Genomic DNA, 144,179 nt, shown 5'->3' on the forward strand with positions numbered 1-144,179 from the left:
CCACTAGAGGAGTGTTCGGCATTTTGTTCCCTACTTTGGTTTATTTTACCAATTTCCTGCGCTATATTTATCATGTATGATACTACCTCTCGTGTGAGTTCTTTATTACCTATCACCGATGGGATGTCGCATAGATGGCTATTATGTAATAGGCGAGCTCTTTAATATCCTCTGGTTTAAACAGTGGTCCCCCGAAGATGAGGCTTCTTTTATAATGTAAAGCATCACATTTACATATAATGTGTATAGATGTATCTTCATCTGCACTGCAGAACCTACATCTAGAAGTTTGGGAAATGTTCATTCTAGCAAGGTGTTTGTTCAATCTGCAGTGCCCTGTAAGGGCTAAGTGATACCCCTCACTTCATTTCGGATGAGCTTTATTAGGTTAAAAGCAAAACATTGCGAGTACCTTTTTATCAGTTCCTTCGCATGGTGCTTAACTGGTACTTTTTGCCAGAGCATTAAACTCTGCTTCCTGGCCCTTAACCTAAGCTGATTACAAACAGCATATTTAGGCAACATACAGAAGGGGTTTAAGGTCTATTGAGGCTTCTTAGCTCCCTGTGTTATTATTATTGATTGATTAGTGTTTATTTTGTAAAACTCCGTATTTAAACTTATACTTTACTATTATTATTATTTTTATTATTTAATTAGAAAGTCAACAGACAATTATAACACACTAAGAACACGTCAACCACCACAGAATTATGTCCAGTCGATTTTTACTCGATTTTAACCCGAGAACATCCGTCGAGTCGAAAGCACTCTTCCAGGGTTATGGCTTAATTTCACAATCATAATTGTATTCTTTATTCGCTTGTACACAAATTATCTCTTAAGATTTCAAGAAACTTACAAGATTTAAATCGGGTTGTGGTCCTGTGGCTAGTATCTCGGACTCACGGACCAAAGGTCCGTGGTTCGAATCCCACTCTACCCCAACTCGATTCCATTTTCTAATAGTGAGTTATTTATAACTCGTTGAAAATGGTCCTCAAAATTAAATATTCGGGTAAATCATAAGAACGCAAATATTTATTTTTTGTAAAAAAAAAAAAAAAAACACATTAAAAAAATATATTTAGTCTAATGGAGATTTCCTTAGGTAGTTACATGAATTGTCACACAAGTATAATATTTGTACATAAGTAATGGTACAAAACATAAATTATTATAAAAATGAAAATAAATGGAAACTTGAAAACAGAATTAAAAAATAAAAAATGAATCCTGCGGTAATTTAATTTTATTCCATTCACATTTTTCAAACGTAAGTTGTTTTCGACTTTTAAGAAGTGGTTTTAAAATCGAAATGTTTGGGTGTTTATATTTTATTTTTTTAATGTACAATTCTCTGAACAGGGTTGTACAATTATTTTTTACTTTTAGCCTGTGAGATGACAACGGAAGGTGTTGCAGCCATATTCGGACCAGAATCTCTCGAGTCCAAGGGAATCGTGGAGTCAGTTTGCGAGAACCTTGAAGTGCCGAACATCCAGACTACCTGGGACCCTGAGCCTTCAGGAAGAGTCACAAAGATGTCCATCAACTTCTACCCTGACCAGCAACAGCTGTCCCTGGCGTTGGCTGCTCTGGTAGCCGACTACGATTGGACCAGCTTTACCATTTTGTACGAGGATGATGACGGTATTTCTGATTATTTTATTAGGTTGTACCCGTATAAGAATCATTATCATAATTTCCTAAGAGGATCATTTCTTGCAGTGGCAGAGAAATTCGATAAAAAGGTGTTTAAATAATGTTTTTCAGTCTCTCCTTCGCAGATACCTCCCCGAAATTGTGCGAAAAAGACAACTGCACGTCGGACTGATTAAGTTTAACTAAAATCGACAAGGTCGAGGTTTTGTTGTACTATTTTCCGGACCCTAAAACTGAATCCATTTGATTTTTGAAATTTTTAATATACTTTAATATTTTTGAGTATACGAATAAAATTTTCTATAAAGGTTTATTTTCGGGAAAATTCGGGAAAATACGGGAATACGTTTTGTACCAGAAAAAGTCAGACCGTGTTTTCTTTTAATGCTGCACACATCACTGCATTAGTGTACCGACCGCAGCTTATCTCGCAATCATAAAATCGGGTTGTGGTCTCGTGGCTAGTGTTGCGGACTTACGGATCAGAGGTCCGAGGCTCAAACCCCACTACTCCAACTTCATTCCCATTTTCTAATAGTGAGTTATTTACAACTCGTTGAAAATAGTCTCCAAAATTTAAATATTCGGATGAGTTATAAGAACACTAGTTTTTCTTTTTTCTAATATTTTTTTAAAATAATCATCCAATTATCACCCAATCCTTATCGACAACTTTACTGATGGTGCAAATATCAACTCTCTAATTGAAGCATATAGAGTTCAATACAAAGATCATACTGGCTTCTCTGTCAGCAACCAGATCCTGTGCATCCTTCGAGTCTCTCAGTTTTGCTGACAAACGGTCAGCAGTAGACGACCAAGGGTGATATTTCAAACGCTCTCTCGTATTTTATATATAAATAAGATGACCTAATGCCCTGTAAAATATGCCTAGTCAGGACACATTATCATGCAAATTCCACTTTGCATCTAAGTTTTTTAAGCACAGCAATGTAAAACTGATAATTAAAAAAAAAAGTCAAATCTTTTCGGAACAATCGTTGAAAAAAAAAAAATAGGATGGTAACGTTTATTGAAATATTTGATCTTAAAATCAATGCTTTATTTTTTAATAAAAAGAATTGAGATTTGTAGCTTTTAATGAATTCAACAACGAAAAAAAATTAAATTATTCTTACTCAAACCTTACAAGAGTGATATCTGTTGATGTAAAATAGGACGTACCTCAAAGTTAATGAAAATTAATCTTATTCTTCTTGATCCATTTATTTAAATAATTGGTTTTCATTATAAACCCGGTTATATAAGCCTAGTGTTCCTTTACCGAAAATTTTTATTTCTAAAATTAGTATCAAATCAAACGCTGAATTGAAAATATATATTCAATTTACTTTACATTATGGAACTACATGAGGCTTCAAAAAGGATTGGTTTGGAAATGAATATTCATAGAACAAAAATTATGAGTCCAACAGGACGAGACATTTTCAATAACAATAATAAAATCGAAGTGGTTGATTAATCTAGGACACAAAGTCAAACTTGGTAAAGATAACCAAATAGCGGAGTTACCAAAAAGAATAAGGCTAAGTTGTTTATTAATAATTATATTTAAAGCATTAACTTTGTGGTCAAACATTTTAATAAATGTTATTAATATTTGCTGTCCACAAAGTATTTTTGTTAGAATTTACATTTACTGTTTTCAATGTCCTCATCGCCGTCAGTGCGCCTTAGAAAATAGTCAAATTGTCTGTCACCATCATTCTAATTTTCCCAATTCTGACGGCTATTGGGTATGTTAGTTCATTAAGGTGTTTTTTTAGTTGTAATTTACCAATGTATTTGGATTAGATTTTAGGCCGGAGCGTTCTTAACAATCTTGACAATTTTACATCGATCGATTGATAGGTTTCCTCATTAAGGTTTTAAAAAAAAAAAATATTTTTTGATAATCATTGTTCAATAAATCCACTTATATTCACTACAAACCGTCGTATACATACAAAACTCACACACCCATACACACATGCACACCCTCATACACCCTTAATATATATACTCACCCCCACTAACATGTACAGTAATAAAACGGATACACTAAATTTTTTGTGACTAAAAATAGTACTTCGAATAAATATTATTATGGTCTAATAAAAGTTATACTCATAATTTAATTGAGATAAATTTAATGAATATATTTCTACCGACATATTTTAACTATTGTTTAAATTCCATGTGTTTTGTTTTTATGAGAAAAAACAATATTCGCCATTAGGAGTAGAAAAAGTGGTAATTTTTTTCTACAAATATTTCGACTTATTTGGAAATTGAACGCATAATAATACGAGTAGTTGTTTGAAGTGATTACCACAACACAACGAGACAAACAAAGTTTTAATACTCAATAAACTTTCATTCGAGCAATAAAATATTCATTACGAATTTTCGAGTCAATGAACTAATAAACATAATGCTTATGTTTCAATTAACGAATTTAAATTGTGAAATAAAACTTCCACGTCATTCAATGCACTTTATTCAGTAAATTTAAAGGCAATCAATAATAGAATTACACCCGCAGTCAGTAAATCATCGTTTGAATATAAAGCTTTAAGCTTTATTAAAAGCTCTCTCTATAATTTGTTAGCTTTTCCATCAGTAAGCCACTTGACCGGGAAACTTTATTAGTAGTGATGCGTATCATTAATTGACGATGTAATCGAATAATACAACTAGTTACAAGAAATTTGATTGCATATATATTTTCTTAAATATCAAGAATATTTTTCTTTTTTGTGGTATTGACATTTGACACTATTTTTTAGAAATTCATTTTTAAATAGTTTCAATTAAAATATATATATATATTAAAATCAACAATATTTTTACGCATTTTCTTAGAGGTGAAATTACAAATAAACAACACTTTGGGTATTTGTTAAAGTAAGGCTATTATGTATTTCTAAAATTATCAAGTTAGTAAATAATTGTAAAATTAAAAAAAAAAAAATTAAAAAAAAAATATTGTTGTAAAATTAGTAAAAGGTAGTTGTAGTGAAATATACATGATAAAAATAAACATAAAAATTACGAATGTTTACTAAATAAATAAACAAAATCTTGCTTATTTTCCAAGGTATGTCATCTCTTTATAAAAAAATATTATATCGCGTTTTATTGGCGCAATAAATTTGTAGAATCTCCCTAATGTCAATTATGGCTCGTATACTTCACAAAAATCATCGTAAGGAAGAATAAAAAAAGGACATTTAAATTCTGTAATGTCTTGCTGGTAAAACAACATTGTGAATTCCAATTGATAGTCGATAACTTTGATCCGCCATATAAAAATGAGTTTCAGAAAATTACGACACTCGATTGAATACTAAGTTCCTTGAATTAAAATTTACTTCGGTGAATGAATATGTACTTATTATTCGAATACGTTATTCCAAGATCGATTTTTTTTATATTTTTTTATTATATTGAAAACATATTATACATAATTATATACAATATTCCCAAGGAGTTTTTTAAAAAAAAACTCATTTAGGGACATACAGATAATAATTTTTTTAGAGACGTTTTAAAATTTTAAACTATAATATTATTTAACAAAAGCAGAAAAATTAAAATTATGATATACTACAAATTAAAAAGGGTATGAAAAATACTTGAAAATAACAGAATAAACAGAATACTAGGCATGGAAATAAATTCAAAATAATGTTTACAATATGCAATCTGGGAAAGAAAATTGAAAAAGTTTAAAAATTACATGGATGTATATATACATACTGAACTAGTACAAAATAAAATCATTTTTTTAATTAACAAAATATGCGCACACCCAATACAGGTTAATTTTTTTTATCAAAAACGTTGAAAAAATTGAAATTATGTATACAAGCCAAAAAAAGTATATAAAAAGAAAAAAACACAAATAACATTTAAATAGTATTAAAAATTACATAGACAAGCAAAAACGGTGAAATATTAAAAGGTATATGTTCAAGATGCGCATTATCTATAAACTAACATTATTTATTCAAAGTACTTCTGGAAAAAATAATTCTTCAATTCGCACGTCCTGTTTCTATATTTTGAAATAGGTACTTTAAATTTTTGTGGCAATTTATTAAATTCCTTGAAACCTATGTATTGTAAAGATCTAGTACCAAACTTCGTAGACTTCACAGATCCAATATATATATTGTTTTTTGATCGAGTACTGTACCGATGGATGTCTCCAATGAAAGCTGGCTTTATGTTACTGTGCATTGAGTCGAGAGTAGTATTAATGATAGTGTCAGTTATCTCGAAATAGGAAAGCATGCTAAAAGGCATGATTTTTGTTTCAAAATAAATGTCCCTTACATGAGTATCATACGGTAGGTGAAACACATTTCTGATCGCTCTATTCTGAATAATCTGCACCTCAGAAATTTTGCTCTTAGTTGCAAAACCCCAAACACAGCATAGGTATGATAAATGCGAATGGACCATAGAAAAATAGATTGAATAAAAAGATCTGCCAAAATACTTGCTTTGTACGGGTAACCAAATTTTTTTAATGTTTTAAATATAATGAATGAAACATTATTCTGCGGCACTAAAAGTAAAAAAAACCTAAATGTACACAGAGTGAAAAATGTTACCCAGTGTGTGATCGCTAAAACTAGTCGATGCCATAATTATTATCACGATTCAAGCATTTGCTTCTTAATTTAGTTTTTATCTCTGTTGATATTTACATCAATCCTGATTAACACTTTGAAGTTAAATGAGGAAGAGTTCCGAATTTGGCGATAGGGCTTTTGCAATAGCCGGACCTTTGGCGTAGAATGCTTTGCCTTTAGAAGTTTGAAATTGTGCAACTGAATCCCTTTTCAGAAAAAAAAAAAAAAATCTTGTTTATTTCAGAAATCGTTTCCTGATTCAAAAAGTGTTACTTTTTAGATGTCATTGTTAGAAGTACCATATTATGTGTTTTACATGATTTGTAAAATTTGTATGTCAGTAAATAGTAATTAAGAGTTAGCCTATAGACAGACCTTATTTTTTTATTTAAGAATAATCTACAGCGCCCTTGAAGTGATTGATCACGAAAACGGCGCTACAAAAATTGTCGAAATTTATTATTACTATTTAAATACAGTACTTGACTCAAAAAATTACGCCTAATTTTAAAATTAATTAATAAATTATGTTTTATTTTTTTATTTTATTGAAATAAACGGCACTTAGTGCGTTTTAAATATTAGTTACAAATACAATTAAATTTACATACATGTAAGCATAATTATAAGTAATACAGAGAAGAAAAAACAATATTATTAATTAACAAATTAAGAAAGTCTAAAAATGATAAATTATCGGTGAATAAAAAAACAAAATATTACCAATTATATAATAATCGTTAAAAAATGATAATTTGGTATTTGAAATACTTTGAACCAGTTAAAAAAAAACTAAGAAAAAATTTTTGAATAATATTTAATTCTTAAATTTAAAAACAATATATGTATTATTATTTAAAACTAATACTTAGGTAAATCGTATATATTTAAATATATAAATATAAATTGATGTAAAAAAAATGAAGAAGAGAAATATTTTGTACATACAAATAAATTCAAGAAAAGAAACGAAAAAGAAAAAGAAAACTCTACTAAAGAACTTTAAATATTTTTTGACAATAGTAACAAATAGTTATCTTGATCTATTACCAATGAAATACAAGGGAAGAGCCTGAGATAATAACAATGTTTTCAGTATCGGTTATTTCGATAGTAGAATTAACCGAATCATTTTGTTACGATTACCGATTATTCGCATCACTATTTATTAGCTATTAGGGGTTTTTACTACAGGGGGCGTTCTTACAATGGGTTGATAAACCGTTATAACACAAACATCTTTTATGAACGTCGCTATTAGTATGAAAAGGAAGTGTTTCCACAACGCGCTCGGAATTTGAATGGTCTCGTAAGATGTGACATATTATTTTTATCTGGCTGTTGTGGCGAATTTACATAATGGACTGTTTTACAGATCTCTAAGTGATTTAAAAAAACACTTTTGCGAAAGTTAGAACATTACATTTCCATCGGTAAATGAAAAAAATACGCATTCGGAAAAATCGAGTGTCGAAAATCACCGCTGTAAGATTGAAATATTCAGCGTTAAAAATATGTTTTTACGCTTTGTATTTTTTTTACTAACCGAGAAAAAAACTTCTTGTCGCTGTTGTTTATGATTTATGACCATCATTGAATTCATTTTATTAAAGTTGTTAAACACAATAATTTAATAATATAAGTAGATCAATAACCTCAAAAAAAGTCCGTTGTGCCAATATAAAATGGGATAAAATTAGAAATACGTTTTGTAAAGATTAAGAAATATTGAAATTGCTGTCATATTGCAGTGCTTTATTCTTTATTGGGTGGGATAATTTGCCCTATGTTTGATAAATTTGAAAAATTTAATTTATCGATAATTAAATTAGTGAGTTATAAATAGACACGTACATAAATTATTAAATACTAAATGAATATAATAGGTAGATTGAGTTTTTTTACTGACATTTCTTGGTGGAACCGCATTTTATTTATAATAATAAAAATACATACATGCTTTTATTTCTCTTTTTTAAATAATTTTTACCAGTAACCGGGTTTCGTTGTGACCGACATCGTCAGACTAATGTCTTTCTGACAATGTGTCATACATACATCTGTTTAACAATGTCTAAATAAATATATGATTTTACAGGCTTGGTTCGTCTCCAAGAAGTATTAAAGCAGCACAAGGCGTCAGATCCTCCAGTTACTCTCAGGCAATTGGAAGTCGGAGAAGACAATAGGCCATTGCTAAAGGAAGTCAGATCTTCGGGAGAAGTTCACATTATCCTGGATTGTGCTGCTGAGAGGATTTTAGACTACCTCCGGCAAGCCAATGAAGTCAAACTTATGGAAGATTATCAGGTATTCAGTTCTTTTTTCGCGTTCAATGTTATTTAACATTGTAATTTTTGTTCACTGCTGTGATTTTAATTTTTGTAATGTAATTTTATTAAAGGTTCTTTGATTCGAAAATAAAAAAACGAAAAAAATCTCAATTAACCAAGGTAAAATTGACATATATAAGATATAAAGGTAGACAATTGTAAAAAGGCGAACGATTAATAAATATGTGCGCAAATTTGCCGAGTCACTGTATTCCTAAGGGTGCGAATCCTTTCACTTAACCAAAACTTAAATACACAAAACTTCTTAGTTTTGAAAGTAAGTGGTTAAGAAAAATATTAGGCAGGTTGAGTGGGTGGTTTAATTTTATAACTTATCTCCGACAGATCATATCCGAGCGGAGAAATATTCTTTTAGACGCAATTAAAGTTCTTGTAAATGCTTATGTCGTTTCGCGACTAGATTACTGTAATGCATTATACGTAAATCTCCTAAAATATAAAACTAATAAACTTCACTTTGTTTTCAATGCAGCAGCAAGGCTTATTACGAGAGTAAAAAAATATTCTCACATCTCACAATATCTTCGAGATTTGCACTGGTTAAAAAGCCAAGAGATAATAAAATACAAGCTTTGCGGGACATTATTCAAATCCCTTCATGAAATAGCTCCAATATACCTATAGGACCTTTGTATTAGAAATACATGTCTAAGAAAATCTACTCTTAGGTCAGCATTTGATTCAGGAAGAGGAAAACTTGTCGAAATCCGGCGCTCCCTAAACACTAGATTTGGAGATCGTGCTTTTGCCATTGCCGGTCCCTCTGCCTGGAACCAATTGCCTTCAAACATACAAATCATCGACAGTCCTAGTCAGTTCAGATCTTAACTAAAATCTCACTTCTTTAGATTATCATACTCTCAACTTTAAATCAGGAAATATAATATGTCACTTTCGTTTAGTTAGAATGGAAGTGGAAGGGGCCTTGAGATGATTTTTTAACCTAAATGGCGCTATATAAATCAGCCAAATATTATTGTTGAATTCCGAGAACAGACGCAGCAATCTCTTATGACGAGCGTTTTAAGGGTGCTGTTGTGGACCTGGCTTGGACACGTGCTGCTGATGCCTCAGAAGAGTCTAAACCAAAGTTGCCTCTTCTTCACTTCTGCGAGTTCTCGTTATCCTGGAAGACCATAGATGATGGTTTTTTGGCCTTTTTCAGCAGAACTAATGCGTCTCTTGGAGGCGTCGGGTGATGCCCACATGCTCCACTTATGAGCAATGTGGCAAAATAAGAAGAAAAAAATATCGGAATTTTTAAGGGAAACGCGTGAAGAATGAACTTGTTCAGATGTTTAAACCTCCATTTCAAAGATCATTATTAGAGAAAACAATAAGTGGCATTAAAATACATCCTTCCATTTTTTCTCGGTCGGTTGCTACTTGCAGTCAATTTTTACCCCCTACAGCAGTTATGTCGTCGGACCATCTTTTTTGAGGTCTTCCGACGCCTCGCTTATTCTCCCAAGGTCTTCATCTAAACATTTTAAGGGTCCATCTTGTGAGGTCTTGTCTCGCAACATGTCCTGCATATGGCTCTTCAGTCTTGCTACGCGATCCACGATATCCGTTATTCTGGTTCTGTTCCTAATTTCTTCATATCTTATTTTGTCTCTTAGGCTTATACCAAGCATGGAACTTTCCATGGATCGCTGTGTGCATTTCAGCTTTTCTACATTTCTTTTTGTCAGGGACATGGTTCCAAACGCATATATAGTCACTGGCAGAATTTTTAGACAAAAGCTGCCCAACTCACTCCAATTTGTATTGGCAATTCCACCGTTTGATTTTCTTTGCCCATTTTTATCTTATGTCTAAGACAAACAATATATAAAAAAAGTTATTATAGTTAGGGTAAATGGGTCATTAACTTCCTGGTTTGACATCCCTAAAGGAGTCAAACAGGGATGTGTAATGTCACCGTGGTTATTCAACATATACATGGATAAATGTATGAAAGAATTGAAAAGTATGGATGTGGGAGCGAAAATGAGTAATCTAACTGTCAGTTGCCTTCTGTACGCCGATGACGCAGTCCTCCTAGCTGACAGCGAAGAGGAACTGCAATCCTTGGTTACAAAGGTTTACGAAGTGTGCAAGGAGAGTGATTTGCTAATGAATGTGCAAAAGTCGAACGTCATGGTCTTTGAAAGAAATGTAACTATGACTGAATGTAAGATTGTAGTAAATGGAGATAGTTTGAAACAGGTCGAAGAATTTGTATATCTGGGTAGTATGTTTACTAGAGATGGAAATATGGACAAGGATATTGAAAGGAGGGTTTTGCCGGTAACAGAGTTAATGGTGCCTTAAAGTCTGTCGTAGCAAATAAGTGTCTATCGCAAGAGGCTAAATTAGCAGTTCATAATGGAGTTCTGATACCAACCCTAATGTATGGAAGCGAAGCATGGAGTTGGAAAAAAAGGGACGAAAGTAGACTGAATGCTGTTGAAATGCGATCCCTCAGGCGAATGTGCGGAAAAACAATGTATGATAGGTGCCCTAATGTCAAAATTAGAGCAGAATGCAAGGCTGAGTTAAGCATTATCGACAAAATTAAGAAAGGTCTTTTGCGATGGTTCGGTCATGTGGAGCGAATGAATGATGAAAGAACGGCTAAAAAGATTTATGATGCGAATGTGTCCGGTTGTAGAAGTCGAGGAAGGCCGAGAAAGACATGGCATGATCAAGTACAACAAATTCTTGAAAGTGGTCATGTGAAAAGTCGGAATAATCGACGTGCGTGCATGAGAAGATGTATGGATGTGAAGGAAGCAAAGGAAGTGTGCCAGGACAGAGTGGTGTGGCGTTCTATCCTCTCTGCCTACCCCTCTGGGGAAATGGCGTGATGGTTAGTTAGTTAGTTATAATATCCTGTATTTGTGAAGAAATGATAACTTTTGATTATATCTGGATTACGTAGTCGTGGGATTGCGTGAATAGTAATATAACTATTAAGAGTATTAAGGTGTATGTAGATTTATGTCTTTTTTTCAGAGTTACATTCTCACATCGATCGATGCTCACACAATCGACTTTGCTGAGTTGAAGTATGGCAGATCTAACGTAACTTGCTTCCGGATGCTAGATCCTACCAGCTATGAGCTGAGGAGTGCTGTGAGGGATTGGGAAATGGGAGAGAAGATGAACAATAGACCAATAGACATACAGCCAGAAACTGTCAGGGTAAGAAATTTATTGGACTATGCGAGGTCAATGGACTGAAACGCATTGAGCTAAGTAAGAATGATTTGAAGCCGAGAAAAAAAAAACATATATTTAGATAACATGAATAGGGTACGTAAGCAATTAAAAAGACCAGGGCGTATATACTCCCTCGCATAGTAAAGAGACTCCCGGACGAAATAATGAATAGTGATATGAATAAAAACAAAGTAAAATTGGTTTTAAAAATCTTTTTCTTAAATTCTAAGTTTAGTGTGTAAAAAAAAAAAATTATAAAAAATGGGGAAACCAAACAATTTAAAACAGTATAATGTTACACGAATTGATTTCATAGTTGACTGTACAGAGCTGCTTGGTTTAATAACAATTCATGTGCCAGCCAGGATTTGAAGATGGTACCACCTGTTTCATGTACCAATAAGTAAAACATCGTATGTTAAAAATGCTTTTTTTCGTAGGAAATTTTCAGTGTACAATACAAAATTTAAAAATAAAGATTACACAAACATCACGCTGGCAAATTTAAAATTTACACTAAAAATGCATTATGTAACTTAGTAGACATTACAATAATAAATGTGTACATCTCCCTTCCCCTCCTTATCCTCTCTTCAAGCATTCTTGTCCTAATCCCGCCCAATTTACAGTAACTTAATGTTCTTAAAATAAATATTTAAAAATCTTTGATTATTGAGTACATGAAAATAACATTTATATATGTATAAATTATATGTATTTATTTGATATGTAATATATTTATTTATTTATTTTATTTAAATCTTAAAGTAGGGCACACATATCATACATATTGTTATGTGTGTTCTAATAATAACATTACAAATATATTTAATTTATAAATTGTTTATCACATATGTCTTGACCATTATTTTAAATTTTGATATGTTTTTTTCTTCATAAATATTTTTTTCCATTTCGTAATACTTTTTAATTGCTTTAAATAAAATTGAATTTTGGGACTTTGCCTTTTTCCTAAATGGAAGTCTAATTTTCTTTACTAACTTTGTATACTATGAGGAAATCTGTTATTAGTTCTGAGTTTATACACTATATCTGTTTGTTTACTATAAATATGTATGTAGAACTGTTGATTTCCCAAATAAAATAAAATGAAATAAAATAAAATAATTGTTGTATCACACCAAACCATAGAAAAAAATAGCAATTTATAGTAAATATCACTTACATTATATTATGTACCTACTATGTAGATACAAATAAATGATATTTTTTATAGCTTACCTGTAAATAAAATTATCGTTCGCTACTGGTATCTACGGCACGTTGAATTGCTGTAATCGTGGTCTCTAATCGAAAAAATATTTTTCTCCGTACTCTATAAGGTTATTACTCTAAAAGCTTAAATCATGCCTACTCTAAGCTGGACTTCCTACAATAAGTTTTTTTTATTATTACAACTTACTTACCTACATTAAAACATCGGTATTTTTGATTCCTCTAGCTTGGAGCTGGTCTGATGAACGATGCCGTGAACCACTTCAGCAAAGCTCTGGTAGACTTGTACGTCTCTCAGGGAGTGGAGACCATGCCAGTTCCTTGCGATCAGTCCAACATTTGGTCGCATGGCTTAGGACTTGTGCAGTATATGAAAGTAGTAAGTATTCTATATGTTTTAATGAGTATGAGAGAACTAACTTTACTGCTAGATTGCTTGATTTCGTAAGGATGTAAAAATATGACAGTAGATACCGGAAACCTCTTGAAACAATTGTAATCAAGCCAAAATACACCATTGACTAGGTCGTGTACTGTTTATGCCTCACTGTTTTTACATATTTTACAAAGCATCGGCATTTCAATATTTTGTATTTCTATTGCAGACGGTATAGTTATATGAAAACCACGTAACTTAGACCAAAACTTATAAATAAATTTAAAAGTTGAAAGAGAAGTCAACAGTTTGAGAGAAGAGTCAAATACTTCAACTAGTGAGTGAACATAGTTTCAAAAGCAGAAATGAAGACCTAAACTTTTCGAAAGCAAATTTAATTAAAGTCATTTCGATTCATATTTTTTAGTGCTGCTATTCACAATTTAAAATGGTTGTAAAATCTGAATATTTATATTTTTAGGTTAAGTATCTTTCATTTTTAAATTTCTGTTTGAAAAAATATTTTTTTAACGAGAAAAGGGAAATATCACATACTACAAATACTTATAAAAATATATGAAATGGATTTAGAAAAAGTAATTTTATTTTCAAAATCAATATAGATATTGTAGGGAAATGTTTTCATGCACAATTTCAAATAATATATTATTAAAAAATACGTTCCAATAAAAACGCGACATGTTTGGCCTTGATATTGTATTTATTCAATCAAAATTACACTAGTTGAAATATTAATGAGCTAAGTAAGGCTTTTTAGACTGTGCCCGTGTCAAGCCTTAATAATTAACAATAAAAAATACAAAGCAAATTTAATTACCAAATTAAATTATAATTATATGTGATGCAATAGAATAACAATCCAGAAAAACAAAAAATAAATAATTAACAATAAAATTCCAAAGAAGACAGTGGAAAAAAATAAAAATATGATGTATTTGAGTTTTATTAATTTATATGTTAGTTATGTTATTATTTATATTGGTAAAAACAAACATGGTAATAATTTTTAAAATCAACAACCACACGATTATTGATCTTTTTTAAAGTCGTGTAGAAATTTAAAAAAAACATTCTACAATACACAATCAAAAGAAAAATTTTGCAAAATGAAAACGAGAAAAATATCGATACAATGCAAAATTAATAGTCGAGTATGAAAATATACGTTTTTTTTATTTTTTTAATTTATTTTATTTGGGAAATCAACAGTTCTACATACATATTTATAGTTAACAAACAGATATAGTGTATAAACTCAGAACTAATAACAGATTTCCATAAAGTATACAAAGTTAGTAAAGAAAATATATTACATATCAAATATAAGTTTATCCATATAAAATTGTTATTTTCATGTACTCGTAAATATTTTTCAATAATCAAAGAATTTTTATATATTTATTTTAAGATTGTTAAGTTACTGTAAATTGGGCGGGATAAGGACAAAACTGCTTGAAGAGAGGATAAGGAGGGGAAGGGAGATGTACATATTTATTATTGTAATGTCTACCAAGTTATATAATGCATTTTTAGTGTAAACTTTAAATCTGACTGAGTGATGTTTGTGTAATCTATATAAATTTTGTATTGTACACTGAAAAAGTCCTACGAAAAAAAATTAAATAATAATATGCATTGAAAAAAAAACAGTTGGTATACTTTAAAAATAAAGTGTAAATAAAAAAAAGGAAGAATAAAAAGCAAATGGTAAATATTTGAAAAAAAATAAAAAATGGTAATTTTTTTCTTTCTTTAAATTACTTGTGTTATTTTGTGCCCTTGTTGTTTCATAGCAATCCAGATGAAATTAAAATTACAATATCACGTGACACGTCTACCCCTTCCCCTATCTAGCGTTCTAGCAGATAGCCTATGTCCGAAATTATTATCGTAGTCGTTCCAGCGCAATAAATACACTGTCACCAATAATATCCCCCGGGACTACACTGGAGTGCAATGTAAATTATTCCATGCACTTATCTATGCACACACACCTACGCTGCATACACTCGCAAATATATATAACATATGTGCGTGTATTAGTTACAGGGTGTCAAAGATTTGTGAGATTTCTCTCATTTGAAGTTCTTAAAAAAAACGTAATTTTACCGTCGTAACACATTTTTTATATTCAGTGTCCGATTCGACGAAAACTTTCATTCTGCGTGTAAAATTATAGTGTACTGTAAACTATATTTAAAATATAATGTAAACTGACTTTAATTACATGCAGTCTAGATATATTGATACTGGTTGTAGGGAAGAGTCCTGTGCAAAGAACTTGGTATGAAATGCAAAGGCTAACAGAGGTCGCGGTTAAAATTTTGTAAAACAAAGAACCTAAGAGAGATCGCTCTTTACCGCGCCGACAGCTCCCAAAAGCTGTTTATTATAAATTATTTTTACCATTGTAGACTCAGTAAAAATTTCCATAGTGTATTTGTTTATTTAAACACTTTGTATACATTATACAGTCTACATACATATGCTTAAGGGCGGGCATATTGCTTTAAAGAAATTTCTTCCTACCTACCCAAACCGTTAGATTTGAGAAAATCAGTGGTATATGAACATAATGTTGTTTCATTATAATATTTTCATTATAAAACAAAATGTTTACAAACAAACATATTTTTTAAGAAATGAAAATTGACTAAACATGATGAAGAGAGGAGGGGAGAAAGAGGAAAGGAAAGAGAAAGGAAGAACTCAAATATTTAGGAAGTGGCATTTAATTCGTGATTTAAATGTAAAGAAAGAAGCGGCGTCCCTAAAATTAGTGGTAAGATTATTCCATAATCGAGCAGCTACTACTGTGAAAGAGAAAGAAAAAAAATAGAGAGATAGCCCATGCTGTGATAGAGGTTGGAAGAGCTCTCTCAGATAAACAGGTGAAGTGGGATTATTAAAAATATTGTGAAGAAGTGATATAATGTGAATGTTTCTTCCATGTCTGATACAGAGCCAGTGAAGTTGCGTGCGATATTCGGTTATGTGGTGGAATTTGCAAAGAATAATAATGTAAGTAATCTTCATCGCGTACCGTTTAAAAATTATGACTTTCGCAATTCTAAATTAATGTCATTAAATCATATCAAATCGGGATAATCTTTAGAATCCTAGATGAGTGTTTCGACTCGACGGCTACTGTCACGTAAAAATCTCGGTTAACACAATGGTATGTAAAACGTACCACATATTTGCTAACATAAGTCATTGGTCTCTGACTGATTTAAAGACTTGTTTACTGGCGAGGTGAAAGTCAAATTTATTCCGCCTGGAAAAGCGTTTTCCATTTTTTTCTTCTTTTTTACCAAACAGTTGAAGAAATAAAAGTGATTTGTTATTTTTTTATTCAAATAAAAAGCTGTGCCCTTACAGAGTTAAGAGTATAGGCGAGGACTGAGAGTTTTGGAGAATGCTTAAACATTTTTTTTCTGTCAATCTCTCACAAATGCCTGCCCGATACTGTGCAAAAAACACAACATCATATTGGACTGATTATGCCCAACTAAAATTGACAGAATCGTAAAAATCCACGTTTCACTGTCCCGTTTTCGGCACTACAATATTTGAACTTATTACAACAGAGATAAAGAACTCTTTAGAGAAGGGAATATAGAAGACAAGGCGTCCACAGGGCTTATCACCTGTCATGTCATTGGCTGGTTTAAGTGGCCACTTTACGCACCGTGTAACATTCACCATTCTGCCTATATTTGAACATCTATATTCCTTCAATTATATCATCTGTTGACATTTGTAAAGTCCAACCAGCAAATGACAGGTCATAAGCCCTGTGGATGCCTAGTTTTCTATTTTCCGTTCTAGTGGTCAAGACGCTTGACTCACGCACGGAAGGTTCTGGGTTCGATTCCCGGTGAGAACACAAAAATTAAAATGTGATTTTTCTCAAGCCTGGGTGCTCTGTGATGTAATTCACCACTATAATTAGGCCACCTGGCCTGTTGTGGTGCAAAAAAAAAATGTAAATGTAAATAATCAAGATAAATGTTGAATTAGATATTTGAGTAAGTCATAGAAACTCAACTATTTCTTTGTATAAAAAAGGTAAAACGAAATAGGCGTTATATCATGGTAGTGTCAAGGATTTTGGATCAGGAAGTCCAGAAATCGAAGCACTTCCACAACTTGTTTCCCGTTACGTAAAAAAACTTTTTTTTCAAATTTAAAAAATAGGGGAAATTGATGTGTATAGATTACTCGAACCAGTAAATGACAGATTGTTAAATCAGAACTACACATAGCATAATAAAATTTTAAAAAAACACATTCGATTGAAAAAAAAATCAGTTCCAATAGTTTTGTTTCAGCCTGTACTATAGATTAACTGTCCAACCATCGAAAAGCCACGACGCACTCTCTAATGCACTTTTATCGAAATTCGTCCATTCATTTTCACATACAGAGCTTTTATGAAAATATTTTTAAAATCATGCTTCCTTATTAAAAAAATCAATGGACAAAAAAAATCTTTGACATAAACAGCATGACAAAATATCGCACCTCCGGTAAACATATAAATATTTAAAAAAAACTGATACTGAGTACTCATGTATGCACATAATAAATTATTTAAAAAAAACTTTTTTTTTCAATAAAGTGGAAAAACGTTTTTGAGAAGGCATTATGGACGTCTAGGCATTTACAGGGCTCATGACCTAATATTGGCTGGTGGAGGTAGCCACTTAACGTAATGTGAAACATCAAGATAAATGAGTTAGTAAATTAAAACACGTGTTCGGATATAATAATGAGAAATGTAGAAAATGTTGATTGAATTTAGCAGTTACGATAAATGAATTGAACTTACGTTATGTGTATTGTCGATTATGACGTTGCGTTACACGTCTAGATCCAGCGCTGATTGGAGAAAGCCTAATTATTAATTTAAAAAAAACGATTTCCGTTTCGTAGCTGTTGGTGACGTGTTGATTTGGTGTGTTGAAGGGCCTGGCACTTGGTGTTGCCAGTTTCCAAAATCCATTCTGTCTATGTGTCTACATTTTCTAATTTTTTTTGTAAACGCCTAGACTTCCGTATTGCCCTTTTATTGATGTTAAAATGATTTCTTAATACTTATTTGAACGCAACAATTTTCATATTTTTTTAAAGGAATATCCCGCTAAGCTTCTTTAAGTAGGTAGGAAAGAGGAGATATGAAGAAGGTAATAAAATATACACCTCAACACCCCGACCAATGAGAAAAAATCTTTCTTGGATTTTTTTTTCTTTCTTGCAACTGGCGGGAATCGAACCCGCGACGCCTGTTTCAAAGTTGGCCGTCTAACCAACCGCGCCTGTCATATCAAACAGTATGTCAAATTTTAAGTATTTTCTTTTTGACAACCGAGGTGATCGAGATGATGAAATTTTCGAGTAAAAAAATACCATTTCAGGAACCGAACCTGAGATCTCTCGTATGGTAAACAAATCGTGATGATCGTGGAACAACGACGCTTGTGATTTTCTTTAACGTTACATGAGAGCGCTTTAATTTTTTTAAACATTTTATGTCACAACTTAATAAGTACAAATGTTTATCATTCGATACTTCAGATAGATATATGTTTCATTTATTTTAAACCAGAAATATAAAAGAAAGTCAATTTCTTATTTTTTGTACATCCGTCACTGTTCTACGATCACGAAAAAATGTGTTGACCATGTGAACAAACAGAATAATAATTTAACTTGAAATTGAAGCCTTATTTATAAATATTTTTACCGATAAGTAATTGAGGGACCGTTTTTTCAAAATTCGACATTTACTTGAAACGTAATTTTTAAGAAGAGGGTTTTATGCGATTTGAGTCAAATCGCGTGAATTGGCTTTTTTTTATTTTTATTATTAATAAAACATTTAATACAAAAAGTACATATTATACTCCCAGGAGTTATTAAAGAAACTCATTTGAGACCGTACGTAAGAAAAAACATTTTTTTGACAATACATAATATCATACAAATTAATACATCCGAAATAAAAAGAAAACATTATTGTATGAGAAACATAAAGCACCATCTTATATAAACCACATTAATAATTATCACTATCAAAAAGATTCAAAAAAGATTTTTTATTTGCGAGACTTTTTGATTAAAAAAAAAAATATTTGTCTTTAAAATTACGCCTTAGGCCTTAGAACTCAGCCTGAACATTATCTAATTAATAATTTCTGTTAAATTTCGTGTTTTGAAAAAAAAAAGAATATGAAATTTTTCAAGCCAGTTTTTAGGGTATATCGGTGAGTTTTTGTTCAAGTAACCGATGCGTCTCAATACTGGTTTTAATTTAATTAAAAAAACAAATTGCCATGGGGGGTGAATATCGTGGAAAACTATATAGAATTTTAAAAAAATGTTGTAAATCTAAAATCCATTTAGAAATTATCTAAATACCCTTAACTGATAAATATTAAAATGTTATAAATAGAAAAATTGATGTTATTTGTAGATATTTGTTGATTAAATACCATAGTAAAATATTTTGATTGAAAAAATATTTGGTTACACAAGTTTTATTTCGAGTTGTTTTGACCAACGAATGCTTTCACCTTTCACTTTGCTTTTCATTCAGGACTGGTAAAAAATTTACATCAGTCAAATAAAACATTTTTTTTTTTTTTACATTTGATGTGCTTACTTTGTGGTTATTATAATATAAACGAAATCTAACGAATTCCATTCTATTTTATTTTTACAGTGATCACACTTTCCGCCATTAAAAGAGCAGTATGACAAAAACACTTGACTCTTTAGCTACATATGTATCAATGTAATATTTAATCCCCGTGAAAATGAAATATAATAGAATCCTATAGTTAAGTATATTTTGATAGACGCTCGTGAAGCTTTGAAACCGGTCGGTAGAAATAATAAAAAATAAGTGCTTAAAAACCACGTTTTTGTATTCATAAATACGATAAACATATAATACTTCGAGATAAACCATTCTTTTTAATCATTTTTTTTTACATAAGCATTCCTTTATACAATTATTTAATTCCCGCCAAACTGTAAAATCAGTTTTTTTGCAGGGATTTCTCTCTTTACATATTTTGGTAGCACAATATAATAATTTTTACAAAAATATCTTTAATATATCAAAAAAATAAAAGTTAAAAAAAATTAAATACATGAAACTCAAGTATTTTTTGACACCGAAATATAAGCAAAATTATAAACAAACACTTTTTTTAACACTGTTTTAAATTGTTTGGTTTCCCCTTTTTTACTCACTAAACTTAGAATTTAAGTTTAGATTTATAAAATTTGTTCCAACAGAAAGGGAAAACATTTTTGAGAATGTAATATGGGAGTCTGGGCATTTACAGGGCTTATGACCTGTCATTGGCTGATTTAAGTGGCCACTTTACACACTGTGTAACATTCACCATTCTGCCTATGTTTGAACATCCACATTTCCTCAACTCTTCCATCTGTTGACTTTTGTGAAGTAAAAGAGATGAAAACTTTATCATGCGGGTGAGATTCATCCGGCTGTTCAGCCAGATTAAAGTTATCAATTTAATTTATTTATAATAATATATGCGCATTTATACACACACATAAATGTAAGCTTAGATGTACACATACATATATAAATAAATAGTAAAATCAATAATATAAGTAGTATACTCGTATAAACATATACACTGTGCAGATATTGAGCCAAGAAGCATGCCACCGTCGCGGGCTATTTGGCTCCTCTACATCGGCCAGCTACCGGTCCTACAACATCTCATTATATTATTTTAATTTTTCTTTAATGTACGTTTAAAAGTCAATGTATATATAAATAAACAAAACAACACTAAGAGAAAGTCAGTTTTTAATAAATAACTACACATTTTTATAATAAATTAACACAAATAATGTGATATTGTCAGCTCCGTATACTGCTATCTTCCATGTACTCATTTAGTCCATAAAAGGCTTTTTTAGAAGTTCGCTTTTTATATAAAAATTGAATTTATTGTCCATCATAATGAGGACATTGTCGGGTATTCTATTGTAGAAGCGTACGCAGTGCGCAGTGCCCCACAAACGATGTGCTTACCTTACTCAGCTTTAATTTCGGGATTACTAATTTGTCTTCACTTTTAGTATTGTAATTATGTTTGTCGCTATTTTTTTGAAAGGAAGACACATTTTTACGCACACACATAATATTTTCATAATAAACCGACTTTATACCGTCATAATGTTTATTTCTTGAAACACCTTTTTTAAAGAATCGCGAAAGTGTATGTTTTATAAACCTCTCTCTGCCGTCTTTTACAAAATATACGCTCATCCGCACAAATTCCTATATATTTATACATTTATGTTTTATATGCTAATCAAACCACTATATGGATATAAACATACATTATAAAAGCAAAAATGCAACAATAATTATTCAGAGTTCATAGACTACTGTTTTGGTGGGGTGACAATTTCAAAGTCGTTCTCGGGACCCAAATTCAGAAGCCATTTTTTTACAAATAATTTGAACTGATGTTCATTTGTATTTAATTTTAAATCAAGAGAAAAGTGTTGTGAGTTTCGGGAGAAAGGTACATGAGACTCCTCTGACTAAACGATGTTGTCATTTAAGGTGGCACAAATAGTTCCTTCTTTTCCAATCTTGTTTCATAGATTGTATCATATTTACTCCCACCATTTTAATGTGTGTGAATGAGAAGTGCCCTAGCGTACAGATTTCCGACGTCCAAAAACACTTACTCGTTCAAACAATTTCGCTGTGGGTGTTCTGATAGGCACCCCAAGTAAAGCATTGAGTACATACTTTTGTGCTATTTCCAAGGTATGCAAAGAACTTTTGCTGGCTCCACCCCATGCAATTATTCCGTAATCTATAATGGCTTGACACATAAAGTGGTATACTTAATTTAAACTTATTTTCTGTTTGCTTTTTTATTTATACCCCAAATTAGTATTTAGAGAGTCCTTAAAAGATGTTGAGATAGGAATTAAAGTAAATGGTAAAGATACTGCCATTATAGCTGATCATCTACAACAACTCCTCGACAAGGTAAATAACGCAGATAAAGAATTCGGAATCAAGATAAACGCTTTAAAAACCAAAGCAATGGTGGCAAGTAAACGGAGAGGCATTAACATCTATTTCACTACAGATGGTAGTGGGATAGAACACGTCCTTCTTCTTTTTCTTCTTTTTTTTCAGTCTTATTGTTTCCACTGCTGGCTCTTCCAAACGTCTCCATTTCTTCCTATCACCCGCTTTCATCATTCATGTTTTACCGGCAATAGAGGCGATGTCGTCGACTCATCTTTTCTAAGGCTTTCCAACACTTCTTTCGTTTGCCTATGGTCTCCATTTTATTACTCTGGGTGTATGTCTAAGAGACAAAGTAAAAAATGAAGAAATAAGACGCCTAACCGGATTAATGGATATCATGGATCAAGCAGCGAAATTGAAATGGCAGTGGGCAAGACACTTGGCGAGGCAAAATGGTGGCAGGTGGATACCCAGAACAGGTTACACGTTTGACATATTTAGGATGCTGGCTAAATGATAAGTGGAATCCGAATTCTGAAATAAAGACCAGCATTGTAATAGCAAGATCAACTCTTGTGCAACCGAGATCTGAGACTAAGGATAAGGTGGAGAGCAACAAAAGCTTATGTGTTGCCAGTATTGCTTTATGGAGTGGAGGGTTGGACTCTTAAAGTTACAACGATGAACAAAATTGAGTCCTTTGAACTTTGGTTTTAAAGAAAAATGATTCAAATATCATGGAATGATCGTGTCTCCAATGCAGCTGCTTTGAGTATTATGAACAACAAGATGAGTTACTCACCACTGTCATAAGAAGAAAAGCCTCATATTTTGGTCACATACTCCGCAGTGAGAAGTATGCCCTTCTTCAACTTATTATAAAAGAAAAGATAGAGGGCAGGCTGGGTATGGGACGGAAAAGAGCATCATGGCTCAGAAATCTCAGATAGTGGTTTGGTGTGCCGGATGCAGCAGCGCTGATTAGACTAGCCCAGGATCGTAATGAATTCAGAATGATGGTTTCCAACCTCCGATAAGAGCGGCAAAAGAAGAAGAAGACTTGATTTAACGTTTTTTTTTGTCAAGAGTGATTTTTACGGTGTTAAATATATAAACAAGTTTTTAACTTTTGCTGAAATATTAACATTGTGAATCGTCCAGTCCAAGGTACAATCGATTTCGATTCGAAAAGATATTTAAAAAAAAATAATTTAATATTTTTTTATTTTTTTTTTACAATAAACACAAATGATAAAACAGAGTATTAAAAAAATTAAGCATAATTACATAACGATGAAATACATATAAATAGAAAAAATAGTAAACAAAAAATCCCACAAAGGCATGGCCTGTTCGTGGGTATACAAGAAAATGTTAATGAATTTTTGCTCCTATAATAAATATAAATCTGACATTTTACTTTGTTTATAAAATTACAAGTGCATTAATCACTATCCAGTTCAGTTTTAGGTCATACTGAAATTAATGAATTTTGTCCGTTTTTCATTTGATGTCAAAAGTTTCGAGTCTTAATAAGACTCTTTGCAGACGATGCCTTAATATATATATCGGGAGAAAATTATAAAACAATTATGGACAGACTAAATCATGATCTTAATAGTGTATCACTGTGGCTAAAAATTAATAAATTAAAATTAAATGTTAACAAAACTAAATATATGAATATAGGAAACAAAAGAATAGAAATTACACCATCAATTGTAATAGAAAATGAAAAACTTAATGAAGTCACTGAAATTAAATATTTAGGTGTAATGTTGGATTCAAAACTTACATTTCACCAAAACGCTAAGATGGTAATAAATAAGATTGCAAAAAAATATCAATTTTTGGAAGGATCAGAAGATTTATTGATAAGGACTCCTGCAAAACTATTTACAAAGCAATTATTGAACCACACGTTAACTACTGTAGTAGCATTTTATTTTTATCAAACAAAGAAAACATAGATAAACTAACTGTATTACAAAATAAAGCCTTTAGAATCATTTTGAAAAAAAACAGATATACGAGGGTAAAGTCGATGGTAAATGAAATGAAATTATTAACATATAAACAAAGAATATTTTACAATACAATGATATTTGTTCATAAAATTATAAACTCTAATAAAAAAACAGAATTTTGGAAAAAAATTGATCGGAACCAGCATGAACACGATCACAATACTAGAGAAAAGAACAAAATTAGACTTTCATTTAGGGAAAAGGCAAAGTCACAAAATTCAATTTTATTTAAAGCAATTAAAAAGTATTACGAAATGGAAAAAAATATTTATGAAGAAAAAAACATATCAAAATTTAAAATAATGGTCAAGACATATGTGATAAACAATTTATAAATTAAATACATTTTCAATGTTATTATTAGAACACACATAACAATATGTATGATATGTGTGCCCTACTTTAAGATTTAAAAAATAAATAAATAAATAACCCTAGATCGTGGAAAGCGCTTTTTTCGCTGTTTGGTACGTTTCTTCCCAAGTGTTTCCATCAATGAGAAGAACAGTGTCATATGCAAAGGTAATTATTTTCATGTTTTCTTCTTAAGGATTAGGGTCATTTATATTTGTGCATCGGGTACCGTGGACATGTACAATAATTTAATTTCATCGCTCTACTCTTTGATCTCCACAGAATAATGATTTTTTCACATAGTGGGATACGTACATACATAATACGCATTTATCTACGTATAAGACGCGTTTTTAAAAAACGAATAAATAAAAAAGCGTAATTTTCATTATTTATTTATTAATTTTGACCGTAGCATATCTAAGGTATGTAAATGAATCGCTTTCGTTAGCTAGGGTGCAATATAGAAGTGTATAGATTAGAGTTTAATTACGGGCAGGAAGTTGACCGGAAGTTGGTAATTTCAGGGATGAGTGACCAATAAGTCTCGTCCAAGTTAATACTGATACATAATCTATCACCACGTTACGTCATTTCCGGTTTAACTCATTGGTTACATAAAAGCCTTATTTGAAGTAGTCTAAATTAAAATCATGATAGTCCCTTTTTTGGAAAAATCTAAACATTTCAAACATTTTACTATGAACCAATCGTCATTGAATTTTATATAAAGGTTATAAAACAATAATAATAATAATAATCATAGTTTATTAACAAAATAACAATTTATCTAGCTACTACATAAACACTTAGGCAATATATTTCTCTGGATCATGTCTAGTCTGCCTAACTAGGTACAACCCGTTTTAAGGCAAACATTTTTATGCAAAAATAAACAATAATATTACTACCTACTAATTTATTTACTATACAGTTCTACAATATTAATTTATACCGTTTATTATTTAAGAGTTTATTTTGAGTAAATTTTCCGATTTTTCTCGACCTAAACCCAGTAACCATTTTTTTACAATTTCTTTAATTGAATCCGGGTCATGGTTTTATAATGTTCGGGTAACATATTAAATATTTTGGGGCCCAGAAAGCTGAAATTTTGAAACCTTGTTTGTTTATTTATACAGTAAAAAAAATAAATATAAAAATAGAGTGTTGATTGGCTCGCTTTGTAGTTGTAGTAGTTGGCGCGTTAGCCTATTAAGCCCGAGTGGACTAAACCAGACGCTTCCAGGAGACACTATCGCCAGCAAGCACTCTTGCCTCCTTCAAGTATACATCCCTTTTACATAGTAGAACAACAACAACAACAACAACAACAACAACAACAACAACAACAACAACAACAACAACAACAACAACAACAACAGTAACAATAACAACTCCATAACTCCTTTGCGGACTGCTAGTTTTGCCTTTTGCGACAAAGATTTTGTTTGCCAATGTAGATGTTGGTGTACCGTTAACCCTGTTTCCGGCACTCACCCTCTTTTCAATATCTTTCTCAGTCATTTCATTCTTAAGGAACATACTTCTTAGATACACAAATTCTTCTCAGATTTAGAATCAGATTTAGAATATCTTCGTTCACACTGATCTCACATTTAGTTATACTTTCATCTCTTTCAAAACCCATTACTTTCGATTTGTCAACATTCATTCGCAAATCGCTTTTCATGCATACATCGTTGTTTGGTTTATTTTATTAAGTTCTTTACAAAGAATTCATTGAATCAATTATAAATGTCAATAAATTACTTAACACCTAATGCAATTCAACAATTCGTAAATTAAACTCAACAAACGAAGAAATTCAAATCAACAAATCAATTAAAATCAATAAACATGAATCTAATACCAAGCTGTCTTGATCTGCAAATATTCTTCGACTCTAGCAAGACCTGAATTTTAAGAAACACCTTCTTGAACAATCGTATGCAGTTTGAGGCAAACGAATTATAATTTTTTTGGAGTCTAGTAGTAGGCACAGCTAGCTTATATTTTTTTTCTCGCGTTGAACCTATGGAAATCTCTGTTCCCCTTAAAAACATCAATATTTTTGTGTATGTAGATCAAGTTTTATTATTTGTAGATTTTTGTAACCAAAAATTGCACGTCTTCTTTGCTGCCGGCAAGAAACATGGCATCAACAGCATACAGAAGACAATTAATAGTTATGTAGGGTTCATAGTCCATAATCGATGACACAAATGTGCTAAAACGTTTCACCTAAAATAGTGTGATGACTGAGGTAAGAAATGTCATCATTTTTTGTAGAATCCAATACAACATACTGTTATGCAACTCTAACAGTATTGCACATAAATCGGGAGCATCATTCTGCAGTACAATCACATCGTCCTTATCATGAAGAAATGAACTACAAAGGAACACCGCCTATAAAAAGACCGCAGGGCGTGGCAACGCCAGTCAGTCAGCCAAACAAGTTTAGTTCAGTCAGTCAGACCAACTCGACGAAGTCAATCAATTCCAGAATGTAGTTCAAGTGCAGTCTCTTCAACCCATCATCGCCGCTACGCTCGCGCTACACAACCAAGTGCTGTATCTTATTTGCCATGTAATAAATACGCATTAAACAGCAACCTCGTGTCTTCTCTGTCAATTTATAACTATGGTAGGAACTCCAACTCTCAACAACCTGAATCACAAAGTTAAACTGCTCATTTTTGCTCTCATTTTTAAATCTTTCAGTTCTTACATAGTACAAGTTTACAAAATGTGAATAAAAGCACTGCTGGTATTTTAAGACAGGAAATGGTGAGTTCAAGTATTATATAATATGCTCGTTTGTTTTTATGTTGTCAGATAATCAATTTGCAAATTTAATTGGACTGGAAATGAAAAATCGAGAGCATCGCGTGTAAAAACTGTATACCACGTTACTCAATGCCATTGGATGGAAAATACGTTGCGCAGAATTTATTTCTCCAAACCAAGAACCGTTTGATTATTTTCCGGTAAACCGTTTAACAGACGGAAAATTCTAATGGAAGTATTTATTAAGCTCGCTCTGTCGAGAGAATTAAATTATTTCATCGTTTTGTTGTTTATTCTAGAATGCGATAAAATAACTGTGAATTTGTACATTTTAATCTAGAATTAAAGTTATACTTTCTATAGTTGACAATTTGTACAGAAAATATATTTCTTCAATCGTATAATTTGGTTTTGCAATAAAAACAAAGGTAGATTTATTTTTTATTTTTTTAAAAAAGGAATAACTTACTTAGCTTCCCTTTTGAGGCTTGTCAGCAGGTGAGATTGGAGGGATATGAAAGGAAGAATAGTAAAATACCCACAAAACCCAGACCATTTCAGAAAATAACCTTTTTTGAGTTTTTTTCTTGCAACTGGCGGGAATCGAACCCGCGACGCTAGTTTCACAGTTGGCCGTCTAACCAACTGCGCCACGGTACCGGTCATTGAAGTAAAAAAATGAAAAAACTCAACATTTTCAAAATTTATTTATTTAATATTACAACAGAAATTAAGAACATTTTATAGAAGGGAATATTGAAGTCAAAATATCTGCCGGGCTTATGACTTGTCGTTAACGGGTTTAAGAGGCCATTTTACACAATTTGTACCATTCACAATTTTGCCTATATTTAGGCATACATATTTCTTAAATTCTTTATATGTTGATCGTTGTGAAGTAAAAGAGATAAAATGTTTATCAACGCGGGTGACATTCTTATTATTATTCCTTGTACCTTCTATGTTCTCTTCTATAAATTGTGCTTCATCTCTGTTGTATTATATATATTTAAATCACTTCCAAAGGGGTTGAATATTTATTTATTTGACAATGAAGAAGTTCAGTACTACGAAGAATGGAAAAAAAAATTCTTCGTCAATTGGAAAAATTAGAGAATTTAATTGTACAGCGATGTTTCTCGAAAATGCACGATAAAAATAATAAAAACTAACTCATTTTAACTACGTCGCAAGTTCTTTAGAATCAGTTACAGCGTTGTTACGTATTGTGATAGATTTCCGGCTTCCGGTTGCCATATTTTTTTATGTTTAGTGTATTTTTACGCTACAGGGCTCTACTTTTAAATGTCAGCAGAATTCATGGACGAGAACTTGTGACGTCACAGGCGGAAAATTAAAAAATCACAGCGAAGGTAATTCGATATTTAAAAGTATATATAAACATGATGGTTACAATATTCATGGTTATAAACATTTTTTTTAAACCATTGAACTTTTGTTTACGCATTACCTATTGCGGACTGTAAATATATGGAAGAATAATATTGCAAAAGATTTGTTAATTAAATAAAAACCAGATAGGCGCTAAACTGCCGATATGCACAAAAAAATAAGTCTGTATCATCTGCAGAAGCCATATTCAGAAAGCGAATTGCCTGATTAATAAATGAATGCAGACCCATTATTGATTTTATTATTCACTTATATTATTTTACTTTATTAAAATTCAGGATGAAAGAAAAGTATCCTATTTTACCTCTCACCTTTCTGGATCCTATGCAAAAAGTATGTTAATCGGTCGCTCCGTTGAGACGTAAAGAAAACACAAACGAACAATCACACACTCTTTCGCTTTTATAATATCTATTACCAATAGAAATAGAAGTTGTATTTCTGTAAATGTTATTTTTTATATTTTCTACAACTTTTTCTTTCTTCCTTTTTATACTCTTTTTCTTACAAGTAATCACAAAACTTGTACTAAAATTATAAAAAATAAAAATATTTAGTGTTTTAAGTCTTGAACACTCTGGATTTTAATGATCTCAGTCAAATTGTGTCACATGTCAATTGTAAAAGACAATGGCTGTCTAAATCACGTGTCAAACTAAATCTCTTCTTTTGTCTCTTACATTCACAGTGTAATGAAGTTTGTAGTAATAATATTTTGTCTCAGGCCTTCAGTGGCTTTATTTTGTAACTTTTTGTTTCGTAAATTCATTCGTATCTTATGAGAGAGAACGAGAGCGAAATATGATTTTGAATGCGTTCAAATGAAATAGAAATATGTCAAATAAACGAACTTGCAAAACGAAATTGTGACAGAATAAGCCTGCAGAACTTTTTCTAGAACTGGTCGTTAAACATACTTCGCACACGATAAAGACAGCTTGCTGTTATATGCTGGACCCAGTAGCTTGAATTTTCATTGCTGTGAATGCTAGCGACGCTAAGCATTCTTGTTGTGTAGCCGTATTACATATTATTGGTCAAAGACTCGGTTGATCGGTGATTAGTAAATACATAATCTATATGTAAAAAGGCAATGTTCGTAAGTGTGTTCTCAATAGACTAAATAACTACTGGACCGATTAACGTGCGGTTTTCAGCGAAATGTAGATCTTTGCCATGAGCATATTTATAACTCTTTATTCAATTTATTAAGAAGAAAAAAGTTAGGAGCCTGTTTTATTTATCGTTTACCAGGGTTTCATTTGACAAAAATGCAAGTACTAAAAAATTGGTAGGATTTTACTTTTTTGTATTTAAAAAGTTTGTTTTTGAATGTTTACGAATAACGTTCGTTTTTTATGGATGCCAATCAGATGCTCTTCTTATATTCCTTATAATCTCTTCCTATTTACTTCCTTTTACTGGATTTTTAGTAATACTACAGCAAAATTGAATACAATTTTAAAAATCGTATTCCTATACAAAGTGTACCTCTGTTGGTAGGAAGAGCAGAGTTTGACACTTGCAAAAAATAATTCTACATTTTAAAATGACTTATTTTGTGTTAACGCTAGAATACTGTTTCATAATTTGGAAAACTTCTGAATCGACCCACATCCTTGAAATAGAAAAAGTTCAAAAGCGATTTTTGCGATACTTATATCTTAAAGAAAAAAATAGTATCCATCATTATTTCAAGCAAGGATGCTGGATTACAACACCCTCGAATTTCGTCAGCAAATTTTTCTTAGGAAAAATTACCATAAGCTGATTTCTAGAAGTATATAATATAACAACAACAAACAATCACGCCGTTTCCCCGTAAGGGTAGACAGAGAGGATAGAACGCCACATCACTCTATCTTTGCATACAGATCTCGCTTCCATACATCTTCTCATGCATTCTACATTCATACATCTTCTCATGCACGCGCGCCGATTATTCCGACTTTTGACATATCCATCTTTAAGTATTTGTTGGATTTGGTCATGCCATGTCTTTCTCGGTCTTCCTCTATTTCTGCATCCATCAACATTCGCATTGTAAATATTCTTAGCCGTTCTTTCGCTGTCCATTCGTTCTACATGTCCAAACCAGCGCAGAGCTCCTTTCTTGAATTTGTCGATAATGCATAAGGTACGGATCTTAACATTTGTGCATCTATCGTACATAGTTTTACCACACATTTGCCTGAAAGATCGCATTTTGACAGCATTCAGCCTACTTTCATCCGTTTTTCCAAGTCCATACTTCACTCCCATATACCAGGCTCGGGACCAGGACTCCGTTGTGAACTGTTAATTTTGCCTCTTGCGACAAACATTTATTTGCCAAGGTTGATTTAAGTGCACCGTTTACTCTGTTCTCGGCACTCACCCTCCTTTCAATATACTTCACAGTCATTTCATCCCTAGTAAACATACTTCCCAGATACACAAATTCCTCTACTTGTTTTAGTATAGCTCCATTCATAGTGATTTCACATCTAGTCATACTTTCAATTCTTTCAAAAACCTTCACATTCGATTTATCGACATTCATCAGCAAATCGCTTCGCTTGCATACATCGTAGATCTTTGTTACCAAGAATTGCAGTTCCTTTTTGCTGTTAGCAAGAAGCACGGCATCGTCAGCATACAAAAGACAATTGACATTTAAATCACCCATTTTCGCTCCCATTCATAAGCCGTTCAGTACTTTCATGCAGTTATCGATATACACGTTGAACAGCCATGGTGACATCACACATCCCTGTTTCATTCTTTTATGAATATGTATAATCCAAATATACTGAAAGGGATCAATTTGTATGTTCCCAATAATTATACTAGAGCGAGATTCCATGCACTGTTTTATACACCCAGAAGCCGTACAAATGCAAATCAGAATTCACCCATTAATAAGACAATTCAATTGCTGCATACGGTTTCTGCGGCTAGTATGAATATTTTTTATTGTACATATCAGCAGTTCAGCAGCTATCTGCTTTCTACGAATTACTTTCTAACTTATGTTGACAGTCTGCATTACGTAATGGGTTAAACAGCCCGTAAAGTAATGTAGACTACAATTGATCAATAAATAAATAAATTATGATGAAAATTAAAAAAAATAAATATTTGATCCAGGCATATTTCTTGTGTAATACAAGTTCTAGAAAATACAACCCCGCCCAATCAACATAAAAATAATTTCCGGTTGATAAAACGAATGTACATAGTTCTAAAACTTTACAGTGAGTCAAAATAGAATTCATGAATATTTAACCAATTCACGTAAGTCTGCTGTCGAAACACAACAATATATTAGAAATTATTCAAAACATTCACGATGTTTTGAAGTTTGTACCAAGTTGCAAATTTGGCAAGGGGTTTTAAGATACCATAAAACAATACAAGCATAATGACAAGAAAATATGTAAGTAATGCATGAAGATTAAATGTGACACATAAATTTAAAAAGTACCAGGTTTTTTGTAGCATTTCTTGCTCAATCTTGATCATTTTTTAAAATTGTTTTAATGAATGGTGCGACATCAATTGTCTTTAACTAAACATTGACAAATGTAAAATAATATCTTTCTCGCGACGAATAAAACCTATACAATTCAACTACAAACTAAAAAATACTTCCCTTTCAATGGTTTCGTCAATAAAGGATCTTGGCATGACTTTAGATAGTAAACACATTGATAATGTTGTAAACTAATCTCTCAAACTTCTCGGTTTTATCAATAGAGTGACGGCGGACTTCAAAAATATAAATACTATCAAAACTCTTTATTGCTCACTAGTTCGACCCCATCTAGAATACGCTTCTCCTATTTAGTCTCCATTCTATAGGACTCATATTGACCATATCGAGTCTGTCCAACACCGTTTTTTAAGAAAAGTGGCATGGTTGCTCGGATTAAAAAGGGGTAATTATTCCTATTTCGAAATAGAGCAATCTCTTAATCTGTCTTCATTGGAGAGACGTAGAACTGAGATGGACCTTATATGCATTTTCAAAATACTTAATGCTTTAAGTGATGTCCCATCTCTGTTGCAATCAATTTCTTTTCATGTTCCCAACCGTGTCACCAGAAGTCAAAATCTGCTATTTATAAAATCTTCCAAGAGCAACTTTGGTTTTTATGCCCCAATGTCCAGAATTTGCAGATTAGTCAATTCGTCACACGACTTGGAATTCTTTGGGATAGATCTTCTGGCTTTTCGTAGATCTCTTCGCGACTAAACATTGTGGGATGAAGTTGGATTGGCATGGTTTAGCTCAAAGTTTTTGGTCTTTCGTTTTTTTAAATATATTGTATACAATTATTGTTTTGCCTTTGTTTGTCTTTGCTAAATAGTTTTATGTTCTTTTTGTTCAGTTTCTTGCATTTATGTTTCTTCATTTATGTTGAAATTGGCTTAGGCCGTATATATAATAAATAAATAAATAAATTTCAATAATTTAGACACAAAGCGTATAACTCACTGGATTGGCATTTTCTTGATAATATTTTATTTTAAATATCAATCTGAAAGCAAACTTATTTTAAGTTTCCAACCGTGTACCAAGAAGTCAAAATTTCCTATTTATCAAATATTTTAAGAGAAACTTTTGTCTTTTTTCCCCAGTTTCTAGAATGTGTAGATTAGTCACTTGTCAATTCGTCGCACAATTTGAAGTTCTTTGGGGATATCTCTCCCTCACTAAACAGTGAGGTATGATGAAGGGTTGGTCTTGCTTAGCTTGTGATCAGTAGATCGTGTATTTTCAATATTATTATATTTATTTATTATACGGCACATGTGTCTTTTACAATATAACAATAACGAAGAACATCGACCGATCTTATGACTTTATATAAAATAATAAAACCAATGTTTGATACCCCTGATCTACTGAAATTGATTTCATTCTATGTACCACCTAGATTAAGCAGAACATCTACAATATTTTATTGTCAAAATTCTCGAACGGTAGCTCAATATAACTCACCTATTGTTAGATTACAGAATACCGGGAATGAATATGCATCACATTTTGATATATTTAGTTTATCTCTGCATAACTTAAAAAATAAAGTGACCAACATATTTTTATCAAAAAGAGCAAATCATCTTCAGAAGATTGGGTTGGAATAGTTATAATTTGATTGATTAATGTATTTTGTTATTGTATAATTTCTTTAAAATATGTATGTATTTCAAGTAATTAATAATGTGTACAGTACGAGTATATTAATATTTCATACTCGATTTTTTTTATTTTTATTTCTAAGCACTCTTTATACCACATATATGTAAATGGCAGAAATGCCGTATATAAGTAAATAAATAAATATAATAAGTAAGTAAGATATACAAAAATCAAAAAACAATATTAAAACATGGGTATAAAAAGAAAAATTAAAAACAAAATAAAATAAACACGTATGTATGTCAGCATACAAAAGATATAAAAAAGTCGGTATATTATGAATACAAAAATGAGTTAACACCAGACCATTAGCATAAGTAGCTTTTGCAAATAATTAGTTAATCGTTACTATAGAACATAATAAAATATAACTGTATATCTTTATATATACATATAACTCCTCTGTACGTTTGATGTCACTGAACTCCTCCTAAACGGATTAATCGATTTACGCGCGGTTTTCAGAGAAACATAGATTTTTGAACTGTGCGTGTTCGTAGATATTAAAATCTTCAATCTTACATGTAAAAAAAGATGTAAGGAGAGTACATGTTTTATTTATCGATCTAACAGGGTTGCATTCGTAAAGAGAATGCGTTTACGAAAAATGGAAAGATGTTGGTTTTTTGTGTAAAAAAAAAGTTTGTTTTTGAATGTTTTGTGGATATCAATCAGATTCTTTTCTTAAATTCCTTATAATTTCTACCCATTTATTTCTTTATACTTGATTTTTGAACATTTTTAAAAATCGTATTCCTACATAAGTACACCCCTTTGTTGGTGAGAAGACTGTGACGTTTGCAAAAAGGGGGGCATATTTGAAAAATTATTTATTTTATGTTTTGGAATTCAACCATAAACAAATATCAAGGTACCTACTTAAATTCAATATTTGAATATTAACAATTTTAAGTTTTGGAATTAAATCACAAACAAGTATCTAGGTACCTATTTATCAATAAAAAGTCTTTTGTCAACGTTCGGGCAGGACAACGTCTGTCATGTCCGCTAGTACGAGTATAATATAAATATACTGTATAAGTACATTATTTTATTTATTTAATTTCTTTTTTTTGTGTTCTGTTTGATACTTATACATAACTTTTATAGTATTTATCATAAGTGTTGTAATTACAAACAAAATTAAATTAAATAAAATATTAAAAAAAATTCGGGATCATCTCTCATCTACTATCAAAAAAATTTGTTTTTAACTCTGGTTCCTTGGTTTACGTAGGTTTTACTCTGTTTTTTTGTAGATCGCGTCCGAGGGCCTAACAGGAATGATGAAGTTTGACGAAGATGGTAAAAGAAAAGAATTCATATTGGATATTGTTGAACTTTCAAAGAATGGATTCAAAAAGATTGGCTTCTGGGATGCAATAAAGGGCGTCAATTACACCAGAACCACTGGAGAAGTCCTCGATATCCTAGCTGAAAAATGGCAGAACAAAACTTTTATTGTAACATCGAGACTCGGTGCGCCATTTTTAATGCTGAGGGAATCTAAAAATGGAGAAACATTGGTGGGGAATAACCGATTTGAAGGATATTCGTTGGATCTTATTGATGGGATATCAAAAATCTTGAATTTTTCGTACGTGTTTGAGCTGGCACCCGACGGACGATACGGGTCGTATAATAAGGACACCAAAAAGTGGGATGGTCTTGTAAGGGAGCTACTTGATAGGGTAAGTTTTAGTGACATAAAGGGATTACACATACACATGCATTACACACATGATGCATCTGTATATGTCTGTTTATACAATTATTAGAATCGATTTCCATTTTGCCAAACTTAATAAGGTACCCTTATGCGTCCTTAAATCAATATTGCCAAAACAACACAATTGACATCCAATTTTAACATTAAAACTGATAAAACCACAATCATCCTCAATTTTAACGCATTTCAACAAATTTGAGTTTGCCGAGTAGATTAATAAACTGGCTTTTTGATTATATATGCAAGATTTATTTGAATTATTGTTATATCTTTGAAATATATCGGTAAAGTTATCAAACATAGGGGTTTCCAGACATTTGAATATCATTGTACGAGTATATAAGGCATGTTAAAACAACGACTGCAATCTCCACCATTGGCGTTGGTCTGAAATAAGTTAAATAAAAATACGATGTTTAAGACTCGTGTGTCTGTCGTGTAACACGAGTGTACATTGGATACAAGACTTGACATATCTCTCATATGTTTATTTAAATGATGAATTTGATTGTTTAAAAATTTAAATGAACATTTTCACTCAAGATTTGGAAAGTAAAATCTGTAATTAACAAATAAGTAATATTTAAAAAAAATACGTGAATGAAAAAGGCGCCTATACAACAATAAATCGGTTCAACTGTGTAAGAGACAGCAAGAAGATAGCACTTATAATAAGGAAGACACAGACGCTGTTCTGTAGCCGGTGTTTGTGTGAAACAGATTCTCTAGGTTATTGACAGTGCGGGAGAGTGCACGTTAGTTAATTAACCAGCGTATTTCTGATTTTTAAATTATTTTGGTTCACAGGTTGAGATTATGTTGTTATTTGTGTAAATTATGGAAAAAGAATTTTCAAACAGTATTTCTCTTGTATTTTTTTTCAAATATCTGAACTTTAAAATATTCCTTCTTTTGCTTGATGAAACACGTTACCTAATATATTTTTTAGCACAGCTTTTTAAGATTAAAAAACAATGCAATGTGTTAACTGGCCACTTAAACCAGCCAAAAACAGGTCATAAGCCCTGTAAATGCACGGAATTATGCTATTATTGCGGACAAAATTTCCAGGAAAAGTTATCTCGCGATGGATAGAAGTTAATTGGCCACTAAAATCGTGTGATCTGACACCTCTGGACTTTTTTCTTTTAGAGTTGTTGAAGAAAAAAAGGAATGCAAATAATCCACATATAATTTTGGGGCTTAAACCGGAAATTCGACGTGTTTTGACAAAATTCATCCACAATTATGTCAAAATGTGATAAAAATTTCGTGGAAAGGGTGAACATTTGCCAACAAAGCCAAGGTGTTCCACGTGTAACCTTTATGTAAATATTAAACAATGAAAAGTAAATTCAAATCAACATTCAACTGCACAGATTTAATAAAAAAATAAAATTCAACAAAATAACGAAAATTAATGATTATCCGTTCAATACAGAAAGCAGATCTGGCAATTTGTGACCTGACCATTACATACGATCGCCGAACAGCTGTTGACTTCACAATGCCATTTATGACTCTTGGCATTAGCATACTCTTCGCCAAAGCTGACAAGAAAGATCCTGATCTTTTCTCATTTCTGTCACCCCTTTCCATTGAAGTGTGGATTTACATGGCTACTGCATATTTAGGAATCTCTGTATTGCTGTTTATTCTTGGAAGGTAAGATTTAATTCAATTACTTAATTTAATTTTAAGATATTTACTACAGAAATAGAGGACATTTTAGACAAGGGAGTTTGGAAGTCTATTTTAGATATAGGCAGATAGTAAATGTTTCTAAGTAAAATGGCCACTTTAACAAACCCCGTTAATACCTAGACTTTAACATTCCCTTCTTTAAAATTGTATTTATCGCTGTTGTACTACGAAAATATTAATAAATCCCTAGGGGGTGAAATTCATAGGTTGTCTAGGAAAATTTGGACAAATCGAAATTTTGTTAATTAAATGTTTAATTATCTTGTTTTATTTTGAAAAAAAAGGGACTAATTGAAAATGGCCAGCAAACACAATATTTGGGTAAATATTAAGAACACGAATATTAATTTGAAAAATTGTAATATGGTGTTCGAATTATCATGAAAAATTAAAAAAATACCACTCAACCATAACTTAATTTCCATTTTTAAATGGTAAGTTTTTTACGAATCTTAGAAACTTGCCCTCCTAATTGAAATATTTTGAAAAAAAATATTTAATTTAAAAAAAATATACGGGGTTTGAGTTTTCCAATAATAATTTAAAAGCTGTATCAAAATAATCCTATTATGTTTAAAGGTAAAGCTGAACATTAATAAATTGAAATTATTTATAGAACTTTTACGTGGAACATTAATGAAATAATCTCAAGAAAATATGTCTGTGCTTGACAAGTTCTTTTGATAACGTTTTAGCATACTAGGAAAATATAATTAGTAATTACTCTGTTCTTCAATATTTTGGGTAAAACGTAATTAAACTTAATTAAAAAAGAAAATCCAAACAGTTCTAATTACACTTCTTCCTTTTTGTTTAATTACCCAATGCTGAGTGTCGTGGTATGATAGAATGTTAAGCACTTGGTATAATATAGTACGGAGTTTGCCTCTTTTCCCCTTAGTCGCGATCACAAAACATAATGGTCTAAAAAATGTGATATTGATGTTATTTTTTTTTTTTTTTCCTTTTTATTTTTTTTTGCACCACAACAGACCAGGAGGCAGAATTACAGTGGTGAATTATATCACAGAACACCCAGACTTGAGAAAAATCACATTTTTAAATTTTTTTGTGTTCTCACCGGGAATCGAACCCGGAACCTTCCGAGCGTGAGTCAAGCGTCTTGACCACTACACCATGGAGGCCGCCAATGATGTTTTTTAAATTTATTTTATATGTTTATTTTAGTAGGGAACGAACCTTTCTACATATTTATAGCAAACATATTACATGAACTAAGGTCCAATTACAGGTATCTACAAACTGTACAAAGTATATAAAGGTATACTGTGACGAAAATATTTTAAGTACGCACTTTGTTACACGGGTTTGCTGCAATAGCAACACGCAATAATTTTTTTTCTGAGGATTTTTTTTATATCTTTCTTTTCAATAAGGAAATATCACGTACTGCGAATACCGATAAGAATAAATGAAATGGATTTAAAATGATTAGTTTTATTTAAAAAATCAGTATATATTGTTGAGAAATGTTTTCATTTAAAACATAAAAAAAAAAATATGTAACTTGAAAAACGCGACATGTTTGGCATTGATAGTGTTACGTCAATAATTGTGACGATGTTCTAAAAAAACTTGAATGGTTTGGAACAAAGTTGAAAATTAACATTAATTGTGACGTATTAGGGGTGTGACCAATGCAATGACCGTTTTTGCGGGAAATCAAAATTACAAATTTAAAAATATTTTTTATGTTACTAATATGAAGCAAAAAATTTTTTTTTACTGTAGGGTATTTCATAGAACCCTTAATTCATTAAAAATGAAAAAAAAAACTGAAGTATACACATAAAATGTTCACAGTGAAGGTTGAGTAGGTGTGGCTAAGGAAGGAAAAAGGGCTTTATGTGTGGGTTTAAAAAGTGGGAAATATTATTCAAAATAGGACTATTGCTTAGATTTATTTGATTATTAATGTTGAGAAGTATACGAGATGTGAAGAAATACTTCGTCCTGTAGGAGGTAAATTAAGAGTGGACTGTGTTGTTGGGAAAGAAAGGTTGCGCAACTCCATTAACTTGTTGATGATGAAGCGTGACGTGTGCTGGAACCTGGTGGAGAAGCTGGCGGTCTCGCGACGCTGGCACAGTTTGCTTGTTGAATGTTGTTTGAGTTGGTGTTGGGAGCACTTCACATTTTTGATGTTAGTTCAGTACTACAGATTTAATGTTTTTTCCGGCGCTCACACGTATAATTATTGTTGCGTGGAGTGCGCTAGGAAAATGAGATCGACGGGTAGGTAGATAAATATTTGGTTGAGAGTTGGGCCAAAAATCAATAGTATTTTAATCGTTATTTACAGCCTTTCGATTATTTCCAAACTTTGAGGAGCGCATCATTTTTATTAGTGAGTAAAATTTCAATACCATCTTCAAAGTTAAATGATTGATTATTTATAACAACATGTTCGCAAACTCAAAAAAAACACTTTTTTTGAGACATTTATTATGTTTTTTCTCTAGTTTTCAATATATGTGATGTTTTCTGATATAAAATTAATTGCAGTCATCACAAGTTAAAACTGCCCGATTTATTTATTTTTTTAGTTTTCTGTTTTGTATTTTTTAGTATATTTTATATATTGTTGTTTGTGTAAAACGCTGTCTATATATTTGTCAAAAATACTTCTCCATGGTCGATCAATATTAACAATGAGATTGAAATATTTTTAGAAGCGAAACAATACAAATGATTTTGTCACAGATTGAAGAATTAAAGAAAAAATATGGATATTCAAAATTGGAAAAATGTTGAATGTTACACAGTGTGCAGAGTGGCCATTTAAATAAGCCAATGATATTTTTAAGTCCTACCACCTTAACTTCCATATTCCAAAAATAATATCCATCTCTGTTGTGATATGTTAAGAACATTTTTTTTACACGTTCTTTCATTATTGTTTTATTGCGTTTATCAATTACGCTCTTAGTGAGAATGCAAATCGAAATTCCTGTTCTTTTTCTTATTCACATGAAAGAGTTGTTATGCCTCTCTAGGATGTCACCTAAAGAATGGCTGAACCCCCATCCTTGCAAAAAGGACCCCGAGGAGTTGGAAAACACGTGGAATCTGCTGAACTGCCTTTGGCTGACCCTCGGGTCTCTCATGGCTCAGGGTTGTGACCTGATGCCAAAGTAAGGCTTGGAGAAGGTCGCAAAAGGTTCCTAAGCCAGAAAGTTTGAAAGGAGTAAAGAAGACACACATCCAAAACAAAATACCCTTATTTGATGAAATTTAAATAATGTAATTCAACATAAAATTATATATCTGGGTATGACAAGATTTACTATTTTAAAGATCAATAAAATTAGAGGTACGGAGAAAAAATTTACGCAGGTTTTAAAATGGTTTTTAAATGTTCTTTGTCGTTTAAAAACCCTTATTTATATAAAAATAATAGTAAAACAACTTTGTCTTAACCAATCAATTTTTTTTCTACTCACCGGTTTCAAAGCTTCACAAAGCTTATTTATCAAACATACTATTTTTAAATTCAACACTTAGTAGACACTGTTTAAATAACAAAGTATAAGATTCGTTATTAAATTATACCTTACTCAATCTTATATTTACTCTTATCCGCGACTTAAAGAGTAAATATATATATATGTACATACATAATATAAACATATCACTTTTTGGAAAGAGGAAACAAATTTTATTATTTAAATATAAGATGAAGTCTTAAGTATAAACCCGTATTAATTTAAAATTGTAAAAAAGTGACATTTCCCTATTGTTGATTTTAAACAAATTGGTGTGGACAATTACTGTTTTCACAAAAACACCGTATTTTTACCAGTAAATTTAAGGTACATACAATTTTTTAAGAAGCATTTGAATAGAAATATTGTATGAACGCATAAACAGATAATAATAAAATCCAATAGTATTGGTCTACGAACATTTGGACAAACTCAAATATTGTAATGAAACCAACTGCTCTAAGAAGAAGTTTAAAAATTGAAAAATTGTTTTCAGGCGTTGCCTAGTATGTGAAATAATTCTGTCAGATAAATCTCTTCGCAACAATAAAGGTTTCAGCTCTTTAACTTTACTAAAATCAACAAATGGAAGAATTGAAGAAATATGGATGGTCAAACATAGGCAAAATGGTGAATGTTACACAGCCAATGACATGTCATAAGCCCTGTAAATGCCTTGACTTCCATATTCCTTTATTTAAGATATTCTCCGTCCCTGTTGTAATTTGTTAACCAATAGTATTGCTTTGGAAAATTTTGGACATATGATGTTCTTAGAACGAGATCTTCAGTTAAAAATTAAAAATTAGTAAAAGTCTGCCCAGATTTACCGTAAAATATTTTTTTAAATATATATTCAATTCATGATTTCAAAATTTAATGGTATTTTGTCCAGTGGTATTTTTTGTGTAGTCTGAACTAAATATACTAGCATTGTTGGTGTTGTTCGCGTGACCCTCATCCTTGAATACCAGTTGGTATAATTTGACCATTTTAACTGTTACACTTTGTACCAATAGATAGTGAGCTGCTTTGGTGTTTCATCAATATATCTATGTACTGTCGTTGTTGTTTTTTTTATCATACATGTGTAATGTGTTGCGCAATATAATAAGATAAACAGTACTATACAATGTATATCTTTATATAATCGAGTTGCGTATGCCTTAAGATAATTAGACATTGATTAATTATATCTTCAACTAATATTACGCAATTTTTGTAAATGGTAGATTTACAGATTATGAAGGTAAATTCTTATTTTTAGAGGCAGGGGTTATTGCTATTCAAGCTCTTGAAGTCACTGCGACTTGTGAAGATCTATTCTGACGGGTCCACGTCAATGGTTCTCGCCCTCTAAGCTAGGTTTATAAAAAGCCTAGCTACTGTGTGGAAGTCAAGAGTTAAAATTTTGCCAAATCTCCCCTTCCAAGCCCCCAGGTCTATAAAGAGCCTGGCTACTGTTTGGAAGGCGAGATTTTACATTTCGCTAAATCTCTCCCTACAAACCCAGGTCCATAAAGAGCCTGGCTACCGTCTGGAAGGCGAGAGTTTACATTTTACTCAATCTTCCCCTCTAAGCCCTGATCCGTAAAGTATCGGGCTATTTGGTAGGGGCAAGTTCTTTAATATCCTCAGGTTTAACCAGTGGTATCCCGAAGATGAGGCTCCTTTTACGATGTAAAGCAATACATTCACAAAGAATGTGTATCGGTGTTTCCTCATCTGAACTGCAGAACCTACATCTAGAAGTTTCGGAAAGGTTTATTCTAGAAAGGTGTTTGTTTTAAGGGCTCTAGTGATAACCCTCACATGATTATCATTAAGGCTTATACAATTTCATAATAAAAAGATATCAGCGTTGTATTAACATGATAATCAAATAATTTTAAAAATGAAATAAAATCAAAATTTGTTGATTTGATTGTAACATTATACATAAAAAGTAAATCATTTAACAGAAAATCTTCAAAACGTTTTTTCTGATTTCTGAAAACAACATTCAAGACTAATTTATTTATTTATTTTGTTAATAAACGCCCAAAAGGCCTTTACAAAAAATAAAAATAAAACAATGCTAACACACTAAATAACAAACACAGAATATACAGAAAAAATGTGTGAAATTAGTTAGAAAGAATATAAAAAAGTTTTACAAAGTAAAAAAAAACAATAATAACAAAGGTATGCAAGAAGAAACAGTAAGCATATAAACAACAAATGCAAAGATATAATAAGCTGATTAAATAAATTCTGTAAAGCAAACACAGTAAATAAATCATTGTTACGGTAAGAAAAATGACAAATTTAACAAGTAAGCATATATTATCGCAAAAAAAGAAGAAATAAAAATATGTTTATATGAAATGCGTATTTGCCAATACTACAATTCGATTTTAATAATTTCAATAGTAAAAAATAAAAAGCAAGTTTAAGGTAATAAAAATAAACAGGTTTTTTTTTTTTTTTTTAATTTATGGAATTGAATTGTCAATAATAGTTTGACAAACAGCCACAAATAAACTTGATATTGTGGACTTATAATATGATAAAGAATTGGACAGAATGTCTGCAGCCGATCCATAAATGTTACCTAACCAATGCAGTCTCTGTATCAATGAATTGTTTTTTTGGTTGGAAGAAGTACTGGAGCAATGAAACAATAATTGACATTTAAACTGATGGAAGAACAGTTATTCTATTATAAACTATGACAAAGATTATAATTGGTAGGTTTTAGAAAGAAACCATTTTTTTTATTCAAGTAGTGAACGTGTTACAGAAAATAGTTTTGTAAGGTGTCACCCTTTTAAGTGATTTATTCAAAACTTACTAACATAAATCAAACATTCTATAACTATTCATATTGATGAATGGAACGATCAGAATCATTTTGATTTATTTTTCTAGTTTAAATGTGCTGTGTGAAAAACGAAAAATATTAATCCATGGCAAAACTCATAACTAATTAATTACTTTGACATTACCTCGTTCCTTCTACACACCCCAGAAGACAAACTATACCATTGGAACTTTCCAAAAACGTGATACTTTAAATATAGATTAATTCTCTATAAAAACATGGATTTATATTTTTCAGAGCAGTGCTCATTTAATTTATTTTAACACTTGTCCACGTCAAACTAATTTCGGCAATCTGGTGTCGCCTCCCTCCTCCTCGCAGGATGTCCCCGAAAGAGTGGTCCAACCCTCACCCCTGCGATAGCAACAACCCTGAACTGGAAAATATCCTGACCCTGATGAACTCCATGTGGCTGATGATGGGAAGCTTACTGCAACAGGGTTCTGACATCATGCCAAAGTAGGAGATGACCCGTTCTGTTTTGCTGTTTTGACTAGCTTGCGTTAGTTTAGAACGTAGTTTACCTGCATCTAGATGTAGAAATCCAATTTACCATTGTTTAAATGCAAAAGTTTCTCGTCTAATCGATCAATGTGCAAGAACTTTGATTTATAAAGTTTAAGGCACTTTTAAATTTAAAAATAATATATACACTTCTTAAGAAGCAAAATTTTATTAAAGTGAGGAAATACAGCCATAGAATTACGTTTATAACACTGAAACCTTGTTTTATAAAGTTGTTTTTGAACTGTTTCATAATAAAACGGTGCAAAAAAAAAAAAAAAAAATCAATATTAATTTACCAGTGCGTCATAGTAATAAAATTAAAACTTTCATTATTGGAATGCCTTAAATCGCTTTTTGACTTCTTTGGCATATGATATTATGATTGATAATATACAATATTAATTGGTACAATTTTTCAAAAAACAAGGACAATATAAATAGAAAACTATTCATTTTTTTTAAAATCCCGAATTAATTTTTATATAAAAACCTATCCAGCGTTGTAATTTTTTAAGTTTATTTTTTACACAGTACTGTGTAAAACGTTACTTCAGTGTAAAAAAGAGATTCAAGTGTATATATAGAACCAAACTAATCTATGCAGATGTACCAGTTACTTGTGACTTTATAAAAAAGGAGATAGATCAGCACCGCGGAGCGAAAAAGGAACCTTATATTTAAATTACTTTCTTCAGAAAGGCTTATCTAGTTATTCAGATTTATGAGTAATGTGTGGAAAATTTAAAAAAAATCCATTTAATTATGATCATACCAAGAATCGAATCTGGAACCAGCATGAGCGAAGTAAGCGTCTTTGCCAAATTGCGATGCAACAATTATTTATGCCATTTGCTTTTCCGTTAAGCTGTGAATTTATCAGGTGCTTTTAAATTGGCTTATAAACAAACAAAAAAATGCAACGTTTAAATTAAATAAATTACAAATATGTGCAAACTTAAGAATAAATATGTAAGTACGAAACGCTGACAAAGGCCTAAAAATCACAATTTTAGCTCAATGTATATAAGCTTATAATAATTCATACCTTAACATATAACGTGTTTGATGCATGCATAATTGAGAAATATTAACACATATTTTGAGATAACCGGCATTCAGAAATGAGGTAAGTTAAGATTTTATTATTTATTCATTTCAATTAGCTAAAAATCTTGATATCGGTACAAGTATGTAATAATGACTTTTATCTCTAATAAATTATTTCAGTAAGCTTAATTTTTGGGGCTAAGATAATTTTATTATAACTAAATATGTTTTTTTGAGCCAACATGTACAGTCTATTCCTTATTGTAAATTAAGACTCACGCAGATATATTTATTTTGCATAGCTCTGCAATTCTTTAACGCATTTTTTAAAGACAATATTATTGTACACATCACGCAAATAAGAAAATAGCTTCTTTTTAAAATGATTTATTTAAAAAAAAAATAACGTTTATGTTTTTATATTATCATTTTCAAAAATTTTCAGTAGCCTTTAATAATTTTTTTAAAATGTATACCCAGACGACGCAGATCATGACACCGTGTTTTTTTGCTTTTGTTTTTGTAATAGCGTATTTTTTATATGTACTATTTGATCTTTAAAGCAAAAAATATGGGGAAAGCCCTATAGTGTAAAAAAATAATATAAAAGCGTCAAAGTAAAAAATGCGATTCAAAATGTACGTTTGGGTTTAAAAGAGAGAAATTGAATTATTAAGTTATGAAAGTTGCATTATGTAAATATATGTAGAGCTACTTTTTGGTATTTTTACTCACCATTTTTAAATAAACAGGGCTGTTTCCACAAGAATGGTGGCAGGAATGTGGTGGTTCTTTACCCTGATCATGATCTCCTCATACACTGCCAATCTTGCCGCCTTCTTGACCAACGAGAGGATGGATGCCACTATAGGAAGCGCTGAAGATTTGGCCAAACAGACTAAAATCAAGTATGGGGCTGTTGCTGGAGGATCGACTTCAAGTTTCTTTAAGGTGACTTATTATTACTGGTAGATATCTCAACAATGACGTTTTTAGGATAAACATGAAGAATTTTTAAAAAAGAGAATGAAATGTTTATGAGAAGAAAATTTGAAGTAGATATTGTGCTCAAGAACTGTCGTTGTTATTATCATTATTTATTTAATTATTTATTTATTTACACTCTTTATCAAAATACAATTCCATGTTCACTTTGCCCTGCTAACAAGGGTACATACCCCGTTCCAAGCTAGGCAATTACATTTTAATATATTATAATAGTTAACAAATTAATATAGAGCACAGACAAACAAAATATAAACTTATTCGGATACACATTTTGATTCATATACATACAGACATACACATATTTACACACATTTATATAAATATACACATATATACATATGTAAACATACATACATTCATAAAAACATAGACAATTTATTTATGCGAAACTTCATTGTTGTCATCAATAAATGTATTTTTTTTAAAATTAATCCTTATTTTTTATATTTTATTTTTGACATCCAGTAAGGTTTTCCAATCCGTGGAATGCATCAACTTTCCTGACTCCCTACGACCAATGTCATGAAAGAGCGAGGTCAACACCTTCCGTAACTTGACAACACTCCCGTCTTTCCACGATTCTGGCAAAAGGTTATGGGCCTTTTTGCCTACGTTATAGTGTTGTCTCGATGCCAGAACAGTGTTGACCCCTTCACTTAGTATCAGATCCCTATTAGAGTATCTTGTATTATGGTTGTGGTTGACGCTTGGGTAAATGTTTCTCTTTATGTGTGTAACCACTACCGTTCTCAATATATACCGTTGAATAATATTCAGTGCTCTGAATTCTTTGAAGAGCAAGTCACTTGGATAACGAAATGTTTTTTTTAAATGACTCGGATTAAAGATTTCATTATATATTCATTACATATTTAATTATTTTGTTAATGTTCATTTTATTTGCCATTTTGTCTTTATATATTCTCCATATTTAAGCAGGATGAATGAGAAATACAACCAAAACACTGAAAAAATATTTTTGACTTAATGGCTTCTTATATGTAAAAACCCTTACAAAATTAATTGGAGACTAGTCGGCCACGTGATATACTGGTTGATGATATTGTCTTTTGTCTGAGATTTCAAATTAGATTCCAGAATGGCCAGAAGTAAAATATTTGTCTAATTATAAGAGCAGTAATCTAGTCCTTTCACAAAGGCCATGGCCAGTATTCAAACATGATATATCTCATCATTTTTATAGCTCCTTCTAAAACACTTAATTTCTTCAATTTGATTTTAGGATTCTAATTTTTCAACATACAAACGTATGTGGGCAGCTATGGAGTCAACCAGACCTTCTGTGTTTGTAAAGACTAATGATGAAGGAAGAGAAAGAGTGTCTAAAGGCAAGAGACTATATGCCTTCATTATGGAGTCTACGTCAATTGAGTATATCGTGGAAAGGCACTGCGATCTTCAGCAGATTGGCGGTCAATTAGATAGCAAGGGATATGGGATTGCCATGCCAATGAGTGAGATCCTATTTTATTAATTAATCACCATTTCATTTATATCGCATCATCGTAAATACTTAGATAAGGCATTTATTAGTTAATATCGCTTCACTCTACATTCATCTTCCATTCATTACAAAGTATGCTTTTCTAGATTTATTTTCAAATTATTACAAAAGATTAATCATTTTCTATCATAATCACTATTAAAACGTTTTAATAAAATAATTAACGGGCCCTTATTTAACATTTCTTGCCAGTAGCTCAATCACAAATAACTATCAACGTGCTAATAAGCGACGTGATAACAAATTCTAACCGAAGTTGTTTATCGTATTCGCGATCACAATGGAACATCCGTGGAACACCTAATATTAAATGTTAAAATATTTACGTTTTGCGACGTATAATACTGCTGCGCAATAATATATTTGAATTTCACCGATGTAAATATGGAAAACAATCCAAAACTGATATTTTTATTTATTTTTAAAAACCACTCTGCATTGAACAATACGAAAAAACGATAAATACATATTTTTATATTAACTTACCTTGATTAATATGAAACTCAATAAACAATACTAATTTGTACTTCATAGTCCTAACGCTCCTATATACCTGCGTGAAAAATTTCAACGCTTTTCAGTTCATGGTTAACCTCTTCGTTCTCATTCTCAAGGCACTCTCTTAATATCCATACACAATTCCTCTTTCTTCTCTAACTCATATAGTGTCCATGCGGCTCGACTGTGGAATCATCTCCCATCCACCATCAAAGATGTTACTACATTATCTCTGTTTAATCACGTCTGAAGAAACATCTCCTTTCTCTTCCTTAATCTTTCCTCCTTTCCTTTTTCCTCTTTCCTCTTTTTTCCCTTTTCCCATTGAGTAATAGTTTTGATTTAAGGTGATTTATAAACAAATACGTTTATTTCTATTTTTATACATTTTTAACTTTTTAATCCTTTTTTTTTTCTATTAAATATGTCCTGTAACTTGAATTATAAAAATAAAACTTTTATTTTATTGGTCGGTTGGAAGAAATCGCCATTTGGCAATAAGCCCGCCAATGTACAAATAACATTATGTACAAAAAGTTAAATAAATAATTCATGGTTGGTCGAAAAAATAGGCCCAGGGAAGATTTAAAAGGGACGAAGATTTAAATTATCAAATACGAACAATATTAATTGAAGCTTGTACGAATTATTTTAAAATTTATACGATAATTAGAATAATGGATAAAGCCAGTTTATGCAAAGTAACATAAAAAAATGTTTGTTTTTTAAAATTTGATTTTTATAGATTCTCCGTACCGGACAGCCATAAGTGGAGCGGTTTTGAAAATGCAAGAAGAAGGAAAATTGCATCAACTGAAAACAAAATGGTGGAAAGAGATGTACGGCGGAGGATCATGTAAGGTAAGGATGGCAATTGAAAATATCTGCCTGTTTCTCGAATTACCCAAAAAACACATGGATAGTATATTCAAAGCTTCAGAGTTGGAAACACGATTAGTTTTTAATTAAAATCGCTCTTTTTTAGGATGATTCTGGAGGAGACGACGCAGCCAGTGCAGCAGAACTCGGTATAGAGAATGTAGGAGGTGTCTTCGTTGTACTTGGAAGCGGTTGTGGCATAGCATTCTTCATTGCAGTTATGGAGTTTCTCTGGAATGTTCGAAAAGTCGCTGTTGAAGAAAAGGTAAAAGGCTTTCTCCAATTTTTATTTTGCAACATGCACTGTCTTTAAATAGTGCCATTACGTAATTTTCAAGCTGAGTGAGGCAGAGAGAGTAGATGTTTTGGCATAGATAGGTGCAATCGTTTTTCTATTTTTTATTTTTTTTGGTTTTGTCATTAAATTATTTATTCTGTGTTTTTAGTTATAAAAACAGTGTGAAAACCAGTTACTTATCTTACAACTTCAAAAAGCAAAAGAAATACTTCTTTTCATAAAAAAAATCTTTCGGATACCACTTCACATACATAATCTAAAAGAATAATAAAACTTAATAATGTTGTTTTCCAGGTTATGCGACTGCTTTGTTCACACTCTATTTCGACGTTTCGGATTGCATTACAGCGTCTCCCATCAGAGTTGACATGTATTCATCCTTAATGATGTTTAATCTACTTAGTTTGATGGAACAATAACCGGTTTTATCGCTCTCGCGACCTCTTTAGACTATCATGGTTTTCAAAAAAATGTACACAATGCGTAAACTGTGAAATTTGTATTGAAGGAGTATTTTATAAAAAAAGTTGAAGGTGTTTTACTGAATGGTTTGTATGAAAATTGTACCAGTCTAACTATTTCACGTGAGTGATGAAACTGGTTATTGGTTCATTAAATTAAGTAGATTAGAGACAACCGGTTATTTATTTTAAATAATATTTTGTTAATTACAATGAATCAAGAAATTTCATGAACCAATTTGAATGTTTTATTCAAGAAAATGTGAAAAGAATCACATTAAAAAAAAATACAGTAACATTGGAGAAAACATACGAGATTTTAATTATCAAATACGAGTACCAACAATATTAATTGAAGCGTGTACGAATTATTTTCAAATTTATACGATAATTAGAATAATGGATAAAGCCAGTTTATGCAAAGTCCGCGGAACGATTACGGAAGAGATCTTAGTTTCCAACAAATCATAACGTTCAAGATAGCATACTAAGCTGGATCCTTCGGCTCTTTTAATTAAGAGATTTTTTGCATTTTTTCGCGTAAGTGCAATTAGGAATGAAGTAAAAGCGGACTTGCTTTTTCCCCTAATGGCATCCGCCCACAGAAGGGTTGTCTAGGAATATGGAATATGAAGAAGAGACACTCATTTTCCCTTCCACTTCGATGTTCATTACTAAAACTAAAGCGAGAAAGTCACAAGAACTTTCAAAGGTATCTTAAAAATTAAAAAGGTAGTGATAACATTTTTTAAATATGGGAGTTGAATTATTTTTAACCTAGCTATTAAGTAGGTACAATGTTTGTATTTACTTTAAAGGGATGGTTATTTATGTTTTCTTAAAAAAACTTCATAATATTGGTATTGATTTATTTATTAATTTTTTCACATTATGTAAAAACAATAAACAAATAATTTGAATTTATTGCAACAGAGAGGGAAAACATAATTGAAAAGGGAATATGGAAGTAAAGGCATTTATAGGGCTTATGACCTGTCATTGGCTGGTTTAAGTGGCCACTTTACACACTTCGACTTTTGTGAAGTAAAGGAGCTGAGACATTTTACTAGGCAACGCCTGAAAACTATTTTAAGTCAACAGATGGAAGAGTTGAGGAAACGTGGATGTTTAAACATGGGAAGAATGGTGAATGTTACACAGTGTGTAAAGTGGCTACTTAAACCAGCCAATGACAGCTCATAAGCCCTGTAAATGCCTAGACCTCCATATTCCCTTAACAATAACGTTTTATCTATCAGTTACAATAAATATGAATAACTCCCTAGGGAGGATATCCAGCCAGTCTGCAAGCATTTGGACATACTCAAACTTTTTTGACCCCCCAGTTTATATGCCTTTACCAGCTGAGACAAATTAAATGCATACGCAAAAGATTGACGGTTGATGCCGCCCGTAATTAATAAATGCGTTAGTAGTGTCCAGAGTCGATTATTGAAATGGTATCTATGCAGGTTTACCAATGAACAAAATGACTCGCCTGCAGTCTGTATTAAATGCTGCAGCGATACTTATTTTCGGAATTTCTAAGTTCAGTCATATAATTCCACTATTTTGCGAATTACACTGGCTACGTTTTCCTCAGAATGTGAAATACAAACTCTGTTGACTTATATATATATCACTGCACAACTCTACTCCGGAATATCTAAGGGAACTGTGCGTTCCAAATGAACTAGCTGGCATGCGTCTTACGCTTAGATCAGCTACGTCTACGGCGAGGGAAAAAGTTATTATACCTCTACTTAAACATCGCACTAAATTCAGTGAACGCGCTTTTGCGATCGCAGGCCCTATGGCATATAATGCTCTCCCAGCAGAGGTGTGAGGCTGTGAAAGTGAAGTGATGTTTTGGAAAAAACTTAAAATTCACTTGTTCTCTAAATTGTTTGAATAAATCCGTAGCATGTGGTAACAAAATACATTGTTTTAATTAAATTACAAATTTACAAGCTTCAATCAAATTTATTTATTTATAGAATCACTATGTAGGCGCCCTTAAGGTATTATTTTACAAAAATGTATTAGTTATCCATAATAATAATTATATCCTTGCCGAGGACACTTAAAATTATACTTTTTTTACATGTGTGAATATTTGTATATCTCTGTAGAAGACTTAATATACATAGACAAATTACAAAATGTTAAAATAGTTGGCCCTCGGGTGCGATACCCTACCGATACCACACCATAAGGATACAACTCGCATCTATCTTGGTACAGGTTTACCTACATAGATCGATGCAACAAAAAACTAATATTGGGAAATCTACATAGCACATTGTACTGTACTATTAGTGGTCATATATAAATATTTTTTAATGTACACATTGCATTTATATTATTTTTGCTATGGAAATGTAATTTTTTTTTAAAATACCTAATAAAGATTAAAGATAATTATATAGATTACTAGCAGACCCGGCAGACGTTGTCCTGCCCGAAAGTTGGCAAAAGACTTTTCATTGATAAGTAGGTACTTAGGTACTTGCTTGTAATTAAATTACACAACTAAAAATTGTTAATATTCAAATATTGAATTTAAGTAGGTACCTAGGTAATTGTTTATGGTTGAATTCCAAAACATAAAATAAATATTTTTCGAATTCGAATATGGCATTATTTTTGCAAACGTCAAACTCCGGTCTTCTCACCAACAAAGGGGTGAACTTATGTAAGAATACGATTTTTAAAAATTTATTGAATTAAATATTATTTTAGTATTACAAAAAATCCAATAAAAATAAATAAATAGGTTGAAATTTTAAGGAATTAAAGAAAATAATCTGATTCAAATCCACAAAAAATTAATGCTGTTTGTTTACATCCGATAACAAAAAAAAATTTACACACTAAAAAACAACATCCTTAATTTTTTTTTTGTACATGTATTCTCCTCAAATGCAACCCTGGTAGATCGATGAATAAAACATTTGTGCTCCTTACTTCCTTTTGACATATTAGATTGATGATTTTGATACCTACGAACACGCACAGCGCAAAGATCTTTATTTCTCTGAAAACCGCACGTAAATCGGTTGAGCCGTTTAGGAAAAGCTCAGTGACATCGCACGTACAGAGGAATTATATATATAAAGATTATTATATAAAGTGGGAACTTGAGTTCGTGTTCTATTTTCGTGACTGTCAGCGATTTTAATATCCGCTTGTGTCAGCACTTTGGCATTAGTTATTTGAATGGTTTAATCATCAATTGTTTACACACCGGAATTAAATTATTCAATTTTCGCATTGTTCTTAAGCTGGTCGTAGGTTATATGACAGTGGAGATTGATTTTGGGTAAATTCTACCTATTTTTAATTTAAAAAAAATTCTCGCACCCGTTCTGAAACTCAAATTAGATAAATGAAACATTTTATTTTAAAAATCAGTTTGGAGCAATAGCCATTTGGCAAAAAGCCCGCCAATTAATGATTAATAAATCATTGATTTGGTATTGAAAAAAGTTATTCTATAAGTAAGAACTGAGATTTTAGAACATGTGTTTGTGAAGATAAAAACTCATACAGATAAAAAAAACGTATAGAGTAAACATTGTAAAATTTTACAAGACTCTCTAGAAAATAATGTCCTAGTGAGAGGGACTGCTTTAGCAAATTTACATTAAAAAAGAATTAATAAATAGAAATTGGGGTTACTAAAGGGCAAAATATTAGGTTATTGTATAAGTGCTTAGATTTTCACAGTAATAGTTATAAATATGTTTTTTTACATTTGATGATTATTTTTTAAGGTCACTCTGGGCGATGCTTTAAAGGCAGAGTTGAAATTTGCCCTCAACATTTGGGAGACTACCAAACCTGTGCACACTCCATCATCAGAATCTTCGTCTTCATCATCACGTTCCTCCAGCAAGGTTGACAGGGAAGGAAGGGCAGTCTCCGAAGCCAGGAGCGTGGCTAACGTCCTTCAAGCAGCTTCATCCTTTATGAGACTAGACAAGATCTTTTAAAAATACAAAAATCATTATTCTATTTTAAGCGAGACAAAATATGGTATCAGGACTTTCCGTTATATTTTAATTATTGGTTTGATGGTAATGAATAATTTATGCTCATAAAACCAATTGATCGGGAAATTTCTGCCTCGCTAAAGGTCAAGTACTCGTAGCTAGGGAAGAAATAAAAGAAAATCAATATTTAAAGTACCTTCCAATAGATTTTCAATAAATAAATTGAAGAAATTAGTTTACTATACCTAAATTATATTAACCCTTCCGAGCCTAAGGGTGTATTTAGTCCCAGGTAGCATATTTTTTCAATAACGATTTTGCTAATCATCATGTTGATTTCATTTTTTGCATAATACTACCCCAAAATATTAAGAATGTATCAAAATTGAAGAAATGTTTTTCTAAAAAATTCTTTCAATAATAATTCACATTTGTCTTTGCTTCCCCCGTGCAAACAGCAAACATTACAGTTTATTCATCTTTAAAATGTTGGATAGTTTGCTCCTGTGATTTTTGGTATTTAATCGCATTTTTCCAGCCATAACCACGGAAATCCGAATTTCGAGCTTGACTTTTTTGTCTTTTTTCTTAGTTGAAAATAAATATTTGTGTTTTTTTTAACCAAATATTCAATTTTGAGGGCCATTTTCATTAAGTTGTAAATAACCCACAACCCGATTCAACATTTTACATGCATTCCCCCTCCCAACTCCTCGATGTACCACCCCGCTACCGGATTGCGCTACAGTGTTGTTTAACGTGTTGCAGAGAAGGCAGTGCGGCATATAGCATCCTCTCGCAAAAGTATATTATAAAAAAAAAAGAAGAAATATTACAGAATGGTTTTATAAACACTACCATAATTATCTATTTCTGTTTATATTCCTGGTAATTCTCTTAGGAATTCAGGTTTTATTTACCCTTAAGCTCGGAAAGGTTAAGATAATTTAACTCCTTTATTTTTCTCATGTACGTGTACATGTATCTCATTATAAATATATCTATGAACTACTAATACTTAAAACTACCTGAGTGGATATTCATGTTATATATAATTGAAAATTAAAGTGTCAACACTTTGTTTTGGGTCATTCATTGTATTTTTAATCAAATAAATAGTAAGTAGGAGTTTATTATTTTTATTTTTAATCCAAATTTTTATTTCACCAATTTTCGTTGATTTATATAATATATAATATTAAATTAAACTTGTTTATTTACATAACTTATAAAAACTATTGTATTAGGTTTATTGAATTTTGCGTTTCTTTGTATTTTATAAAAAGCAGTAAGCCGTGAATAATACTCGTAATTTAAAAAAATTGAATAAATATGGATGTGAAAACAATGGCAGAACTGTCAATATTACAGTATGTAAAGGTGATTATTTTACTTACGTGTTTTAACCTAAGTTAACATATCAATTGAGAAAAAAAAAAGAAAAAAAAATCTAAAACAGAATGTTGTGTTTAAAATGTATTATACTCGTATTTAAATGGACATTTGAATAAATCATTAACGATTTAACTGTACACCACAAAATACTAGTACGTTTCAAAATTATAATTAAATTAATGACCACTGATTAACATTGAGTTAAATAAGAAAAACTTCATTCGTAAATAATCTCTTCGTCCTGGACCCTAAGCTCTTCAATAATTTAGACCCCGCTCATTCTCAAATAGCTTTGATATACGAGTATTTAAAACTAGAGTTACTCACGATATATCCGAGATATTTTGGCGCTTCTGATATATTAGAATCACCGATATTTATTTGCCAAGAAAACCCTTTTAACGCATTAATATTTTAAAAACTTTGTATCTTATTCACAGTTTACACCTTCTTTTAAATATTTTTTTTAATTTTTGACATCGGCATCGTATCGAAAAGCGTGTATAAAATACATAATTAGTCATAAGTATTAATATTGATTAAACTTCAGTTATTTTTTCATTAAATGCCCATGGGTTAAACAAACGTTTATACCACCATAGATGTCAAACTTAAAGCAAGACCGTATGGTAGTAACGGAAAAAAGTGAAAACAATGGTAGCCTCCGAGGTGTAGTGGTCAAGACGCTCGACTCCCGGTGGGAATACATAACTTTAATGTGGTTCTTCTCAAGTCTGGGTGTTCTATGTTGTAGTTAATTACTGAAAATGGGTGTCCTGACCTGATGTTGTTAAAAAAAAATAAAAATAAGTAAGCAGTTTATAATTCCCTATCCGCACCTAATGATGCATAGGGTACTGCAATTGTAAAACAATTTCACCGCATCTTGATCATTTTTGTAACTTGAAGTAAGATGATCAGTATTTCGCTTCAGGTGCCAGTCCAGGGACAATGAAATATTCTGGCGTAAAAACACAATTTTTAAATAAATATTTCATGTTAACTATGTCGGGAATCAATCCCGTGACCTCTTGCATGGTAGGCAAAATACGTCGAGGTCGAAAACGAGGTCGAGGAGAAAGTTAAACAGCTATAGAAAGCTATAGACACCTAAAGTTAAACAGCTATAATTCATATTTTAACTTCAAGGGAAATAATAAGATGCGTGTTTTTATTCTTATTCATAGAGGTGCAGGTCAGTGCTATTCAAGCCCCTGGACGTCACTCCGACCTGTGAAAATCTATTGTGACAGGTCTCCGTGAATAGTTCTCGCTCTCAAAGCTCAGGTCTATAGAGAGTTTGGCTACTGTGTGCAGGGCGAAAGTTTAACTTTTGCCAAATCACCCCTCCAAGCCCAGGTCTGCAAAGAACCTGGCTACTGTCTGGAAGGCGAGAGTTTACATTTTGCTAAATCTCCCCTTCCAAGCCCAGATCTGTAAAGTATCGGGCTATTAGGTAGGGGGCAAGCTCTTTAATATCTTCAGGTTTAACCAGTGGTCCCCGGGGGATGAGGCTACTTTTATGATGTAAAGCATCACATTAACATAGAATGTGGATAAGTGTTTCCTCATCTGCACTGCAGAACCTACATCTAGAAGTTTCGAAATGGTTCATTTTAGCAAGGTGTATGTTTGATCTGCAGTGCCCTGGGCGGGCTCTAGTGATAACCCTCACTTGATTTCGACAGAGCTTTATTAGGTCGAAGGCAAACCTTTGCAAGTACCCTTTTATCAGTTCCTTCGCATGGTGTTGGCCAGATTTTTTTTGCGCTTTGCTTCCTAGCCCACGACCTAAGCTCGTTACGAGATGGGTGTTACTTACAATTATTTTATTTATTTTACGCACGAAGAATACATGCATAAGGTACATTTTTGGTCTTTGGAAATATGACCACATTTCTGATTATTGTAGGCAACTGAAATGGCTCAAAATTAGACAGCGGAGAGGACTATCACTCCCTCTCACTTCTGTTCAATGTACTTCATAGTCCTAACGCTCCTATATACCTGTGTGAAAATTTTCAACGCTTATCAGTTCATGGTTTACCTCTTCGTTCTCATTCTCAAGGCACTCTCTTAATACCCATACACAAATCCTCTTTCTTCTCTAACTCATATAGTGTCCATGCGGCTCGACTGTGGAATCATCTCCCATCCACCATCAAAGATGTTACTACATTATCTCTGTTTAAATCACGTCTGAAGAAACATCTCCTTTCTCTTCCTTAATCTCTCCTCCTTTCTTTTTTCCGCTCTCCGCTTTTTTCCTTTTTCCCATTGAGTAATAGTTTTGATTTAAGGTAATTTATAAACAAATACGTTTATTTCTATTTTTATATAATTTAAACTTTTTAATTTTTTTTTTTCTATTGAATATGTTCTGTAACTTGAATTATAAAAATAAAACTTTTATTTTATTGGTTGGTTGGAAGAAATTGCCATTTGGCAATAAGCCCGCCAATGTACAAATAACATTATGTACAAAAAGTTAAATAAATAAGAATGCGGTGGGTTAACAATAAAATATAAAATCAAAGAGACGACGAGTTGTGACGGATGCGTTCCCTTATATATTATATGCATTGGGTACTACGCGCATAGACAATTATTAATTATTACCGCTCAGACAGTACTCTGGTCTCCGCACCATTATTTTTTTTATTTTTTTTAATCCATGGTAATTAGTTTCCACATTTGCATTTTATATTGGAACGCTAATTAATAAAATAATTAAGCATGTTTTTAAATATCTAGTAAAGAGCTACATTGAGAGAATAATTTGTTTAGAATTGTAAGGATTTCAAAAGTTTTGAGTTTTTAATTTAATAAGTGTACTAGTTTTCTTCCGAATTAAAGTTATAATGGTTTTGTATGATATTTTTCCCTTACTGAAAAAGTAATTGAAATCAGTAAGAGACAATATATGTATGTATTTATATTAACTATGGAAAATTGTGTAACAAATGATTATTGTGTTGATTTAAATAAAAAACATTATCATATTAGGATTTGACTATTTTTTTGTGTGATTCCTTTTTCGTTTGGCGTAAATAATACATTTGTCTGTGTCCAGGTGGATGAAGAATACAGTTCTGTCTGTGGAATATATATCGGCCTCTTGGTGTAATGGTCACCTCGTTTGTCTACCTTGCGAGAGGTCTCGGGTTCGATTCCCAACATGGTTTATATGAAATATTTATTTAAAAAGGTGTTTTCACACCAGAACATTTTATAGTTCCCGGACTGGTACATGAAGCGTAAGACTGATCATTTTACCTTTATGTAACAAAAATGATCAAGATACGCTGCGATTGACGTAACGATGCAGTGCCCTATGCACCATTAGGTGCGGAAAGGGAATAATGGAACTATGAAATATGCAAAATCAAAAACTACTTTTAAAATAAATATTTCATGTCAACCATGTAGTCCAGGGCCTCGATTATAATGGAAAGATAAAGACGTCATACCTTCACCTTGATGGTAAAGTTGAAGAAAAATTCTCTCTAGCGATTATGAAGATACACTTTTGACCCCCCCCCCTTTCAAGTTTTGGTACTAGAAAAATCTTATGATACTTTAAAATTCATTGATACTGGTCAAATACATTAGATTCTTGTTTGTAATATTCTTTAAAAAACTTATGTATTTATTGTTTTTCATTTGTTTAAGTCAAAAACATTTCAACTGTTGTGTAGACTTGATTATTCACTGTTTTCACCACAGACATATTAAATACCACCTTTTCAGTGGTTTTCACAAAAGCGCTTTTATCTAAGTTTCACTTTTCTATGGCTTGCTGCTTTCTGCATAACTATGTTCAATTGAGGTCCAGGGACTATGAAATATTCTAGTGTGAAAACGCTATTTTAAATAAATACCTTATGTCAAAAATGTCGGGAATCGAACCCAGGCAAACGCGCTGATCATTACACTACGAGACCGACAGTAAATGAATAACTTTATTAGAATTAATTATGCATACATTCTACTATGTGAGTACACTCAAAAAGTCAATTCAATGGTTTTCTTAACGCTTACACCCCCGGTAATAGGGGAGGGGGATTGCCGTATTTTGACCACAAGCACAAAGTAAGTACATCCCTTAAAATTTAATGCACTTTACCTTAATAGCATTAGACCTGAAAGCATCCTTTTAGTCCTTAGTCCACCTTACTTATAGATGAGCACAGAGATTCCTGTTTGCCAAGACTCGATTATCCTTAGACTCTACATGTTTATATAAGGACGAAGAGTTCTGGATGTTTTTCCTCCCGATAGACTTGTTTATGGAAGCGAAACGGTTCCAGTCCACCAAAAAATGACATTATATGTTGTTAACAATATTTTGAGTTTGTCCAAATTTTTGTAGACAAGGACTGGATTCAACTCCCCGGGGAGCTGTTAAAATTAACATATTACAACAGAGATGAAGAACATTTTAAAGCGATTCCCGGTGAAAACACAAATATTCAAATGTGATTTTTCTCAAGCCTGGGTGTCCTATGATGTAATTCACCACTGAAATTGGGCCTCCTGGCCTGTTGTGGTGCAAAAAAAATAAATAATAAAAACAAGGCAATATATTTTTATCGTTATTTGTAGTATGTGATATTTTCCTATTATTTACGACTAAAAGGAAATGGCCCGAAATTCCAATATGTGTGTAAATTTTACAAGTGCTTGTATGTATAAATGATATAAATATATTTTCAAACATACAAGTATTGATATTTTCGAGTCAATATTTCTTGTTATATTATTAATAAAATGTAAAAAATATTATGTACGAAAAATAAGCAAAACGTTAGAGGAACAAAGTATTAACATATTACAACAGAGATGAAGAATATTTAAGAGAAGATAATATATAAGTCTAGGCATCTACAGGGCTTATGACCTGTCATTGGCTGGTTTAAGTGGCTACTTTACACACACTGTGTAACATTCACCATTCTGCCCATATTTGAACACCTATATTACTTCATTTCTTTCATCTGTTGATGTTTGTGAAGTTAAAGAGCTGAAACCATTATTTATGCGAGTGACATTCATCTAATTGAATTATTTCACCTACATACTAGGCAACGCCTGAAGTTTTTATTTTTTCAATTTGTATACTTCTTCATGGGCCAGCAACAATATTTTGAGTTTTTCCAAATTTTTGTAGGCAAGAACTGGATTCAACTCCCTGGAGAGCTGTTAAAATTAACATATTACAACAAAGATGAAGAACATTTTAAAAAAGGCAATAAAGAAGTCACTTAAACAAGCCAATGACAGGTTATAAGCCCTGAAGATGTCTAGATTTCTATATTGCCTTTTTTAAAATGTTCTTCATCTCTGTTGTAATATGTTAATTATATGTTGTAAAGTATATGTAATTTTGAAAATGAATTTTTCCATTTATTGATAATATTTCATTTATAGATATGGACGTAATTATGCAGAAAACAGCCAGTCTACAATTTTGTAAAAACAAGATATTGGTCTTATTAAAGGTCAATTAAAATTCTGCTCAAAACAGGCATGCCACTTTTATCCAAAGTAATGTAATAATCACTTTCTGAAATCAGTATTGATCACAAAAACGGCATTTCTCAATTTGCAAAAAACTACCACAGCACTAAAAAATCTTCGGTTTACATGCTGATAGTAATGCCTCTAGAAATCTAGTTTTACTAAATTATTTGAAATAGATAAGTACATAAGTATTTTATTATTAATTAATATGGTTAAATAAAAAGGTACACGTTTTTTTTTCTCGATTATATCATAATCTACTTTTATATTTTAAGTTAATTTTATTACTGTAACATTTGAAAAAAAACTTGCTGTTTTGTTTTTTATAAATTTATATTTAATTTTATAAATAAATAAATAGTAATATTACGTATTTATAATGAACAAATGAAACATTATTATATATCCCCAGAATTTTAAACTCCTTTGTTTTTTTGTTTTTGTTTTGTGTTTTGTGTTTTGTTTTTTTATCACCTTTTCTTTCCTTGGTTTCTTTTTCTCTCTCCTCCCAAATTCATATTCTAATCCCACAATTTTCTCATCGTTTAATGCGTATAACTTAATGTACTAAAAATATATATTCATGTTATTATGTGCAAGCCTTATCCCCCAATTTTAAAACAGCTGTTATTTTAAATAATGTGTTTTTTTTTAAATATTTTATTTAAAAATATGTATGTAACTTTTAATATATATTTATGGTTTTTGGTTGGCTGGAAGACATTGCTTTTGGCAATAAGTCCGCCAAAATACTTATTCTTTGTACTTGTAGTTTTAAATTAAGAAATAAAAATAAATAGATTCTAAAATGCTGTTATAAAAAAAATATGTTTTAAAACATAATGTCCCCACATATATTCAAAGTTTAAATGAAGTATTTTTCAATATTAGTTCTTGTTGTTTTCTGCAAAATGCATATTTAAGGTTTTGTGGTCCGTCAGACATCACCAAAATTTCTTTAATACATAATTATATTATTTTCAAACTTATTGTAACAAATGAATTAAGTGACTCTTTACAATCAAGTACCCTAATATAAATATAAAATAATATTTACAATGCATTAGAGATTTACTATGGATGGCTGTTTTCTGTTAAATGCCCATCTTAGGTTGTGTGGTTAACCAGTTAAAATCATATTCACACAATTAATAGTTAGAGTACATAGTTGTAAGGCACATACGTTTTGGAGTAAATAAAAGCCTATTATAGTACATAATAGGCAAGGTAAAAAATAAGCAACTCTCGTTTAAAAAAATAAAAATTTACTCGGAGTTTATAAACAAAACACTAATTAAAAAAATAGTTTTGCCCTCAACTGGTGAACTTCCTCGCATTTAATTAATTCATCGTAGAGATATTTTTTTAATATGACGACATCGGGGAAAATATTATTGCCTAAAAATTACGCTGTAGCTCGGGTTTACTGAGCAAATGATTGAAAAAAGTAGGCAAACATTTTAAAAGATTGGTATATTTTTCCGAATTCCGAGGCAACTGGGGGACGCAGTTCTTACAGAGTAAATGTTGATTTCAGGCTAAGGCAAGGAGAAAAAAATATTCACTTTTTATTCCAACATGTAAAAATCAATTTGTATTCTTTCATATCTTTTGAGATTATAAATATTTCTTTCTTTTTACATTTATTCAGTTTTTTCTAACGTTTGTTTAATTTTAAAAGATAAATTCATCCATTTTATTTGGGTTTTAAATATACGTGTTAATTTAATTATTAAGAACCTATAATACATAATTTTTGGGGTTCGAACTGTCAGTAAAGTCACAGTGAGACATCTTGCTGGAGGGTGTGATTTTATAAAATGCTGTAAACGCCCAGTTGCATTCCACTGGCAACACAACTGACTAGTCCAAATCGTTAGCATCCACGTTGCGAACCCTGGGCAATGGGATCACACACTAATCCCGAGAGAAAAATCCACCGGAGAAGGCAACAAGAAGCTACTCTGGTCATCTTTTCCTATGATTTACTATGGCGAGTACATCCAATAAGCAGTTGTCCCGGTTGTGACAAATATAAGTAGCGCAGGAACGAGGTGTTTGGACCTGACAAGGTATCACAAGAAGAAGAAGAATACATAATTTAATATTATTTTCACATGCAGTTTTAAGAAAAACTCATTAGGGATAAGCATATTTCATATCTATATTTATTTGAAGACGTATTTACAAATTATACGATTAGAGCCTTACTTATATACCTGGTATAAAATTACGCTAACGCACAGTGATAGAATAGTGTAAAGAACACAACTTGAAAATATTAGAAATTAAAACGGCTGTAAATAACAATTTAAATATTATTAATAATCTAATAAACTTAAGTAATAGTCGTACACTGAATATGTCACCTTTCACTAAATCCACACATAAACCTCTAGTAGATGAGAGGGGGTAGAAACCCCCCCTCATCAACCTTAGCCACACCCACTGTACTCTCACTGTGTACATTTTATATTGTATTAGTATGTAAATAACTCTGAAGAAGGCATGGTGTTTTGGAGAAACTAGTTGGTGATTAAATTATTGAAAAATATAGTGGTACATATAAAAAAACAAAGTAATTTTACAGTCATATATTAGATATAAATATTCCTATAAATATAAATTTAAATATTTTTTGTCAAAAGCATTATTACGCTCATAAACGATATTTTATTTAAAAATCTCTAAAAAGACAGAATATTTTCTAAATTGTTTGAATTCGGAGTAAATGCAAACCATTTTACTACTGAATAATAAGACAGAACATGACAGATCGCATATTTATTCCAGCGTTATACCGAGTATAACTTTATGCTAGGTTTTACTATACCATCCTTATTTTATCACTATGCTTAAGCCAAATTTTATATCAGGTTTATAAATAAGGCTCTAATCGTCAAATTCGAATAAAAAAACTGAAATAATATTCTAAGTAAAATGAGAATGAAAATGTATTAAAAATGATATTTTTTTAATAATACACAATTTCTGGATAATTTTAAGTAATACTACAATATTTTGAGATTTCAACCCCGAGGGAGTCATTAAGATTGACAAATTACTACAAAGATGATGAACCTTTTAGAGAAGGGAATATGGAAGTTTAGGCGTTTACAGATCTTGAGACTTGTCATTGGCTGGTTAAAGTGGCCACTTCACACCCTGTGTATTTACTCGAAGCATTTCTGGATTTTTTTATTTAAATTCATAATATTTATGTTATTTTCTTTTATTTAATTTAATTTTATTAACATAAACGGCAAATCTGCCTTTTACAAACATTTATTATACTAACATATTTGGGTTAATATTTATATATATTTTTTAAAAACATAAATTTTCTTATACCCAAGATTTATATAAAAAAAATTTAACCCTAAAAATTATACAAGATTTATATTTAAATTTAAATTAAACTAAAAATTATACAGCATATTCAGTAAAAAGTTTAGATAATAAAACATTCTACAGTAATACAACAAGAAAATCATAAGTACTGTTTTATACAGCTGGGCAAAGTGAACAAAAAACTGTGTATATTATGAAATGCATGAATAAATAAATATAATTACCATTCACCATCTTTGAAAAAGTTCAAAAGGTTTATTTTATAGGAACAATACAATTTTATCTTTTACATTTCAAAATTGGTGTAATTCAAGCATGTTAATTTCTTTTCAATTCAGTTCAGTGCCTAAAATTTATTAGTTTATTAAAGTAAATAATACAATATGTTATATTTGCAAAACAGTGAAAAGGGTAAAATTGACTCAAATTAGGTGTAGTACTAAACTACGTAAAATTTCGTTAAAATTTTATTATATGCAACCATATTAGATACCTTAACCACGCTTGCCTACTTTACAAGGCATCAAGTTCTCGACGTCCTGGACGTCCACTGCTGACTGTTTGTCGGCAGTTTATGCCAAAACTTCGGGATGAGAACTTGACTAAGGAAGACGCGAAGGAGTTGACAGCCGATAAAGATGCCTGGAGGCTCTTTGTAGACACCATATGCTCCAACTATGGAGCGGACATGACATGATGATGTCGACGATGTTCTGAGGTAGGCAGCGTTTTATTTATATTATACAGCATATTTATACTAAGTATTGTGTGGAGATGAGATAAATATGGAGATCGTGTAAACTATGAAATAATATTAAAAACTAAAAAAAATTGAACTGTCAAAGTGTATGAAACAGATTTTTTTTATGGAAAAATGTCCGAGAAAGTAAAAACTGACAGAAAATTACTCGTGTTGGATCAGTATTGTTATTTTGGTAGGGAGGTGGTGCATATTTTGCTGGCAAATATGTAAGTACACATAAAATCAAATAAATATAAAATCTCGTGTAATGCCGAGTTGCATTCCATGGCTACCAAAAGTTCTACGAGTACTTTCTATCGTCCATGAGTAGTCTTTTAGGCTCCGCGAGCCCTGAGCAATGTGGCCACTGGCATTAACATTAGTGCCATAGCAAAAAGGGAGAGGACAAATGGCGAATGTTTGGCGCTCGGAAACGGCTAAGGAGCTAAGGAAAAATAGAAAAAAAAAATTAAGCCCGACAGAAAACTCCACCAAATAGACAACCGGAAACCATTTCGGTCAACAATGAAAATGCGTGAAATAATTAATGAAAAATGATTTGAAATAAAATAAACTTTCAAAACTACTTCACAAATTCTTGCTAATCAACCAATCAACTACAGCGTTGGATAAATTTCCGGTTTCCGGAAAGTTAACTCACCAGTCAGGAAAACTCACCGACAACTAGTGACGCCACGAGCGGAGTAATTCAAAAGCAACAAATCTTCGAAAAATCGTAGCGATAGCAGTATGATAATTATTATTGTTTTTTTTGCCAAGTTTGATAGTCTATTAATAAATATTTTTAAAAAACCAGTAAATTTCTAAATTTTCCAATATATCACTATGGAGAGCTTTCTTCCAAGGGGTCGTCAATGTCAGCGGGACCTGCCATTAAATACGCAGAAGTGTAGGATGTGTTAGAAAAAACAAATATTAAGTTGAATCGGGTTATGGTCCCGTGACTAGTGTGACAGCCTCACGGATCAGAGGTCCGAGGTTCGAACCCCGCTCTACCCCAATTTGATTCCCATTTTCTAATAGTAATTTATTTACAACTCATTGAAAATGGCCTCAAAACCAGAATATTTGGGTAAATAATAAAAAGGCAAATATAATTTTTTTTTTGAAAAACAAATTAAAAGTTGCGGTAGAGCGGTATTTTTTAAAAAGTTCAATTATCTAACAAAAAATAAATGAAAATTCTTAAAAATCACGTTGCATAAATATACATGTACTTGTTTTGAATATGATATAAACATAGAATTATTAATTCTATGGATATAAAATAATATAAAATCTTCTTTGTAGAGAGGCAGCCACTTTATTCCATGGGCGCATGAAATGTATTTTTTTTCGAAACGCGATTTAGGTGTTTATTTTTTATAATTCTCCGCTGTAATTAATAAAATGATATTGTGTTAATTTAGAAAATTCAAAAAAGTTTTAAATGAAGATGGATCACGTAATTCATTACATATATGACATTTTCAGGAGATATATCTTTATTAAATACTTTATTCATATAAAAGGGTAAAAATAAAAAACAACCCCGTCGTATTTTGTCGTCGGTTCCCGGTGAGAACACAAATATTAAAATGAGGTTTTTCTGACCATTGTAATTCGGCCTCCTGGCCTGTTGTGGCGCAAAAAAAAATGAATCAAGATTTAAAAAAATAATTTAACTATTTAATTCATGGTTTCTTGTCTGGAGATTTCGAAGAGATATTCCATTATTAAGTAAGGGGCCAGATTTGAAAAAAAAAAAAAATATTTTTATTATTATTAATAACAAATAAAAATACAATATTACAACAAAATACAATTTTTTACACGAATCAAATACATTTATTTACATTAACGTTTCCCATTACGTAAGAGAAATAAACAATTCTTGTGTACATAATGGGGAGTGACGTCTTACAATATATCATTTTATTTTAATCAATAATATTTTTAGAATAACATAAATAATTTACAAAAAATATATAAACGATGTTTTAATCAGTGTTACATAAAGAAGAATTATAAATGTAATTTTTTACTTCTTTCTTAAATATATTGCATTCCAAACTGTACTTTTTATTATCTTTGTTATACGTTTCGAGACCTAGAAATACTACTATTTATTTTATCTTTATTTTTTAGATAAGTGAATATTTGCTGTAAATATTATTTCAAAATGACCTTAATAATAAAACTATTACTATCCATATACATTTTGTTGAAAAATATGTTTTGTTCAATAATGTAACGTGAGTTAGTTTTATTTTAATTTTATTAATTATTTTTTCTCTGCATATAGTTTTTTCTTATTTTTTACATGCTTAAATAGAACAGAGTTTTAACACGATGTAACGTACGTCACCAAAGCGAAATAAATATTTGAAAAAAAATATTTACCTAACTTGATTTATTGTTTTTCTGAAAATGTTTCCTTAATCCATGCCTATAATACGTATTTAAAAAAAACATTATGTAGATTAATTGCATCGAAAAGAATCAATTATGTGACGTGGGATTCCATGGAATTATTCAGATTATGATTCGGCCGGTCGCCGGGTAACGAATATGTGAAATTCCGATTGGCAGATTGTACAGTTGTTTGAAGTTTTGCCTTTTTTTTTTAAGCCTAGACAATGTTGCACATGCAGTAAAAAAGTCGAATAAACAAGTTCAGTACTACGGGAAATTAGAAATAAAAATATTTTTTTACACGGTGGTAAAGATTTATGTATTTTATTTTACGGTGAAGTTTATTTTAATTAAATTTAATTTTAACATATTACAACAGAGATGAAGAACATGTAAGAGAAGGTAATATAGAAGTCTAGGCATCTACAGGGCTTATGACCTGTCAATGGCTGGTTTAAGTGGCCACTTTACACACTGTGTAACATTCACTATTCTGCCCATATTTGAACATCGATATTCCTTAAATTTTTTCATCTGTTGATGTTTGTGAAGTTAAAGAGCTGAAACCTTTATTTATGCGGGTGAGATTCATCTTATTAAATTATTTCACCTACAAACTAGGCAATGCCTGAAAATTTTATTTATTAATCGCAAACAATAGTCATTGTAACTAAAATTTACAATATCTGGAAAAAAAACAAAATTATAGGTCAATTAAAGTTTTCTATAGATAAGTAAATACAATGCAAAAAAGGGTACCCGTGAAAAACCACTCTGTATAATTCCACTCGTAAAAAAACAAAATATATCAATAATAATGAAAAATAACATAATAATTAGAAATTTCTCGAAAATGCATGTAAAAATGTACAACTTTGAAACGTTGTAACATGAATAGTGTTGTGATAGATTTCCAATTTTCGGGTAGCTATTTTTTAAAAATGTTTAGTGTATTTTGATAGCTACGGGGTTCTACTTTTAAATGTCAGCACACCTCATCGACAGCAACTCGTGATGTTACGGGCAGAGCAATTTCAAAATTACAAATGTTTTAAAAATCATGTCCATGATAATATTTATGATAGGTAAACATACATTATATTCTAAAAAAATTGGCTTAGTCTATTAACAAATCAAAAATAATTTAAAAAAACTTACCTTCCATCGTTACGCATGAGTAATAAGAGAGGCATTTTTTTTTCAATATAGGTATAAATATAAATACTTTATTTGATAAAGGAAAAGGGAAGTGGATTCTTTCATCTCAACAAATTGATTGGATGTGATCAATTTACCGAAATGATTACGAAACCTTTTAATAGTACATATATCGCACATTCGATAAAATAGTAATTACCCAAAAAAGCAAAACTTCTAGGAAAGCCAAAAAATTAAGTAAAGACTTTGTCTTAAAACCAATATATTGTATTGTGTTTCATCGATTTTCACCCTTCAAAGCTATTCCGATGCGTAATATATAATTTAGATTTGTCTCCAAAAAGCTATAACATTGTTAAAAGGACATAGAATTACTTTACAAAAACTAAACTAACACATTTGCTAACAAAAACAAATTCAATCACCAAACTATGATAATAAAATGGACAAATATAAACTTACTTGCAATTAATAAAAAAAAAAAGTAATATTATTTATTTTGAGTCTACTAAAATGTCATGATGCGCACATAAATGATGGACGACAAATTGAAATTGAACGTGTTAAATATTTGGAACTACCGAACCGACATTTGAAATTGACCATTGATATCAATAATTTATTTAGCAAAATAGCAACATGACGGTAATTTTTTTTAATCGAAAACTTTGTTCTAGAAACAGGAAAAAATTTAATGCATAAAGCCTTTGTAAAATCAAAAAAATGTTAAATGCGTCAACTTGTCGGCCTCGTGGTTTAATGGTCAGCGCGTTAGCCTGCCATGCAAGAGGTCTCGGGTTCAATTCCCGGCATGGTTGATGTGAAATATTTATTCAAAAGGGTGTTTTCACACGAGAATATTAAATAGTCCCTGAACTGGTACCTTGGTAGCAAGACCTTGAACTAATAGATAACTTTGTGTACCTTGGCTCGCTTATCTCCAATAGCGGCAGTTGCAGACCTGAGATTAGTCGCAGGATTCAAATGGCCAGATATCAATAAACACAAAAAAGCGGTATTCTCCGTTTTCGTATATGGGGCTGAAACGTGGAAAATGCGTGCATGCGTGAGAGGAAGAGGATCGATGCATTCGAGATGTGGTGTTGTAGAAGGCTGCTGCAAGTTCCTTCGACAGCCAGATTGACGAATACATCGATACTGGAAGAGCTCCATATTACAACTCGTCTATCAGTGGTGTATTTGAGAAGGATACTGTCTTTTTTTGGACATATGTCTGGCAATAATGTCTGGCCGAGTTGAAGGTAGAAGAAGCCGAGGTAGAATCCCATATAGATGGACTGACCAAATAAAGGTGGCTACGAGGCTAACATTTAATGAGTCAGAACGTCGGGCTGAGGACGGACTGGAGTGGAACAGACTTATTAAAAGTGTTCATGGTGATCACGATCCTCAGCATTGAGGAACTGACTTGAAAGAAGAAGAAAGGACTGGTACCTGAAGCGTAAGACTGATTATCTTACCTTCATGTAACAAAAATGATCAAGATACGCTGCGATTGGTGTACCAATGCAGTGCCCTATGCACCATTAGGTGCGGAAAGGGAAAGATGATGATGTGAATCAGGAAACCAAAATGGCATAAACAGACTACGACGGCAGCAAAATAAAATATTGAAGTTAGTATATGACCTCCCTTATCTAACGCCATCTATGAAATGAAATTATCAACATATAAACAAAGAATATTTTACAATACAATGATATTTGTTCATAAAATTATAAACTCTAATAAAAAAACTGAATTTTGGAAAAAAATTAAACGGAACCAGCATGAACACGATCACAATACTAGAGAAAAGAACAAAATTAGACTTCCATTTAGGAAAAAGGCAAAGTCACAAAATTCAATTTTATTTAAAGCAATTAAAAAGTATTACGAAATGGAAAAAAATATTTATGAAGAAAAAAACATATCAAAGTTTAAAATAATGGTCAAGACATATGTGATAAACAATTTATAAATTAAATATATTTGCAATGTTATTATTAGAACACACATAACAATATGTATGATATGTGTGCCCTACTTTAAGATTTAAATAATAAATAATAATAATAAAACTCTTTTTGTTTTCAGGCGTTGCCTAGTAGGTGAATTGGTTCAGCCGGATGAATCTCACCCACATGATGACGGCTTCAGCTTTTTTACTTCACAAAAGCCAAAAGAAGAGTTGAGGAAATGTGGATTTTTAAACCTAGGCAGAATGGTGAATATTACACTGCGTGTAAAACGGCCACTTGAAACAGCCAATGACAGATCGTAATCCCTGAAAATGCCTAGACTTCCATATTCCCTTCTCAAAAATGTTTTCCTTATCTGTTGCAACAAACAGAGATCTAAATAACTCCCCAGGAAAGAAATCCGGCAAGTCCGCAAACATTTGGACATACTCAAAACATTGTTGTATCTGTATTTAACCACTTACCGACTTTTTGTGTCTGCCGGACGTACCCGTCTCTTCGTCAGGACACTCACTACACCAACATGCAAATACTAAAATACACATTCACTTTTACCAAATGTTTGACCACAAAGTTAATGCTTTGAACATAAATAATATTTTTGTGTAGTCTATAGTTTATTCTGTAAAATTCAATAAAAATCAGATTCTTTTAGTTACGACTTTATTTTATTATGTGTGCGATATGTTCAATGTACATTATATCTTAAGTGTTAAATGAGGAAAGGCGTTGATATGTATACATATCGAGCCATAATCGGCAGAACAACGTAAGCGACAAATAGTGAATTATGCAGAAGAAGGTTTTTTTTTATTTTTGTCCCATATATATTATTTTTCATAATTCGGTAAATGGGATTTATAATGATTAGTTACTGCCAATACTGAAATGACAGCAAAATGTTTAAATACCTTCCGCTTTTAAGATAGTGGCGGTAACGCTGTTTTGCCTATAACTCTGACAATGGTATCTATGCAGGTCTACCAATGAACAAAATAACTCGCCTGCAGTCTATATTAAATGCTGCAGCGATACTTATTTTCGGAATTTCTAAGTTCAGTCATATAATTCCACTATTTTGCGAATTACACTGGCTACGTTTTCCACAGAATGTGAAATACAAACTATGTTGACTTATATATATATCACTGCACAACTCTACTCCGGAATATCTAAGGGAACTGTGCATTCCAGATGAACTAGCTGGCATGCGTCTTACGCTTAGATCAGCTACGTCTACGGCGAGGGAAAAAGTTATTATACCTTTACGTTAACAGCGCACTAAATTCAGTGAACGCGCATTTGCGATCGCAGGCCCTATGACATAGAATGCTCTCCCAGCAGAGGTGCGAGGCTGTGAAAGTGAAGTGATGTTTCGGAAAAAACTTAAAATCCACTTGTTCTCTAAATCATTTGAATAAATCCGTAGCACGTGACAACAAAATAAATTATTTTAATTAAATTACAAATTTAAGAGCTTCAATTAAATTAACTTAACAATAGAATCACCATGTAAAGCGCCCTTGAGGTGTTTTATTACGAACACGGCGCTATATAAGTTATCCATAATAATAATAATAATAATAGTGGTGCGAGCTAGCGTAACCGCCCTTATTATTGTCAGTTACGTTATTTTGCCTAGCTTAAAAAATAAAATGTCAGCATATGTTTACATTTTTTAAGAATGTAATAATGCGGAGCAATACATTGAAAATAGTTGGTTTGTAATTTTTATTTATCTGTAAATACTGTTTTTTTTTAACTGGCTGTTCTTTTCTTTTAATAAATAAAAATAAATAAACTTAAATGTAGCAGGTTAATTTTATAGAGCTATTATGTTTTTAACACTTGTGCAGGGGGCAATAAGGAACACTTTTCCTTAAAAAACGTAATTCGTCAAAAATATCGCTTACGTTGTTCTGCCTATTACGGCTCTATATGTTTATATGCTACAGATGTATAGGTACATAGAATAGGTACTACTCATTAGACACCTCTGTAATTATAGTGTACCTGAGTGCCCATCAGATTCAGACAACCACATCAACCCTTGCGATTAAACTATCTCAACCCCAAAATAACACGAATATTATATCAAATTATAAAATAATTATATCCATTTCAATGAAATTGATCTCTAAACCATATATTCAAACCACTTTCTTTCCTAGAAACATATAATATTAATAAAATTTATCAATATTTAAAGCATTAACTTTGTGGTCGAACATTTTAACAAATGTTATTAAATATTTGCATTAAACCACTTATCGACTTTTCGATGTCTACCTTAAGCTTACCCCCTCCCTCCATTCCCTTTTTTTATTAATTCTCAAACAAAAGAATATTTTCATAATTTAATCAGTGCATGTTTGTCTTAATCAGTGCATGTGATTGTTAAAATGCATGTCATGTTGGTTTTATATTTTTATGTTACAACTATGGTGAAGGTGGATAGTGGGTTTTGCATGTTGGTTTGCATGTTGGTTTAATTGGAGTCCCGACGAAGAGACGGGTATGTCTCAAAACCGGTATACATAGAAAAGTCGGTAAGTGGTTTTATACAAATATTTAATAAAATTGATTAATAAAGTTTATGTTCGCATTCATCAGAGTCGAAGAATATTGTTGAGAAGAAAATATGAAAGTCTAGGCATTTATAAGGCTTACTTATTTATATATTTGTTGTTGAAATCGGCGCGCGTACATTAAAAGACGCATAAATGTTGAGTAAGCGAGATCTGTATGCAAAGACAGAGTGATATGGCGTTTTTATCATCTCTGTCTACCCTAAAAAATAGTTGAACGTACTAAAAAGTTTGCTCACTTAGAAAAGGAGAAACGTTTAATACGTGAAATTGTCTATCGTCATATGTGATTTTTTGTTCATATTTTATGTTTATTTTAATTTAATAAAAATTTAAAAAAATACAATTTTTCTATCGACATATTTTATTGCTTGTAAAGTAAGCCATATAATTTTAAAAAATGTAAGCAAATTCGTGTTTAATCACTTATTTTCTATTTTTTCTATCGACCGGTTTTAAAGCCACCAAGCTTTTTTATCATTATCGTATAATGCTACTTGAGATGATTTTGAGTTTAATTTAAGCCCGTCGTCTTTGTTTATATTATATGGATGTATGTGTATTTCAATTGCTTTTTTTATTGTTTGTGGACTGTAATTACTGGGTTTATGTAAAAATTTTGGTTCGAAGACGAAAAAATGTCCGGTGTCAATAAAATGTTCCGTTACTGCGGATTTGTCAGGGAGCCCAAGTTTACACACTCTTTAGTGTTCGTCAATCCTTTTCTTTGCTGTGAGCCCTGTTCGTCCTATGTACACTTTATCACATCCTTAGCAAATTAATTTATAAACAGTTTCCGTTTCCAGGGAGTCTTATATGTTGGGTTTGATGAATGGTTCATTATTTTTCCCAAAGTCCCAAAAGTTGTTACAATATTTTGTTTTTTCAGCACTTTGGCTATCCTGTCAGTAAGATTTTGTACATATGGTAGGTATGCAGATCCTTTGGTAGTATATTCTTCCTTGCTCTTTTTCGTAGCTTGTGATTTAGTAATGCTGTCAATTTGCTGCTTCTCATATCTATTACGCTCCAACTTCATGAAAAATGTAATGGAGTGTATGTTTAAATATGACTGGGAATTTTATGTGTAAGTAGCTTATTCTTAAATAATATTATTTAAGAATAAGATTATTTTACCGTCCCTCAGATTGATAAATAAAATAAGGAGGACATTTAGCCAGGGTAGTCGATTTTTTTACACGGCTTTCGATTATTAAGCCTTAGTATAATGGTTCTACGCGTTATCTGGTATACGAGGGTTGTCCGTAAAATAAGTTTCCCTATTTTTTTTCACAATGAAAACAATTTTTATTTATAACATGCAATACATCATTAAAAAGCTTAGATTTTTGGCTATTTTTTTACATAGTGTTTGTTGACTTTTATACACTATTTCATCCAAAACACCATTTTTTTGATTCCCTGGTCATAGAAGTGCCCCGTCAGGCCGTAAAGGTAGTTCAAAACCTCTTCTTTTAGCTCTTCTTTGTTTGTGAGGAGTTTTTAGACTCCAAAATCACTGAATACGAGACGTGAAACCACTACTTAACACCGAAAACAAAGAAACAATCCAAACAGTGGAAACATCCGCAATTGCCGACGCCGCGTAAGTTTACACAAACGCTGTCTGCCGGCAAAGTCATGGCAACGATATTCTGGGATAAGAAATTGTTGTTGTTTTATTATTGTGTGAATTTATGCCTACCGGCATAACACTAACTGCTTATTGTTACTGCAAAACTCCGGAAAACCTTAAAAGGGCCATATAAAACATGAAAAAGGGCATGTTGACATATGGAATCCATTTCACCAGGACAACGCTCGTCCGCATACAGCCCGCGTCACCACCACGCTCATTGATAAATTCGGATAGGAGATCATCCTACACCCACCATACAGTCTGGACTTGGCCCCGAGTGACTACCATCTCTTCCCTGATTTGAAGAAACTCCTCGGTGGAACGCATTTTGCAAACGAAAAGGAGCTGAAAGAAGATGTTCTGTGCTACCTTCACGGCCTGGCGGGAGATTTCTATGACCAGGGAATCAAAAAGATGGTGACCCGGATGAAAAAGTGCATCGGAGTCAACGGAGACTATGTAGAAAAATAGCTGAAAGTCTAAGCTTTTCAATGATGTATTGCTCGTTATAAATAAAAATGGTTTGAAACTTATTTTACGGATAACCCTCGTATTACAATTCAATGGAATCAGAATTAATATTCAAATTGTTGATTCCGCTCAGTTGGTGCAAGTTCGATCTGTATTACAAATTTACAAAATAAACTAACTGTATAATACTATGCTAATATAAACAAGGACATTATAATATCACAATGGCATTCGTTTGCATACATAAAATAATTATGCTTCAGTAATTAGAAGCCTTAAGTCAAAATGTATAACTGACAATATTACAGTCGATGCATTAAGTAGAACGAACCTGCCTTGGGAGACGCACGGGAGCTGGCAGCCGACGGAGATGCATAAAGGCTCTTGTTGTGAATGATAATGATGATAAACCTGTGGCGTTTTAAAGAAGTTTATTTTTATGAATTTTTTCATATATTTTCGAAAAAACTTCGCCGTAAAGGAGCAAAACATTTTTTTATAAAATTTTCGTTTGCATTTTTTTTGTTTGTTTTAAGAAAAACTCGTCTTTTATTTTAGAGGCTTGTCAGTATGTGGGGTAGAGAAGATATGGAAGGAGGTTATGAAAATAAACCACAACACCCAGACCAATTTAGAAAATATTATTTAATATAATATCAAAATATTCCTTGGATTTTTTCATGAAACTGACGGGAATCAAATCCGCAATGCTAGTTTCAAAGTTGGCTGTCTAACCAACTGTGAAACTGAATTTACTGATTGAATTAAAAGAGTGTCTCCGAAGAACTGGAAGACGGCCGGTGGAAAAGGTCCTTTTATTTTTCATTAATTTTTTTAACTATTGCGATTTGTAATTTTTCTTCAAATCAGGCCGTTTTCCCGTAAGAGTAGGTAGAGAGGACGGAACGCCATATCACAGTGACTTCATGCCTTTTCTACATTTATACATTTTTCGAAGCATGCGCGCCGGTTAGGTACTCCTACTTTTGTCGACATCGAGTACACCAGTTGACCAGAGTACTAAATATTGTGGATTGGTGATTAGTATGTTAAATCAAGAGTCACGCTGACGTCAGTCTTACTCGAATAATGTTTCGGCAAATACCAAACACGAAATTACTTTGAAGGACTGACGGCAGACACCAAAGGGAGTTGTAGAGACCAGACAGGTATGCAGATCGGAAGTGTGGAGTTCTGATATCGAGAAGATTAGGGATGTACAGTACACCTCCCACCTAAACATCGATTCATTTAGAAATCGACATTTAAAGTTTTAATCTGAATAGTTTTTTATTTGTTAATAATTAAATTTAATTAAATTACAACACAGATAGAAAACAGATTGGATTTAGCTCCTTTAACTAATTCAACAGAAATTTGGACGAACTGAAAACATTGTTGATAAATCCACCTGGTCCAAGAAGATTCAGAAAAGTTGATAAAATATGTAGGTGAAATAATTCAATCAGATAAATCTCATCCGCAACAATAAAGGTTTCAGCTCTTTAACTTCACGAACGTTAACAGATGGAATATAGATGTTTAAATATAGGCAGAATGGTGAATGTTACACGGTGTGTAAAATGGCTACTCAAACCAGTCAATGACAAGTCATAAGCCCTGTGGATGCCTAGACTTCTGTATTTCCTTCTCTAAAATGATTTAATTTTTTTGTTACTTTAGATTTTTATTTTAATTTATTATTTTTTCCATGTTTATTACATTTTTACGCAATGCATTCACTTTGTTAAAACTGTCGATGTGCAGTAATTAAAAAAGAACTGGCGTTATCCTATGGTCCCTGAACATAGATTTAGTAGAGTTTTTAAACTTTTACTTTTTGAATTATGTTATTTATAGATTGAAAACAAATATAAAAACAACAAAAAAAATCGAATCAATTTAATTCAACAACGCTGTTTTTTTTTATTAATAAAACAAATAGCAGATATTATACTCCCAAGAGTTATAAAAAAACTCATTTGGGACCGTCTATAGAAAGAAAAATTTTTTGTCACAATACATAAGATCATACATAGTTAATACATTCGAAATAGTAAAAAAACTTAATGTAAAAAACATAACACAGTATGTTAAGTTTTTAGCTTAATAGTTCTTAATTTTAATTCTTACTGATTTTGGCGCTACTCATAGGATAGTTTATAAAGATAGCACAGGGCCTATAATCGCTCTTTATTTTGTTCTTTCTCGAAGTCTTCGGTCGTCTAAATATAAACTGTATACAGTCCACTATTATCTAGATCTTTTATTTAGTAAAGACCGCCGCCATATTTATTGAATTGGCAACTATCAGCACACCAGTGGCGAGCGGTGAATTTTTAAATTGGTAAGCTATGAAAATTCTGATAAAATGTCCATAGCGGTAGTATGGCATATAAAAAACAAGTCTATTGTATATTTAATAAATAATTCCTAACAAATGGCTCCAGCGGCTAATAGTTTCAGTAAAAATATTTTCTAATGTAGCACAAACATTTGATTTAAAAAATACAATTTAAAAAAAACATAATTGCCAAAAAAATTTGGAACCCCTATGGGATTCGAACCTCCGGCCAAGTCATTAGAAAGCGACGACCCATCCGCGCGGCTATTTCGCGTTTTGCGCAGTGTGTCGAAAAAGTAATTAATAAACTAAATAATTCATTAGCGCACCGGTGCATCTTCGGCTAAGTCAGACTATTATAACATATATTATAACTTCCACAATATGTCACACATAAAGAAAAGTTTGAGAAAATTCAATGGACATTTCTTAGACATCTTAACTGGAGATGCAGGTATACCGATCTCAATTATATGTCTTCCTGCAAAAAACACCACTTGCTTACTTTAGAAGATCGCCGTCTACTGTTGGACATGGGGGTGCTTCATGACATACTCAGTGGACGCCTTGATAGTCCGGCTCTTTTGTCAGAGTTATCATTAAATGTCCCTGGCTACCGCACCCGTCACACGTCGAGCTCTCTATTTCATGTGCCAGCAGTTCGTACGAACTATGCCCAGAACTCTCCACTTATACGTTTTGCTAGTGAATATAATTTGAACTTTCCCCTTATTGATCCATTTGATTGTAAAAAAATAACATTTAAAATGCGCCTCTTAAAACATTCTTTTTTGTCTTATACTTAGTTTCAATAATAAAGTTTTATTTTATTTTATTAAATTTTATCTCTATTTCTTAATATTTTATATATATTTATATTTTCGATACCTGACACCCTCTTTCCAATATAACACCCACACACCCACCCTCTCACTCACTTACACTCACACAAACACACTAGTATGTATTGTACGTGTATTTAATGTATTTCTGTGGATATCTGTCATTGGTTTTATTCTCTGTATATGTTATTTGTTATATTTGTATTACATGTATTACTGTTGATATCCCCAATAAATAAAATAAAAAAAAATAAAATAAAAACATATAACAATATAATAATTTAAAAGTATTCCTTACCGAGTACGATAGTTCACCAAACAAAACATACATTATGTTTTAAGAATCATTGTTTCATCGACTTTTATATCACATTATTATTCACAAAACGACATAAGTTATACATATTATAATTCTTCATTTATATTTATTCTTAACACTTATCCACTAGTAACGTTTTTATCATAACTCTAACTTAAGTTTAAAAGTTTAAATAGATACTGAAGAATAACCTACAATATTCAACTGTCATCGTATGCACAAAAACGAATTACAATTAAAAAACAATAAGCGAATCTTTGTTTTTTAAAACCTACTTAAGGATTTATACTATATTATGGATTAAAATATCAATTCGTTTCGATTAAAATATCAAAATATTTATTTATTTTAAAGCAAATTTACTTTCAAACCACCGAAACATAAGTATGATAAATTACTTACGACATACAAAATATATTCGTTATCTCTTTCTTACACATAACAAGTGCGTATATTGTCACCTCCCTTAGATTGTCGTAAGTCAAATTGATGTTTTTAAAGAATACTAGCCCTTATGAAATGGTATTGAAAGACTAAATTGCATTAATGAAAGCTGCAAAATTTTACTGTAATCGCAAGTGTAATTTTTCGAACGAGATTCTAAAGTTTTAGGTTAAAGACGTATTTGAATTAGTGATTTTAAAGTGAGCAGAGTAATCTCGTGTAATCCAGTAGTTATAATTTTGGCCAATAGAGGCGCAACTGGTCGCTGTATGGAATAAAGGAATATATAAATTTACTTACCCAAGAAAAGTAATATATTTTTTTTGTGATGTGTTTTTTCCTAATAATACTACAGTATTATAAAACATTACTTACGATGTCAAAAAAAATGGTAAGCTGCATGTAATCGATTATAAGGAGCATTCGCCACTGCAGCACACACATACATTTTTCCACAGTACTTTACACCATCTGTATAAATTACATTAATAACTATCACCATCAAAAAGATATAAGCAATATTTTTTAATTGCGACACTTTTGGATTTGTTATTTAACTCTTCGTGTTTTAGCTCATCGGGCAGTTTATTAAATTCGGAATGGCCAATGTTTTCCATAGACCTTTTGCCGAACTTCGTTAAGCGAAACTAAGATACATGAAGGTTCCCTGAGTTACTTGTATTGTGGTTGTGAATATCATGAAAAAATGGGTATTTTAAATTTGTGTGAGCAGAAAAGTTAATGATATTCAAAATAGTATTTGTTATGTCATGCAGTGGCTTCACCTTGAAAGGAAGTATTTTTGTTTTTAAATCAACAAACTAAAATCAATGGACACGAATCTAATGCCAGGTTGTCTTATCCTGTAAATATTCTTTGACTCCAAAGTAGCTCTTTCCAAACAGCCCGTGTTTGACAATTTTTTTATTTTATTTATTGGCACAGCCTGAATTTCAAGAGGTACCTTGTTGTAAAATTGTATGCAGTTTGAGGCAAAAGAATCATTATTTTTATATGTACCGACAGTGACTTGTTACATCAAATGCATTCTTATATAAGATAAATATGAGTTATTTTACACCCGGACAAATTTGTATCTTCAGGGAGTAAAGGCTTAACACAGGGTATCCTAGAAAGTCAAAATCAAAAACAAGTGACACACGTTGTAAACGTGTGTTTACAACGTGTGTCGCGTGTTTTTTTGTTTTCGCGTGTCGCGTGTCGCGTGTCGTGTGTTTTTTGTTTTTGTAAATTGTATGTAATAAATGGATAAGTTTGTGTCGACCCTATAAAAATATCGATGTATCGTGCACATCACTAGAGGGGAGCCATCAAAGTGATTGATGCGGGATCCGTAAGACCTGATCACTAAACGACTCTAAATTTATTACCTCCAATAAAACAAGTCATTTATCTCTTTAAGATTTATGCAAGGATGATTGGGATGGTTATTTTATGGGATTTTTTCCCCAATGATTGTTTTGTCGGCAAGGTAATCGGATCCTTGAAGAATGAGTAAAAGTTTTTTAATATTTTTTTACAACACAAAATTAATTTTTGTAAACGCACGTTCCAATGTATAATGTCCAGCAAGTTGATTTTATTTATTTAGAAATTATCCGCCAAGCCTTTAATATAGAGGCTTGTCAGCGGGTGGTAAAGAGAGGAAAATGATAATAATAATGGTTTATTAACAAAAAAAACAATTACTTTATCTACTACATACACAATTAGGTAAAAGATTGCTCTGGATCATGTCTAGTCTGCCTAACTAGGTACAACCTGTTTAAAGGCAGACATTTTTATGGAAAATAAACAATAACATTACTACCTACTAGTTAATTTACCATGCAGTAATACAATATTAATTTATACCATTTGTTATTTAAGAATGTATTTTGAGTAAATTTTCCGATTTTTCTCGACCTAAACCCAGCGACAAACTTTTTACAAATTTATTAATTTGAATGCAGGTCATAGTTTTGCAATGTTTGGGTAACATATTGAATATTTTAAGGCCCAGAAACCTGAAATTTCTTTGCCGGAATTCAGAGTTTGTGGAAGACCCCATGACCCATCCTCTAGTTTGACTTCTGGTAGTGTGGGAGTGTTCCTTTTGAGATTTGGTAGAATAATTTGCTTTCACAAACATTATTATTCTAAAAATATATAATTGCCTTATATCTAAGATCTCAAATTCCTCAAATAACTTGACGCTGAAGTACCTGAAGGGTTTTTTAAAAATTATTACTCACAATTAACAATTTTATTTTAATTTATTTATTTGACAAAAAACAGCCCAAAGCATTTGAGTAAATTATAAGAAGGCCAGCATATTTTTTTAATGTGATAAAATAATGAAATTATTGAGTAGTCGACGAGGTGCTAAGGAATACCTCGTCCCGGAGGAGGAAAACTTAGAGAGTAGACTATATGAATTAAAGAGAAGGTTGCGCAACTCCACTAACCCGCTGTTGTGTTGAAGCGTGACGTGGTAATTTTTTTTTATGTATGGGAGTTGCATTACTTTTTACCTAGCTTATAATATACAAGGTTTATATTTCAAAAATGGATTTTTCTGCAATTAAATTTCTTTAAATTTGTCTAAACTGTTGGGATCAGGAGATAAATACTAATCTGGGCCAATCAAGAACTTCTCGGCATTTGCTCACCTATTTATCACCGATAGGATTTATTTATTTATTTATTGTGGATAACTTATATAGCGCCATTTTCGTAATAAAATACCTCAAGGGCGCTTGACATGGTGATTCTATTGTTAAGTTAATTTAATTGAAGCTTTTAAATTTGTAATTTAATTAAAATAATTTATTTTGTTGTCACGTGCTACGGATTTATTCAAATGATTTAGAGAACAAGTGGGTTTTAAGTTTTTTCCGAAACATCACTTCACTTTCACAGCCTCGCACCTCTGCTGGGAGAGCATTCCATGCCATAGGGCCTGCGACCGCAAATGCGCGCTCACCAAATTTAGTGCGCTGTTTGCGTAGACGTATAATAACTTTTCCTCTTGCCGTAGACGTAGCTGATCTAAGCGTGAGACGCCTGTCAGCTAGTTTATCTGGAATGCATAGTTCCCTTAGATATTCCGGAGCCGAGTTGTGCAGTGACTTATACATAAGCCAACAGAGTTTGTATTCGACCCTCTGTGGAAAACGTAGCCAGTGTAGTTCCCGAAGTAGTGGAGTGATATGACTGAACTTAGAGATTCCGAAAATAAGTCTCGCTGCGGCATTCAATACAGATTATAGGCGAGTCATTTTGTTCATTGGTAGACCTGCATAGATACCATTACAATAATCGACTCTAGACACTACAGACGCATTTATTAATTGACGGGCGGCATCAACCGGCAAATTTTTGCGTATGCATTTAATTTGTCTCAGCTGGTAGAAGCATAAACTTATCGTTCTTCTTATTTGAGCGTCAAGAGATAGGTCAGAATTGAGTAAAACTCCCAGTAGTTTAACGGTGGGTAAAACGGCACTCCCTACATTGGGTAGAGCCGTATCCTGGATCAAAGTCTGTCGTCTGGCTGAAGCCACCCACAGTTGTTCAGTTTTTGATGGGTTTAATGTTAGTCTGTTTTCAGCCATCCAGTTTCCTATTTTCTTGATGCATCCATCAATTAAATTGACAAGCACACTTCTCTCGCCTGGTTTGCAATAAAAATAAATCTGCGTATCATCTGCATAGCAGTGCGACCACAATCCACATTCTTTGATAATGTTCTCTATATCTTTAGTGTAAAGGAGATAGAGAAGTGGTCCGAGTACTGACCCTTGAGGCACTCCTGTAGACACCCGAAAGTTGGTTGAGCTTTTACCCTGGAACACGACTGCATATTCTCTTTTATTAAGATATAAACTGAACCACATATGTGCCTGATCACGGATACCATAAGTTTTCACCAGACGTTCAAGCAAAATATTATGGTCTACAGTATCAAATGCAGCACTCATGTCCAGAAGAGCCATCAACACCAGATTACCAGAGTCCACCGACGTTATAATGTCAGACAGTACTCTTATCACTCCCGTCTCCGTGGAATGAAAACGTCGGTATGCCGATTGCCTTACCGAAAATAAAGAATTCCGCTCGATATAGTTAACGAGCCTGTGAGAAACTATTTTTTCTAGTATTTTTGATACGATGGGAAGATTTGAAATAGGGCGAAAACTGGAAAGATCTTCCACATCTAGTTGTGAATTTTTTAAAAGTCGAGTTACATTTGCTTTTTTTATGGCTCTCGGAACAATGCTGCGCTCCATGGATGTCACGTAGATCTTCACCCAGGCTTCTGCATCGCGCCTCCAGCGGTTGTCTCTGAAAGCTGAAAAAGGGGTAATGCATCATGACGTGGTGATGAAACCCTGCTGGTAAGCTGGCAGTTGCGTGACGTTGGCACAGTTTGCATATAGAACTAGCGGCGTAGGTAGATCTGGCACAGCTCAGTTGTCGGTAATTTTTTGGTAGCACTTTACTTGTTTGATGTTTGTTTAGTACTGAAGTATTAATGTATTTGCCCGGCACTCACAGGCGTGATTATTGTTACGTGAAACTGCGCCAGAAAAGTTGGAAGGACGATCAGGAATTCATGATGGACGTAAAAATAAAATAAACAAAAAACAAACGTTAGTGCAGAAAAATGATTTACATATTTTTTTTAAATTTATAAAAGGTACATGTTTAAAAAAAAAATCTAAACAGATCTTCTTTTATACATCTAGAAAATATTATCACCGTAACTCTCCAAAAAAAGAGACTAACTTTTGTGCTTGGAGAGTGACTTACACTGTTGTAGTTGTTTATTTATAAGAGTTCATATGATTTGAAGTACACGAGAGCATGTGAAAAAAATAAAAACATAGGATCTATAAAGAAAAAAACTAATTCATACTAAACATCCATACTAATTAAAATTTAATTCAGTATTTACACGTGTTCAATTAATTTCTGTAGATTTACTTTAAATTTATTTATTGATATATTATTTTAAATAGTTTTTAGTTTATTGGGAAGATTATTATTTTTTTTACACCTTTAAAGACAAAACTGTTTTCACCATGACTTATGTGGAATTTTTATATTATGTTGGTATCTGAGTGAATTATTAATCTCAAATTTTTTATTTTTTTCTTCTTCATAAATTTGTATAATATAATTTATTTTATACTGTATGCACCTTAAATATTTTATATGGACTTTCCGTATTGAATGTTTAACCTTTGTACTATTTTAAGAGGGTTTAATATATTGACATATGCACCACCCCATCCTACAATACCATATTGTAACAAAGATTGTGCAATTGAGTAATAAGCTATTTTAAAATTATTGTTAATTAAAATATTCCTTAATCTAATAAATATGTACATGCATTTTCTAATTCGTTTAACTAGTTCACTAATATGGTATTTCCCTTTTAAATTTTGGTCTATGTATACACCAAGATATTTAATTTTATCTGTTGTATCAAGTACTGAACATGTTAGATCGCAGTTAGTTTTGTTACAATTGCTTTGGTGAATAATTATTTTTACTACTGAATCTAACTTTGTTTTGTTAATAAAAAATAGGATGATTTTTGTCTTTTCCGTATTTAAAGATAACACATTTTTGTCAAACCATAATTTCAATTTATTTATAACGTCATTAGCTACATAATTTTCTGAGTTCTATGTATACAAAAAAAACAACAATACTTCACGTCCTGCCAGGAATCAAACCTAGGACCTCAACAATGGTAGGCAAACGCACTTATAATTACATAACTACGTGTATTTATTGCCACTTGATTTCTTTTGTCGGGAATTTAACCCGAAAAATTTATTGAGTAAACTCGTTCTGAGGGTGGTCGATTTCCCTTTTTTTGCTTGGGCATAAAACCAAAATAAATACAGGATGCGACAACATAACTTGCTGATTTAAATTGGATGCCAGAAAGTGAGATTTAGCTACTAGAGAGTGCGGATGGTTTTACTTAAATATATGGTTTATGAATTATTTTTTCCTATCACTTTAATTTCGAGAATGTTTTTGGACAAAAGAACTGCGTAAACATGATTTTTTACGGCTCACGAGATCAGCTCAAAACTGACAAAAATTAGGTTGTAGTAACAGTTAATTGTGACCAATATATTGTTTTTTTTTTTGCCAAATCTTGACCAAATAGATGTTCAAAATGTGTGATTTGAGCAAAGTGGAGCTACGGCATACACGGCGCGATCTGCAATGAGGTTTTTGATGGAACACTTCTCCGGGCGCTTTGCTGTTGATCTCTTTGAGAAACGATCTTCAGTCCTCGCCTCGCTCACCAGATTGAGCCCATTGCTACTATTTTTTATGTGGGTATGTCAATTCCGTCACATACACCGATCGTCCAAAGACCCTTTCTCAACTGAAGGACAATATTTGCTAAGTAATAACCAGCATACCCATTGCTATGCTGAAAAGAGTTGACAGACACTTAATAATTCAAGTTAATCAGTATATTGTCCCACTTGCCGAATACAATTTATATAACAAGTAATCTTAAATTGCCAATGTTTCAAAATAAGTGGAAAAAATAATTTTTATTACGAATGTAATTTCTTTTGTTTTATTGACTCTTCAAGTCAGTAACTATAAAGCTGGCGCGTTTGCAAAACTAACACCAACGCATTGTGTAGTATCTGTTAATAAGCGTATGGTATGACATCGCACAACATACGCAATATGAAAATTATATATGTCTCTCTCGCGCTTTTGAGCGTGAAATAGACTACTATTGCTTTGTTAGTGGCTAATGATATGGTAAGAAAATATACAAAGGGTGTTTCTGCGTTCGTCTAAATTTTGCTGCGATTCTTAAAACTAAAAATACAATTACATATATTTAATGTTTAGCTATAGATAATAAACGCTAGTTTATAAATAAATGTTTTAATCTAATCATGTATAAGTTGATTATCTGGTGCTGGCGCGTTAGCAAAACTTACAAAAACACAATTTTAATGTACAGAATATTGATTTGAAAAACCATCATGTTAAATCTTAGTCGAATGTGTTTTTTTTTTTAAACTCTCTTTTGAATTATAGCAAAAAAACTATCGAAAATAGCGGCAAAAAACCATTCTTTTAATTATTTGTTCGTCAAAAACGATGAATCAATATTATAAAAAATAAAAAATGTACCTGTGTAAAAATTGATTCATGTATTATATTTTTTAAGCCATTGTATTTTTTCATACACACAACCCTTTGATTGAATAAAATCACATTTGGTTAAAATTTAATATAACTCTTTTCAAATCAACATCCTGTACATTTAAAATACGTTTGTGTGAGTTATGTGAACGCGCCAGCCAGTTAATCGACCAGTACATACATAAAAATAAAAAAAATCTGGCGAAAGGTTATTAACCTTTGCAGTTCACAGAGCTTTGGACAAACCCCTTTAAATATCTAAAGCAAAAAATTAAAAATACGTATTTTAATAACAGCAAAAAATGTTTGGGATTCTTCTCGGAATAGATTCCATGAGTTAAATCAATAAGTCCGAAAACAATCAAACCGATTATCAAAGAATACATAAATCAACGTTATTTGCTTTTGACTACTAATTTAGAAATACCGGGTCGAAGGAATTTCAAAGGGTTTCAAATCATATAAGTGACGTCATAATGTGGGCAAAATTGCAAATAGTTAAGGCTAACATTTAAAAATATATCTAGATAGAAAATTGACTAATCTGCTTTCCTTCCATACTTTTTTTGCTTTTTATATATCTTGAGATTTCTATGTTTTTTTAATATGTATTTTTGCATTATTATTGAATTTACTCACTGTTATTTGGCATATTATTAAATACTGTAATTTCTTACATCAGTATAGAGTAAATTTCTAGAAACCATATCTCAATTACCATTTCAATTATCTTTTCTGTTGATTTCAATAATAATTTTGTTTTGTATATTTGATTATGTATGAATCAAAAAAGTTTTTCTTCTTAATTTGTATAATTTATATTTAATATTTAGATCTGATTATTTTTTTAAAATTGTCTTCTTTGGAATTTTATTATTTAGACTTTGTTTTTCTATTTATTTATTTTATTAACATAAACAAAAATAATAAAACGCTTAGATATTGTTGCTTACAGGCAATCTGCCAAACAAAATGGATTTTCTACCTATGAAAATAGACGCACTGTATCTGAATTATGCTATTTACATAAATTATTAAATAATAAAGTAGACTCTTTTAATCTACTCTCCAAAATTAATCTTAATGTCCCCTTTCGCGTGACAAGAAATAAGAATTTATTCCATCTGCCAGTCTGTAGCACTAACTATGCACAACACTCTTTGTTCTATCGTTCTTGCTCTAACTATAATGTTTTATTTTCATTTATTCATATTTTTTACATGACCCTTAATTTATTTCAAAATAAATTAAGACTTATTATTTCTGGCTGCGATACGATCCCATTTACTAATTAATGATGCACACTTCTGAACACTTACTCCCACACTAATATACATAAACACACATCTACACTTACTCTCATAAAAATACACATAAACACTTCTTTTGTTGTAATACAATTTAATAATCTATTTGATTTTTATTTAGAAACATTGCCTGCCTGTCTTTAAACTGTATTAAAAAAAAGACATTATTTCATTGTCGAATGTTTGTTTCTTTAAAATAAATACATTAATAAACAAACGAAAAATCTCTCTTTTACAAAAATTTAAAATACTAACATATTTGGCTTAATATATATATATTTTTAAAAACATAAATTTCCTTTTACCCAAGATTTATAAAAAAATGAAACCTAGATATTATACAAGATTTATTTAAAAAAATAAACGTAAAAATTATACAACATATTCAGTAGAAAGTTTAAACAATTTAAGAATAAATGTAAAAAAGAAATTAAACAATAAAATATTTTAGAGTAATATAACAAGAAAATCATGAGTACAGTTTCATACAGCTGGGCAAAGTGAACAAAAAAATTTATCGTATGTCATCATAATTTAATTATATTAATTTTACTGAGTATTTTTTATAATGAATTATTATGGCTTGACTAAAGCATAGCCTTAAAAGCTTTAATTAGTTAATTTATATTTAAACGAGTGTAATTTTAAAAGAATGAATAAATTAAATGAACTAAATAGATATTTACTAAAAATAATTTTACGATGAATTAATCCAATATAATAATCATAGTTCCTCTTTCCGTACCTAATGATGAATAGGGCACTGCATTGGTACACCAACCGCAGCGTATCTTGATCATTTTGGTAACATGAAGGTAAGATGATAAGTTTTACGCTTCAGGAGATAGTCCAGGAACTATGAAATAATATTTTAGTGTAAAAACACTTTTTTAAGTAAACATTTTATCTAAACCATGTCGGGAATCGCACCTGAGACTTTGTTTGTGTTTGAAATCCTAATATTTTTATTATTTAACAAACATAAAAAGAGTTATAACAGTTTATTGAATTGAATAAAGTGCAGTTTTTATGACATTTTTACTGTATCGTGGCATTTAAGCGAAAGGGTTGATCACAGGTTAATTTCGTTAAACAGCTTAACCCTATCAAACTTGAACAATGTTTGTTTGCAGTATCGTCGCATAACGAGATATTTTTGTCCCATTATTTTCTGTACCCTTTTCTGAGAACGAAGAAGTAATATGTGCGTTTGGTCCTTGATATTTTTCTTTCGGCTTTACCAAAGTCAGATTTTATCTCAATGCATGCTGTGGTTAGTTTGCTTAACTCTTTTGGCGGTACCTTTCAATAGATTCGGAGAAAAAATAAAGGTACCAGTATTTACATGAATGTTCAAAGCGTACGAGTAAATACCGTTCAAACGGACGATTTAAAAATAATTTGCATCGATCTACCAATCAATAATATTGGGTTTGGATGAGTTTAATTAATGGCTTCTAATGCAGAAAAAATTAATCACTTTTAAATTGATTCGTTCCAAAAAGGGTTTTGGTAGTGGAATGTATAAAGTTCTCGTAATAAGTCGATGATTGGGAACAAAATCGAAATTCAGAGAGTTTATTTATTTTATGAAAACATACCCTCAACAATGATTAAATTCCATAATGAAGATAAGGTTGAAAGACAGACCAGCGAAGTTTCTAAATAATAATCGTACACACATAAATTATGATACATTCTTAAATGTGTGCCTGTGTATATATAGGGTGACTGGAACTGAACCCGCCATACCAAATTCTCACATAGAGGAGGTCATTTGAATTATCAATAATTATATTGGATCTTACTTTCCCTTGCTAAAGTTTTATAGTTTGGGAAATATGTCAATTTTTATACTTTATTGAAATTTTTCTAAAATTTGACCTTCAAACATTCAGAACTTAAAGTTTTTATTATTATTATTTGGTAGTTATAAACAATCGATTCTATAAAAACAATATTTTTTTAAGGTGTACTTTAAAGTTTCATATAACTAAAATATAAATACTTTTCGACCGGCAGATTACGACATTTCAAATTAAAACGTAACTTTGTTAACTCAATTTTCATATAAAAATGAAGTATTGAACTTAAATAAAAAAAAAATATGTAAAAATAATACATTAAAAATTAAAAGGACCGAAACAAAATTTAAATTTTTTGTTTATTAAAAGAAATACAAGCATTTTAAATCACATAAATTTTTGACACATTTTTCTTTATTTCTACATATAATTATGCTTTAGGTAATACTTTAAAAAAATGCTTATTGAAATATTTAAAAAAAAAATTGTATTCTCTTTTTTTTTCAGAAGATAAATCTGGTTGTAATATTCAATTTCTAACAATATCTTATTTGGGTTTTTATTACTTTCATACAGTTACTGGTAAAAGCCGGATTTTATTTTATGTGTTAGAACACATAGAATAAGATTATTTAAAAAAATTAAAATAGTAGTAGCAGTTTAAAACTCAATACATTGATGATTTTTTTTTCTGCAAACTTAAATTCAAACCACCATAAAATAAAACTTAAAAAAAAAATAAAAACATAAACTTTAAATTAATTACTAAATGTTATGAAATATTTATATATAACCACTTACCGACTTTTCTATGTCTACTAGTTTCGAGACGTACCCGTCACTTCGTCAGGATAAAAATTAAACCAATATGCACAACCCACCATACACCTTCACCATAGTTGTTGCTAAAAAATAAAAAACCCTCACGATATGCATTTTAATAAGCAACCCTTATATTCCACTGATTAGGTTATGAAAATATTTTATATTGTGGGGGAAATAGTTGAAAAAAGACTTTTAACTATTTCTCCAGGTTGCGACGGGTAAAATACTTTAATAACATAATCAGTGCATGGTAAGGGTTGTTTATGAAAATGCATACCGTGTTGATTTGATATTTTATTTATTAATGGACATTGTCCATTTATACAATTTATAGAGTTATAATATTACAATATAAGAATAGTTGAAAACATTTTTTAATTAAAAAAAAGCATTGACAAACATAACGGACATCAAGACAAGATCTGGACTATTTATTTAGTATTTTTAATTGAATCGGCATTCACTTCGTAACACTTCATTGTAAATTATTATGAAAATAAAACTTTGTTATCAGTGTTACAGAATTTTATTATTTTACAAGAACATAACTATAGTTTCGGGAGAGCAGTCCTCCCATCGACGGGTGATATAAAACTAATATTTAAAACTAGTCATTGTTAACAATATTCTGTGTTTATTATATTAGTTTTATATCACCCGTCGATGGGTGGAGTGCTCTCCCGAAACTATAGTTGTGCTCTTGTAAAATAATAAAATTGTGTAACACTGATAACAAAGTTTTATTTTCATAGTAATTTATTTATTAAGTACTTGTTTAAATTGCTGTGAACTTAACCCAAAAAATTCCGGATCTTATCTTGAGTTAACAATACAATTAAGACGGGTCATTGGAGAATTAAGACCAACAATTCATTTGCGTGCAATAATTATAGAGTGGGTTTTGCATGTTAGTTTAATTGGTGTCCTGACGAAGAGAAAAAGAGTTGACATAGAAAAGTCGGTAAGTAGTTATATGCAAATATTTCATAACATTTACTAAAAATGTTTGACCACAACGTTAATGCTTTAAATATTAATAATATTAATATTAATTCACTTAAGTAGATACACATCGAGCAGATATTTTATAGTTATTTTTACCAAATGATGTAATCAGTTTTACTTCTCCCTTTTTCCTCAATCCATTTTATATAACTTTTAAAAATATTTTCTCGTAACTAATTATTTAAATGGACGGTGGATTTAGGTTATGGATTTTAATTGTATATTACTCAAAGTCTCTTCGGCTGAAAATTGTATGAAGTACTTCTGCCTTGGTAAAAAAACAGCCACGGAGGGTGAAGGAAAATCTAGTGGTCATCATGTTACAGAATCCTCCAAATTTTTGAAATATCATACATATATTATGATGCCCAGATACCTCTACCAAGGCAAACAGTCAGGGGGCGAAGGGAGACTCCAGTGGAAATCATGTTATGGAGTTCTCCGTGTTCCTGTAATATCACTTGACGACTTGACGTACATGTACTTCTGCCAAGGTAAACAGCCAAAGGGAGTTTAATTGGAATAAGGGGGGCAGTCGGTGACTAAATTTATATTTTTAAGTGAAAGCGGAGAAGGTGGAAGCGAAGATTAAGCAAAAATATTGGAAATTTTTAGAGACTTGCGAGACATTGCATAATTTTATTCATTTAATATTTGTATATAACCAATTACCGACTTTTCTATGTCTACCAGTTTCAAAACGCACCCGTCTCTTCGTCAGGACACCAATTAAATCAAAACCCACTATACACCTTTACCATAGTTGTTGCACAAAAATATAAAACCAACACGACATGTCCATTGTCCTAATCAATGCATCTGCTTATTAAAATGCATGTCTTGTTGGTTTTGTATTTTCGTGCAACAACTACGGTGAAGGTGTATAGTGGGTTTTGCATGTCGGTTTAATTGGTGTCTTGACAAAGAGACGGGTGCGTCTCGAAACTGGTAGACATAGAAAAGTCGGTAAGTGGTTTCATACAAATATTAAATAATATATAGTAAAATGTTTGACCTCAAAGTTAATGCTTTAAATATTAATAATTAAATTTTATTTATTTTTAATCTTATTTAATATATTTTTTTTTTATCAATATTCCTACAGAGATGAGGTAGAATTTTTTCAAATTCAGGATTATCGATATTCGAGCGTTTACAGGGCTTATGACCTGTCATTGGCTGGGTTGAGTGGCCACTTTACGTTTGAGGTAGAATTTGAAAAAATTCTACCTCATCTCTGTAGGAATATTGATAAAAAAATATATACCTACTCCCCCTCGGGAGAAATCCAGATTTGTGTATGTACAAAAATACACATACCAAAAAATAATGTTGTTAATTAATATAGTTACATAAAATGATAATTGTTGTTTTTTTTCCATTACAATCTACTTTTTTATATTTATTTAATCTTATAACTTTAATTTTTCAAACAAGATACGAGCTCCTGTGTTTGGAGAGTGACTTATACTGTAATAGTTATTTAGTTATTTGAAGTAACATAATATCGAATATACATGAGAATATAAAAGAATAAAAATTTATGAATGAAAGAGTAAAACAGAAAAAAATAATACACTAATAATTATTGAAATAGATACGTTATAGTTCATTGGCTACCCATATTATATTTTTTTATTTCTTTAAAAATAAAAATATTTTACCATGACTTTTGTGGAATTTAGGAATAATCTCAACTTTCTTTATTGTTTCTTCTTTGTAAATATGTATTACATAATTTATTTTGTAAATAGTATCTACTGAATGGACTTTAAATCATTTATGTTGAATTTCCGTATTAATTATTGAGACCCACTTTAAAATTACTTTGATAATTAATCTTCGCACTATTTTAAGAGGGTTTAATATATTGGCGTATGTACCACCCTTATCCAACAGTTCCATATTGTAATAAAGGTTGTACAATTGTGTAATAAGAAATTTTAAAGTTATTGTTTCTTAAAATATAAGTTATATTTTAAGAAACAGTAACTTTAAATAACCTTTTATCTTATAAATCTGATACATTTTCATGGTACACATTTAGTACTGCGCGTTGTTCAGAAGGTGACATGAAATTTGTATTTTAGTATTTTTAAATAATATGCTTACCTCCACTTTCCAGTATGTTGTATCCCAACTCAACACGGAGTTTTTGGTATAATAAAGTTTTGGATACTTTACTATTTTATGTTATATCATATGTTCTTCTGTAATAAATATTATTTAAATAATACAAACATACTATGGATAGTTCGTTTTTTTCCTTTTTTTTTATTCGTTTTTTATTTTATTATTTATATAAGCATTACATTTAACTGTAAAAATTAAGTATGCCAAAGTGTCTCATAGCTACAAAGCACATAAGAGATTGCGATTTCAGTTCTTATTTATTTATTTATGCTTTATTAAGTTAGTTCATAACATCTAAAAAACTAATATAAACTGTTAATAATATTACATTTTTTTTATTTAAATTTCTTAATAACATATTTTTTCAAATTAATTTGAAATATTTCGATTTTTTCTATTTCCTTTATTTCTTGAGATAACTCATTGTACAGCTTCAATCCTTTGTACAATGAGTTTTGAGATTCTGTTTTTCTCCTCATTGGAAATCTTATCTTTTTTTATCCCTCGTTTCATATGTATGACATTGTTGGTTAAATTTTCTTATTGTTTTTATTTTTTTCACCCCCTTAATTATTTTATGCATTAAAATTGCAGAATTATATTTAATTTGTTGCTTTACTGTGAGCAAGCTAATTTTTTGTGCATTATTTCTACCTTAGAATAGATATTTCTTTTGAGTATAATCCTCATACCCTTATTTTGAAAAATTTGTAAATTTTAAATTTCTCCTTCATTACATAAAAAAAACAACGGAAGAACAGTAGTTTTATATTTAAGAATACTACTTTTTATATCTGTTACATTTCGTAATCTTTACATACATGAATTTAAAAAAAAAACTTTTTTTTACATATTGAGAATATGTCTTGAAATTCAAACATCTATCCAAGTAGACTTGACTTACACATGAAAGGTTTCAGGTCAGATCGCGAAAAAAATGAAATGTGATTTATCTAAAGCCTGAGGTTACATGCCAATTCACCAGTGTAATTGGGCCTATTTGATGATAAATTATTCCATTCTATCAATTTAATATAATTTGTGGATTTTATCGATATTTGCATATCTATGCTTAAACAGAAATGTAAAATTTCATTGAGAAAAGGGGATATAGAAATTTACACTTCCACAATTTATAGAATCACACAGATCGTAGGTACAAATATTCACAACACCGACGCAGTAACATTAGGGGGAATTGATGTTTTATTAAGGTAACTATGGTTTTTATTTATTCAGTGGCTATACATAGATAAACATTTTGCAACAGGAAATTAAGTGGAGATTAGTGTGCCTCATTGTATACTGGAAGGTCCATTTGCTTGCCAATAAAGAAAAAAAAATAATGACACAAAATTAAATCCACCCTTAGTAATTTCATCGAGCCGTGCATTTTCGACTCATTCTTATTTTTGGTGGTGGGGGTCAGTGGTATGCTATCTCCTGACGTCACTGCAAACTGTGAAGATCTATTATGACGAGTCTCCGTGAATAGTTCTCGCACTCCATGCCCAGCTCTATAAAGAGCCTGGCTACTGTGTGTAAAGCGAGAGTTTACATTTTGCTCAATCTTCCCCTCTCTTCCCAGATCCGTAAAGTATCGGGCTATTAGGCAATGGGCGAGCTTTTTAACATCCTCAGGTTTAAACAGTGGTCTTCCGAGGATGAGGCTCCTTTTTTTTGGACATGTTTACTTACTTGCCTGAACTACTGAGCTCAATAAAATTATATATCCCAACTAGAAAACTCAGACAAAACTTACTTTCATTCCGATAACCGTAAAACTTAGCATGGTTTTCATTCCCCTATGCCCAGAATTCTTAGGTTTGCCAACAAACATACTAGTCTTGATTTCTTTGATAACAAGTTGTCTTCTTTTATACGATCACTAAATCAAATTCAATTATAAACATCTCTCTTCCGCTTCCACACCCACCAAGTCTACCATATACTATTATGTCTTTCTACATTCTTTTATAATAATTTTCTATGTATACATAAGTACTTAAAAATGCCCATTAATCGTTTATATAAATTAATAAATATATAAGTCTAAATGCGTCAATCTGCGAAAATTGAATATAAAGATTTTGAGGATAGTAATTTTCGATCATGGACTAATATAAAACAATATCAATATTTATTTATTTATTTGACGGACTTATGCAGTCCATTCTAACGATGGTAAATACAATTTCTTATAATAGATACAGGTACTAATAAAATAAAATTAAAGCTGGGACAAAAAAATAAAAATTACTACCTCAAAACAAGATCTGGTCTATCTTAGTGAATTTTCGAAACTATAAAAGCTTACACCAAAAATGTCCAGATCTTGTCTCGAGTTTACAATACGACACGATCGAGACATTGGTGCATGCAAGCCATAGTTTGTGCTGTGTTGACCGAGGAACAGCGCATTATTATTTCGCAACTGGCGGATTGGAACATTGAATGCCACTTGTTCCAGTGACGATGGTTCATCAATTAAGCCATTCAGCAAAACCAAACTTTAAAATGGAGTCAATGTTATTTCTACTAATATAATTATACTGTAAAATACATTCAATAATGGATCCGCTGGCGAAAGGATTTTTAAGTCCGAGTAAACAAAAAAAAATTTTATTTTTTTATTCTTACTTTATTATTGTAATATTTTTTATTTTTTTTACTTGTGGAATGATGCGGAGTGGCTATTTCAATGTACGCTTTTTTTCTTATTTTTTTGACATTGTATTTAATAATGTATGGAAAACTATAATTGGCCTATAATTTTGGTTTATTTGTGTATATATTTTTTTTGTTATGGCTGTTGTTTTCCTATAATAAATAAAAAAAAAAATATTCTTCTTCTTCTTCTTCTTCTTATGGTTCCTCTCCCCGATAGAGGTTGGAAATCATCATTGCGATTCTTACTTTATTGGCAGCTGCTCTGAACAAGGACTGAGTGCTGCAATGGAACCAGTCGCGCAAGTTTTTAAGCCAAGAGATGCGCCTTCTACCTGCACTGCGTCTCCCTTCAATCTTTCCCTGTAGAATGACTTGTAAAATTTTATATTTTTCGCCTCTCATCACATGCCCAAAGTACTCAAGTTTTCTTTTCTTTATGGTCTTCAGTACCTCTTTATCTTTTTCCATCCGTCGGAGAACATCATCGTTTCGGACTTTATCCACCCAGGAGATTTTTAATATCCTCCTATAGCACCACATTTCAAAGGCTTCGATCGTTTTGGAAGTGTTTTGGGTGAGTGTCCACGTTTCGACGCCGTAAAAAAGTACCGAGAAGACGTAACATCGAGTAATGCGCATTCGGAGGTCTAAATTAAAGTCTCTACTGCAAAGAAGGTCACGCATCCTGAAAAAGCAGTCTCGCGCCACCTCTATTCTGACTTTGATCTCTTGCGAGTGATCCCATTTATCATTCAGCCAGCATCCTAAATATTTATATTGATGAACTTGCTCAATAAACTGCGCTCCAAGTTTTAAAGTCATTGGGAAAGTTTGTGGCTTTAAATAAAAATTATAAAACAAAAATTATTTATTCAAAATATTTTTAATGGTCAATTATAACATAAATTTGTTTTCACTACCACATTTCGTATTTTATGCCTGTTTCGACGAATTATAAAAGATTATATAAATCAATATGTTAGAGTGTCATTGTGCACTTCGTAAGTGGTTATAATGATAAATTCCCAATTCTATAAAATGTCATACTTTTTTTTTCAATGTTTTTTTTACTCATGGCAATCCTTAAAGGGGGTGCGATATAGGCAATAATTTATATAAACCCCAAACAGGACATGTGACGTAGTTTTTTTTATTTGTGGTCTCTTAAACCGCGTCCCGAGTGATCGGGCGCGGGCGGCCCGGCCCGCGCACGGGATACCGGTGTAGCGCCGCCGCCGCCGCGCCGCTGGGACGGTGATTGATGGGCGACCCGCCCGGCCGGTCTCCCGGGCCACAAAGGACCGCGCGGGTCTGAGGGACCGCTTCGGAATAAATTATTATTCATTTCATTCTAACACTTGGTGTGCGGTACGGGCGATATACAAATGAGGAAACGTATTTTATTTATTTGGACCATTTTGTTTCGGAATCGAATTTGAATGTTTAGTTTTATTAATTCATTTCATTCTTTAGGAACAAAAATACACGCACTTTAGTGGACTCGCCTTTAGCAATATCTTTCAGCCAGCCAAAAATAGATAAGGTTAAAGAAGAATTGGTAAAAAAATTAAGAATACTGACGCCAAGATAGTACCCCTCTTGCTAACTGGCGCTTGATCTCGACGCGACGCCGCGCGCAGTTTTTTTGCAAAAGCCTATTTATTTATTCATTTTTTTGCTTACAAACTATAATTAACAATAAAAATAATGTGACTTCACTGGGGTTTCCCGTGCCGAGGACACTTATCAATTTAGTTTTTTTGAAATTACATTTCAGAATAAACAAAGAAGACTAACTTAAAAAACAAACATAATTAACAAATATTCAGACAGTTTTAAAAACAAGGTATTTATTTACATCTATATTATTTATATTACAAAACACACAACGAAAATAACAAAAAGCTGTACAGTTGTGGATCAGTTGATTCAGTCTTGGTATGAGCGAATGAGACAATCTATTTTACTTCTACCTAGCTCCACTATCCATTTTTTTATAGCCTTTTTAAACATGTTTTCATTTCTAATTGCTTTAATAGATAGTGGAAGTAGGTTATAGATTTTAATTGAATAATACTCAAAATCCCTTTGTCCGAAAGTGACCAAAGTATTTAAATAATATTTTAAATTGACTTCAATTTATTGTCTTACATTTCATTTAAAGATTTTTCTCATCGTTTCTTTGAATCCCATAAAATATGTATGTGTATATTTTATGTTTTTCTTTTTTAAAAATGTTTTTTTTTTTTTACTTCTGAGCATGTTTTTCATTCTTTTTTTTAATTCTTACCTTTTACTTACTTTAACATAAATTTTTTTCTTAATTTTTAATATTATTTTCATTTGTAAATACTAACTACAAACTTTTAAATTACTTTTTTTTCTTTTATTTTAATTTTTATCAACTTCCATTTATGTTTTTTTCGTTTTTTTTTTGTACTTTAATTGATAACCTTACAAATAATTATTATATAACATAAAAACTTCACTTGTCCATTAGAGTTAAAGCTAACTGTGTAAAATATAAAATTATGTAACTGTTCTGTATGTTTCCTGAATAAAAAGAAAAAAAAAGTAAATCCGGGTGGCATGAGAGAAGATTTGTGCCTCCTTCCACCAGCTCCGCCATACTGATACAGTTCATCTCTGCCATCACAGCCATTGAGGTCTTCACCCGTAGTCCCGGGCAAGAGATTGGGTTATATCTCTCAGTACTGGGTCCTTAATCCAACCAACGTTAAAGCGTTTTTCCATTTTGTGAGCGAATAGTTGGTAAAGTGTGAGGAACTAGGTAAAGGCCTACCATGACTACTAAATTAGTTTAATATAAATAAATACATACTTGGGTACTAGCAAAAGTTGTCTAAACTGAACTCTTGTCCGTCTGTGTTGTTCTTGTACCATAGAAGGTAAGTGGTAAATTACAATTCTAAATAGTGGACTAACTCAAGAGAACCGCGCGTTGACCATGTTTTAGGACCCGTTTTGTCTGCTATATGGTCTGAGAGGTTGTTAGAACGATGAGGGTATTTGCACAGGATTGTTCTTCTGTTGGTATTAGGACATTTAGAGTTTTTGCGAGGGATCAGTGTCATGACGAGAGGTGATTTTGCCTGAACTTGATGAGGATCATTTTAGGATCTAGGTTAGGACTTTTTCAGTAGTGTCTTGATAATTTGATGTACTTTTGTGCTTTGGTATACGTTTTGTTTTTATTTAGTTGCTTGAGTGCATGTTGTAAAGGGCAAATTCTTCTAATGTTTATGTATTTAGGTTTTGTGTCGTCGTTTGATTTGTTTATAATACTACGTTCTTCTTCCTTTCCAAAGCGGGATCTGAAGCGTGCGGCCGCAGTCTCAATTTAGAACTAACACTGTATTCATTCACTGTCAGACTGGGAAATTAGAAAAAAGTAATTCTACTGGCCATACGTATTTAATTGATCACAAATTGACAATACTGCCGTAAGGGGTACAATGAAAGCTTTTAAAGATTCTTTGTTTTGTTATTTCCGCGATTTGATTGTAAAAAAATATACATTTTTCGCTTCGTTAGTTATTGAAAAGTTGATAGTAAATATGAAAAACTGAAAAAGACACAAGTTTTTTATGAAAAAATTCGGGAGAGGGGTAGGTGCTTTCATAAAAATAAGTACTGGGTCCTAATCCAAACTTATCCACCTTAACACTCCGGTCTATGTGTGTTTACTAAAGTTAAATAAAACAAAGCGACGATTTAAACAATATTAAAACTGAAATGATAAGTTATTGAAACGTTTTCGATATAAATTAAATTAAAAGAAATAGGGACCAAAAAAATGAAATAATGCGAAGGAAATAATATAATTATTTCAAAAGCTCTGAATATTCTCTCCCGGTCTAAAGTGTTAAAAGCTTTATGACCTACGGAGCTTTATCAGCTTAGTATAGAAATCTTTTCTTTGTTTTGTACCGCTACCATTTGTGTTAGGAATATATCAATAAAGACCTAATATTTTTGATTTATTGGCTTTCAATTTCCTAAATACGTTGTATGAACGAGGGCTTGAGCCATAATTCAGTATCTAATCATAATGTTGATGCCAAAGCCATTATTATAATAACTAGCATATTACTCGTAAGTAGGGTTGCCAAGTATTTTGTAGTGATAAAGTAAAACGGTAAAAAAAATATATAAAACAAAAAAAATATCTCTTGTACCAAATGATAAACTAGAAACACTTGAAACCATCAGATATTTTATTGTAATAATAGCCGGACAGTGCATGGATTCAACTCTCTTGTTCAAACACTTCTTTAGTGAAACGGAAGGCATGTTGACTTCTGCCAACGGGCCGGCTTCTCCTGAAGAGATTTAAGTGGTTTCCTCTCCACATGAGCAAATACTAACATGTTCCTGATTGGCCAACATTAGTATATCCCTCCTGATTCCAACCGTTTAGATAAATTGAACGAAATTTAATTGCAGAAAAATTCACTTTTGAAATAAAAACCTTTTTTATTTTAAGCAAGGCAAATAATAAAACAACTCCCATTCAAAAAAATACAAAAATACTCTTATTCATCGAATGCAAAACCTCGGCAATTGATTTGTAGACCATATCGATATCTGAAATATGTCACTTCCTGGGTATAAAAAGATAATAATTATTGCATTATTTCTGGCTAATGTTTGCCTTGTTTTAGTACACCCTTGTCAAGATAAATACTTTTTTTTTAAAGAGTAAATATATCAACAGAATTTTGAGTTTATCCAAAGATTAAAAATCAAGCTAGTTGTGAACCCTGTACGTATAAAAACACGCTGAACATGTATTCCCGGAAAACGAAAATCTATCACAATGCATAATAATGACGATTAAGTGTAGTTGATTTTAAACAAAAGGTATTTTAGAATATCTTGTTGCGCAATTAAATGCTCTAGTTTTTACCACGAGTCAGGATTAAAAAAAAAAAAAAGTTAGTCGTAGCACTGGACCTAATTTCATGAATAATGACAACAATATTGTAAGAGCAAATCGAGAAATGTTTCGAACAATCTGAGACAATTTCGACAAATCAAGCGATCGATGGTTGGCAACCCTACGTTATAAAAATAAGATTATGCTGTGATTTACAACATTTTGTAATCCGTCTCAATGGTTTTAAATAAAATAGCGACGTTGCCATTATTACGTAGGTACTAAAACAGACTTGAACCCTTTTTGAGGATAAGATTATTTATTTTTATGGCAAACATTTATTTATTTATTTATTATATACGAGGATACGGGCTAAGCCAATTACAACAGGTACATGAAGAAACATATATACGAGTACTATATTTGACTTCAGTCAAAAACTCAGGTATTATTATTCATAAGCATTTAGGGTGGCACGATCAGGTAAACGAAGTTAGTGGTAAGCTTTATAGCAATTTGCACTCACTTAAAATATAACAGAATGTCTTGCTAATTAATGTTAAGCAAATATTAATCCAGAGATTACTTCTTCCACTCCTTGACTATGTGGATGTATGTTATCCTGCTATCCAGATGCTAACTCCGAATAACTTGATAAGTTAGAACGATTGCAGAATATTTGTATCCGTTATATCTTTGATCTTCGCAAATTTGACCACATAACCGAGCGTCGCACGCAACTACATTGGCTCAGTATCAGGCATAGAAGAAACATTCACATTCAATCACTTTTTCTTTTTTAATTGAAAATTTCTCAATATAAAATGTAAATGACAAAAAAATAAACAGTGTTTTCAATCAGTGCCACACAAAAAAAATATCAACATAATCATTTTATTATAATTATTCTTTAAAACAGTTTTTTTTAAACATTTACATAAATGTACTGTATTAAAGTAATGGAGAATATACCTGCATGTGTTTTTTTTTTTTAATTGAAAATTTCTTAGTATAAAATGTAAATTACAAAAAAATAAACAGTGTTTTCAATCAGTGCCACACAAAAAAAATATCAACAAATTCATTTTATTATAATTATTTTTTGATAAAGTATTTTTTTTTAACATGTACTGTATTAAAGTAATAGAGAATATACCTGTATGTTTCTTGTTAGTTAGAGAGACGAAGTCGTTTTCGCACAAAACCATAGAAAAAAAGACGTGTACATACAGGTACAAATTATGAAAAAAATAAAATGTTTGCTTATAAAAAAAGTCACCGTTTGCCACTGCTATAAAACCATGTTGTTTTTTTCAATTGTTTCAATAGATTGTCGGCCTTGTAGTGTAATAGTCAGCGCGTTAGCCTGCCATGCAAGATGTCTCGGGTTTGATTCCCGACATAGTTGATTTATAATGGTGTTTTCACACTAGAATATTTCATTGTCTCGGGACTGGTACCTGAAGCCTAAGACTGATCATCTTACCTTCACGTAACAAAAAAAAAAGATCAAGATACACTGCGACTGGTGTACCAATGCAGTGCCCTATGCACCATTAGGTGCGGAAAGGGAATGGTGATGACCATTGTATAGCGCAACAGGCCATGCCTTTGTGGGATTTTTTGTTTACTATTTTTCTATTAATATGTTTAGTATACCACTTTTATGTAGGCACCTAGTTGGTGGCCTAATTTTGTGATGTACAAAGTTATGTGGGTGCACAGAATGAGAGCAAGTAAAACAGGGTACTTACGTTTTACACAAAGATTTATTCACGAAACTAAACTACTGAAGCTAACACATTGAAAGAAGGATTCTAATAACTATATTAGGCAAAATAAAATGAAGTTGGTAAATCTAAATTGGCGGTAATTTTGTGCCTCGAAGACGCGTGCGGTGAGGTCGGAATCCGGTAGTATTCTCCTGGTCGGTTTGGCCCGTTCGTACGCTCTACGTCGGCGTTCGGCAATGTTCGGCTCGTGCCGTCGTTGTCGACCCGCCACACAGCCCCCTTCCAAGTTTTGAAATCTGTTTTTCAAAACTGACGCTGTATCACCCTCCTGCCGCTACGCGTTGTGTATGCCGGTTGTTCTGTTGGTGTTTCCGTTTCTGCTGGACTGGCTCGTTCTTCCGCTGTCTGGAACGCCGGCTTGCACCTGTCCAGCGAAACCTTTTTATGTTCGCCATCCACGTCCAGTGTTACCGTCTTTTCTGCCCTGGTGATGACCTTGTAGGGCCCCTTGTAGTTCGGCATCAGGGGTTTGTACACTCTGTCGTCCCTCAGAAACAAGTGTGTGGCTCTCTTTAGTTCCGGGTGGATGAAAACGTTACCTTTATTGTGGTGCTCGACTGGCCTTGGTTTGACGTTTTGCATGAAATTTACCAGTTGCCTAGTGTAGGAGTCCGGGTCAATGTAGTCGTTCGTCTGCTCCAGGATGTCTGCTGGTAACTTTAGTTTGCACCCATACAGCATCTCTGCTACTGAGTGCTCTGCATTCGTGCGCAGTGTGGCCCTCAGTCCGAGTAGTATGGTGCTGATCGATTTTGTCCACGGAACAGGGTGGTGAGCTTTAATGGCCGTCTTCAGCGTTCTATGAAATCGCTCGATCATGCCATTACTTTGTGGATGGTAAGGCGTCGTGTTGGAGTGTGCTATGCCTGATCTGGAACAAAACAAGTTAAAGTCCGTAGACATGAATTGCCTACCCTGATCAGTTATAATTTTCTCCGGTACGCCGTATCTCGCAATCCAGTTGTCCCAGATGGCTCTGATGATTGTGTGGGTCTGGATATCTGCGATAGGGATTACTTCCGCCCATCGAGTGTATCGGTCGATACATGTGAGGCAGTACCTCAGTCCCTCTGATGGTGGAAAAGGTCCGATGAGGTCGACATGGACCACGCAGAATTTCTGTCTCGGCATGTCGATCTTGATGATCGGTGTCCTCGTGTGTTTGTTGACTTTGCTCTTCTGACAGGGTATGCAGGCCTTCGTCCAAGCTGCGCAGTCTGCTTTCATATTTTTCCAGACGCCTCTTTGACTGATGGTCTTGGTCGTGGCGTCGGCTCCTGCATGGTTGAGGTTATGCACTTGGTTGAAGAAAGATCTCTGTAGCGTTTTTGGGATGTACGGTCGCATGTTGCCTTTGTTGAGATCGAAGACGATTTCTTGTCCCTGCATGTTGGTTTTGATCAGGTTCAGAGCAGTGTTCTTGTCGTCCAAGAGTGCGAGTAGTTCGTTGTCCTGCCTTTGTTCTTTATGGATCTTTTCGAACGATATGTTTGCCTCTTGTTCGATCATGTCGATTCTTGATAAGGTATCGGCGACGACGTTGTCTTCTCCTTTTATGTATTTGATGTCCGTGCTGAACTGTGAGATGTAGTCTAGATATCTGAGTTGTCTGGGGCTTTCTTTGTCGTGACTTTTCCTTCTAAACACGAATTGTAGTGGTTTATGGTCCGTGTATATACAGAATTCTCTGCCCTCCAGATAATGTTGAAAGTACCTTACAGTCTCAAAAATGGCTAGTAGTTCCCTGTCGTACGTACTATATGAACACTGAGCCTTGTTCAACTTTTTTGAGAAGAAACTTATCGGTTTGTAGTTGATGCCGTCTGTGGTTTGTTGTAGCACGCCTCCGATTGCGTAATCTGAGGCGTCTGTCCACACTGACATCTTGCTGCTTTCCTCTGGGTAGCTAAGCTTAGTGGCGTTGATCAGCGAGTTCTTGACCTCTTCGAAATCGTGTGTAGTGACTTCGTTCCACTCTACTTTTCTGTTGTCATTCTTTTTTGCTCCCTTGAGGTAATCGTGTAGTCGTATCAATTTGTGTGCTGCTCGTGGTATGAATCTTCGGTAGAAGTTTCCCATGGCCAAGAATCTTCTCAACTGCTTAATGGTTTCTGGCTTGTTGAGGTTCGTGATGGCTTCCACTTTTGTTGGCGAGGGTCCGATGCCTTCAGCCGAAATTTCATAACCAAGAAATAACAGTGTTTTCTTGGCAAACTCGCATTTAGATGGGTTTACCACCATTCCATGATCTTGAAGTCGCTGGAACAAAGCTTTTAAGTGTTCCGCATGTGTTTCTTCGTCTGGTGAAGCGATCAATATATCGTCGATATATGCGTGTACTCCTTCTAGACCTCTTGTGACTTCGTTGATGTGCCGTTGGAATGTTTGTGCAGCGCATGATAGTCCGGATGGCATTCTTACAAATTCAAATAACCCGAATGGTGTGGTTATAGCTGTCTTTTTAATGTCAGTTTCATTAATTGGAATTTGGTGATATGCTCGTTGTAAGTCAATTTTGGAAAAAATTTTACAGTTAAATAAGTCATTGCATATATCGTGGATATGTGGCAAGGAATAACGATCAGGTACCGTCTGTGCGTTTAAGCTACGGTAATCGCCACAAGGGCGATAAGTACCATCGCTCTTCTTCACCATATGCAATGGAGAGGCCCACTCACTCTTGGAGGGTCTACAAATACCTTGAGCCACCATGTGATCGAACTCTTGCTTCGCCTGCCTCAGTAGTTCTGGGGACAGCCGACGAGTCTTACACATAACGGGTTTGCCACGGGTATCTATATGGTGGATTGTGTTGTGTTTATCCAGCCCTGCGTATGGTTTATTGATATCTACTAGTTGTGGATACTTCAATATGAGTGAGTGGTAAATGTTGGTTTTGTCTGTTAATGATATGGAACATGTTATGTTGTTGTTTGTGGAGATGTCAAATGCTCTGACTATCTTGCCGTTTGTATTGTCTACTAACCGTTTGTTCCTAACATCTACTAACAGGTGGAAGTTGTGGAGAAAATCTGCTCCTATAATAGGGCGTGTCGTATCCGCTATTATAAACTTCCATGTAAACATTTGTTTACATCCCAGATTCAGTGTTACCGTGGTAACTCCGAAATTCTGGATCGTAGTCCCGTTCGCTGCATAGAGAATTAGCTTAGACTTTTCTCCATGGCGTTTGTGTAAAGATCTAGGAATTAATGATATTTCCGATCCGGAGTCAACGAGGTATGACACACCGGTATCACGATCTTTAACAAAGAGACGTGTTGTGTTGGTTGAATCAGCCGCCTCCGCTATGATTCGACCATCTAGTTTTTTGAAGCTAGATGCGGTTTAAATTCACATGGTGTGACGCATTTCTTAGCTTGATCGCCAAATTTTGTGTGGAAGTAACAAAGAATAGTTTTCTTGTTATTTCCGTTGGCCCTATAGCTTGTTTTGTTGAAATTGTTGTTGTATTTGTTGTTATTGAAATTGTTACTGCTGTTACTTGTTGTGTGTTTGAATCTATTGTTATTGTTGTTGTGACTATGCTGTTTGTTGATTGTGTGAAATAAACTCTCTACCTTATGGGTTAGAGCTTGTACGGACTGTTCTAAACTACAAATGTTATTTTTATTGTTGGTACCTACTACCGCTACATTATCCTGTGTGTACACCTGTATTAGGCGATCTGCTATCGTCGCTTGCCTATCCCAGTCATCTTCGCTTATGGCTAAATGCGCTTGGATCGTCTTGGGCAGTTGTTGTATCCACAAGTATTGCAACGTCGTTTCGTCTATTTGTAAACCTATTGCTAGCGTCCGCATCTCTCTAAGTAGGCTGGATGGGTTTCGATCCCCAAGCTGTAAGGAAGAAAACAGTTTTTCTCTCCTTCTGTCCTGTGGACAGCCCATGCGTTGGATTATAGCTTCCTTCAGCCTCGTATATTTTGCTCGGTTCGGTTCCATGAGTAAAATATCTGAAACTTGTTCTATGTGCGTTTGTTCAAGTTTTGACACTAAGTGACTATAACGTGCGTCTTCTGAAACTATGTTTGCCAACTCGAATTGTGCTTCTATCTGTTTAAACCAAAGTTCGATGTTGTTCACCCATAGCTGTGGTAGTTTAACGCTAATCCTATCCGTGTGGAACATGTTGTTTGCTGTGTTGATATTTGTCAAGTCAGTGTTGTCCTTGTTAGCCATTGTTTACAGTTTAAAAATATTCGTTTTTAAAAAAAAAATTCAGAAAAATGTATGTAATAATGATTACAGTATAAGTTAAAATATTGAAATAAAAGTATTCAATAATGAGTGTAGTTGTATTAAAAAGTTAAGTTTAAATTATTAGATTTAAATTTAAATTTAAATTTAAATTTCAAACAAAAATATTTATTTTTTAAATGTCAGAGTCACTATTTGTTATGTATGTACTGTGCAAGTTATAGAAAAGAAAATTAAAAACAGAAAATTTAAATAATTATTTTACCATACGGCGGAACACATTTTCCAACTATTAGGTATTTGTATTCTCCAAGCCTGAGTGGTCCCCTCAATATTAATATTCCTTTTGATTGTCCGTTGTACAATATATCAAGTTTAAAAATGTTTATGGTAAAACTTCAAATCTGTAACACATAATAACATGCATAGCCTAGGTTAAAAATATAAACATATATAGTACAGTCACACGATATAATGTATATAGAAAAAAAGTATGGATACTAATGTCCACGTACTAAGTTAAACATTCGTCGGCTTAGCCGCCCGAATATCTGTTTGTTTGATAGTTTCAAGTTGTTTACAAAAATAAAATTTTACAAATTGCAAGTATTGTGAACGACTGCGCCAGCTGAAAAATATTTCCGATAGATTTCGCTGGTAAAAAAAAAACTTACTCCCGCAGTGCGTTCACAAGGAGAAAACTTTCGGATGCCTACGTCACGCTTGTCTCGCCATATAATATTTGTCAAAAATAATTATGTACCGGATTTTTGAAAAAAAAAAAAAAAAAAAAACAAAATTTAAGAACTATAAATAACAATTATTTTCCGGTACCCTGTAAGTACCTCTACTCAATCTGGCACCCTATGTAAATGTTCGTGTGAATTGTTTGTGTGTTCGACTCAAGAAAAATAAAAAAAATAAAATTTATATGTGTTGTAGGAATGTATTACTCGGCGTGCGATTTTTGGTGAGCGAGTCGCTCGAACGTATTATATTATGTTTGTTTATAATAATTTTAGTTAAATTATGAATCACCTGTTTGAATTAATCCCGGCCGAGTAATATTGTTAAGAAATTAATCACAGTTTAATCAATTCACTAGTTACATTAATTACATTTACATTAGTTACATTTACATTGAAGATTGTTACCGACAGAAAAATTCACTCGATTCGCTCGGTCTTTGAAAAATCTAATTCTATTATATATTATAATTATTATAATATAATTCTATTATACTAAATTAATTAACCTTACAATAAGTTAACCTTGAAATAGATTAACCTTGATTAATTACAAATAAATTAAAAGTGCAATCAAATTAAAAATGAAATTTTAAATTTTTCATGTACCGACCGAAAAAAAGTAATTGTTGTACAATTTTGTCAAGCGAAGATATTTCTGTCTGAAATTTTGCGCAATTTTTATGGAATTTGAATGGGGTCACCGTGATTGATTGTTTAATGTTGTGTTTTCGTGTTCAAACGTCGGGGTCACCACTTTTAGTATACCACTTTTATGTAGGCACCTAGTTGGTGGCCTAATTTTGTGATGTACAAAGTTATGTGGGTGCACAGAATGAGAGCAAGTAAAACAGGGTACTTACGTTTAACACAAAGATTTATTCACGAAACTAAACTACTGAAGCTAACACATTGAAAGAAGGATTCTAATAACTATATTAGGCAAAATAAAATGAAGTTGGTAAATCTAAATTGGCGGTAATTTTGTGCCTCGAAGACGCGTGCGGTGAGGTCGGAATCCGGTAGTATTCTCCTGGTCGGTTTGGCCCGTTCGTACGCTCTACGTCGGCGTTCGGCAATGTTCGGCTCGTGCCGTCGTTGTCGACCCGCCACATATGTATTTCATTGATTTGTAATTATGCTTTATTTTTTTAATACTCTGTTTTATTATTATGTTTATTGTAAATAAACAAAAAAAAACAAATAAAAAAAAAAATAAAAAAAATGGCTGAGATTTTTTTTAATACATTAATAATAACTTTTAGACTAAATCTAGGAGGATTTAGAGGACGTCAAAACATGATTAAAAAAACATTTATAACTTGTTTTCTCGAATTTAGACATTAAGAAGGTTGTAACCCACATAACCTACATAATTCGCAACCACTGGTTGCGAATTATATGGGTGTGCACTGTGCATTTGTCGATAATTGTCACTTTTTAATATCCCTTTACCCACAACAACTGTTACTTCCCACCTCCAGTATCCTTTGAAAACCTGCCACAGCAAGACCTCGTGTCGTTAATTTTTCGCCAAACGTGTGCCGCATCACCATTTGTTACCAACAACCACCAGTGTTCAGCTCCAGATCGGGGGCCTATCCTAGTGTTGGTGCCGCTCGCAGTTGACCAGTCGGACCACCGCAATTCCATCAAGAATGAACCAGGTTAGTGGCTTCCATTCCTGATCCATTTAATTTGTTGGGGTTGTGACTGATTGAAATTGCATACCGCATATCAAAAATATTAATTTATTTACATACTAAAAATAAAAATACAGTCCACTATATCGTAGAAGCCCTAGGGCTTCACCCCCGCTATTACTCGCCACGCACCTAATCAAAACTACTATGAAACATTTTAATTAATAGTCAAATATAATAGTAAGCTACGAATAATCGATTATTTAGACGATTTGCCCCTGGGAGGTATATACATATATATATATTTGGATAATTTATGTAGCGCCATATTTGTGAAAATCACTTCAAGGGCGCCGAGATAGGTAGGGATAAAATGGATTGTGTCATTTGGATAAACCGATTTTGAAATCTGCTCCACAACAATACTGAAATAAGTCACAAAACTAAATTTTATTTAAAGCAATTAAAAAGTATTACGAAATGGAAAAAAATATTTATGAAGAAAAAAACATATCAAAATTTAAAATAATGGTCAAGACATATGTGATAAACAATTTATAAATTAAATATATTTGCAATGTTATTATTAGAACACACATAACAATATGTATGATATGTGTGCCCTACTTTAAGATTTAAATTAAAAAAAAAAAAAATACGAAATAAAAAGCTTGTGTTTTTATAAACGATATGTAGATACATGTACATGTAGTGAAATTAAACATGCATATATATAAACAATATTTTGAGTTTGTCAAAATTTTTGTGGACAAGGACTGGGTTCAACTCCCTGGGGAGCTGTTTATGTTAAAATTTTAAAACAGAGATGAAGAACATTTAAGAGCAGGTAATATAAATAATAATAAATAGTAATATAGATAGTATGTTGTAGTATGTAAATGCATATATCGGGGGTTTAGAGTCATAAGGGCGAAACTACAAAAAATGCTGTTTTGTGTTAAGTACTAATCTGATATCCAAACAAAATATCCCGTTAGTGACAAAAAGATGAAACTCATCCGATAAGTAGTTACCTAGATAAATTTGTGTGAAACTACAAATGAAGCGTTTTGTTTAAAGTCAGAAGAATAAAACACCTTTTACATCATTTTGTTAATTTACTAATGTAAGCGCAAGTTAGGGTCATATAGACGAAAGCGTAGTTTCATATTTTTGTCTCTAAAACATTTTATGCTCTATTAACTGTATTTTTTATTTTCTTTATTTGTTACCCTTAAAAGACAGTATCATTTTTTGAAAACTGTTTTATCATTTATCCCAAAACTGTGTTTTTGTAGTTTCGCCCTTATGACCCTCAACCCCCGATATATGTTCACCAGAATCTCTTTTTACACGGAGGGTATTCCATGCAGTACTGAGTACTGAATAGGTTTTCTCGTGTAAAAAACACTTTGAAATTAATGAAAATGGAATGGATTACTATATTTTGCCATCAAAATATTAGTACTATATCTTTTTTTAATTTTTTTTTTTTATTAACATACACGGCATAATTGCCTTTTACAAATTTATAATATAAACATATAAGGTTTGATATTTTTTAAATTACATATTTGCACTCAAAACTAAGGAACAATAATCAAGCCTAAAAATTATATAACATAATATTAAAAAAAAAAAAAAGTTTAAATAAAACAAAAGTTTGAAATAAAAAGTATACGAGAACTTTAAAAATTAATATAAAAAGTAAATCAAATTTTAAACATAATAAGGTTTATAATAAAAATATATATAAAAGAAGAAAAAAAAACAGAAAATCATATATGAAGTAACTACATTAAATATGATTACTGCTCATCTTTGAAAAAGTTTATAAGGTTTGTTCTATAAGAACAATACCCCACATTAAATATATCCGATATGTGGGAACAACTATTGCCGAGTTCATGAAGTCGGCTCAATACGGCATTACAATCATACACTGTGCGTGAGTTACTACTGCAAAACGGTGGCACCCGCCTAGTTATCCTTCCAGGCACCCTGAAGTTGACGAGTGACAAAAGTTCTGGGCAATCCCATATAGAATGCACAATTTTATACAAATTTAACAGGTCTATAATTTTTCTTCTATCGTTAAGTTTAAGCAAATTTAATGTTTTTAGTAAAAAATCGTAATTTAAAAATTCATGACTAATTCCAAGTTTAAAATTTTTGTATCTTAAGAATTTTTTTTGGACCCTTTCCAGAGAATTTTGATGACAATCGTAGTAAGGAGTCCAAATTGTCGAGTTGTACTCTAACTGACTTCTCACTAAAGAAGTATACATCAACTTCAAAGTGCCTATGTTTTTGAATTCATTAGTCACACGTAACTAATGAATTCTGTATGTGATAGTCCACTGATAGTCCACTGGTGGCTAAGGTTTCGTATCATAAAGCAATTAACATGTCTTTTTCTATAGCTTTTGATAAACCTCTTAACACCCCGTAAAAAAAAAGAATTAAAAAAATTCGTAACTGTGATTAACAGTAATTTCTAATAAAAATATGTCAATCGAAGCTAAACTGGCAGTGCACAACGGAGTTTTAGTCCCAACACTTATGTATGGAAGTAAAACACAGAACTGGCAGAGGAAGGATGAAAGCCGAGTGAATGCGGTTGAAATGCGATCTCTTAGACGAATGTGTGGGAAATCAATGTATGACAGGGTTAAGAAAAATATAATTTTATTTTTATAAAAACATATTTTCAAGTCACGTGCCAGCATATGAAATATTTAAGGAGTATTAGTAGTAATGTATTCTTTTTTATAAAAAGTATATTGTAAAGTCACGGGTTACCCCACCCTAGTGAGGATACATTTAAAAAAATGTTTTATGTAATGCAAACATGAATAAACAAATAAATCTTAAATGTAATCTAAATATAAATTGAACTTGTCACTAAAAGTTAGCGTCCATTTTGTATGGGCGAATCTAGAAAGTTCTCCTCAACAGTCGGCCCGGTTCAAAGCGAAGTTTCAAACGTCCCATCAGTACCTTCACATTTAGTTTGTGTTACAAATCTATTCACTCTGACAGCTTAATGACCGTTCTGTGAGCAACCCCTACCTTGTTGGATTTTTGGAATTCTCAGCAGGAGAAAGGAAAACAATTCGAAATAAATAAAATAAACAGACTCCGGTCCAAATGGCCTCTGATTGACGACTCTGGGTTAGAACCCGGAGCGGCAAACTCAAAGTCAGCTTAGCTGATTTTATCGGTAACCTAACGATGTACTTAATTTTTAATACTGAAAAAGCAGGCGTTGTAAATCGTATGCTTACTACAAAATCGAAAAAAATATATTTAAAAACAAGTTAGGGCTAAAGCTAAACTTATAATATTTGAAATCAAACACTGATTTCAGTCTACTGAACACTTTATTATATTTTTACAAATATAAAAACAAAAAATTCGTGACAATTGTTTCGCCCTGTTTGAGCATTTGCAAATGACTGTGAAGATTAGATGGATTGAATGTCCTTATTTAGTTGTACAATTCAAGGTACATAAGTAGAAAATATAAATAATCTTTTGAACTATGTACATTAATCGAGCATGTACATTAATAATAATTGAGGGAAAAACCAATGGTTAAGGGCAAGGCTAAGTGTTTAATAGGTAATGGGGAATTTAGGTATTTATATTTAAATTTCGGAAAAAATATAACAAAGTAAGTATTTATTGACATACATATATGTATTGTGAGATAATTAACGAAGCTTTATAGTTTTATAACTTTAGATAATTGTTGTCGAAAATATATCAATAATATTATAATAGGTTGCTGTTTTTTTTTTATTTTAAAACATTATTGAAATATTATGAAGAAATTTATAAAAACATAAATGTACAATACTTCTATAAAAATACAATTGTAACATGAATCATCTATAATTTACGCGTCATATAAGAGTGTGCATAAAGGGACAAAGAAGAATAAAAGTCTATTTAAATATGTTTATAGTAGTGAATATATTAGGTTGGTTTGTTCATTTATTATTTTACAATGAGTGTTATTTCGATATTTATTAATTTCCAATTGTTCGGGTATATTAAGTTTACGCCCTTTGTAATAGAATTGGTTTATTTGAGATATGAATTTTATGATTATTTTCGATTAAGTGATTGGCAAATTGAGAATCTTGTTTTTTATTTTTAAAGGATCAATTGTGTTCTGAATATCTAGTTAAGAAAGAGCGCTCAGTTTGATTAATGTACATGCTATAGTTCATAAGATCATTTTTATTTTCTACTTAAGTATTTTGAATTATATAACTATATAAGGACATTCGTTCCATCTAATGTTAACATTCGTTTGAAAATGTCCTAACAAGGCGAAACAATTGTCACGAAATTATATTTTGTAAAAATAAAATAAAGTGTATAGTAGACTAAAATCAACAATATTTTGAGTTCGTCCAAATTTTTGTAGACAAGGACTGGATTCAACTCCCTGGGGAGCTGTTTATATTAACATATTACAACAGAGATGAAGAACATTTGAATTGAATCATTTCACCTACATACTTGCCCAGTATGCAGGTGAAATAATTCAATTAGTTGAATCTCACCTGCATAAATAAAGGTTTCAGCTCTTTAACTTCACAAACATCAACAGATGAAAAATTTGAAGGAATATAGATGTTTAAATATAGGCAGAATGGTGAATGTTACACAGTGTGTAAAGTGGCCACTTAAACCATCCATTGACAGGTCATAAGCCCTGTAGATGCCTGGACTTCTATATTACCTTCTCTTAAATGTTCTTCATCTCTGTTGTAATATGTTTATATAAACAGCTCCCCAGGGAGTTGAATCCAGTCCTTGTCTACAAAAATTTGGACAAACTCAAAATATTGTTGATAAATTACCTGGTCCATGAAGAAGTATAGAAATTGAAAAGATAATATATTCAGGCGTTGCCTAGTATGTAGGTAAAATAATTCAATTAGTTGAATCTCACCTGCATAAATAAAGGTTTCAGCTCTTTAACTTCACAAACATCAACAGATGAAAGAATTTAAGGAATATAGATGTTCAAATATAGGCAGAATGGTGAATGTTACACAGTGTGTAAAGTGGCCACGTAAACCAGCCATTGAGAGGTCACAAGCCTTGTAGATGCCTGGACTTCTATATTACCTTATCTTAAATGTTCTTCATCTCTGTTGTAATATGTTGACTAAAATCAAGTTTGATTTTTTATATTATAAGTTTAAATATGGAGTTCTACAAAATAAACCAAATCAATAAATAAGTTAGGGTTATTTGACAAAAGCAAACAAAATCTGCATCGCGCCAAATTAACAATAAATAAAAGTTTGTCGGCGAGCTTCTGATACGAAAAGTTCAGATATGAAACTTACCCACAGGGCAAAAGTGTTTTATCTCTTGTCTTTCTGAGATAATAAAGATTTCTTTGTATATTTTTATCTTATATTAGGTTGTTTACAATATGTAACATATGTTATTTTGATCATACTTTAAATACCTAAATTTAACTAACTTTTTAAATACTTATTTGTATTGCAATTCTTAAGAGTTTATTTAATAACCTGTCGATTGGTTTAAAACAACAACAATACAACATTATGTTTTTACTCTTTTACACTTATTTCAATCTAATTATTTTTTATTTTTTTAATTTTATTAATAACAAATAAAAATACAATATTTCAACTAGAAACATTTTTTTACATTAATCAAATACATTTATTTACATTGACGTTTCCCATTACGTAAATGAAATAAACAATTCTTGTGTACATAATGGAGAATGACGTCTCACAATAGTAATTTTTTAAAAATTAATAATATTTTTAGAATAAAATAAATAAATAACAAAATATATATAAACGATGTTTTCAATCACATAGATGTAATTTTTCACTTCTTTCTTAAATATATTGTATTCCTGACTGTAATTTGTATTATATTTTTTCATTTCATAAAAGAAAAATATTCCTCTGTAAGTATAATGATGTTGTGCATTAGTTGTTTTTAATTTAGGAATTAAGATATTACCACCTGTTCTAGGTCGCGTACTTACGTTTTGAGACCTAGAAAAACTACTATTTATTTTATCTTAATGTATTTGAAGCGAACAATTCTTTTTATATATCAATTTTATATCTAAAACCTTAATTTTTTAAATAATTGAACAGGGGGAACAGTAGATGTTATTTTCAAAATAACTTTTATAATTAATTTTTGTATTTTTTTAACCGGTAAATTATTTGTTTTAAAAACACCACCCCATCCGATTATTCCGTACTGTAATATGGATTAATTAATTAATATATTAATATATTCCCTAATCTAATAAATCCACATTTAAGTTTTCTCATTCTATTTAGAATATTATTTATTTGCTCCTTCCATTTTATATTTTTATCAATTAAAATGCCTTAATATTTAATGCTATTTTTTTCAGTGATTTGAAGGCAATTATCATTATGAAACTGATATCCTTCATTGCATTTAAAACTAATGTTTGAACACCCGATTACAAGCTATAATTTACTAGTTTATCGGGGCAAAATATGTTTTCGTACTTCTTGAAGTATGTAATAATCTGGGTATTTTATTTAATAACGACTCTATTATTATATATACCTTGATAAAAAAAACATGCACAGCTTTGAAACCGGTCGGTAGGAAAAAAAGTGTGTCTTCATTTTTCGTTTCGCAAGCAACTTTCCTACATAGGGCGGAACAGTAACCTACTTTCTATGTAAATGACTCTCCAACATACGGGTAGCTCCAGCAATAATGTTAGCGCCTTCTGACGTCACCCGGCCTAGCGAAATCCCCCAAACTTTTAATTGGACTTGGCAAGTGTGAATTGACTAACCCACGATATTATATTCAATAGAATAATAGTCTTGGTTAGCTTATGGAAACACTTGTCCATTTAACTTCGCTATTTATCTTGATAATTAAACTGAAAATAATTAGATAAATAACATTAACTTAGTATAGGCTGATGGAGAATATAGTTTTGTGTGTGGGAAATTGATACAAAATTATGAATTTGATGTTGATGTGATGCAAAAGTAAAAATTAATACTACTAACATTTCAGTAAATCATATTTTACAATACTATGATATTTGAGTATAATATTATTAATTAAAAAAAAAAAATAATCAAAGCTAACATAAACATGATCACAATACCAGAAAAAAGGTAAAAATCAGATTCCTATTTAGAAAAAAACGAAGTTGCGAAATCCAATTTTACATAAAGCAGAAAAAAAATATTATGATGTGGGAAAAAAATATTTATTTTAATTCTAACAGATGGATAAGAAATATGTGTTAAACAACTTGTAAATTAAATAAATGTTCGTTGTGATTATTGAAGTACCCACAAAAATATGTTTATGTGTGCCTTAGGTGCTGTCAAAATGCGATCACTCAGGCGAATGTGTGGTAAAACGATGTATGCTAGGTGCACAAATGTCGAGATCCGTGACGTATGTAAGGCTGAGACATGCATTATTGACAGAATCAAGAAAGGGGTGCTGCGTTGGTTTGGATATTAAGAGCGAATGGACAGCGAAAGAACGGCTAAAAGGATCTACGATGCAAATGTTGATGGATGCAGAAAACGAGGAAGAACGAGAAAGACATGACACGATCAAGTCCATAAAAAGCTTGAAGATGGACATGTCAAAAGTAGGAATAATCGGCGTGCGTGCATGAGAAGATGTATGAATGTAGAGGAAGCGAGGTCTGTATGCCAAGGTAGAGTGTTATGGCGTTCTATCCTCTCTGCCTACCCCTACGGGGAAACGGCGTGATGGTTTGTTGTTGTTGTGTGCCTTCTTTCAAGATTCAATTAAAAAAAATCGAGTTTAAACCTCGATGGCTTCTCTCGGGTAAAATTCGTGAGGAAGGAAATTGAGTGGTGGTAAGTGGGTGTCTTGAGGATTGAGGTCCTGGATTCGATTCCTGGCAGGATTGACCAGAAATATATTTGGTGGTTTAACATTGCAACATATTTCTTTCCCTGCACTAGTAGTTAAAGCGTTAGACTGATCCCCTTGCCTTCATGTAAAAGATGATCGAGGTACGCTGGTGTTTTAATTTTTTGCGCGTTTGTAAAGTTTCAAATTATTAAAGTTTCAAGGCGGTGAAGTCATATTTTCTACACACAGTGAAATATGTATGGAAGTCTAGACATTTACAGTCGAGGTCATTCCAAATTAGTTGTAGAATAATAAACAGTTATTTGAAAACAGTTACTTTTTGGAAACAGTTGAACTCGTTATTAAACTGAATAATTCAGTTTTGTAAAACAGTTCCAGCAGTTGCTTGTAATAGATTTTTTGCCCACGCTTCTCTAAACTGTTCGATCTGAAAAGCGTAGTTGCATCCTCAAATAAATTATTGATTAAGTACTTTAAATTAATAAAATGAAAAAGCTGCAGCAGTATCCACGGCTTTTAGGGCCATATTGCGAAGAGAAAAATTAATTTTTTATTGTGTACTTTTAAAAATATCCTAATGATTTAAAAAAAAAAAAACAAAAAAAAAATCAAAAACATATTTGACTAACGAAGCGATACGCACCGGTTGCAAATGGTGAAGCAGCTAGGTAAGGGAGAAGTTAGGCTTTGTGGAAGGGATGCCAGTCCAAAACATTAAGAATTGTCAACAAAAAAAAAAAATGCTATTATGAGGCGTACTAATCAGTAATATATTCCTCTGAAGTTTCGCGGTATGACTCACTTAAATATATGGAAATATGTTTCATCAGCCAGTAACAGGTTATGAGCACTTTAAATGCCTAGACCTTCTTATTAATGCTTTTGACTGGTTATACAGGGTTAGACAACTGTGAAATTGGCATCGCGAGTTCGATTCCCATCAGTTGCACCAGAGAAATCCAAGAAATATGTTTTTCTCAATTAGTCTGGGTGTTGTGGTGTATTTTTAATAACATCCTTTCGTATTCCCTCTATCCCACCTGCCATCAAAACTTTTAAAATATTTGTCAATCGGAAATTAACATCTTACATCGAATTTAAAAAAAAGATTTTTAATAATACATTTATGGAAAAAATAGTAGTCTATAAAGAATGTACAATAACTATTCCAAATATTTACTGATAACGTGATGACGACATAGATTCTTATTTTTTTTTTAGTTAAGAATGTCGCTCTACTTAAAGCTCTGCACCAGAATCAAAGTCAAAAGTCGCTGATTTCGATTTACGTGAATATTTATAAATATTTCAATTTTATTTATTCATATATATGTACATTACAAAATGGAATTTTTATCTTAATTCATACAAATAGAAATAATTAAAATAATAAAGTAAAATTAAGTATATTTAAAAATAACACATAAGTATATATAACATCCAGATAATAATATGTTAAAAAAACAAGAGAATCTTGTAATGAAAAACTCTCTCAGAGACGTGAAAAATGTCAAGGTCCAAAGTTATATTGTCCAACATAGAGATAGTCCTTCTAACAGGTATAATTATTGGCAGGTTGGTCCTGTATATTGGAATGTGAAACAGTCTATGCTGACGCTGTCTAAGGTAATTTTCCGAACATAAAAGATAATGTTTCGCATAATTTCAGGGTTGTCACTAATACCGCGTTACAATCGGAAGAAGTGCGTAGTTAAATTCACATTCCTTGTGGTCTTCAAACTGCTGTAACCGAGCATACTCTGGAGGAACTCAGTGGGATAAAGCCATGGGTAATTTCTGGACTCCCCTCATGTAGAGAAACCGAAGAAATTTCTTCTGAACCCTCTCCACCATAAGATAGTACTTTAGTATGTTATTCAATAAACTATATATTGTCCGTCTCAAGGTGTAGTGGTTAGAGGGTTGGGTCATCCATAGTCAATATGAACAAATATCAACATCAAGTTATTTTTCTAAAAAATATTGAATTTTCATTATTACTCTTAAAGCCTATTACAGTAATTTTAGCATGTGAGAAATCATCAAATCGCCTGATCCTTAATTTAATAAAAATTAAGAGAAATAAAACTAGAAAAATGCCCTATGCACCACTGAATGTGTGAAAAGGAATGATAGCGATGTCAAGGAACTCCATAGGGTATGGAATCCAGTCCTTGTCTAGAAACACTTAAACAAACTCAAAATATTTTTTTAAACATGATTTGAGCTTTCATGACTTTGAAAGCACAAAACGTCAAAAAAAATTCTGAAATTAAATATTTTTTGGTTCTAAAAGTTGACATTTGGGTTTGATTTCCAAAATGGTTTCCATAAAATATTTATTTATAACTCAAAGCACTTTTTTACGTACGTATTTTTTATTTGTTTATTTACTATTCTTTCACATTTTTTGTATTGTTTTTTTTAATTAAAGATAATCACCCTTCACTGGGGTGTCTGGTACCGAGAGAAACATTTTACATCGTTTTAAAACATGCCTTTCATACATATTAATTATAGTAAAATCATATAAAACTTGCGAAAAAAACACCCTTTTACCTATTTGATGGACTATAAAAGTGTGCTGTAATTGAGAAGCAGACCAACCTAGTTCAACGAAAGGTTGAGTTAATTTTCAATTGGTTTTGCAGCATCAGGATGCAGTGTCTTAAAAAGATAATTTTAAAAAATAAATCTGGTTTTTAAAAATTTATTTTAGTATGCTCGACTTGATAATTCCATTTTCAATTTGTAACATTATGAATACCGAAATATTTTATAACTTACAATTGTTCGAAAAAGGTCATATGTCTAAAATTGTTTAAAACGATTGTTTTCGCCAAAACCATAATTTTTCCAAATATTTCCAAAAAAATCATAGGTTCCTCAATTTTTTTGTTAAAAATACGGTGTTTTTGTGAAAACCGCAATTTTTTCATCAATTTGTATGAATAAATAAATACATCGTTTAATTAGCATTTCTACAACTATGTAGCACTACTATTACTCGATTGACAGTTTATAGGTGTTCTGGAGCTCAATCACAGATAACTATCGACATGCTAAAAAACGTGCTAAGTATTTGAGCGATCACCACGAACAATCATGAACACGCTGAAGTTAAAGCGGTCGCATTGCAAAACGCCATAGATAAGTTCCGTATCCGTAGTCCGTGGTCAAACGTCAAATCAAAAAAGTCAACACGCGTGTAATCTCGTGCCGGTTTGTTATTTCGTTTTCAAGTTACAAACAATTACTATGGCGACTGCTTTTCTTAACATTTGGCTTGCCGACCGCCGGCTAAATGCAATACGGCACTCGAGAAAAATTGAAAGAAGGCGTGTGCGAGATTCAACCAATCCTCTTGAACTGACCGAAGTTGAATTTCGTTTTGCAACGCGACCGCTTTAACTTCAGCGTGTTCATGATTGTTCGTGGTGATCGCTCAAATACTTAGCACGTTTTTTAGCATGTCGATAGTTATCTGTGATTGAGCTCCAGGACATTATGTTTATATAGGTATTTAGCAGTGTTTACTGATTATTTTTATAAATTTCAATAAGGAAAGTTCAACTTCCAAACAAGCTTTTAAAAAAAATGCTATTTTCAATTCAACTATTCAAAACATAGAATATTTCCTAGTAATAAATTATACGTAGAGAGTGGACTCCTTAGTTTTAGAAAATTATATATATTTCAGTGCGTAAAATATGTTTACTTGAATAGAGAATTGTTTAGTAAAAATTTAAAATGTATTAGTTAAAGATCCAATAGTGTACTGTCAGTTCTAGAATGCAGAACTAAGTTCGCACTGAGGCACTCCTCACATGTTGGTACAAGATCCTTCAATTTTCTAACCAAGGAACTACAAAACATCAAATTACTGGTTCATTTTAAAGTAGGTTTGAGGTCTTGGATCAGCATGGAAGGAACAGATAGACACATTGTTAAAAAATAATTAAAATTAAAAATAAATGCATTCTGCAAATAAATCATGTTTTCGTAATATCAGAATATGCTAATTTAATTTTTCTTTTCTTTTTCTTTTCCTTTTTTTCATTTTCATGTCATATATATGCTTTAACTTAAATAATTAAAAAAGGACTGGCCCACGCTCAGACGCTGAAGTCTTTGTGGGCATTTTTTCCAATTCATGTTAAAGCTAATTTTAAGATGTATTTTTCTTAAGTGTATTTTTGTTATTACATATCTTTATAAATAATATATGTATGGAAAAATAAACAAATAAATAAAAATAAATAAAAAAAAAATTACAATTTTTTGTTGAGTTTGCACTAAAATTTAAAAAGGTAAATATTGCCTAAAAACAGCAAATGTGTACGTAAAATACAATGTAACATTTGAATATAACACTATGATCAAAAATGAGGTGAACTTGTTTATAACTTTTAAAATCTTCATTTTTTCTTTCAAATCTATTTTATAAGCTTAAAAGTACTCCCTTCTTGATATAATACACTAATGCCAACATTTTTTCTAATCCTATAAAAAAATGTTGAAATAGATTTTTGTAATGGCCTTTAAATCGCGCAGCGATTCGGTTTTTATCTCTTCAATCGTATTAAGACGGTGGTCCCGAAGCGGTATTTCAAGCTTAAAAAATAGCCAGAAGTTTCAGGTGCTAAATCAAGCAAATACAATGGTAGGGAACGATATGAGTTGAATTTTTGGCGAAACGGTCACAAAGTACCAATACAATGCAAGATGGTGCATTATCGTGGTGAAAAAACCAAGAATTGTCTGCCCATTATTAATTTTGATCTCTTTTTGCGAATAGTTTTCTGTAAACGTTGCATAACGCTATTATAATGCATAAACAATATTTTTTTATAATAGTTTGGCCCGGCGTGACGGAAGAAATTCATAATGCACTACACCACGAGAATCGAAGAAAAATGTAAACACGATCAAGATTTTTGAACGACTTTGACGCGATTTTTTCGTTCTTGACTCACCTTTTACATGGTATTTGCTTGATTGATCTGTTGTTTCAGGGTTGTTTGCTTAGATCCTAGTCTCATATTCAGTTGCCATGCATTTCATCTTATCCTGAGAGTCAGAAAGCATTGTTTTACAGACTTCAACGCGACGGTGTTTTTCCAAAAAGTCTTTTTAGCACCAAATGAGATTTCACTCTTTTCAGACACAAAACACATTTGAAAACGGTCTGGATTGATCCAAATGAAATGGTGAAAGTATCAGCGGGGTTTTTAATTGTCGTTCGACGATTTTTGAGAACCAGATCTTTGATTTCCTTGATGTGTTGTTCATCAGTTGACGTTAATGGTCGTCCAGGACGGTTTTTGTCCTCAACGCTTTCTTTGCTCAACATTTTTTGTATCATAATTTTGTGTCATAAAAAAGTCCTTTTGTTTAACAAAAGGACTTTTTTGCAACAGAAATTTTATTCCGCAAACCAAATTTAATGCAGTCTCTTGCTCAAAAAAATCAGGCATTGTAAAAATCAGTAAATTAACTTTTTGTTATTCACAAAACACGTGCGAAACCATTGGTCAAATGCAAATATTGACATGAAACTTCACACAGGTGTCAGTGGCAGTACTAACAACCTAAAATAATTTCCAAAAATCAATACGTCTTGTATTTAAGTGAAAACTTAGACCTTATTTTTTTATCACAGTAGTGTGTACAACATGTCGGCCTCGTGGTATAGTGCTTAGGGTGTTTGCCTACCACGCAAAAGGTCTCGGGCTCGATTACCGATATGGTTGAGATGTAATATTTATTTAAAAAGGTGTTTTTACACTGGAATATTTCACAGTGCCTGGACTGGCACCTGAAGCGTAAGACTGATCATCTTAACTTCATGTAACATAAAAAGGATCAAGATACGCTGCTTTTGGTGTACCAATGTGGTGCCCTATGCACTATTTTGTGAAGAAAAGGAATGATGATGATGACATTCAATATTTATAAACTTTCCTTATAAAACATCTATTATTTTATTTCATTAAAATACATTAAAACAATAGTAAAACCGTAATATTCAGGTTAACATTTGAGGATTTAAAAAAAAAAACTTCAATTGTATTATATTTTTTCTAATATAACCTAATGCACACTAAAACCACTCTCTTTATTTTATGTAAGAATTTAGTGGAAGATTTATTTACGGATTTATTCAGTCCATTTAGATTTTTAATACATATATACATGTATACAGGTACAAATAAAATAAAATTAAACTAATAACATTTAAGCCAGGACAAAATAAAATTATCGACCTCTAGACAAGATATGGTCTATTTGAGTGATTTTTTAAATCTTAAAAAACTCACACGTCTCGAATTTACAACAGAAAAATCGAAACATCGCGGATGCAAGCCATAGTTTGTGCTGTTCTGATCGAGAAACATCGCATCATTATTTTGCAACCGTATCCCAAATAATCACTTAACCTAATGAAATTTCGTTATTTAATGTGAATGTATATGTTGCAATAGAGCTTAGATGATGAATAACTCGCTAAGGAATGAAATCTAGGCCATGTCCAAAAGGATTTAGACAAACTCAAAATATTGTTGATTGAACCAACTGGTCCAAGAAGAAGTAGGTGAAATAATTCAGTCAGACGTTTTGTTATTCTGATTGTTGCGTTGTTGGTGAGCCAATAATCTAATAAAATAACTCCGTATTATCTTAGATAAAGTTTGAAATAGTTTGCATATGATGGCGGTTTGTTAATAATAGGGTTAGTTTGGTTTTGCGCAATGATGTGCCCGAAATGAAAACAAAGCCGACGAGATTCAATTTTAGGGATGACAAATTAAAGCTCAGGGATATAATGAAACAAGTAAGAAAAAAGATCAACAATACTTTGATGTCCAAATGTTTGTAGGCGGAAATGCAGCCTGTCTAAAAACATTTGGACATGCTCAAAGCATTTTATTTTTCTCATAAAAACAAACACATTACGGAATTTATGTAATGGTTACAATACGAGTATGTTGGTAGAAATACGAGGGGCGTTCAATATATTCTCGGTGTGGGTATGAAGGAAAAGACTTAGGTTAAAAATTATTTTTTTATTTCTCAATATAGTCATTTTTAATATTTATGCACTTCTTACTTCTAGCAATTAATTTATTTAAACCGTCAAAAAAATATAATTTTGGTTTGCTATCAAAATGCTCATAACTCGCTGCTTTTAACGAGTCATCGTCGTGAAATCGTTTTCTATGAATGTCTTTCTTTAGATTTGGAAACAGAAAAAAATACTTGGTGCCAGGTCTGGACTATGCAGTAAGTGATTGATTTCTGCAAAACTACATTCATGAACTCCAGCCTTTGCAACTTGAGCCTTGTGCACCGGTGCATTGTCGTGGAGGAGCAGGACCGCTCTGGCCAACTTACCCCGCTTTTTCTCATTGATTGCCTCTTTTTATTTATAAAAAAAGCTAGAGTAGTATTTTTCAGAGATATTGATGCCCTTTTTCTTGTAATTTATCAGCAAAATTCCCTGAGATTCCTAGAAAACTGTAGCCATGACCTTCCCTGCGGATTGTGTCACTTTGGACTTCTTTGAATGCTCTGTAACTTTTCGGTGCTGCTGCACGAATTTCTGCTTACTTTCAAGATCATAGTTATAAACCCAAATTTCATCTCTGGTAACAATTTGTCGATAGTTTTTTTAGAATTTTCACCACAGAGCTCCAAAAACCCTTAGCAGCATTGTACGCGGTGCGATTTTTGGAGTGGCGTTAGGAATCTCAGCACCCATCTTGCTCTGACTTGTTTTGTGTAGGCAGTCGTGTAAAATAGAAAAAATGGTATTAAAAGAAAGGCTAGTAATTTTGACTATCCTTTTTATCTTCATTCTGGCATCCTCCAATATGAATTTTTTTATTTTCTCCACATTTTCTTAATTACTGGCCTCGATTGGCCGACCGGATCGCTTGTCGTCTTCTATACCCTCTCTGCCCCTCTTAAATTCACTGGACCACTTTTGAACTGTCGGTAATGAAAAAACCAGACTTCTCGTTAACTTATTTGTGGATGGTTTTCTGATTTTTTCCTTGTTTGGTGGAGAATTTCATAACGAAACGGTACTCTTAACTTTGCGAAATGAATCATCTTGCTTGTGTTTCGGGGACAACTTCTCAATAACTAATGATCTGTTTGTTATAAAATTCGGTTCTTATACTATTAATAAGTGCAATATAACGAGGTAATAAACTATTCTTTCGAGTTAAACTCCTTTATATCAATACCGAGAATATACTAAACGCCCCCCGTATATACATTAAATGTGTTTCAATTACATTATGAGGATAACTTTTATTATATCATTATACAATTTAAATTATAAAGATACGCTGCGATTGGTGTACCAATGCAGTGCCCTATGCACAATTAGGTGCGGAAAGGGAACTATGATGATGATATTTACTCTGAGTACTAGTCACAAAAAAATTAGTATATCCGTTTTATTATTGTACATGTTAGTGAGGGTGAGTATGTATATTTAGGGTGTGTGAGGTTGTGTGTATATGTGTATGGGTGTGTGAGTATTGTATGTATGCGCGAGTGTGTAGTGAATATAAGTGGACTCATTAAACAAAAAAATATCTGTTTTTTTTAAAACCTCAATGAGGAAAACTATCAACCACCTTATCGATCGATGTAAAGTTGTTGATTGAACTAACTGGTATACATATGAAAAAGTATAACAATTGCAAAATTGTTTTTAGACGTTGCCGGGTAGGTGAAATAATTCAGCCAGATGCACCTCACCCACATGATAAAGGTTTCAGCTCTTTTACTTCACAAAAGTCAACAGATGGAAGAGTTAGAGAGAAAATATGGATATTGAAACATAGGCAGAGTAGTGAATGCTAACTCATATAGTGTCCATGCGGCTCGACTGTGGAATCATCTCCCACCCACCATCAAAGATGTTACTACATTATCTCTGTTTAAATCACGTCTGAAGAAACATCTCCTTTCTCTTCCTTAATATCTCCTCCTTTCCTTTTTCCTCTTTCCGCTTTTTTCCTTTTTCCCATTGAGTAATAGTTTTGATTTAAGGTAATTTATAAACAAATACGTTTATTTCTATTTTTATATATTTTTCACTTTTTAATCTTTTTTTTTTTTTTTTTCTATTGAATATGTTCTGTAACTTGAATTATAAAAATAAAACTTTTATTTTATTGGTTGGTTGGAAGAAATTGCCATTTGGCAATAAGCCCGCCAATGTACAAATAACATTATGTACAAAAAGTTAAATAAATAAATGAATGCTACCCAGTGTTTAAAGAGACTACTTAAACCAGCCATTGAAAAGTTATAAGCCTTGTAAATACCTAGAATTTTAAATTCCCCCATCAAAAATATTTTCCCTCTCGGTTTGCAATATATTAAAAATATTGACGTATTCTTATTTTATTAAATGTATTTAAAACGCTATTAACACATGAACTATTAATTTTTGTTGTTGCTTCTCGGGTTGTCAGTGCTTCAATTGATGTATGAAAAAATCGGTGTTTTCAAATCGATTTATTTTAACCGAATCTGCGATGTAATTGACATAGACTAATAGATTGATAGTGCAACAGGAGTGAAGTAAAGGAAAATACAAAAAAATGTGCACTTGCAATGTGTATAGTGACAATACCTTAATATTAAAACACGAAATGTATAAAGTAATGAGAAGTACTAAAAAATAATACTTAGAAAAAAAAATTGAGATGGCAATGTGTCTAATAAATAAATAGTCTAAAAAACCACGTACGATTAGCAGTCTAAAACAATTATTGAAATAAATAAAGATAATACTTAAAATGCCGAGCACTGTAAAAGTGAAATAAAATAAAATGCGTTAAAGTTCGCCGCAGCTGACTATTCCATCAAACCTTCAGATAATAGTCAGAGCAGTTGGAAAAAACACACCTATTGCAGTGAATATAAACCATGTTCATAAATAAGGTAAGAAATGAGCAACTAACATTTTAATTTAATCCGTAGTTTGTTATAAAGTAAAAATAGTTACTAAACTTATTAAATAAAAAAAACTTAGTTTTAGTTTCAGAGTAATAATTTGCCACCATTATAGAGCCGCATATAAGAACAAAACTCATTCTGGGATTATTTATCACATAGTAAGCTATAGTTAACAAAAAAACAATGGGCTGTAGATACTCAGGTCAAGAATCGAAAATTAAACAAAAAAATTGCAAAGCTTTTGTTCTCTACAATGAAGCAAAATTGCGCCTTTGTAGCTGTAGCGCACTATTATTTTATGGTTTTAACATTTTATAAGAAACGTACCCTATTTCAACAACGGTGAATTTTATTGATTAATAAATCAGTTATCTGAGGCTTTTGATCCAATATTTTCTATTTAAATTTAACGTTATTCATTTATTTATGTTTTGTATCCATGTCGGAGAATAATTCAGTTCTGTGTGTGAAATAGAATGAAAACCCTAGATTGGTGTTTTAAAATCAACAGAGTGGAAGTGTAATATTGGTTTTAAATATTGTTCAACACTGCAATATTTCATTGTTTCTGGACTGGTATCTTAAGCGTAAAACTGATAATTTTACCTTCCATGGAACAAGTATTACAGAGGGTCAAAGACAGTAGCAAACTGCTGTTGCATTTCAAGGAGAAAAAGGTTTCGTATTTAGGTCATGTTATATATAGAAAAGTATCGATGTATCCAATTTAAGAAAAGAAGAAATGCAAATTTGTTTCTGTATTTTTCCTGATTGATGGTATTTCGATCAACTTAGGTGTAATGGAGAATATTTTTCATTATGTTTCTAATTTAACTTAAAAATACGCAGCTTAAGCTGTTTTATTTAATTTTAAAACAGCCAGCCAATGGTAATGCCAGTAGGAAAAGTCTTTATTAAACTAAATGTCCATGGATATGAACATCTTTTTTACCACAAATTTAGTGATTCAAATATAAATTTTATAGAAGTGACTTTGTTCAATATATTGGCGAACCATCACAATGGCGGGAAAGTAGCAGATTGGATGACAGTGTATCACGTGACACAATGTTAGTTGTTCACATGAAGTACCACGCGGTTAACTGTTGGAATATTAATTTGCCCTGACAATTTACACCATACTATATAACCATACTTTGGTTATACGATCAGAATATCATTTATGTGAAATATACGTATTTCTTGAGTAATGTTTTGAAACGTAACACTACTATTGTCCACGTACTTTATTTTATTTCTAGGGAACCGGTAATAATACAGATATAACAAGGATACAAAGACAACAAAATAAAACCGTGAAACTAATTCACAACTTACCTTACTTGACCCCTACGACTGAACTGTATGAAAAAACACGCCAGTTTGTACCAAAATGTGCACAAAATTTCACCGGAAAATATGACATAACAGTTACCAAAAATGTTGACATGCACAAATATAATCCTAGACAACATCATTGCCGCATAATAAAGCAAGAACAAATTCTGAGATGCCAGATAAAACTTGTGTAACATGAGTCATAAATCATCTTCTGATTCTGTCATTATGGTTGCATCGTCTGCGTAACATGTGATGTTAACGACCATATCTCCCTTAGTCCAAGTTATTATTTATTTTATTTTGTTACTGGAAAAAAAAATTTTTTGGTTGTGAATATGCACTTTTTTAAAAATTGTTAATATTTTTTTTTTTTTTTTAGAAAAAAGAAATATTTGCGATCTTATGATTTACCCAAATATTTCATTTTGAGGGCCATTGTTAACGAGTTGTAAATAACTCGCTATAAGAAAATGGGAATCGAGTTGGGGTAGAGTGGGATTCGAACCACAGACCTTTGGCCCGTGAGTCCGAGACACTAGCCACAGGACCACAACCCAATCCCTCTTTTGTATAGTAGAAACTCATGGGAATATAATTAATTTGTATTATACCTTGCATTCTTCGTATTAAATGATTAATATAAAATAAAAAACTGAAAAAATGCAGGATATAACAAAATGATATTATTTTGATTTGAACACTTCAATGATACCTACCTGACATTTTGAAAAATTATACTGGAGACAAATTAAAAATCTATTATTGATATCAAAAACATTTTTCACTTTGTGGTATGACATTTTACACTTATATGTTTATACATTTGTACAAACCATTTTAATTAAGAGTACTACTTCGACCGGTTTCGAGGTCATCAAGAATTAAATTCGCTTATAATTACTCACGTTGCTATTTATGTTATGAAATATTGTATGAAAGAGACAGAAAAATTAAAGGAAGAGAGAGAAAGAAGATAAAATGAATTATAAAGGGAATATTTTTAAAAAAGGACTCAGAGTTAAATTCAATTGATTATTTATTATTTGAAGTTTTTGATTAATGGCTTTACTAATTTCTAATTGTTCTAAGTTGTCTAAACGAAAACCGTTTTTATTGACATGCAAAATTTCTACACCCGTTTCTTGATTAAAATTATGGTTTTCGGATATAAGATGATTTGCGAATTCCATGAAATTATTATTACTGAGATATCTTATAATATGTTCTTTGATATTCTTTAAATTATTCCAATATAGAAATTTGGGCAATTTCAATAATTTAATTTATAACCTAAAACATTAAGCCGGGGTTCTGGTTGTTTTCATTCAGTAATAAATTTTATTTTCATCTATCGGACAGAAATAAAAAAAAACTGTGAAACATGTTTACTTATAAATGATGAAATGATTTACTATAATAGGCTAAATTGATAATTATTATGAAAATAAAACTTTGTTATCAGTGTTACACAATTTTATTCTTTTACAAGAACACAACTATAGTTTCGGGAGAGCACTCCTCCCATCGACGGGTGATATAAAACGGGTGATATAGTTTTATATCACCCGTCGATGGGAGGAGTGCTCTCCCGAAACTATAGTTGTGTTCTTGTAAAAGAATAAAATTGTGTAACACTGATAACAAAGTTTTATTTTCATAATAATTTATAATGAAGTGTTACGAAGTGAATGCCGATTCAATTAAAAATATTAAATTGATAATTCTCAGCAAATCAGAAAGTTTTATATCCCAAGTGCTCCGGTAAATTTTCGATGAAGAAAAATGACTATCCTTTGGGGTGTGCTGAAGAGGATCAATAGCGTTAAATTGAAATAAACATCCCTTTATCTTTCACCCTCTTGAGATTATAAAGGGAAAATTAGGAAAATCCACACAAAATCACATCATGAAAAACGATATTGGTTATGTATTGAAATATATTTCAACAGAGATGCAATATATATTGGAGAAAGAAATATGAAATCCTAGATATTTAAAGGGCTCATAACTTGTCATTGACTTGTTATACTGATCACTTTAAATATGGTGTAGTTGTCGTAGAGTTATTTTATTAAATGAAAGTTTAATAATTAAATTTAAAATAGATTTAGTAAAGTTGAATTTTTTGTAACAAGAATAAACCCAAAAAGTTATTGAGTATACTATTATAATTGTGGTTGCGAATATGAAAATTAATAATACCCTAATAGTTAATACGGAAGTGTATTGGTACAAGAATTGAAGCGTTTTTCGGTTATTTGAATTATTAAATGAAGGCAAGATCCTGTCAGGAACCAACTTTGAGATCTGGTGAATCATGTAAATATATTCATCCTTGTGTTTTGAAAAATAAACTTACGACAGCAGAATAATAAATTGACTGTCCAAAACTGACAATGTGAGCTGACAATGGATTTTGCAGCCAACAATTTATTAAAGATGTACTCGGACCAGAGAAAATCAACATGTGATAACTCTGACTAACCAGGTGTTAAAAATTCCTTCTTGTCGGCAATCAGCTCACGCAATCAGGAAAATTTGTGATCAGGAACACCGCAGGAACACGAATTTCGTCTAAAAGCGGCGGATAATGATGCATGGCGATGGATGATGAAATGTTTGCGGCGTTGTGCGAGTTGAGGCGAAGTAAAAATAACTTTCACGGCAAAAATAGCGAAATACTTTTGTCAATTGAAAAAGGCACGCGTTACATTCAGTCGAAAAAGCGAAAGGATGAGCATAGGCCGAGCAATGTAGCTAAACCAAGAATGTCTCAGCTGGCATAGCAACCCCACAAAACACCAAAATTAGTCAATATCTATTTACATATAATAATTCTGGCTAAAATACATCGAAACAAATTATCAGTTCAACCAAGATCTTTTGTACAGACTGCAAAAAGAATCTCATTACCAGTATATTTTTCATCGTCATTTCCTTATCCGCACCTCGTGGTGCATGGGAAACTGAATTGGGAAACCAACTGCAGTGGATCTCGATGATTGTTTTGTTAAATGACTTTAAGATTATCAGTATTACTGTTCGGGCGCCAGTCCAGTATCTAATTATTATCATCATTGGTGGTAAAACGAATTCCTACGCGGATGCAGAGCGAGAAATTACTAGGGCTTCTACGATATTATTTAACGAAGTGAATTTTATTTTAACTTAAATGAAATAAGTGAAAAACCTCGATATGAAGTATGCAGTTTCAATCGGTCACAATCCCAACGAATGAGATGGATTAGAAAAAGATGCCACTAACTTGGTTCGTTCTTGATGGAGTTGCGGTGGTCCAACTGGTCGATTGCGAGCGGCACCAACACTAGAACTGGCCCCTAATCTTGAGCTGAACACTGGTGGTTGGCAAAAAAAAGGTATGTGATGCGGCACACGTTCAACAAAATAAACGCGCGATTCACTACACGGGGTCTTATTGTGACGGATGATTAAAAGATACTAATGGTGGGAAGTGAACAGTGGTTGTGGGTAAAAAAAGGATGTTAAAGATGTGGTAATAAACATTGTTTACAATGCATACCCACATAATTTACAACCAATCACCATTCCCTCTCCGCTCCTAATAGTGCATAGGGCACTGTATTGGTACACTAATCGCAGCGTATCTTGATCATTTTTGTTACATGAAGGTAAGATCAGTCTTACACATTAGGTACCAGTCCAGGGACGATAAAATATTCCAGTTTGGAAACACCCTTTTAAATAAATAAAAAAAAACATATCAACCATGTCGGGAATCGAACCTGAGATCTCTTGCATAGTAGGCAAATGCGCTGACCATTACACTACGAGGCCAAAAATCAGACTGTATTTAATAACAGTTCAAAATGAATAATAAGTGTTACGTTGAAATTTTGAAATGTTATACGTAGATTTCTAAAGAATTTTAACGCTAAAATCATGAATAAGCTTTGTGAGAATTAATATTATCTACCCTACGGCGATATTTAAGATAACATTATTAATAATTTACGAGTGTGTTTAGCTACATATATTATATGATATAATGATGTATTTTGATTGAAAATCTGGTTGTAAGTTACATGCTGTGGTACGGCGGGGAAATTTATGCCACAGTTTTCCGGTCAGCCAATAAGTTAGTCGTGTACTATGCTCATATTGAATTTTATGATACACTGTTTAGCTAAGATATTAGAGAACCGAAAAGATTTATTTACTTGCCCTACGGACTTTTACATTTATTAGTAATACAATAAAGTGCTATTTATCTATATGGCAACCGTCCGTCTTCGAAAGACGGTGGTAATGTATACCTAATTTGAAGACTGGGAAAAATACGTATTGTCCAGATGCCTTTTGAAAAATACGAAAGTTTTTTTATAAATTTTTTTAAAAAATAAATTTCATTAATGGTACATGTTTAAAAAAAAATAAAATAAATAACAATTAATACAAATCTACTTTTGTACATCTAGTAAATATTATCACTGTATCAGCCACTGATGTAATCGTAGACGAAAAATTAAAACTTGAAAAAAACTGTAGTAAACATGAACACAATACGAGAATATCAGAGAAAATATCATGAACAACCTTCTAAAACAAGAAAAGGACAATAGAGACTAATAAAACATGGACTGAAATTATACAATAAACTCAGACAAAACTAAACAAAAGACTCAGACAACCTTAACAAAAGATGTTAAAAATATTATTATTAACAGTAGAATGTGAATTTTAAAAGTAAAAATATTTTGATAAATGTATGTAACCTGTAAGGGTTTATCAATGAAAAATTGAAATAAAACAATAAAAAAACTCTACAAAAAATATACTAACTCTTGTGCTTGGAGAATGACTTACACTGTTATAGTTGTTTATTTATTAGAGTTTATATAATTTTGAATAAACTAGTACATGAGAAATAAAAATAAAAACTTATGGAATATAAAGAAAAAAACAGAAAATAATAAAACATTCATACTAATTGAAATTTAATGCAGTTTTTACACTTGTTCAAGAAATTTCTTTAGATTTACTTAAAATTTATTTATTGATATATTATTTTAAACAGTTTTTAGTTCATTGGGGAGATAATTGTATTTTTTTACACCTTTGAAAACAAAGCTATTTTGACCAAAGCTTGTGTGAAATTTAGAAATTTGTTTTTTTCAATTTCTTAGTGCCGGTAAACCTATAACAACAATCTCAGTTACTGTCGAACTACGTCACAATAGATCTTTACGGGTCGCAATGACGTCAGGAGCTTGTATCGCACTGACCCTCACCACTAAAAATAAGAACTTTCAAACTTGACGACCGTATTTATTTAATATTTATTTATTCATACAAACACATACATGTTACATAAAAATATAATAATAACGTATCCCAAACTCTATGAAGCCAAGGGCCTCGTGTTGAATTGGGATGCAACATAATGGAAAATAAGAGCACGTACATAACTAAATAAGAGCAAAAATTATAACTTGATATTTTACCATAATTATAGTTAAACGTGTTAGAAAATGTGCTAACATATTTAGAAGATTAAGAAATATTTTAAAAATCGATCATTTAAAAATAGCTCATTACTCAATTTTATGATTTTCTTGCAATATTAATCCTTAAAAATATTTTATTAATCAATTTAATTTTTTAATTTTTTTAAATTGTTTTATGCTTCTACTGAAAGTGTTATTTTAAGTCTTATTTTTCGTTTCTAAATGGGTAAAAAAGTGAATGTTTTTAAAAAATAATTGAACCAAATGTGTTCAAAGTTGTTTTGATTATATCCAAATGTTAGCAGACTAGCTGAATTTCCTCCCTAGGGATCTATTTAGTTCAAAATTTGTTGCAACATAGAGGGAAAGTATTTTTAAGAAGGGAATATGGAGTGTAGGCATTTACAGGGCTTACAAACTGTCATTGGCTAGTTTAAGTGGCCACATTACACAATGCGTAACATTCACCGCTTGGCCTATGTTTAAGCATCCACATTTCCTCAACTCTCGGTTCTCTATCCACCATCATTCCTTTTCCACATTTAATGGTGCATAGGACACTGCATTGGTACACTAATGGCATCGTATCTTGTTATTTTTACGTGAAGGTAAGGTGATAATATTTCATTTCAATCATGTCGGGAATCGAACCCCGGAATTCTTGCGTGGTAGGCAAATGCGCTGATCATTACACCACGAGTTCTCATTCTCGAGATACTTATATTGTTATATGGTAATTTAATTTATTGATTTGGTGTTTATTTTGTAGAACTCATATTCAAACTTAAATATAATAAAAGAAATCAAACACTGATTTGAGTCTACTGAACACTTCATTTTATTTTTACAAATATTAAAACAAAAATTTCGTGACAATTGTTTTACCTTGTTAGGAGATTTGCATTTTCAAACTGACATTCGTTTAAAAATGCCCTAACAAGGCAAAACAATTCTCACGAAATTTTTATTTTTATTTTTGTAAAAATAAAATAGTGTTCAGTAATGTCGGCCACGTGGTGTAATGGTCAATTGCCTACCATGAGAGAGGTCTCGGGTTCGATTCCTGGCATTATTGATTTAAAATATTTGTTAAAAAGGGTGTTTTCACACCAGAATATTTCGTAATCCCTGGACTGATACCTGAAGCGTAAGACTGATCATCATACCTTCATGTGACAAGAATGATCAAGATACGCTGCGATTGATGTAAAAATGTAGTGCCCTATGCACCATTATGTGCGGAAAGGGAATGATGATGATAATGTTCAGTATACTCAAATCAGTGATTGATTTATTATATTACAAGTTTGGTAATTTAATGTTTATAAAGACAAAATGCATTCAAAGTAATGTTTTCCATATAACACGTCATTATTCACAACAAATTTTCCCATGCCCCGACCTTCTTTATAATTCCTTCCTCCATGCTCCCATGCCCCGAGGATTCCTTTGTACATGTGTCCACAATATTCCACGGTGACACATCTGTAGAAGACATTAAGAACCTTTTTATTAATAACCGTTAACCCTTTTCAACCTCCGTGACTGCCCTTTGTGTGCAGGGGTGATTCGCTCGGCTAATGAAAATTCAGCCCCTAAATTAATAAAAGACCTCGACGTCATCCATCGGATTTAGAAAATTGTAATGGTACAAACATATTTTAACACAAATATCGGAATCTGGAGCGTGCGGCTGCGGTCTCAATTTCACTGTCATACTGGGAAAAAAAGGGTGATTGTGCTGACCAAGTGTATTTGATTGATCACAAATTGACAATACTGCAGTAAGGGGTATAATGAAAGCTTTTAAAGTTTCTTTGTTTTGTTATTTCCGCGGTTTGATTGTAAAGAAATATTAAACTTTTGCTAAGTTAGTTTTAAAAAAATGATATTGATATGCAAAACTGAAGAAAGACTTTCTTCGTCTTTGTGAACAGTTTCGGGAAAGGGGTGGATGCTTTCACTGTGACACAAATAAATATAATGAGTTTTCCAGGATCAAAGATGGCCAAAGGCACAGTAAAATATTTTATGTTTTTTTTTTGTCTGCATCATTTTCCCTCTTGCAATCTGTGTCTCAAATCATTATCAAATCACTTTTTCTTCTTGACGTGCCTTGTCAGGTCCCTCCGACGTTGGCGATCACTACAGCGAAAGCATCTCGGTCCTGCGCTACTCCGCAGCCAGGACAACTGCTTATTGGATGTATTCGCCATAGTGATTCCTGGGAAAAGATGACCAGAGTGGTTTCCCGTTGCCTTCTCTGATGGATTTTTCTGTCGGGGTTACCTTCCTTTAGCTGGTCGGTTCTGGTTTGGAGGCGCCAGAAACTAGCCTTTCATCCTCTCGTTATCTGCTGTGATCACACCGTTATGAATGTGATCCCATTGTCCGGGGTTCGCGACGTGGACGCTAACGAGTAGGACTAGTCAGTAGTGTTGCAGGTGGAATGCAACTGGGCATTCGCACCATTTTATAAAATCACACCCTCCAGCAAGATGTGACTCACTGTGTTCCTACTGACAGTTTGAACCCCAAATCAAATCATCAAATATCAAATCCCACAAACATTTTTTTCCCGGGAAGAAGACAAAGAGGATAAAAGATCAAATAACTTGTATAAAAAAAGGAAAGTCTCTTTTTTGTGCGATATAATGATTTACCCAAAATTTTAGATTTTTATGCTATTTCCTTTTTTAGTCGTAAAAAAACATGTTAAAAAATAGAAAACTAGCCGTAATAGATTAGGATTATTTATTAAAACATAATATAAAATTCGCGAGAGGCAAAATTAGCAGTTCACAATGAAGTCCTAGTCCTGAAATGTGTGGGAGCGAAGCATGGACTTGGAAAAGCAGGGATGAAAGTAGGCTGAACGCTGTCGAAATGCGATCTTTTAGGTAAATGTGTGGTAAAACTTTGTTCGATAGATGCACAAATGTTGAGATCTGTACATTATGTAAGGCTAAGATATGCATTACTGATAAAATCAAAAAGGGAGCTCTGCGTTGGTTCGGACATGTAGAGCGAATGGACAGCGAAAGAACGGCAAACATATTAACAGTGAGAATTTTCATGAATTTAGAAATAGAGGAAGACCGAAAAAGACATGACATGATTGAATACAAGAAATACTTGAGACGGACATGTTAAAAGTCGGAATAATCGGCGCGCGTGCATGAGAAGATGTATGAATGTAGAGCAAGCGAGATCTGTATGCAAAGATAGAGTGATCTGGCGTTTTATCCTCTCTGCCTACCCTTGCGGGAAAACGAAGCGATGGTTTGTTTATTTGTTAGTAAAAAAGTCATTTAAAAATGAATAAAGTAAATACAAATTTATTAAAAAGTCAATGTAAAATTAATATGAAGTTAATGTAAAGTTTATATAAATATGAAGTTGGTTAAAAGTGAATGTTGAACAAATATACAATTATTATAAATTCAATGTAAAATTAATACGAATTTATTAAAAAGTGAATACAATACTAACGTATCATTATAATATGTTGATATAAAAACAGAATTATTACATTATTTTGTACATTTGATTATGTGTGATTCTTAATTTGTATAATTTTTATTTTTAAAATTATTTTTAATTATCTTTTTCGCATTGTATTCTTTGAAATTTTATTTATTACTTTTACCTTTTTTTCTAGATTATTATTCTATTGGATCACATGTCATTATAATTTAATCTAATTGTTTTACTATGCATTTTTATTGAGACTTGGACACGGACATAGCCTTAAAAGCCTTATTAAGTTTATTGATATTTAAACTAGTGTAATTTTGAATGAATAAATAAATAAATACATTGATTTCCCACTCCTTCGTCTAAGATATCGCATTTTGACCGCTTTCACCTGGCTTTCATCCTTCCTCTGCCAGTTTCTTGTTTTACTTTCATAAAATAAGTGTTAGGACTAAAACTCTGCTGTGTACTGTCCCCCACTGCGAACTCACGCGAATTACCTATAACACAATTAATTATAAAATAAGTTTAAATTCAATTCCTGGATTAAATGAGCTACAATTTCATCAAGTACATTTTAAAATATTAAAAAAGGATGAAAAAGCGCCCACCGCTTCATTGTAATCATTTTTTATATCTGTCGAGTATATAAAACCACTCTAAAGAGCTACTAGGTATGCTAATTTAATAAAAACATGAACTAAAATTTTATTTTATGGCGAGAAAAAAGGTTACAAGATGAACATTTCCACTAACTCAAAGTTTCCGTAAATATAAAACTCTATAACCCTTTTCCACATGAATTAATTTCATCAGTTATAATATTTTTTTGTAACTATAATGATCTTGCGCAGATCGAATTACTTAAGCAATGTTTTTGATATATCTTAATATTTATTATTAATATTTAAAGCATTACCTTTGTGGTCAAAAATTTTACTAAATGTTATTAAATATTTGTATATAACCACTTACCGACTTTTAAAAGAGACGTACCCGTCTCTTCATCAGGACAACAATTAAACCAACATGCAAGACCCACTATACACCTGTTGACTGTTAAAAAAAATTAAACATGAAATAATCTGTGAATTATTATCCTAGGTAATAAATATTTTTATAAGTAAGCTTTTTTATATAGGTTATAAATAGTTAAACTGGGTATAGTTATTTCTTTATGTAAACCTGGCATAAAAAAATCTAATAAGTAAGGCCCACAGAGTATAACTTCTTTGAAGAGGAGTCACCATCGCGACCTAACAATTCTTAAAATATTTTATTGAGTCGTCTCTTACTTATTTTTTGCTGGTGTTCAATTTTAACTATTTTGTTGTTTATAGTTTATTAAAAAAAAGATAATGGCACAAATAAAACAATTTTTCATACTGATTTGAATACTATGTAAGTCGCTAAATTAATGATTCCTTCACAGAAGTAAATACAAACTTCATAAATCAGTTTTTATTTTGCACCACAACAGGCCAGGAGGCCCAATTACGGTAGTGAATTACATCACAAAACACCCAGGCTTGAGAAAAATAATATTTTTGAATTTTTGTGTCCTCACCGGGAATCAAACCCGGAACTTTTCGTGTGTGAGTCGGCGTCTTGACCACTACACCACGGAGGCCGCCATTGTTGTTGAGAAGAATTATTTATGTAAATATTCACAAATGTGTCAAAATTTTTACCAAATGTTATCAAGCCTATACAAATAACAATATTGGTCAATTATTGCTAAATAATAAAGACAAAAATAGTTTATTAAATAATTCAGGTGTATACCAATAAAAATGCAATTCTCGTCTTTTTATCTCTGGACATTTACGTAGGAAGAATATCAAGAAATTTTGATATTCGTGTTGAAAAACATATGAAGTGTCTTCACAATAATAATTTCTTCAAATTCGCAAATAATCTAATCAATTAAAATCATCACTTTAATAAAAATACTGGAGTTAAAGTCTTACAAACAAATAAAAAAGGGTTAAAAATTAAATGATATGGAAATATTTCACATTGAGAAAGCTTTAAAAAATTATGTTTCTTTGATCAATAATTAAATAAGCTTTCAATAAAGTCCTTTATACGATGTTCCACTGTAATGGCCACCCTTAACCTACTAAGCTCACCCCTTTCCTCCATCCCCTCTACCAGTTTTCAACTATTTCTCAAACAACATAGAATATTTTCATAATGTAATCAGTACATGTTGTCCTAATCAGTGCATGTGCTTATTAAAATGCATGTCGTGTTGGTTTTATATTTTTGTGCAACGACTATGGTGAAAGTGTGCAGTGGATTTTGCATGTTGGTTTAATTGGTGGCTAGACGAAGGGACGGGTACGTCTCGAAACCGGTAGACATAGAAAAGTCGGCAAGTGGTTATAAACAAATATTTTTGTATCGATATTTTTTTTTTTTTGGCTGTCACTTGTATGATTATTACTGTAGCGTTAATATTGCTGATTTTTTTCCATTACTTTCACGTACACATACATATTATTACATGATCATAACTCATTTATTTTACGCAAAACATTACACTTTGCACACACAAACATTGTTGTATTACTTAAATTCTGGTGGGCTTGCCGGTACAATTTATTTTTATTTCTTAAACCGTGCATTATTCTTTGTATATTTATACCTATAGTAAAATGACACAAAATACGATTTTTAAAATAAAAAAATTATGCTATACAATAAATTAATAATATCTACTATTCTAATTCTTAAAAATTTTATTAAATAATTTAGTATTAGCATATAATTATTTCAATTATTTAGTAACAAATTTTTAGTTTATTTGAATGGTTTATCATCTGATTCATCATGAAAAGCATTTTTTTCTTCTTTAAGTGTAAATATCATGTAAATAAGTTTTGCTTTTGTTTTTTGTTCTCTTCTTTGACTATTTTGATTTGTAGAATTGTATCGACGTTCTACCTTATATATTCATTAGTGTGTTAGGAAATGTATGAGATAAAGCAGATATTAAACGTTGGACCTTTGAATAAGAGTCCGCAACACTACCATTGAAACACAATCTGTAATGTATGACTCATTTTTTTGTTTTATTTGTCAAACGCACTAAAAAACCGAATGCGCATGGCAATCTTTTCTGTGGTCGTGCACTAAAAATGTTTACGTTCTTTATAATACATAGATAATATTGTTAAAGGATTGATAAATAAACGATATTCTTAGGTTGACAAAAAACTGCTCATCAATTTCGAGTCCGTAGGACATTCGGTTGGAAAGGTTAAGGCTTTTTAGCTAAAATTGCGAATTTCACATTCGTTTTGAGTGACAATTCACACAGAAATTTCACGTGAAGTGGTCCGGAAAACCCCGAAATAACGTAATACACGAAAAACAAAGAAAATTGAATTTCCCTGTGGCACCCAGAATTTTCCACATGCAGAGTGACTTAGCTAAAGTGTGAAATTGCAAAGTGTGTTTACCCTTAACCCTATTTTTTAATAAAGGTATGTCTTTACCTGCAAAATACATATTACATGAAGTTAGAACGACAAAATTATTTAGACTTTCTTAGATATTCTGTGTCCGAGCAAATTAAGAATACAGTTTTGTGGGTGGAATAGAACCAGAACCCGGGACGAGCGTTTTCGAAACAATGTCTACTCTCAGATAAAAATCCGGAAAAATAGTATCGAGTAGAGATAAATTTATCTCGTAGTGTAGTAACGGTTGCGTTCGCCAATTATGATTGTGGTTTAAATATTTATTTTAAAAATGAGTAACTGGCATATAGATCTAGCTTCCTTTACATTCATACATCTTTTCTTGTACGCGCGCCGATTATTCCGACTTTTGGCATGTCCATCTTCAAGTATTTGTTGGATTTGCTCATGCAATGCCTTTCTTGATTTCTCTCCATTTCTGGATCCTTCAACATTCGCATGGTAAATAGTTTTAGCCGTTCTTTCGCTGTCCATTCGCTCTGCATGTCCAAACTACCGCAGAGCTCCTTTCTTGATTTTGTCGATAATACTTATCCCAGCTTTACATAATGTACGGATCTCAACATTTGTGCATCTATAGTGCATAATATTACCACACATTTGCCTAAGAGATCGCATTTCGACAGCATTCAGCCTGCTTTCATCCCTGTTTTTCAAAGTTCGTACTTCGCTCCCATACATCAGGGTCAGGACCAGGACTCCTTTGTGAACTGCTAATTTTGCATCTTGCGACAAAAATTTATTTGCCAAGGTTGATTTAAGTGCATCGTTCACTTTGTTTCCGGCACTCACCCTCCTTTCAATATATTTCTGTCATTCCATTTTTGGTAAACATACTTCCCAGACGCACAAATTTTTCTACTTGTTTTAGTATAACTCCACTCACAGCGATTTCATATTCAGTCAAACGTTAATTTCTTTTTAAAACCATCACATTCGATTTATCGACATTCATCAGCAAATCACTTTCGTTGCATTCATCGTAGACCTTTGGTACCAAGAATTGCAGTTCCTCTTTGTTGTTAGCAAGAAGCACGGCATCATTAGCATACAAAAAAACAATTGACATATCGGGTTTTTTTACTGACATTTCTTGGTGGAACTGCATTTTAATTATAATAATAAAAATATGTATATAGTTTAGTTCCAGTTTTATTTATAATTTTTTTACCAGTGACCGGGTTTCGTCGTGATTAGTCTGACGATGTTGGTCACGACGAAACCCGGTCACTAGTAAAAAAATTAGTGGAATAAAACTATATACGTATTTTTATTATTATAAAGACAATTGACATTTAAATCACCCATTTTCGCTTCCATTCTTAAGCTTTTCAGCTCTTTTATGCAGCTATATAAACGTTGAACATCCACGGTGACATCACATATCCCCGCTTGACTCCTTTATGAATGTCAAACCACGATGTGTGTGATCCATTTACCTTAACACATTTTACTATAAATAATAACAATACAAGGCAATAAAATATGCATAATTTGTATAAAAAGGAACGTATATGCGATATATATAGTTGGATAATTTATATAGCGCCATTTTTGTGAAAATCACCTCAAAGGCGCTGTACAATTAATAAATATCCCATTACGCCTTGCAGCTACAGAGCGCATAGACTGTTAGAAATTTAGCCCACATTTACACATTTTAAAATTTGACAAATACATTTAGTGTATTAATGATATTTAAAATATGAATAGTAAAAAGGAGTAAGATTACAACACGTCTTGCAGCTACTTAGCCAATTAGCGCGCGACCGCAATCAATGAGTGCGAGCGACTGATTTAACTTTTTAGATGGTATTACAAGTGGGCGGAGCAGCGCTGCGGCCAGGAAAAAATTACCCAAACAGCAAAAGCGCGGGGTGCCTTAGTCTTTTAGCAAATGCTTAGTGATTTAAGGTAAAAATATGAATTGTCTAACAAAATAGTACAAAATTAGTTTTACGCGTAAGCTTATAGAATACCGTTAGTTAAAATTAATTCATAAGAGATTATTGGCAAATTTAGATTGAATAAATGTTTTTTTTTTAACTGATTCAATTCAGGGCCCTTATGCTTGACTCATTCGTCTTTAGAATCGTATGCAACTTTCGTAATTCGATGAGTGACAGCGTTCTTGAACCGCCCATACGAATGCAGTCGATTGATAACCAATAGACTTTGACTCGAGTGCCGTTTGAGTGCTTTGGCACTCGACATTGACAATCGAATACGACATCGTAACTTCAGCTGTCAAACTTCCTCCTTGTAAAATACTCGACATTCATATTTAAATGACGAGTAGGTGTTTTTGTTGAATTTTAAGTTAAAATTTACAACACTGATCAATGTTATGATGATGACGTATCAACAAATGTGCAACAAATATAACTGAAATTAAAGTATTCTAGTATGTATCTTGGTTACAAAGGTTTACGAAGTGTGCAAGGAGAGTGATTTGCTAATGAATGTGCAAAAGTCGAACGTCATGGTCTTTGAAAGAAATGTAACTATGACTGAATGTAAGATTGTAGTAAATGGAGATAGTTTGAAACAGGTCGAAGAATTTGTATATCTGGGTAGTATGTTTACTAGAGATGGAAATATGGACAAGGATATTGAAAGGAGGGTTAGTGCCGGTAACAGAGTTAATGGT

General features: G+C 31.8%; 1 protein-coding gene across 3 annotated transcripts; it reads left to right on the forward strand.

Annotated features, from left to right (window-relative positions):
* Nucleotides 1-1,231: 1,231 nt before the first annotated feature.
* LOC148273329 (glutamate receptor ionotropic, kainate 2-like) lies at nucleotides 1,232-55,176 on the forward strand. 3 transcript variants are annotated; one of them, XM_088238881.1, is made up of 12 exons: nucleotides 1,232-1,653; nucleotides 8,407-8,618; nucleotides 11,663-11,851; nucleotides 13,332-13,484; nucleotides 35,586-36,017; nucleotides 37,497-37,720; nucleotides 40,777-40,914; nucleotides 46,435-46,633; nucleotides 47,934-48,165; nucleotides 49,459-49,574; nucleotides 49,699-49,857; nucleotides 54,128-55,176. In XM_088238881.1, exons 1-12 carry the CDS (start codon nucleotides 1,404-1,406, stop codon nucleotides 54,344-54,346), a joined length of 2,523 nt encoding a protein of 840 aa, XP_088095007.1. In that variant the 5' UTR covers nucleotides 1,232-1,403; the 3' UTR covers nucleotides 54,347-55,176. The 3 variants fall into 3 exon arrangements, with proteins under 3 accessions (XP_088095007.1, XP_088095006.1, XP_088095008.1); XM_088238880.1 differs by lacking the exon at nucleotides 40,777-40,914 and adding an exon at nucleotides 44,450-44,587; XM_088238882.1 differs by lacking the exon at nucleotides 40,777-40,914.
* Nucleotides 55,177-144,179: the final 89,003 nt, after the last annotated feature.

Source organism: Micrasema longulum, unplaced genomic scaffold (assembly GCF_059751315.1).
Source record: "Micrasema longulum isolate JH-2025_06_02 unplaced genomic scaffold, ASM5975131v1 h1tg001983l, whole genome shotgun sequence".
NCBI classification, from domain to species: Eukaryota; Metazoa; Arthropoda; class Insecta; order Trichoptera; family Brachycentridae; genus Micrasema; species Micrasema longulum.

Bases quoted from the DNA above. Each gene is read 5' to 3' on its own strand.
- LOC148273329 (XM_088238881.1), top strand. From the start codon at position 1,404: ATGACAACGGAAGGTGTTGCAGCCATATTCGGACCAGAATCTCTCGAG. The intron at 8,619-11,662 runs GTATTCAGTTCT...TCTTTTTTTCAG, and splicing joins AACTTATGGAAGATTATCAG to AGTTACATTCTCACATCGAT. The intron at 40,915-46,434 runs GTAAGGCTTGGA...TTAAATAAACAG, and splicing joins GGTTGTGACCTGATGCCAAA to GGCTGTTTCCACAAGAATGG.